The 111,577-nt window shown below is 36.3% G+C and overlaps 5 protein-coding genes, 1 long non-coding RNA gene and 1 pseudogene across 7 annotated transcripts; 4 read left to right on the top strand and 3 right to left on the bottom strand.

Moving 5' to 3' along the window:
- Positions 1–6,849: 6,849 nt before the first annotated feature.
- Positions 6,850–35,495, bottom strand: LOC129237119 (uncharacterized). The gene is made up of 2 exons (XM_054871588.1): positions 35,414–35,495; positions 6,850–7,305 (listed from the first exon to the last, which is right to left on the bottom strand). The coding sequence occupies exon 2, from the start codon at positions 7,210–7,212 to the stop codon at positions 6,850–6,852; it is 363 nt and encodes a 120-aa protein (XP_054727563.1). The 5' UTR covers positions 7,213–7,305; positions 35,414–35,495.
- LOC129253138 (jerky protein homolog-like) lies at positions 17,193–17,892 on the top strand (annotated as a pseudogene).
- A 241-nt stretch (positions 35,496–35,736) lies between the features above and the next one.
- Positions 35,737–42,582, top strand: LOC129237117 (uncharacterized). Its single transcript, XM_054871572.1, has 2 exons — positions 35,737–35,821; positions 41,231–42,582. Exons 1-2 carry the CDS (start codon positions 35,737–35,739, stop codon positions 42,580–42,582), a joined length of 1,437 nt encoding a protein of 478 aa, XP_054727547.1.
- Positions 42,583–50,483: 7,901 nt separating this feature from the next.
- On the top strand, positions 50,484–53,272 carry LOC129235993 (solute carrier family 25 member 44). 2 transcript variants are annotated; one of them, XM_054870114.1, is made up of 4 exons: positions 50,484–50,646; positions 51,094–51,889; positions 51,958–52,085; positions 52,146–53,272. In XM_054870114.1, the coding sequence occupies exons 2-4, from the start codon at positions 51,202–51,204 to the stop codon at positions 52,335–52,337; spliced, it is 1,008 nt and encodes a 335-aa protein (XP_054726089.1). In that variant the 5' UTR covers positions 50,484–50,646; positions 51,094–51,201; the 3' UTR covers positions 52,338–53,272. The 2 variants fall into 2 exon arrangements, with proteins under 2 accessions (XP_054726089.1, XP_054726088.1); XM_054870113.1 differs by having other exon boundaries at positions 51,003–51,889.
- Positions 53,273–58,393: 5,121 nt separating this feature from the next.
- On the bottom strand, positions 58,394–63,406 carry LOC129235992 (cytoplasmic aconitate hydratase-like). Its single transcript, XM_054870112.1, has 12 exons — positions 63,280–63,406; positions 63,075–63,167; positions 61,967–62,136; positions 61,761–61,906; positions 61,638–61,707; positions 61,354–61,558; positions 60,968–61,270; positions 60,687–60,904; positions 59,610–60,264; positions 59,113–59,545; positions 58,769–59,054; positions 58,394–58,698 (listed from the first exon to the last, which is right to left on the bottom strand). The coding sequence occupies exons 1-12, from the start codon at positions 63,284–63,286 to the stop codon at positions 58,588–58,590; spliced, it is 2,697 nt and encodes an 898-aa protein (XP_054726087.1). The 5' UTR covers positions 63,287–63,406; the 3' UTR covers positions 58,394–58,587.
- A 3,704-nt stretch (positions 63,407–67,110) lies between these two features.
- On the bottom strand, positions 67,111–67,658 carry LOC129236426 (uncharacterized). The gene is made up of 2 exons (XR_008581667.1): positions 67,587–67,658; positions 67,111–67,511 (listed from the first exon to the last, which is right to left on the bottom strand). It is a non-coding gene; the product is annotated as an uncharacterized LOC129236426 (long non-coding RNA).
- A 3,894-nt stretch (positions 67,659–71,552) lies between these two features.
- Positions 71,553–111,335, top strand: LOC129235988 (broad-complex core protein isoforms 1/2/3/4/5). Its single transcript, XM_054870108.1, has 3 exons — positions 71,553–72,266; positions 102,099–102,977; positions 109,722–111,335. The coding sequence occupies exons 1-3, from the start codon at positions 72,062–72,064 to the stop codon at positions 111,170–111,172; spliced, it is 2,535 nt and encodes an 844-aa protein (XP_054726083.1). The 5' UTR covers positions 71,553–72,061; the 3' UTR covers positions 111,173–111,335.
- Positions 111,336–111,577: the final 242 nt, after the last annotated feature.

Below are 111,577 nucleotides of genomic sequence, written 5' to 3'. Positions count from 1 at the left end.
AAAGTGAGTCTAATGGCATATAATGAAATAAAATTTTGTGCTCCAAGCATTCAAGCAATATTGCTCTTTGGCACTTAAGGCCAAGAGATAAGGTGCAAAGGATAGGGAATGGTTGATGAGATGGGGATTCAGTCAGCAAACTTCTCCGATTTTTTATGAATTTTAGAAGTTTGTCGACGGAAATAGAATGTAGCTCGTCTAGTCTTAATGCATCCCATCCACAAAAAGTGCCGTCTAAGTTTGGCGAAAGCCGCTCAGTGTTAGAGAAAATGATCTATACTACCTTCTTCCCGAAACAATATGTACATAGTGAATCGTCGATGATGCCTATGCCATCACCATTGATTGTGTCCCGATTGTGTAACTCACTCTTCTGTCTGAGAAGGGATCTTGCTATGCCCCTGACAGGCTTCTTCAGGAAACGTTTGCTTGTTTTGTAAGTGCCAGTACTGCCGGAATGGTTTTCATGAGATTCATTCACTGCGAGCCTAGATGTAGCCGACTATTCCCGCTCCGGTCAAATTGGACACTCTAACCCCAGTTTGCCAGTTCGTTATATTGAACACTCTAGTGCCTCGGCATCTGCATATGTTCAAGCTCATTCCGCCTTACTTCAACTTACATTCGTGAACAAATTCTGAAGAGGCGCAAGCGGTTGAAGGCGTAGTCAATTGATAAAGTGGCAGGGTTTGCTTTAGTTAATGGATAAAGCAATGAAATACGTTGTAAGAAGAATCCAGTTCAATGTTGATTCTGGCATATACAAACTTGCGTTCACGTTATATTATCCAGTAACTTTGCACAAGCTAATTTTCCTGGAATTTATAGTGCCATCCATCAAAATCTAATCTAAGCCAACTACTAAGAGTGATAGAAAAAATAAACGTGATTTCGCTGTGAAGTGGAAGAGAACTAAAAGCGATTGGATTATATAAACAAGGATTCTAATAGGAAAGTAAAAAGTGGTTTATAAACTCACATAAATATGAACGAAACTATATTATATTAGCTCAACTAATTATATTAGCTCAACAGCTGAGTCTGAAAAATGCACTGCGAGCCGAGATGCGCTACCGAGTTTCTCCTCCAATTTGTTGTGTGTGTCTTTATGCTTTTCTACGAATGGAAGTACCTACACTTTCCGGCGAAAGGCAAATGGTTTTTATGAGAAGCTGCTTCATGACAGAAATACACTTGGAGATTTGGTATTGCTTGCCGAGGGGCAATCGCTTTATGGCATTCGAATTATGGAAAATGAAATGCTAAATCAAGTCCAAAGAATCTAGTAGCGACTTTAATTCGGCATATTCCCACTCTTCAATCTAAGAGGCTCTGTGCCTTCTACCTGTACATCGAAATAACTTCATTTGTAGCTTGAAACAATGCGCAGCAAGTTGTAGAGTTGTGGATACACCTGCAATTATTCGAGGAGTCTTAAACGCGCAAAGCTTACCACTGAACTTGGACCCTTGATCAGACCTAAAATACCAATTTTTACCGTTTTACGGTTGTCAGCGTAGTCACACTGCTAAGTGTAAAAAAACCTTAATTGTGTAAAAAGAAGCATTGCAGACGCGGTAAAACTCCTTTATTCCTCTTGGTTATAGATATAAATTAACGGCATTGCCCACTTAGATCCATGAGGCTCAGTAATTTTTCATTAGCTTTCTGAGAAACTTCCAAAGATTTATCAAGCCCCTTTTGAGCGTGAAGAACTTTGAACTGTAGGATACGTTTCTTAAAAGCCTCACAAATGACCTTCAGTATAATTTTCTTCCTTCAATGAGCTAACCAAATTAATACATTTATATTCGGATACAGTATTTGGAAAAATTAAATCACCTCAATGAGAAACGGCTGAGTCAGCAAAGAGTAAGGGAAGTACCAGCCATAGCACACCCTTACCAACCAAGCAACAACAACAACAAAAAGCTATACCACAAACATCGCAAAAGGCGGCGGACGGCGCTCAGAGAGAGAGTCAGGCCGCACGAAAACACAAATCCGAGGGTGCCCTCATGAAATCTCGCTACACGAAGGCGAGGTTCATTCTAAGCAAGATTGCCAAAAATGAACTCGCTGGAGCGGCTGACGAGCGCGACGCGGGTGACAAATTAAAATACCAGCAGGTGGTTAAGGAGTACGAAGACTTCTTATCCAAAAAACCCAAAGAGGACGACAACAAAAAAGGCGATGCGAAAAAGAGAAATAGGTCACAGGACGTGATCGATCAGGCACCGAAGAGACCTAAGGTGTCCAGCAGCATCGATGAAACGAAGCAACGACCGTTCAGTGAGGTGGTTAAGGATAACCTCCTCTATGCACTGATCGACGAAACCACAAACAGTGGCAAAGTGGTCCTGCAGAAGTGGGGGCAAGTGGAGGCCAAACTGTCCAAGCTCGTGCTAGACAAGCATGTGGTTGGAGCACAGGGCGGAACTCTCCCTTCCTTTGATTCTGCAGGAGTACTTCGCGGCTGTAGAGTGATCAAGTGCGACGACGACTGGTCTAGGGTTGTCCTAGAAAGGTGTGTTGTTGAGATCAACAGCACACTGGAAGGCTTAAAACTTAAGCTTATTCCGGCCAAGGACATCCCTTGCCCTCCTCGCGCTCGCATTTGGCTACCGGTGATGGACTTGAGCGGTGCAGAAGTGCTGAAATACCTGAAGTCGCACAACCCTGCGGTGCCGATGGACGACTGGGCAGTCGTGAAGGCAGAAAAACCGCAAAAGAGCAGCATGTCATTCGTTCTGCAGATAAACGATGAGTGCCTGCCAATATTAAAACAACAAGACAACAAAATGCGGTTTGGTCTGAGAAAGGCCAAACTGAAAATTTTCAAAGCAGACAGCAATGAAAATGAGGAAGACCCAGATGAGGTCGACAACAACATTCAGCTAGAAAGGCTAGAAAAGCTGGACCTAGCTGAGGACAACAATAAACCCGATGCCTAGAGCCATACAGGTGAATCTGCAGCACTCGAAATGTGCTACAGAGAATCTGGATGTCTTCCTCAGGGAAGGGGACATCGACATCGGTTTCATACAGGAGCCCTGGGTCAGAGACAACGAGATTAAGGGGTTCCAAAACAACAAAAACATCAACGTATTCTACAACAAAGCTGACGGTAAGCCACGGTCATGCATAATCACTAAAAAACACTTAAAAGCTTTTCTGTGTTCTAATTTCAGTACTCCCGACTTAACGGTGGTGAAAGTGGAGCTGCAGAAATCGGCGATATACCTGGCATCGGTGTACATGCCACACGAGAAACCGGCGCCGCCAGACGAAGTGGCTCGTTTCCTGACAACATTAAGCAGCACAGACAAACTATTGATGGGCTGTGACGCAAACGCTAGAAATGAGCTCTGGGGCAGTTCAGAGACGAATGAAAGAGGTGAGTCACTCTTTGAATTCCTATTAAACACCAACCTAGACATATGTAATGTAGGGACCACCCCAACCTTCACTTTTCCGAGCTCGGCAAACTTTCCTGGCTGGGAAGAGGTCTTAGACGTTACCCTATGCACAAACAATAACTCCCAAATAGTCACAAATTGGAGGGTATCCGACAAGAGATCCTTCTCAGACCACAGCTGGATTCTCTTCGATATTAATCTCAAGCTTGAGAAACCTCTCCCATATAGAAATCCTACAAGAACAAACTGGCACACATTCCGTAGAGTGACCCAGTCTAAACTTCAACACATAAATAAAACCATAACGTCAAGGGAAGACCTAGATGAGAAAGTAAGAGCTTTCGAAACTTCCCTGACGAAAGGACTTGAAGCCTCATGTCCCGCCACATATGGCAAAACAACCTATCCTACCTGGTGGAATGAAGATCTAAGTAAACTCAGAAAAATGACAAGAGAAATCTTCAATATCTGCTACAAACATAAATACTTCAAACCCTACAAAGACTGCCTTAGGGAATACAAGAAAGCAATCAAAGAGGCTCGGACAGAGGCTTGGAGAGATTTTTGTAGTTCCATAGAATCGACCAAAGATACGGCCAGACTAGGCAAGCTTTTATCCAAGGAACACTCCTGCCCTTCCTTCTTGAAGAAAGATAACGGAGAGTGGACAAAATCATCAGCCGACACTCTAGAACATCTGGTAAATACACACTTCCCAGGCAACACAGAATATATTGAGAACAATACTGACAGTGTTCAAACATCCAAACTATCACCCATTGTAATCAACCACATCGTATCCCAAGACAGAATATTATGGGCGATAAAAAACTTGGAACCATATAAGGCAGCCGGTCCAGATGGGATATTCCCAGCCATGCTGTGGAACACTCGAGAAACGACGATTCCTTGGCTGGAGGTCTTTTTCAGGAAAAGCCTTATGCTGGGGCACATACCAAAAAGCTGGAGGAGGGTTAAGGTAATCTTTATCCCTAAAGCTGGTAGACGCGGTCATGATACAGCGAAAGATTTCAGACCCATCAGCCTATCCTCCTTCATCCTCAAAACTCTTGAGCGATTGTTGGATGTATATCTCAGGGAAAAGATTACAGACTCAACGATCTCACCATCTCAACATGCCTATCTCAAAGGAAAGTCCACAGAGACAGCTCTTCATGAGGTTGTAAGTGCGATTGAGAGGAGCATAGAATACAAGCAATACTCACTAGTCGCTTTTCTCGACATAGAGGGGGCCTTCAACAATGTTACAACAAGATCTATAATTGAGGCTCTTAGCATGTTAGGCATAGACATAGGGCTCAACGAATGGATAGAGAACATGCTCAAAACTAGAATAATCATCGGTGAGGTAGGCAGCAGCACGATAAAACGCTCTGTCAACAGGGGAACCCCTCAGGGAGGAGTCTTATCCCCTCTACTGTGGTTACTAGTCGCCAACAACATCCTCACCAAATTTAACCAAACGGGAATTAAAGTGGTGGCGTACACGGACGACATAGTGCTTATGGTTTCAGGAATGTTTCCAACCACAATCAGTGAGATTATGGAAGGAGCTCTGGTATTACTCAGCAATTGGGCCACGGACTGTGGTTTAAGCGTAAACCCGAGAAAAACTGAACTGATGCTATTCACCAAGAAAACCAAGGTGCCAAACTTTAATCTCCCAAAACTAAACGGCGTCAGCCTCACGCTAACCAAACAGGCAAAATACTTAGGGGTTATCCTGGACCCCAAACTCAGCTGGAAGTCCAACGTAGAGTACAGGGTAAAGAAAGCAAATATAGCACTTTACACGTGTAAGAGAATGTTGGGAAAAAAATGGGGTCTCCAACCAAAATTATCCAACTGGTCCTACACAGCCATTGTAAGGCCAATACTAACATATGCGGCACTGGTTTGGTGGCCTGCAACAGAAAGGAAATACAACAAAACTAAGCTGAACAAGATACAAAGAACAGCGTGTATCCTAACTACAGGAGCGCTTAGCACCAGTCCTACTGAAGCGCTCAATGTACTAACACATCTATTGCCATTAGATTTACACATTAAAACAATAGCTACTTGCAGCGCGGTGAGACTCAGAGACATAGGAAGCTGGACAACAAGGCCGTACGGTCACAGCAAGATCCTCCTACAGGGACCCCCGCTGCTCAAAAACGGATCAGACTCCACAGTCCCCGACCTAAACTTCAAGAAAGGCTTTACGGTACGTTTCCCACCGAGAGCCGAGTGGAGCAAAGGAGAGGTGATTGGAAGATACGACATCGAAATTTATACCGATGGTTCTAAGATGAACTGTGGTGTGGGAGCTGGCTTCCATTCGGAGCCACTCAACCTATCTCAATCAATTCGTCTTCCTGATTATGCCACCGTGTTCCAGGCAGAACTTTTAGCGATCAGAGAAGCATGCAAATCCCTAGAACTCTACAAGATAGTTGGCGCAAGAGTAGCTATCTTCTCAGACAGTCAAGCAGCTATTAAGGCCTTAGACTCCAACTACATTTCATCAAAACTGGTCCTACAGTGTAGGGAGGAGCTGAAACTGCTCAGCCATTGGCTTGAAATTACCCTGATATGGGTTCCTGGTCATAGGAACATACGAGGCAATGAGATAGCGGATGAGCTAGCAAGAAAGGGCTCTACACTAGACATAACAGAGGCGGTGGCAGTTTCCACCCCACTGAACACACTAAAAGCATCTATTGCTTCACACTATCATGCTTTAGCCGAAAGAAGATGGAAGCAAATACCTACATGTATCACAACAAAAAACACATGGCCGTCATATAAAATCCAAAGGAGGAATGACCTGTTAGGATGCTCTCGGCCAAACATTTCACGTATCACTGCAACCCTTACAGGACACTGGAAAGTAGGGGATCATGCAGCCAGACTCAATCTACCCTTCAATCCTATCTGTAGAAGCTGTCAAGCGGAAGGGGCGAAGGAAAGTCTGTTCCACTATTTATGTGAATGTCCGGGACTAGCCAGGGCACGACTCCGATCCTTCGGTAAGCCTTTCCTAGAGCAAATTAAGGAGATCTCAGTCATCGAGATAAAGGATTTGCTCCTATACTTGGACCTCACTAAATGGATCTGACTTGGAAAAAAAAAAAAAAAAAAAAAAAAAAAAAAAAAAAAAAAAAACAACAGAAAACATCTCATCATTTCACGAGATAGTGGTATTAAAACGGTGCTGGTCACTAATTAGGAGCATTCTCAGCTAAGTAATGTTCAACCACCTCAACAACAACAACAACAACAATGAGATACGAGTATATGTAGTTTGTTTTTATTAAAAAATGCAATGATTAATTTCCACGGAAATCTTTCATTAAGACTTGTACACTAAGCTACTTTGATAGGTTCAGTTATGTACTAAATCTGTTTTTTTTGTTTGCTGATATAATTAAGCGGGTTTCACTGTATGTACAATTATATTTCTTTTATACAGTTTACCATTGGTGGCCGATGACGCCGCTGCTGGGAGGGGTGTTGTGATTGCTAGGGTCGGTGCGAACGATTGCATTTGCATAGGCGGCAAAGGAAACGTTAGGCAGCAGGGTGATTTGTACGTGGTGCTGGGTATCTCTGCATTTTGCTCGGCTTCCATATGTGAGTGCGGCGAGTCGATGCACTCTTTTTGCTCTACTCTTGTCGCGTTATCTGTGGTATTATTGTTGGTGTGGCTGTATGTAGTTTTTGTCATCGCCTGAACACTAGTTGTTGTAAGCGGGGGCGCATCAACTATAGACGGAGCCGCACTGCTCATAATTTCATTATTCGTTCGTGGAAATGTCTCACCATCGACAACATCCTCTAATTGCAAATTCTCCAGGATACCAACGTTCGGCGCATAATCCGTCTGAAATATGAAAAATAAGCACAAAATAATACAGATACAAAATTTACATGTGTATGAAAATATTGTGTATACAAGTACATATATATGTATATATATATATATATATATATACATTCTTATTGAAAGTAAAGTTGTTATGATCAAAAAGTGTTAGGGATTTCCAGTTCGCAAGTGCTAAAAGGAAACCCGTGAAATTGCGAATGCTCTGAATCAGTTCTGTGTACACGAAAATAATTGAGGAAGTTAGTCAATCCACAGCAGGAAATTGTGCTAAGTTACTGTAAGTCATGATGAGGAAGTTACAGCACGCAGTCTTAAAAGAATAAGGGTAAATATGTATGTAGATTAAAAATGTATTGGCTTTGCGCATAAAATTGCCAATGGAAATGTGTATATAATTTTGTATATCTGTATAATCATAGTAAATACGACTATAATTTTCAGGTATGTTCAGGACAATATTTAGGAATAGACTATTCATTTATGAATTTGGTCAACGAATTTGCTATTATGATAGGCATAGGAAGTCCAACGATGTTTACTCAGAAATTCATACAAGGATGGGTAAAAAATCATTATAAAATCTATGAGAAACAGCATAAAAGATAAAGGAAGATCTTTAATTTTCTGACTGATTTGTCAAACTATCACCAACACCACCATCAAACCAGACAAAGCCTTGGAAAATGTCCACATGACTCTTCCTCAGCGCTTAGAACCATCCACCAATAGGTGACTCCATTTCGGTTCGGCAAAAGTGGCACCGAACAATCTGGTAAGCGAATTTGAGTCACACCATTAGAATGGCCGCTAAAATCGATTTTCGTTTGTATAAATACTTCGATATGAAAAAGCTATACAGTCGTCTAACAACTTAGCGGAGAGGACGGACTTCTCATGGGTTTTCAAGTTGGGTCTGCCGGCCAACAAAGCCATGATGAGAGTTTTTAGGATACGTAGGAGTCGCTTCCATCGATCACCGTAAAGAGGATAAAACGATCCGGCATATTATGTAATACTGCTGATTGATCCGTAGATTTACACACCTTGTATACAATTTAAAAAATTAGAAATTTAGAAAAATTGGAAATTTTTTAATACAAATTTTCGGAAAAATTTGTAAGTTTCCAGTTTTATAATTCGTTGCATTTCGGTATGATAAAGTGCTAGCATGTCGAAGCTCAAAGTTGGCGTGTATTTTTTATAATTTTTTGTTTTTTCTTTTTCATTTTCATCTAATTCAAATGGATTAGGATGTCTCATGAAGCAATAATTAAAGGTGATGTAAGTAGCCTAATTTTCACCCTGTGTTAGCCATCTTGAAGCTACTTAATAAATCCGTATTGTCCTCTTGGAAAAGCTACTTTTTATTTCAGAGCAAATTCTAAAGAAAAAGTACTCAAAAGCGTAGAAATTAAAATTTTTGCTGAAAAAGTTAGCAGGCAATACTGTTTTGCCTATTCCATTTTGCTTAGACTTTCGCATCTTTCAATTCTATAGAAAGTTCTGTGAAAATTATTTATTTTATTTATTTTTTAAAAGCTTAAATAACAATAGAATTGCTAAATAAACAAAAAGATAACGCAGCGCTAGCAACGGAGGCTTTCAGCTGGCTGGTGAAGAATTCCTGGTTTATATACGTCGTAGAAGATCAGAGTCCTTCAGAAATTTATAGATTTTCGAAATGTTGGAATCGGAAGGGTTAATTAATAGCGATAGTGCATCATGACCGTCAAAATTCTACTGTCTTTGTCTATCTAGTCCAGGGCAAAAGGCTAACAAGTGCAGGATACTGACTGGAGTATTACAAAATGGACACAGGCTTGGTTGCCTCCCTTGCAGTAGATATGCATTGGTGATTACACTGTGACCAATGCGTAGGCGAGTATATGGCGTAGTATAGTTAAATGGGAGGGATGATAGATAAGTTGGTTTAGTACGATTAGGATTAATCCTGGAGTAATGGTGGCTATAGTGAAACCAGTCTGCTACTAGTTTGGTTTGCCTATGCTGCTTTATAAGTCGATAAACATAATTTTTACATAAAAGGTTTGATGTGATCGTAGGAGTAATGCTCATATCCTTGGCAGTATTATCAGCGATTGTATTGCCGTTGATGCATGAATGCCCTGGTACCCACATGACTTTGATATTATGAGGGTGAGAAATCAGGATATTTCTTATGGTTCCAATAATGTGGTTGGAATTATTATAGTTCTTTATGGCCTGAAAACAGGACAGACTGTCTGTGCATATTAGGGGTGGGACTATTCGAATAAAAATTATTCGAATAATAAAATCTTTTATTCGAGAGGTATTCGTAATTCGAATAATATTTATTCGAATTTTTTATTCGTTTATTCCAATAATGCTATTCGAATAGTTTACTATTCGAATACCTCACTATTCGAATACCTTACTATTCGAATACCTTACTATTCGAATACCTTACTATTCGAATACATCACTATTCGAATACTTCACTATTCTCAAGTTGTTTTATTATATTTATTACTTCAGTGTAGGTTTACAAATGGCACCTATAGATTCCAATCCGATGCATGGTCAAAATACAAATATATATGACACAAATCCATGGGAATAGTTAAGTTAAAAATATAAATAATTAAGTACCACTTATAAAATAACATAAAATTATTCTATGGCTTACAACGACCTTTTTCAATTTTTTACTAATATACATTTTCAGAAAGGGGATAAACTTATGCCCTTTTTTCCCTTGCTTCCAAATTGCGTCAATGGATTAAGTAGCATCCGAAATCAGTTGTCAAACTTTACTTAACCTTGTATAATTGAATCATGAGGATGTCTTAGAACTCTCTCATCGTTTATTATAATGAAATTTCGTTCCATATCTTCAAAATGAATTATTTTTATTATGTGCACAGACACTCGTAAATTTCATTTGACTTTAAGGGGATCGGTATTTTGGAAGCCTCTATGACGGCTGAAGAACTATTATATGGCCCAGGAATAGATTACACAGTGTAAGTAATTAAATTCGTATAACTCTACATAAATCGATAGCAAAACTTTAAGTGCGTTTTTCTCAAAACTATGTTTATTGAACTGGTGATCACTGTAACATAAAAACCGCTTGGTAGATTTCAATAAAATTTATACTGCTTTTGAAAAACATAAAAAACTCGTGCCTGATAGATTTTTTTTCAAAAATTTCGATTTTTTTAAACAATTAATTGTCGGTTTTTTTTCTCGAAAATCTGAAAAATATTTACAGAAGCCGCCATAATGTTAATTTTAAAAAAAAGCTCCGATCAGGCACAAGATTATCTATTAATAAAACTAATTTCTCTTGTCCGATTGATTTTAGATGAATCCCCAAGGTCTTGTGATGATCACCGCAAGGGACTTCTGGAGAAACGGGTTCCACACAAACAGCGATAACTCCTACAGTTATTAATTTTTTTTTTTTTTAATTTTGTATGAACATGATGTATTAATGCTATGTTTTTATTTTTGTAAAATAAAACAATTGACTAGCAAAAAAAAAAAAAGAGATTGAAAATCATCATACAGGGTGGCGCACGAATCGTGCTACAAAAACAAAACGTAATAACTTTTTTCTGTGTGAGTAATCGGCTTTTTTTTTTTTTATTTTGCAGATTAGTATTTAGATTTACAAAAAATGGAGGCTTGGGATACCGAAAAGAGGATTTGGATAGTGCAGCGGTACCATGCTTTGCAGTCCATCATTTCCGTCCAAAGGGAATTTAGGCGGGAGTTTGGCGGCACTCCCCCGAGCAGATGGACCATTATGAGGCTGGTGAACATGTTTGCTGAATCTGGAAGCATCGCACGCAGACCGTACCATCGAGATCCCCATGTTCGGGTCGAAGCCACAATCGCGGCTGTAGCATCGTCAATTCAGGCAAATCCAAGAGTTTCGACTCGTAACTTGTCGGCGCAAATTGGAGTTAGCAGACGGTCATTGCAGCGGATAGTTCATGATGACTTAAACTTGTTTCCGTACAATGTTCAAATCACAAGCAAATTAAACCCTCTGGATTTGCCTATTCGCCTGGAATTTTGCCAAAAAATTATTGAAATGGCCGAAGAAGACAACAACTTCATAAATTGCTTGTTTATGTCTGATGAGGCCCATTTTGATCTAAACGGCAATGTAAACAAGCAAAATTGCCGTATATGGAGTCAATCAAATCCGCAAATACTCCATGAGATGGAACTGCACCCAGAACAATTCACAGTGTGGTGCGCAGTTTCATCAAGGTGCATTTTCGGGACATACTTCTTCGAAGAAAACGGTGTAACAGCGACTGTAAATGGGGACCGTTATTTAAACATGTTGAAGGAGTTTTTTTATCCAGAACTGCGGCGAAGACGTATCCCATTTGCATTTGGTTCCAGCAAGATGGAGCAACTGCACATATATCCAGACCGGTTATGGAGGAGCTCCAACGAAAATTTAGAAATAAATTGATATCCAGAAATTCCACTTTCCGCTGGCCCCCAAGGTCACCTGACCTCACTGCACCAGATTTTTTTTATGGGCTTATCTCAAACAAGAGGTGTATAAAACAAAACCAAGTAATTTGACTGAATTGAAGCAGTCCATCACAACAATAATTGAGGCGATCACGACTTCAACCCTTCAGTGCGCAATGAACAATTTTCTCATCAGGTGTCGCATATGCGTGAATGAGCATGGAGGTCATTTACGTTCTATTATTTTCAAAACTGTATTAATTAGTTACATAAAATAAAATTGAATTATCTATACAATAAAAAAACAAAAAGTTAAATACATTGATTAGAAAAAAAGTTATTACGTTTTGTTTTTGTAGCACGATTCGTGCGCCACCCTGGGGCTCTGACTACCCGTAACTCCTTAATTTGCTTAAAACTAACTTTAGTATTAGCGGGTAGTCGGTTTAGATTTAAACCCGAGTCTAAGCTAAAAACCAGGTGTACGATTAAAAAAGTGATGTTTTTTTGTATCATCTGTTAAAAAAAAATAGAACCGGCTTATTTCTGACTATGGTTATGCGCTATAGAAGCGTAGCCATGGTCCTTCAGTTAGAGGAATGCAAAAATGCTAGAGTCGAGTTTTCTTTTAACGCTTTTGCTACAGGTTTTAACGGGTAGTTTTAAAAATCCCGTTCTTCTACGTATATCAGACACTATTCGGTTTCAAAAAAAATGTGTTTTATGGAATGTATCCATATGAATACAAAATGTGTGTCTGGTAAAGATAAATGCTAAAATTTATATATATTATATTTCATTGTTATTTTTATTTGTTTCAGTGAATAAACGTAAATATAAGTGACATAAAAATTAAAAAAAAAAAAACAACAAATCAAAAAAAATTCTCTTACCAAAATTGGATTCATATGATATATTATGAAAGTCCCTGAAGCAATTTGTTGATCCATTAGGAATGCACAAGAAAACATCGCATTTGGAGCATTTGCATCTGGTTTGTCCTTTACATCTTTGAAATGATGACATTACGGTACCAATTAGGGCTCAGAATTTTTTGGGTATAGATTTTTCATTTTTAATTATTGATGCTTTGATACTAGTTATTCTGTAGAATACTTCAAAAAATGCTCTTTAAGAAATTCAATAGGTTTCTTTGGGTACGTTTCACTAGTCTCTGGAGTGACCCAAGAAGCAGCAAAATTGGCCAGCCTTTTTCAATGGCACCTGTGGAGTTTGGAAAACAGCGCTTTCTTGAACTGCCTCATCAACTGAATGACCCTCTACTATATCAATTTCCCCAGAACCCTCATCATTACCAACACCTATACCCTGTATGTTTATCTCATACGAATCTTCTCGAGACATTGTTCTCTAGCGCACCTAATAAATTGTTAGATACATTCGTCTCATACATTTTCTAAGTTAGAAATATCGGAATGGACGAAAGTAGTTAAAAGTTGTTCAATTTCATGGTCTTCTTGTTTCATAGATATTTTTTTAACAAACGTCTGTACGATAGCAGCATCAAGCGCAAAATGATTTTATTTGCCTTCTGCGTACACCGTTAGCAATAAAAATTTACGTTTGCTCTATATATGTAAATACAAGGAATTAAAAATTCGGCAACGCGCTTACAGGTATTCAATTAAAAAATTAACTATGCAAAATGTTGTTGGAAAATCCAATTTTGCCCAAGACATAACATTCTACTGATGACCTCAAATGTTGTTTCAATATGTTTTTGTACATATTTATATACGTCCATATTACCTTCTATAAAGGTAATCCTTGCAACGCCAGATGCAGCTATAGCTCCCCAAACATTTTTTTTTGCATTTTCTTAAAGCATAATATCTTAAAAATATTGTGCGAAAATTTGAAGTGAATCCGACAAATAGGTTTCGAGTTATTCAACAATTAACAAAGGGCGCTCGGGCGCTCCGGTTCGATAGCAAAACTTTAAATGCGTTTTTCTCAAAACTATGTTTTTTGAACTGGTGATCACTATAACTTAAAAACCGCTTGGTAGATTTCAATAAAATTAATATTGCTTTTGAAAAACATAAAAAACTCGTGCCTGATCGAAGGGTTTTTTGTTTTTTCAAAAATTTCGATTTTTTAAACAATTAATTGTGGGTTTTTTTCTCGAAAATCTAAGGCCACCATATTGTTAATTTTGAAAAAGAAAGCTTCGATCAGGCACAAGATTATCTATTAATAAAACTAGTTTCTCTTGTCCGATTGATTTTAGATGAATCTCCAAGGACTTGTGATGATCACAGGAGAAATCAGCTCCACACAAACAGCGATAACTTTTACAATTATAATTTTTTTTTTGAAATTTTGCTAAAGTCAAGTCGAAAATGATGTATTAATGCTATGTTTTTATTTTTGTAAAATAAAACAATTGACTAGCAAAAACAAATTTTTTTTGAGCCCTTATTTTCTTTCTGTGCTTAACACTAATTTTCTTACATCAGAAGATACTTATTTCTTTTTTCGGGCTCATTATTTAATCCGCTTGACAAGACGAGCGACAAACCACGATACCATATACGTACATATGTATATGTATGTAATAGCAATGAGGATTTATCAACTGAAATTTTTGAATAACGGCACTTTACAGCAACTTTTTCAATGCTTGTTTTGCTTGAGTGAACCAAATCAGATGGATGCACATATGGATTCGGCTTTAACTTAACTATGATTATTATTGCGTGCACTTGTAGTTCTACTTACGTTGCACTGTGAATTAAAGTGTTCTACAAATTATCTTGTGTATGTATTTAGAAAAATCTAAGCAAAAGTTGTCAACACAAAAAGTTATAGTAATTAAGTTAACAGCTGCTGAGTTCATTCCACATATCATTTCTTGTATGGGTGTGTGGCCTGCAACAATGGCCAATTAAGTAATGAGATGTACTCGTATAAACAATGCGTCTGACGGTGCGGCACAGTGTCAATTGCAGACAAAGTCAATGTGGTGAAAGTATCACTTCCATATCCAAGGTGTTGAATCGGTGGCAAATGCAATTGTGGCAAATTGACAGACCATTTGTGGACTAACTCTGCTGACAGACAATCACTACCTGCCACCCGTTGCTCTACGAAAGTTGGGGTCAAATTGGGTATATGTATGTACATATGTATATAAGTATATGTGCATGTGTGTAATTAGGTGTGCTGCAGTTTCAATGCATAGCGAAGTTAACGCCCTTTGAAGTTAAGAAACTTCGTAAAGTTTGTCATTTGAAACCAATGGATACATACATACAAACATTTCATATTGTGCACCTTTTAAAGGGATATTTATAATATGTAGAAGTCTCTGCAATACCTTTCTCAGCACCGAATTTAGTAATTTGGGAATAATTTCCATTCAGTGCTAACCAATGGCAGCGGCCCTAAATTCTGCAATACAAAATTCGTTTGGTTGAAAATTCTGCAAAAATCTGAAACAAATTCTAAGCAGACTAAATTTTTTTGGATCATTATTGTGCATTTTGAAAATTCTGTGAAGACGAAATTATGTAAAATTATTATTCTGGGTATTAAAATTTTGTATGCAAATTGGTTTTGTGCCGTAATTCTGTATTTTTTAATGCACTGTGAAGAAAAAATTTTATAAGTAAAAACATTAGTATTTAGTAAAAACATTTTAAAAAGTAGTGAAAATAATTGATAGGTCAACAATAAAATATTGATGTTAAAATATACACCTGTACGAACACATTCCATATTCTACAACTGCTGGATGAAAAATGTTGGTATTGTTTACGATGAAAATAGTCACAGATATTTAATGTTCTAGAGAAACTACAAAATTTAAGGGGACGGCCATATTTTCCCTGATTTTCATTAGAATTATTTAAATTGAAGAAGTCAATATTTTTTTTTTTCAAAATTGGCATACAGTTTATTTATACATTAAAATAATATAATTTTTTTTTTTTGGTGGATGTACACTCAATTCTTCCAGGAAGGTCTCAATCGGCGGGGATTGTAGCATCGGCGTCAGTGACCTGAATACAAAAAACTAACAATTTTTTTTGTTTTTAAGGTCATAATTTCGATATGAATTAAACAAAAAGGAAAAAAATATCGCGGAATAAAATGCTAAAAAAAAATAAATTTTGGGGCGAACTTTCTTACTATTTTTGCTTCGAAAAAATGATGTAAATTCACATAGAAAGTAATACATATAATAAAAAAGGTGTGTGCAAAATTTCAGGGAGATCGGTCAATAACTTTTCGAGTTATCATGTACGCCAATTCGAAGAATATAGTTTTGAGAAAAACGCCTCTAAAGCTTGAATACATACACATAGTAGAAAAAGTCTGCGTTCACCTATGCAAATATTCTTTGCATTAGAAAAAGTTCAAAACAATAAATATTTCAGAAATTTTTTTTTATGACTTTTATTTAGTTCACTTAACCGTAACTATCACACATATTTCGCTACCAATAACAAAATCAAAAATGAGATCACATAAAATTAAAAAGGCCATTCAAACTAAACGGAAAAAGTTTGCGTTCACTTCAATAATAATAAAATAAAAGGCTTAAGATCCTAGAAATGTTTTAAAATTAATAGCTAGTTGGATATCCACGCCTTTTTATGACTTCTAGAAGGCGTCTTTTCATTGATCCAACTAGTTTGGCTGTTATTTCTGGACTTAGGCTTCCCATTCCTCTTTAAGTGCGTTCTTAAGCATTTCCTTGCTAGTTATTGTACGCTCTCGTATTTTTTTTTTTCTAGTGCTCAATGGGGTTAAGGTCAGGTGATTGTGGGGGTGTGCGAAGTTGTTTTGGAACATTATACAACAACCACAACCTAACAATCTCTGCTGGGTGTTTCGGGTCGTTGTCCTGTTGGAAAACAAATCTTTCATCTTTGAGAACTTACAATGATTTTCTTTTCACCAATATCTATTTCTTTTCGCCTTTGGTCCATAGTAACAAAAAATGTATTTCTAATATCAATTTTTCCCTCTTTAGATTTGTTCTGAACCGCGTCAACTACATGAATGATTTAAAATTAAATTTAACGTAATTGCCATGCAAATACAGTGAAATTCCCCATTACGGACAGTCCTTATAACCGAACAGCTCCAATAACCGAACAAATTTTGGGCACACAGGTTTTTCATTCATTTTTTCATACAAATATCATCCTAATAAACGGACACTCTAATAACCGGACGCGGACAAAGTATTTCAAACCATTTTCATAAAAAAATTTCTCATAAACGGACAAAATTCAAAAATATCACAAGCAAGCTTTGTTGTTCATTATAAAAATGAAATAGGTGATTCCCCTTTTAACATGTATGCACACATTCAAGCCCTGTGTTTTAAATTAAGAGTAGTTTTCCATTCAGTTTGTTAAGTCAGTTGCATGCAAATGGTTGTGTTCAAAGTTCGTAATAATATGGCGCCGAAAAAGAAGGTACTTTCTATTAAAGAAAAAATGGAAATTATTAATGTTTTCGAAAAAGATAAATTATCAGTACGTGGAATTGCAAAAGGAATTGCTTTGAAAGGTTCAATATTGGCAAGACACAAGCTGCTGAAATCAATAAAAATAAAGAAAAAATTCGTTCTAAATGGGAGTCTGGAGTTAATGTTCATCAAAACCGAAGCTTTTTTGAAGAAGGCGGCTCTGAAATAGACAAGATGTGTTTTAATTGGATGGCTAAGGCTAGAAGTCAAAACATTCCGATTTTTGTTCCCATTTCGAAAGCAAAGGCAATGGAAATTGCAGGCAAACTGTACCTAATTTTAATGCTTCAGATGGATGGTTAAACAAATGGCGAATAAGGAATAATGTTGCTCTCAAATGCGTATCTGGCGAAGCTGCAGATGTAAACCAGGATGGTGTCGAACAGTTTAGGACAAAACTGCCATCTCTGTTGACCGGTTACAAGCCTCAAGACATTTACAACGCAGACGGAAGTGGGTTTTTTTTCGTGCCTTACCTGACAAAACCCTCGCTCTTAAATCCGAAAAATGCGTGGGCGGTACACTATCAAAGGAAAGACTCACAATTTTGTTCTGTGCTAACATGGCTGGAGATAAGGAGCTACTTTTGGTTATAGGTAAAGCAGCCCGTCCTCGATCTTTTAAACATGTTCCAATCGCAAAACTGCCAGTGGATTGGGAGTCTAATAAAAAAGCATGGATGACTCGAGAAGTAAATAGTAAATGAATGGCTGCCGCAGTTCAATCGAAGAATGAAACCCCAGAATTGAAAAATTATCTTGTTTTTAGATAACGCGGCTTCTCACCCAAAGGAATTAAACTTAACCAACATAAAATTATTTTCTTGCCGCCAAATAAAACGGCAGTTAGCCAACCCCTTGATCAAGGTATAATCCAAAATTTTAAAACTTTGTATAGAAGCTTAGTTTTAAAACACTTGCTATCTAAAATTGACAATACAAGTTCAGCCTCAGAGCTTTCAAAATCGATTAATGTACTAGAAGCTGTGTATTTCATCAAAGCATCTTGGGATAAAGTGGAAGCCACAACCGTCCCAAATTGCTTCCGTAAAGCAGGATTTTTCGAAACTTATGAGGATCTTCCAGATTTTGATTCTGAAGATGATATTCCACTGGCAATCTATACTAGGCTTCAGGAAGGACTAGACTTGGCAAATGATTTGGAAGGTTTTCTCCAAATGGATCAAAATGTTTTCACTGAGGACAACAATATAGAAATTCAATTTGACCAACAAGATGATACTATGGACATAAGTGATTCAGAAGATGAATTTTCAGAAGAAATAAGTGAGCCTATGAGCCATATGATGTTGATGAGGCTTTAAAACTTGTTGCGGGCTTGAAACAATTTGCAAAAAATGACTATGTAACTTTTCAGCACATTAAAAATATCGAGAGTTACTTTGAAAATGAACATTTTAAATTAAAGCAATCAATGTTTAAGCAATCAAGCATTACCGAATTTTTTCAATCAAACTAGTATTGAAATGTAAAGACTTGTAACTACAATGTACTTAATCGATATATGTACATACCTATATGTATTTATATGTAATACTAAAGTATGCAAATATTCTTTACTTCCAAAAATTTCTTAAATAAACTATGTACAATACAATTTATATGTGTGGTATATAATTTGTGACTTCATCCCTTATAAGCGGACATCTCCCATAGCCGGACAAAAACACTGCGACGGTGAGTGTCCGGTTATAAGGAATTTCACTGTAATCGTCACTATTCAAAATGAACGCACACTTTTTCTGCTCAGCCTATTTAAGTAACTGTACTACAATCCCGTTATCTGAACACGACGCAGCTCAAACTCCAAAAAAGTTTGTTCATACCCTCTACGAATAATTTTCTTTGAAATAAGTGAAAAGAAATAACTGAGAGTTTTAAGATAAACACGTTAAATTATTATAATACTTTATAACAGTGGGTGAACGCAGACTTTTTCTACCATGTGTAACTATACCTCTCCTCTCGAACGCAAAGAATAGAGTCGACACGGTTGATAATCTATAATATAAGAAATACTTAAATTTACGTTCTCAAAATTTGAGATATTTTTAAAGAATTATATTAACATTTTATGAAAAAACAAAGTTTTTTTTTCGAAATTTTACAGGTATCTGTCCCCTCAACGTCGTTTAGTTGTATGATTTTGTGGTTTTTTTAGTATGTGTGTGAATTACAAGCTGTACAGCTGCTCTGCACAAATTCAATGTGAACTGTTTCTGAAATTAGCACTAGCTATTTTAATAATATTACCTTATAGTATAATAATATAACCTTCTACATTAAAAAATCGGTTTGCACAACTTCACAGTATTCGTAAATTCCTCAGAATTTTTAATACAGAATTTTACCATTATCGATTTTCTCATTATCGAATTTTAGCGAATTTACATACATATATAAACATATATTTACTTTGCGCAGTTATACGTACTTTCTTAGGCGTATAACCGAGCTTCTCCTTCAATTTGTGATGCGCCTTTCAGGGTCCTATAAGTTTATCTGGAAACGTCATGTATTTCATGTTTTATATCCACAGCACTCCCTTAACCACGGACAAACCGAAAGACGAACGCTCTAATTTACGGAGACCATACATACAAGGTGGCGTACGATGAATCAACAAATTTTGTGATCGAATAATTTTTTTAATAAATACACATTATTATGGGCGATGAAAATCTTTTTAGTCTGCGATTGTCTGTAGCTTGTTGACATAAACCAGCGACCTCAAGTAGCCCAAAAGAAAGAAGATTGGTTGAAGATGGTTAAATTGGGCAATCTTGCTGACCAAAAAATATTATTCAAGATATATTCAAGCTTACCTGCAACCTCAGATCTATCTAACACATGGGTTGGCACTAGTTTTATTGCACCAGAGAACATCAGAAAAATTCACAAAATCGTTTTGAATGATCGGAAGCGTAAGTTAGGAGACATCGCAAAAGATAAATCATTCTACAAAAGTGGTATTGTTAGAGCGGATATTCGATATTTTAATAACAATACACGCTTTTTTAGTTACTTTGAATATCTCTATACTATAAAGGTGAATGTCTGTCTGTACGTTGTCACTCCGACACCACAACACCAAATGACGTAAAAATTTTTATACATTCATATTTTCACCCAATCAAGGTTAGAGGCATGTTTTTATGATGGAACTCCCTTCCCACAGCCCCCAGGCCGCGCCACCTCTCTCATTCGTCACTAATAATCGAATATTTGCTTAAATTTAATCTAAAAAATCTTAGTTTCTCCTATTTCCCACTATTTATAGCACACTCTAGACTTCATAATCCGCATAAGCTGTTCAACTATGACCCAAATGCAAAGTTCAAAAACGGTTTCAAATAGAAAATTCATAAAAATAATTTGGCTTGATATTTTTCTGATTGGTTGTTTTGATTTTATTCAACGAGGCATAGCAACGGATGCCGGGTATTGTATTATTATGGTTATTAATAAAAAATTATTTTCTATGAAATTATTGTTTGTAATTCTTTTATATACATATCCTAAATCCCTCAAAACTACTCCCACGCGAGCGGGGCCGCGGGGGAGTATTTTATAATATTTATTTAATATTATTTGAAAATCTTTCTTGTGTTATATTTTGAAGTTTTATTATTTTTCTTTTATATTTTCTTTTATAAATAAAACTCATAGAAATTTTAGAATTAATTTTTTTACTTTATCATGTTTTGTAGTCTATGACACAATTTCCGCTAAATGCCCACCATAACTCCACTGGCGAAATAGGATGCGCATATAAAAAATTTCTAACTTTTTGGCATAATTCAGGCTGTATATCATTCATAACGCGCATGATTTCGTTCTTCAGCGCTGGATTCGTCTTGGATTTATAGGCATAGGCCATACTTCTCACATAGCCCTAGAGAAAGATGGCCAGTGGTGTCAAATCGCAAAATCTTGGGGGTATTTGTTCTCGTTGTTTCGTGAGATATTGCGTCATTGTATCTTAATTTGTGTGAAAAGTGGCACCATCCGGTGGGAATCACATATCATTTAGTTCAGGAATAAAATGTTTGCTATTGTACCACGATAATGCTCACCGTTCACCGCAGTAGTATCAACAACCGCGTTCACCGTTACCGATATCCTTTTCGAAGAAGTTCAGTGCGATGACTCCGCCAGCCCAAAAGCCATTCAAAACAGTGCCTCGTTGTGAGTGCATCATTTTTCTTAAACGACATGTGGATTTTTAATATCTCGAAGGCGGAGTTTTGCTTAATAATGTATCAATTTAGTTGAAAATGTGTAAATAACCAATTCGCGAAACGCACTTCTTGCAGAATGTCGTTTGGATCACTTTTACGCGTTGTTCAACTAAGTATTGCTTCATAATAAAGTTTACAAAAGTCAGTAGTACCAATTATTTAAAAACAAAAATTAGCATATCACACATAATTACTGTCAAGAATCACAACAATCAACACAAATGGATACAGATTTTGGCAATTTTAACTTTCATTATCAATGCTTCGTTAAAATAGATAATTGAAAGTTTTGTCTAAAGATCAAGTGCGACCTGGTACCATACCTAATTGGACTAGTTTCGTAACAGTCTGGAAATAGTATGCTTTACTGCCGAGCAAGATCAAATATGATTACATTTTGGTTACCGACACCTCTTCCACATTTCATATTAAGTTGTTATTGTTGGGCGCTCAAGAAAGCAAAGAAAATTTGTGCAGCCGAATACCGTAAAAAGTAAATTTCTTTTGTGGGGCAACGAACGAGCGTGGCATTAACTAGTAGATAGCGGTTGTGCACATGCGTGACACGACGTCAGACTCATCATGCCCTTAATTAAAGTGTTTCGCGCTAAAAACACCCTGTCAGCAGGTTAATGAAGTCTTCTTTGCCTTTTGTTTTACAAAGTTTATGCCTTTTTTAGGAAAAACAGCAAACAATATAATGGTGATAGGAAAGTTAATATTTTAATCTTTTTACTATTCGTATTTTATTCACACATTCAGTAAAGCTAACTGCAAAATTGCAAATTCATATAAAGCGTGCTCAATTTAGAGGTATCGGATCTTAAAACCTCTAAAATTTAGAGGTATCGAACAATAAAACAACGAAATCTCAAATTGATTGGGCAATCTTTGTTATTTTTTGTAGAACCATTCATGACATTTATTTCGTAAAGATAATCCGTTTCAAATATTGGCCACAACTGCGCAGTAATTTGGCCATCCGTAAACACCCATATTAAATGATTCGCTGGAGGACTTCGGTCGGTATCTCGTGAATAACTTTAGTAATGTTTGCTACAATGCCTTAATCGAAGCTGGCTTATCCACGAAGCATTTAAAGTTTACATACCCCACAAATAAAAGTCCAAAGTTGTGATATCACAGGATCTTGGCGGCAAATCTATTGGTCTGAGACGATAGATAAATTGCTCACCGCCAACTTATGTACATATAAAGAACTAACAGAGTTGAAAAATTAACGTCTTTCTCTTGTTTCTTCGGGAGCTTAAGGATTATTAAGAAACTTCATTGCTGTAGTGCAATTCACTAATTTTATTTTTGTCTACTTTATTTGTCGTTTGCACTAACGATTGTGTTATTCACAAATTTATGCTGATTAACACTAAACAGCTGGAAAAGAAAGAAGCAAAAGGCATACTAGTTGAGCTGTTAAATTCAATTTTGAGTATTTTCTTCAGTCATATTTGCACAAAGTAAGTAAAATAAAGTAGTTGCTTATTTGAAATTAATATTTTTTTAATACTTTTGGTACAAATATTGCTTTAGGATATCATCGACAGCTCCTAAAAGAAGCCGCGCCAGAGCCGAGAAACTCAATAAACAATTTATTTTGCCGCTCCACTTAGATCACATGAAACATGGATCGGTTGATTACATCTGATATATAGTAGGATGTATGCTACGGCTAACGGACGATTGCTCATGGATATTCCCCATTGCTCACCCATGAGGCGTTGATAACAAAATCCGGATGCAACATAAGTAGAACCTAATACATTAAGGCAGAATTGAATAAGCTAAAATATACCTTCTACTCAAATATGAACGAGACGGTATCAATAAAACGGTCCGCGGATGACATATGGCAAAAATAAATTTTTTGTTTTTTGGTAGGACTGTTATAAGCTTACATGGCAAATTTCAGCGTGATATGTCACATAGTTTGTTTTCTGTGCTACTGTAAACAAGTCAAGCTCGAGTGTGTTCTTCGAATTTAACGATGGAAATTCAAGTTGAACAAAGAATTTGTTTGAAATTTTGTTATTCCAACAAAATTTCGGCTTCAGACGCCTTAAAAATGTTGCAGACAACCTATGGGGACTCTGCTCTATCGCGTGCACGTGTTTTCCAGTGGTACAAATCGTTCAAAGAGGGCCGTACATCGGTTGAAAACTTGCCTCATGAACGTCGTCCAGCAACATCAGTAAACGACGAAAACATCGGAAAAGTAAAAGAAATTATGCTTGAAAAAGGCACAAATCGCAAAATCGGTTAACGCTGAATATTATTTAGACGTTTTAAAGCGTTTGCGCGAGAACATTCGTCTTAAAAGGAAGGAATTGTGGGACAACAAGTCATGGTTCTTGCATCACGATAATGCACCAGCTCACACATCACGTCTTGTTCGCGATTATTTGAACAAAAATAATGTTAATATCGTTCCGCAAGCACCGTATTCGCCTGATATGGCTCCATGTGACTTTTTCCTGTTTCCCAAGCTCAAGTTGCCGCTCCGTGGAAAACATTTTGAGACAATTGAAGTCATAAAAGAGAATTCGAAGAACACACTTGAGCTTGACTTGTTTACAGTAGCACAGAAAACAAACTATGTGACATATCACGCTGAAATTTGCCATGTAAGCTTATAACAGTCCTACCAAAAAACAAAAAATTTATTTTTTCCATATGTCATCCGCGGACCGTTTTATTGCTACCGTCTCGTTCATATTTGAGTAGAAGTTATAAGATTTAACTGTTTTTCCATCGAAATCACTGTTATTCTGGAATTTCTAAGGGGACTGTCAAGCTGAGAAATTAGTTCTTCAACTCTGGAGTTAATAGTTTTATGAATTCCCTTACAGCCAAATGGAAAGGATTGGCCACATCTCAGAGCGAACGTCGATTTACTGTTCCATTCTACGCGATAAATTAAAAACCAAATAATTAATAATTTTTTGGTAATGTAATCTCAGTGTTTTAATTAAAATCACTTATTCTTATTTTATCGTTTGATTTAACCACACCAAAATTGTTGTCGTTTAGTTTGCGATAATCGAATTGTTAACCGAAACTGCTGATTTTATCTTATCGATTTTCGTTATGAAATGGGTTAGCGCATAGCAAAAACATTAAAATTGGTTGAGGAAAAATAACAATACGAATATCGTTGAAATGTGTTAGTGAATTCTACTCTTGAATTATTAACCTCCCCCATTCTTAAATGGCTAAAAGCTTGAGCAGATATGTACGTTATTTTAATAATACCATACTTGCACAAATATACATATGTATATAGGTAGTACATAGTTAGTACAAATAATGTGTGCATATGAAAGCATACTGTCTATTTATAGGTAAAATTTTATTTTTCGAACTTTAACTTTTAACGCTCTTGGAGAAATTTCAATTAGGCAAATTTCGCAAATAATTATTTTTCGGAAAAAGTGGTAAAATCATACCAAACAGGTTAAATGTATATACATATGTACCAAATATCCCTTCAATTGCAATCAAGACCTTCTTCATGGCACTAAATCAATAATTAAATTGTAAGAATTTAGAATATTAGAAATCAATCAAATATACCTTTCGAAACTTGAAATTTTTAACATTAGGAAAAGGTGACGAAATCTAAAGGGATCGATGTATGTACTTAGATATAAAAATGTATGTACTTAGACATAAAAATGGAGCAAACCTCAAGATGGAGGAGAAGCTCGGCTAAGTAAGGACCAAAATTGCTCAGAATTCAACATTCGAAAGACATTATTAAAGAGGCGAGAAAAGACGAGAACTTCCTTTACAACATTGTAACGGGTGATGAAACGTGGTGTTTCCAACATAATCCTGAAACTAAGCGGCAAAGTGCCGAATGGAAGGCCTCAGACGAGCCACCATCCAAAAAATCGTGTTTAGAGAAGTCAAAAATCAAGTCGATGCTCATTTGTTTTTACGATTCCAAGGGAGTTGTCCACAAGAAGTTCGTGCCAATGGGCAAACCGTCAATGCAATTTTTTATCTTGGCGTTGTGAAGCGTTTGTTGCATCGCTTTCGTTGAATTCGCCCTGAATAGCGCGAAGGAGGAAGCTAACACTTATTGCATGGTAATGCCCCATCTCATCGATCCACTCTTGTGACTGATTTTTTGACCAGAAATCGCATTTTAACCATCAATCACTCACCGTATTCGCCTGATATGTCTCCCTGTGACTTCTACCTATTCGGAAAATTGCATTTGGCCATGAAAGAAAAACGTTTTGCGACCGTAGAGGTCATCCAAAAGGCTTGTACCGCCATCCTGAAGGGAATTTCTGTCAATGACCTGAAACACTCTTTCGAAAAGCTTTTAGATCGCGCAAAGGGACTATTTAGAACAAACGAAACTATCAGAACAAAGCTCTTGTTGTTTCTATTTTAGATCAGTCGTGTTTATTTTTGACTTCATCTTGTAGATCATTTTATCATTTGTTAGAGCGAGCGTGCAACGAGACTTTTTTAACAATCTCTATAATATTCATAAAGCAATGGCACACAATTTATTTTATTACAAATAGTCTCAACGCCACCATAAAGATAAATGACAAATCAAAATCCACGCATTACAAAAAAAAAGAAAGGCGAAAATTTGTAATGAGAAATCGAGAAATTGTAAACAAAATATACAATTAGCTTTTATTTGGTATAAAATTTATTACTAGACATTCCAAATTCTAAAGTTTCCCCTATATATGATACATATAAATCTGGCGCCCACCAAAACTGGCACTCAATTGCAGACACTTTATAAACAAAGGTGAATTAATATTTTATGTCAACCATTTGGCACCCGGGCTGCAAACTAGTTCATTACCATATTTTTGTGTAATGAATGCCAAACGCACATAAACGCATGTAGTTATAAAAAATTGCATACATATGAAGAAACACATTCATGGAAACACGAATTTTTATCTACTCATTCAAATGTTTTTCTAAATAACTTTTATTAGAAATTTATTGTGAAACAATCGTTTAGCAACATTTTTTGCCTTTCTAGAATTAACAAAACACATTTTACAATACTATATACATACATACCTATGTACATGTGTATGTACATATTTATATGCATGTATGTACGTATCTAAAGCGAAAAGTGCACAAAAACATTCCGAGCATAACTTGTTCGTGGGTTTAATCATCTCAAAGTCAACCAGGTGCAACGCTATGACACGCGCTTCTTTTGTTACAACCGAAACTCTTTAACAAAACATCAAAATTAGCGGCAACTCCATCTAAGCTTGGCAGTATTTGTATGTACATTTGAATGAGTGCGTTTGCGTATGGAAGAGTGCCCAAATGCCGTTGAAGTTTTATGTACATACGCACATACATACATACTTCTGCACGGTAATTATAAAAATGACAATAAATGTTAAAGTCACACTTTCAAAAAGGAATGCGAATGCGTGCATACTCGTCATTTGCGTGAGAGCATCTGCAAACTGTTAACAAATTAACTTATTTGATTTTAGCTCGATAAATTATAATATATCAACTTGTATTAGGTTGGGGAAATAGAAATCCATTATTTTCTTGGTAGATGACTCGTAAAGTATCGATCAAACAATTTAAAGTTTATTTTCGTTGTCAAGGTGACATTTCACACTAAACAAATTTGTTTGCTGTTTTTTGTTTGTTCTATTCAGTTTTGAGTTATGGGGTGTTAACAATGGAAGTCTACAAAGAGAAAATTCTGTACATTTTACAATTTTTCTATCATAAAGGTGAAAATGCGACCTAGCTTGCTGAAATTGTGAGTGGTGTTTATGGTGCCGTTACTGTAACAGCAAATTACATGCAATTTTGGTTTCATCGATTCCATTTAGACATTTTTATGTTAGAGAAATGTCGATATTGTCGAAAATATCGGTAAAATTACAGAAGTAAGCGAAGTTGACCGGCATGTCAATAGTCGTAGCATCGCCCAGGAGCTTAAGGTGACCTTCAAATAGTTGTAAACCATGTTTTTTCAAAGACGAGGGTGGCGCCAATGTAACAGTGAATGGTACCGAAAATTCAAGTCCGTGATCTCCACAATATTTGCCATACAGCCCCTACTGGATTACCTGCGTCGTCGTTTCGATGATCAATTTACATATGTCGCGTCTAGGACCAGTGAATTTGCCAACAAGATCGTGGGAAAGCACAATTTTCAACTTTTATTTGTAGGGGTATGTAAAATCTAAATACTTTGGAAGAAACCATCTTCGATTGAGACATTGGAAGCAAACATTACTGAAGTTATTCACGAGATACCGACCGAAGTTTTCCAGCGAGTAATTCAAAATTGGATTTTACGGATGTCCGAATTACGGCGCAGTTGTATCTATAGACGGGATTACCTTTAAGAAATAAATGTCATAAATGGTTCTACACAAAAATAATAAAGATAGTCTAATCAATTTAAATTCTTGTTGTTTTGTTTCACTTTAAAATCCGATACCTCAAAATTAATCAACCTTTACTTCTTCATCTTCGCCCCAGTCTATCTTTCTTATGCTAGACTGACGCCAGGAGGGCACCAAGTGAAGCCAAGTTCTTTTCTACCTGATCTTTGCAACGGAAAGAATGCCTTCCTCTTCCTCTGCTGTCACCAGCTGATAGCGCAGATAATACTTTGAGATCCGTAGCATTTTTATCCATTTGGGTGATACGACCTAACTAGCGGAGCCGCAGTATCTTTATTCACTACACAATGTATATGTCCATCACTATATCCATCGCGTACTATACTCACCAACGTTAATGTGCAAGGCTCCAAAAAATTTCCCCTCAATTTTTCTCTCAAACATTCCAAAGATTGCCTCATTGGATGTTGCCATCGTCCGAGCTTCTGCGCCATACATTAGGACGCGTATGATGAGAGTGGACGCGTATTGAGTGTTAGTTTTGCTCGTCAAGAGAGGATATGACTACTCAGCAGTATTTGTTGGCAAGAGTGATTCTCCGTCAGATTTCTTCAGTTTAAAATTATTATCGGTGTTGTTGCTGGCTCCAAACTGAAGCTAATGAAGACTGATACATACAAAATATGTATGTAACGAAATCAAAGCGAGAGAAACACTTACTCTGCCCCTGCCCTCCACTTAGCAAAGTACGAATAAACTGTTTAGGTTAGGAAGTGTGGCAGATAAAAAAGAGGTTGTCTGTAAAGTCGGTTTACTGACGATAGTTTAACGTGACAACGTCATAAGAAAATACTGATGTAATGATTGCAATTTTCAAAACAAAATTTTAATTTTATTTGTTTCATAGATATTTTGTATGGATATTGAGAAGGAGGTAAATGGAATCGCAATGGAATAGGTCAAGTTACATTTACACAAACGTGAAAAATGACGAAACATTTATCAAATTCATGAAAGATATGCTCAATTTCGATTGTGCATCAGACGTTAATAAGTCAACAACACGAAGAGGCACCATCATCGATTTGACTTTTTCAAGAAACATTTCTCTCGAAACACTCCTACTTTTCCTCTCAACGTCCTATTCTCAACAGAGAAATGGTTCATTACCAAGCACACAGGAAGAAGGCATATGCAAATACAAATATGTGAATTTATATACATATGCGCATATACATACATATTTATGTATGCTCACTCAAGTAGGAGAACGCCAGATGTCGAATGTTGCCGAATGCGGGGGCCGATTGTGCTCTTTGTCGTTCGTTCCGCGCTTTCGCTTGCAGTTCAAGCAAGGTAACGACCATGAGCAAGGTAACGACGATTGAGCAAGATAACGACCATTGAGCAAGATAACGACACATTTTTTCGTGCGTGCACCAGGCTAAATCAAATTATAAGACGTTATCACGTCAAAAAATTAGTAGCCTACTTAAAAACAAAATATGATATAAAGTTTTAAATTCTCCATAGAAAAACTTGGTATCACTATGGATCAATTTCTGGTCTATGTGCTATCTATAAGATCAACCAAGTCCAACCTAACCTAATCTAATGCTGGTTTGTAAATAAATGGAGTCCCTTCCTATTTCAAAATCATAACTGCCAACGGTACTGTAGGCACCGATACGCGAGTGCGCCGAGTGTTTGTTTGATAACAGGAGGTAATTCGCCTCGTTCACCATCAGTCCAATTTGCTTTGCTTCCTTATTCATCTTTTAACAGAGACAGAACTAACAGCGGGCTGTTATGTTGTTAATGCTGGAACTTATTTTTATTTAAATAAGAGCGGCTAAGCACCCATTTCTCGAAATTTGTTTGTCGTATAAATTATTTGAGAAAATTTGCTATCCTAATTACAGAAATATCTTATTTTTTCATTTTTTAAGATTGTTATTTTATAGCTAATAACATAGAATCATAGCAACAAGACTGCGCCCATCAGAGAATGCGTGTTGGTGCAGTTGCATGAGAGATATGTGAGAATGCCAAGAAGAATACAAGAAGAGGAAGAAATTACACAAACAATGCACGAATAAATTTCACAAGTGCGGCATCACACACACAGCGATTCTGAGAGCAAAGTAGCGGTATCACGATCGTTGCCATCTTATTATTCTTTCCATCGTGGATTTGAAATATAGCCCAGTTGATATTAGCTGCATATGAAGAGAGTCAGCATATGTGAATCGAGAATGTGGAAATAAGAAAAAAAATTCGCAGAAAATGCTGTATTAAAAAATATTTGCTTTAACTTATTTTAAAAACTCCTTAAAATAGTGCTACAATGAAATTGGAAGTTTTAATGAATAACTAACTAATGATTTATGAAGCAACAAAATTACATATGGACTTTTGTTACAAAATTGTTGGTATTTAATCATTTCTTTCCCCTGGAAAATTGGATAATGGATTGCGAAATATGCGTTTTACGCACAACATGCGACATTAAAAATTCGCATTTTCTACATATATACATAATAAATTTGCAAATTATATAATACACTAACCTCCCACAAAAAATGTATTAGCAACTCAAATATATCTTTGCTCTTCTGATAAAACAACTTAAGTCGATTTTGAGATTTTTTATGTCAGTAATTTAACTTTCTTTTCGCGAAATATTTAACCAATCAATCATGTTTAGCTGTAGCTTAAGTACCCAACTTAATACAAGTTTAAAAATATACTAAATTATTCTTTTATAAATCAGGACTCGAAACTTATCATCATTGTACTCCGAGCTCCTTCTCAAATTTGAGGTGTGCGTCTTGGAATTTTTCCACAAATGGGGAGTTCTGTAGTTTTATGCTGCCTATGAATGGCAGATGGTTTTTTGTTTATGAGTAGATTTTTTCACTCTCGAATATCGTATACTCATCCAGTTAAGGGGGGAGGCCGGAAAATATGGTTGGGTATGAGATTTTTATGCAACAACGGTCACCCTTTTTGAAGCTCGTAGAAAATGCCACACATCAATAATTTAGAAATAAGGTGTTTTTTTTTAACAATGAGCGTCAAGGTTGCTTCACAAATATAACAAACGAAAAGATTTCACTAAAAAATTAATTTTATTGTAACCACAAAAGCGACCGAATTTTCCGACGGTTGTGGATCAGCTGATCATCATCCGTCAAGCCGTTACCTGCTGTCTCACTACAATTCTGTTTCGGGACTAGTTTCTTTGGAAGCAAGAATCCGACTTAAAATTAATTGGAGCAGTAACAATTTTTCATGGAACTGAAAAGACCATGAGGTCGAAGAGCAAACTCATTCATACATATAATGCAATACCAATTTCTCATCAGTCGCACTTTTTCGGTGTGGAGTTTTGTTTCACGCAGAAGTCGCAGACAGACGGTTATGTATCTATTAGGTACCCGGACATAGGGGCATTACAGGAAACGAAATTGTACATGAGATTGACAAAAGCGCCGCTTACATACGGTATACCGTGAATCGCTGCGGACATGAAAATACGGATAGACAGGAGGTGGAATAATCTAGCCACTTGCAAAACCGCGAAAATCATATGTACACAGAATGCAGATAAATACGCCAGATTCGTACTAGCCCTGTCTAGAAAGGAAAGCAGAATTATCGTAGTTATACTGACAGACCACAATTTGTTCTATGTGTTGCCCTGCATTAACTAGAACCCGAATGAAATGTTTAGGAGCTCTACACTATGAGAGGTTAGAATGTCTCTCGGGTTTAGAGCTTCAGAGCTTAGATTCGCAATAGACGCAGGCTTATTACAAGAACGTAAGGGTTTAGCTCCATCTGGTACCACTAAGGACCAATAGGTCTAAGTAATGGCTTTCAACCAGCCAGGTCAACCTAACCTAACCTTTGCTTCATGGGGCTTTATGTTGCGTGGAAGTGATGGTTCATCTAGACTTACCCGCTAAGGTTGAGGTGGAGCGCGGGTTCCAAGGGAGTGGGGTTGCCTTCAACATAAGCTTCAAGCCCGGCGGCATCAATTATCTACTCCTTAGTAACAGTTCTGCTTCTCGCTGTATGGCACTGCTCCAGTCTGCTGCTTAGCAGCCTAGCTAATGGAAAGCTTCTTCTTCGTCTTATGTTGTTGATAAGCAAAATACTTACATATTATTATGTATACCTTCCTCCACAACTTGGAAACTTCAGCATTTATTTGCCTAGACAGGTGCTTCCACAGTCAATTAGTAGTTGTACCGCTTTGAGCGGTATTCGGCAAATAGTTTCCTTTTGGCAAGGGCTTAATTTGTTCAAATTCTTCCTAGTAAAAGTAAACTTTGTTTGTATACTTATTTTAACAATTTACTTACATTTTTGATTCAATTCATTAGCGCTCGATTGATAGTTTATGTGCGAATGATATTTCGAACGATGGCATACATTTACATATGCATGTCCTATATGTCTTCATATCGAATTACGATACCTTCACACAGATCATAATACAAAAAATTAATCTTTAAGTAACAAATTGTGTATGTTACGATTCAAGCCCAGAACTTATAGACCCAAAAGCAAAACCTCTTAAAGTCACATAAGTTGTTTCACCAAAAATCCCCAGATATATTCGTGTGTACATAAAAATATGAGATTTTAATTATATTATAGCCTTTAATCTATTTGCACCATAGTCACTTTCATATCTGTGTATGTACATTCCTATATCGCGTACTTTCTCACCATTATTTGTATGCACGAGTATGTGTGCAAGAGATCCGTAATGGTGCGCAGACTGAATGGGAAAATCTTTCTTCAAATTAAACTAATACTCGTACGTACATATGTTTATTTGGACTTACAAACATCTATGCATTTGTGATCGCATGATCGTCATATGTGGGTGGCGGAAGGGAGTAAATTTTTGTGCTGGTGTTTTGTGCATGTATGTATGTATGTGAAAAAAGACACTAAAAAAACATGCACTCGTACAACCGCCAAAGGCCCAAAGTTTTTCATTCCATTGAGTGGGTGAACATACATACACACATAAGCATAAGTATATGTATGTACGCGTGCTGGTATTTTTTCGACTGCTGAGGGGTACTTTGGGCACAATTACAGACATCACCGCTGACATAATATTATTAATATTTTTAGTATCACAATTTTACAGTTGTATTTCATTATATTAATATTTTTACATTCTAGAATGAAAAATAATATTTTTTACAATACTAAAAAAATATCATATTTACTTCTTTGCCTTTACTTACACGATTTGTTAGGTGTTTGGAAGAACTCCTTCTAAAATCTGCTGCTATTGACAAATGGAGTAACCTACATGAGATTTTTCATGACAGAAATACACTCGGGGCTCCGCATTTCCTACTAAGAGATGGGTACTAGAAAAAACTTTTTGCATAATTTGATTTAATTTCATGCCCATAGTGGGAATCGAAACCAAAACACTCGGCTTCTGTAGCATTGATTTTTGAGAGTTACTAGTAAAATTTTAAAGTTTGTTTTTATTTAATTTTAATTATTTTTATCGTTTATATATAGATTTAAATAAATTGTTCTAATTTTTAGTATATAGCTTTTAATTATTTATAAAAATTTTGAATTTTGGCTTTTCCAATTTTTTTTTTTTTAATTCCCTGCAATAAAACTAAAAAATTAATAAATAAAAAATTAATCATATATACAATAGGTCATAGGGAAATATACACAGAGTGGCGTATAGCATTCCTATGTTTTAACTTTGAATGTAAATCTAGTATTGGGATCTCAAGTTCAAAGTTAAATTAATGTAATTATTCCTTGCGTGAGCGGCAGAATTCATACATAAATTTCTCTTATAAAAAAAAAACCGTAAAAAATACCTCTCCCAAGCAAAATCAGAAGATCATTAATTTATTTGTGAGAATGCCGCGTTCTTCGTTGCATGAAGCTGAAGCAGTTTTAAGGAAAAGTGGTGTTAATATATCCAAAGACACGATTCGAGGTCAATTATTTGTAGAAGACTTCAAATTCTGGAGCCCATTAAAAAGCTGCTGTTCTCATTATCACACATTGAAAAAATACTTGCATGGGCTAAGGCAAATTAAGAACGGAATTGGACAAACGCAATATTCACGGAAGAATTTTTCGTTTTTACTGCTGATAATCGACAACTTCAACAAACTGTTAAGCATCCAGTTAAGATTTATCTTCAGGACTGCTTCTCCTAAACAGGATTTTACCGTTTATCTATGCTAACCATCAATTTCAATTCAGTTTTGGTAAAAGAAGTTTGCCAAAAAACATTATTGCCGTCAGCTGCGAAGATCCCGTGCGTCAAAGCTGAGGGCGTGTAGAATGGAAACAGCAAAATGGGATTGAACTGTCGGATTGGCCTTCGCTGTTCAAACTTGTGAGGAAATTAGCACATAGTAAGACTCAAAGATGTGCTGCCATTATAGCTAATGATAGTGGCTATACTTTTTCTTGAATATATTGCGTATATTAAATATTAGTTTGGGGAAAAAGAAATGCATTATTTTTGCGCAAATGGTTTAAAAGTGTTTTACGGGCGATATTTAGCTCTTGAACGATGCTACGACTACCAACATGCCGGTCAACTTCGATTATTTCTATGACTTTATCGACATTGTCAAAATTTTCTTTAACATCAAAAATGCCTGAACGGAATCGATGAAACCAAAATTACACCTAATTAGTATTATAGTATCGTCACCTTAAAAAGTGTAAACTGTAAAATGTACAGAATTTTCTCTTCGTTGATTTTCATTGTTAACAGCCTGTAACTCACAACTGAATGGAACAAATAAAAAACAGCAAAAGAATTTTTTGGTATGAAATGTCACCTTGACAAAGAGCTTAAACTTTAAATTGTTTAATCGATACTTTCTACTTACATGTACCGAGAAAATAATAGAATTTATTCCCACCAAACTACTATATAGGCACCTATGAAATGACTTGGACGAAATTTAAATCGTTACCTTTAATGATTTAATCAAGACAGGTTCAGTCTGGAGAACGTTTTTTCTGCCAATATCCTTATTGACTTTTTGACAGCATTTGTATTGGGAATCAACGTCTCAATAATGCGCCATTTAATCACAAATTGTCAGCTCATTCTTCAAGTTTTTGTCGCATACAAAAATTAGTAACCAAAAAAAGAAAAAATAAGTGTTCCCCTTTTATGAAGTCTCACAAAACGCCACTGAACAGGCTCACACTTATATTCATACTTATACATATATATATGTGTATGTATATGTACATACCTACATATACATCTGTACAAGCTACAATGGATATTTGTTGTGGAAAACACTTTCACTGAAGACTTTGGTGATGGTGCAACAACAATAATGGAAGTGACGACAATGAGGCAGTGAGTGACACTGGCTTAAGCTATACAAATTTTCGTTTGCGCTTGCGCATATACATACTTACATATACTGGTAGCTTTTGGTTCCAGTGGCGCTGGCGTTTGTATGAATTTATGTATAAGAAGCACAACGAAATGGTCTTAAACTTCTTCGGCACTATGTTGAGGCTTTACAATCCAACGTGCCACTTTTGATTCCATTTTCGGCAGTGCAACAGAGGAGAACGGAATGGTCTAGCTTAAATATAATTTTGCGCAATTGAGACAAATCAAAGCTTTGTTTTAAAACTCAATATAATACTTATAAAAAATACGAAAAAATTTTAAAGACAAAATTTTTGGTGTTTGATTTGAAGTGTTGTGTGATAAAAAAATATATATAAATAAAATGATAACGAAAAAAGAGTGCCCCGTGCCATTTCCGAAAGCAATATTTTTATTCCTATATGTTATTCTACTAAGCAAATCCGAAGGTATCTAAATAAAATTAATTGATTTTTATTAATTTAATTCGACTGCGAAATCTTCTGACGAAGAGTTATTAAATATGTAAATGGTGGCCTTGTGTGCATAGCATCAAGTAATTTAGTTGCAGTTTATCTTGTGAATAAAAAATTTCTTAACAGTACGAATTTAACTTAGTTAATGGAGATAATTAATCTCGAAATAAGAGGTCTTAACATGGCCACGTGAGTATTATACAGAAATAGAAAATTCTGTGAAAATAATCCAAAGGCTGCCGGATGAAGAAGATAAATGAATATCATGCATACATATATTTATTAAATCTAAATTTTTTTTATGCTAGTGGCTTGAAAAATGTGAAATATAGATACATGAAATAAAGGCTGTTTCAAAAGACGGGCCTAGTTGTTGTTTTAGAATAAAACATGTAAAATTTAGATTCTTTTAGGTTTCACTATTTTTATTCAAAGTATGGCTCCCAACAATTATTTGTGAAAAACTATATATATAATATATTTATAATTGGCGCTTACACCCTTTTTGGGCGTTTGGCCGAGTTTCTCCTCCATTTTGTGGTGTGTGTCTTGATGTTGTTCAACAAATGGAGGGACCTACTGTTTTAAGCCGACTCCGAACGGCAGAAATACACTAGGAGATTTGCCATTGCCTGCGGAGGAGCGCCCGCTTTTAAAACAACTTTTCCATTTTGGAGTTTCGTGCACGGAGATTGGAATCTACGCATTTCCGAATGGTAGTCACGCACTACCCATTCGGTTACAGCGGCTGAAAAACTACATCATTTAAATGCTCACCATGAACCATGAACGTCTACAGATAAATTTCGCCAAACAGTCGATTAATGAATGCATAATTGTTGAGAACGTCGAGATATCAATGTTGAAGGCTGTTCAGCAACACTTTGCGCTATAGCAGCAATATTCTCAACATAATGTAAAATTTTTAGTCTGCCAGTCCTCTTTCTATTCTCGACAGGACTAGTTTCTTGAAATTTGTTCACCGACCTTTGAATTGTCGACTTATTCGGACTATTATTTCCATAAAAAAATTATGAATTTTGCGACATGGTTGTTCTTAAAGATCGACCATTTTCATAATAATTTTCAATAATTTTAACGAGTTGTTCTATGTTGTAAAATTGTACATCTGTCTACTTGGCAAATGTCAAAGGTACTGTCTAGGACATCTATCTACGACATACCGACTACTGACATCTAGGCGTCACTTGTGAAAGACCTTTTCGTTAATTTTTCCGACAACATTACTTCTCTCTGAAAAAAGTTTACATTTCTCAAAAATAAAACTGTCTGTGCCTATAGGGCATTATCCTAGTTTCTTCGAAGCGAAGCATATGCCATTTCTATATATGCAGAGATCAAATTTCTGCCTAATCTCCAGAATGAGCTAATCGCCATTCTGACCAATAGTCATCCTCTAAGGCTAAATGCTCATTAGCCTTTGAGTGTATCAAGAAATTAAATTTGCTAGGAATGCACAATCGCATCCGACTCATATGGGCCCCAGGTTATAACCATCTATCTGAGAACAAAGTAGTGAAGGCTTTGGGTAGAGAAAACCTTTTATTAATAGGACCCTAGTCCTTGCTTACCGTAAGCCATGGTATGTTGAGCTTACAAGCGAATAGCTAAGGTTATGAGAAATAAGCTGGCACTCAACTGTAGGGCTACGTCAGGCGGAGTTTGATGAATTGGACCCTGCAGGCATTTTAAGTGAAGGGGATATTGCATCAAATGATATAGAAAATTGTGGCCAAAATTCTCCGATGCTCCCTTAGTTTCCGCCAAAAAGGAAGAAAACCAGCTTAATGAACTTGTGAAATTTTTAATGTATTTAATCAGATGATATTGAAAGTGAGTAAAATAGTTTAATAACGATGTCGGCCTATTGTAACTTTCAAAAAATTTGACAGGGTATGACATACCTGCTTGCAAAATATACTTTGAAATGTATAGTATATTTGGCCTAACCACTATTAGTTCGTACCCCACGATTTATTCTCATATTCATATATAAATATAAGTATATTCCATAGAATATATAATGGATTAAAATTTGGTGCAATTTGAATTAAGAAGAAAGTTCGTGTTAAGTTACGGGATAACTCGTAATTTTTTGCTCCTTTGGTTGACTTTTTCTCTATATCTCTGTAAATGGGAGCCGATAATTTTTTATTTATTGCATATTTTATTTCATCTTCTAAATTTAGTCACAATCGGTGGGTTTTCTCTTAATGCATTGCGTACTAAGGCGAATTTAACAACAACATTTAAAATGGCCGATTTGAATTCACCAACTCCTGGGCGAGTAGTGAATAAAACCAAACATCGCTTAAGATTTGACAGAACTGCTTTATTTTCGTGCTGACAATGAGTCTGACATGGAGTCTCGCCTGAAAATATATAAAACAGTTTGATACCGTCGTGGGGCAGACGTACTGCTCCTCATCACAAAGTATGAAAAGTAATAAAAAAATATCCTACTTACATACATTTGGAAGCACTAACCTAAGTAAATCGCTTGTGAGATAAGCGGCTTTAAACAAAGTCTCTGCGTGACTACCATTCGGTAGTGCATAGGTTCGAGTCTCCGTGCATGAAACAGCAAACCCGCTATAAGAGGTCGCCTCTCAGCAGGCAGTGACAAATCTCCGAATGTATTTCTGGCATGAAAAAGCTCCCAATAAAAAATATCAGCCATTCGGAATCGGTTTAGAACTGTAGGTCTCTCCATTTGTGGAACAACATCAAGACGCACGTCAAAAATAAGAGGAGCTCGCCCAAACACCTAACAGAAGTGTGAGCGCCAATTATGTATTTATTTTTCGCTTTACAAACAGCAGAATTTTCTAGCGAGCAGAAAGTTGTGAATAATATCGGCGTATGCATCAAAAGTCAACAGACGAATACCCTTATTTTTGAATAATTCAAATTGTTAGCTGACAGCTGATTTTCGTCAGACGAACTTCGTTGTCGCTGTGTGCGATTTTATATACTGCAGTGTGTTTTAATTTTGACCGCAAACTTTCATTCACCGAAGTTTGCTAATAAAATTAGTTTTGCTTTTATTTTTAGCTGTTGGATTGTCAAAATATCAATGAGAATGTAAATAAACATAAAAGTTAAAAACAAAGAAGCAGGACACTTTGACATTCAGCTAGACAAATCGAAAAGAAGAAAACAAATTCGCTGCTATAGCCAAGTCACCTCATGTGGATTCGTCTTGCACTGTACTCATACTTATTACCGTCGCACGCCTTTATAATGTCAAAAAGATATATCAAAGTATTAAATTTGAGTTATAAATTCTTAACAAATTGAAAACGGGAAGTCGCAAAATTAAATATAGAAAACTGTTTCGGCATTTCTTCGAAATTTATAAGGCGCAAAATTATTCACTCTATCGGAAGATTTATAATTTTTGCAAGTAGCGTCGAACATCGATCAAATTTGACACTTGTGAACTTGACAACTGCAATATGCAAACTGACAAGTAATGGATCGAATGACAAGTAAAGGTCAAAATGAAGATTTCGATCCCTCAAAATTATTATTTTATTATTTAGTAAAAATTAATCAACTTGTAATTCCTTTAGATTTCGATTATGTTGAAATTGAAATTAAAATAGGTCGGACCAGAGATTTGGTGGCTCCTAAAGCACTCAGGATAAAAAGTCCATTGTATTTAGAGCTCTGGAAAGAGAGAAAGAGAGATAGTCAAGGAGAGAAGGAGGAAAGTATCAGAGAAAGAGATAGGAAAGAATAGAAGCAGAGACAAAGGTAGTTAGTCCTGAGAATTTTCCAGATTCTTTCGCAAATCTGTAAATATCCTCTAGTTTTAGAGGAACACAACATCGGAATCCAAAACTAGTAGCCTTACTCTAGCAAAGGCAGGACGCTCACAGAGAAAGTGCTCAGTGCTATCCGCCTCCTCCAAGCAAGATAGGCACATCGGGTCTTCAATGATTCCAATGGTGGTCATATGCTGACCCCATGGGTGGTGTCCTGTAATGATGCCGACCATCAACCGAATGTCTTTCCTTCTAAGTTTTAGTAGAAAGTTTCACAGTTTTCTGTTCGAACTTATCACAAAACACTTTGCAGATCTGCAGCGCACTAAACTCTTTATGTAAATAGCATACGTATGGGGGAACCGCGGTTGACCGTTTCCTTGAACACCGGTGTGCCCTGGAAGCCGTATAACTACAAGACATAACTTGCGACAGAATTAAGCTTCTTCTTACATTCTTGAACAATCTTTGAGTTTTGCTGCGCGTTCTTCAGGGCCTTCAGTGCAGGCTGACTGTCACTGAAAACTCTAATCTGTTTTCCGCTCCATTTCCTCTCGATTATTCATTCGGCTACATTCAGGATGGTAAAAATTTCCGTTTTGAAAACAGTTGCCATTTCCCCCATATCATTATGATACTTAATACTATCGTTTAAGTGGCATACGGCTCCAGACCCTATTTCATTATTGGACCCATCGGTAAAGAAAATATCCGTCAAACCTCCCTGAATGCATTCTGGATTCTTCTTCTTCTTTCATAGCGTTATAACGCGGGGTGCGTCAAAGCTTCCTTCAAAATACTTCTCCAAATGCATTCTGGATTGCTCCAATGGAAATCTTCGATTATGTTGGTTTGAATTCATTTCAATCTAAGCCAATTTTTTAATTTCATTTCTGCTCTACAGATATTTTTTATAAAATGTATGTCCAAAATCAAATGCATCTGTGAAGGCACCAAAGCAGAAACACCAAACAGATTTTAATACATATAGTATGTAAGTATGTACATATACATGACTATAACCCAGAAGGTATTTATTCCAAATTTCGTAGGAAGCATTCAGGTAGTGAGCAGCACAACTAAAAATAAATAAAATAAACAATTGACGCTTTAACTTATGTTAGGTGTTTGGCAGAGCTCTTCCTCCTATTTGGGGTGTGCGCCTTGATGTTGTTCCACAATTGGAGAAACCTACAGTCTGTCGACTCCGAACGACAGATAGTTTTTATGAGGAGTTTTTGAACCCTAGAAATATACTCGGAGAAACTATTTTCTATCAGTTTGCTGTTTGCTGTATGCACAGAGATTTGAACCTACGCACTTACGCACCTACCATTCGGCTACAGCTCCCGCACAACTATTAAATATAAAATTGTGATCTCAATTTCAGCTTTACGAAAAAGATTAAACATGTTTCATTTAAATTGCGGTCAATCCTCTTTCGAGAAATTTTATAAACAAGTTTATTGACTCAGAAATCATAAAAGTAATACGCACAGAAGTTGAATTACTTTCAAACATCTTTATATGTTATTTATTGCTTTAATTTTACTTCTATTTATTGACTGAACAGAATCTTTGTCACTTCCAGATGTTATCGCACACCCATACAAGCAACAACGCTGCTCCAGTCGCTTAGAAAATGCTTTGGAACATATGCGCCGACGTAGCATACCAGCGAAAAGTTCAAGGTCATTTTCTGGCGAAACTCCGTACACATTGTATCAAACGTTTTACGGTCAAAACAGTGATCCCGAAGATGATTTTTATTCTGGTGGAGATAGAGGCTATTATGCAAAGAATATACAACGACATCCGCATGCCGATCCACCTCCATTCGCGGGAGGGCTAGAAGATCTATTTTCGTCAGGATCCAATCAACGTCAACCACATAAATTAGCTGCCGTCTCCAGTGTAGATGTAGAGGATTTGAGAGTGCGTTTACCTTCTAAAGCTACAACCACACGCTGGGTCGAGGTCGACAAATGTAGATTCAGTACACAAAATTCAACACTGGATACTCGTCTAATTTTTCCGGATTTAACAATAAGTGGAAAAGTGGTGCTACAGCCGACTGGTGGTAAATGTCACATGATTCTACGTTTACGTCGGGCTGGTATTGAATTTCGTACAATACCCATTGGCTTTGAGAGTGCTGCGAATGAGGAATCGCGACGAATTGGTGCTGCTTCCGTGCGTACGGACTCTCATTTTGCTGAGCCAGGGTTTATATCAGTTTTTGCACACGGCTGTCAAGGACCTTCAGGAGTGAGACTACGTCAAAATTCGAAGCGTCGATTTGGCTTCGACAATGATTCAGGCGACCAGGCTACTGTCAAACCGCCAGTTATACAACTATCTGAGCCGCATGTAATTCTAGGCACTACTTCAACGTACACACAAACATCCGGAAATCGCTGGCGTAAATACTACAATCCTTATGCTTACGATATACGTAGCGAGAATTATCAGAAAACAAGCCGTCGCGATTATGACCCTCACTGGCGTATGGATAGACAGTCCGCGGAGGAGGTGTTTTATGATGAGCGCGATAAAGAGAACTTTTACCGTACGCAATTACGCGCCAAACGCGACATGAGTGCCTATCAGCAACATTTGAGCCAATCGACGTGGAATGATGAGTTCAGCTTCAATGACGACATACTTAATGTGTCAGATGACTTGCAAGATCTAATAGCACCAGATGCAAGAGCTTTTGCGGATCTGTATGGTAACATGAGTGGGGAGCGTATCTCGGAGGAGTTGGAGCGGCAAAATGTTCGCGATCGGGATGAGGCAGGCGATGCTTTCTCCAGCGAATTGGAGAAGATATTTTCAATGGGTGTTCGTGGACTGCTGACCACTTACATGCAGCGAGCACTTCAACCGGCGATTAAGGAAACACTGATGGAAAATATGGGCTATACGCTGAGCTATGGCTGATCGTAGCGTGAGAGTTTTTCTATCGAAAAGTATTGCTGTATTTTTTAAATATAACGTTAATTAATGGTGTGTACTTCGTTATTTTTATAGCAAATCGGGCTAGAATAGTGTTTAATTTAGTTTACATAATTTGAGAATAATGAAAATTTGTGTATTAAAAAAATTTTCTTAAACGGCTTTAAAATGATTCTATAATATAACTCTAGCTGTAGATTTTATCTTGTGCATATATACATAAAAACTTAATTTAATTCAAATTATATCCTATCTTAAAGCTCCTAACATTAAGTATTAACATATGGTTACATAAAAAAAAATAACTATTTGTAAAAAATCTACGCATGTCTAAATATTAAGTGTATTTACATACATATGTATTTATATATATATTTCTAATGATAAGCAAATTGGTAAATGGAAGTCTATACTTTCATACAATTTTTTAAATAAATGCAAAATGAAAGCATATCCTGGTATTATAAAAGTTTACATGGGATAAAATCAGTCATCGTAGATTTAGGATGCCATCAAATGCATTGAAACGGGGTTTTTTTTTTAAATGAGGCAACTGTGTTGGGCATAGTTAATTGCGTGAATATTTAACTCATTTATTTCGATTTATTATTGGATGCAGGAATAATCGTAACCGGAGATTACACACCGCGGAGCCATTGCTCTTAGAAAAAAACATCAATCACTTGATGCTTCATATCTGGATATACCTTACCCAATTGTTAGATTAGGTTAGGTTCAAGCGGCTGTCCTGTGGGACACACTCAGGCTCATAGCCCATTGTGATGCCGCGTGGGGAGCTTGTCCCTATCTCTCTTAAAACCAGTGCGTGCTTTCAAAAATTGTAGAATATCTGTGATTTCTGCAGAACTGAGATCTTCCAACTCATTAAAATTATTACTTAGTAAAATTATTACTTAGTTACTTATAGTAAACCTACGTCTGGATATAGCAGGACAGTGGCACAGTAGGTGCGAGATTGTCTCTATCTCGTCCTCATGTAGACAACTTCTACAGAAGTCATGTGTTTGCACACCCATACTTTGGGCGTATCTACCTATTAGGCAGTGCTCCGTTATGACTGAAATCAGTGTGCTAAGACTGTGTTTATTTTGGCTTAGCAGAGATTCTGTACGTTTAGCATTGAGAGTCGGCCACAGTTGACGGGCGATTTTGCAGGTGGCTTGATTACGCCATTTTTCGTTTGCTTTCCTTACGATTTCTTCAAGTAGTAGCTTACTCTATAGAGTAGCTTACTTGTTTGTAAGGGTATTCCTATGTCATTGTCTATGTACCCATCGGTCAATTTGGAGCCGAGTCTCGCTAGTTCAACGGCTCTACAGTTACCCTCAATGTCGCGATAGCCAGCAACCCATGTTACCTTTAGGTGAAATGACTCAGCCATTTCGTTAAGAAATGTGCGGCATTTCATGGCTACCTTGGAGGTTGTCGACTATTTTGTGAGGAATTTTATCGCCGCTTGGCTATCAGTGAAAATGTAGATATCATTTATGGATATCGCCTCATTTATTCACGTTCTTGAAGAAGATTATTGACAGTTAGGTTTCACAGAAGTGGAGAGATTACGCCACCTCAGGGTGTACCCCTGATCGGAAATTTCTTAATGGAGTAGTCAAGCAAAAACGTATTCCTTTCTTTTCTTCTTTTTCTTGATTGGCGTGATAACTGCTTACGCGGTTTTGGTTTTTTAACAAAGCGCGGCAGTCGTTTCTTTCCCGTGCTAACCGGCGCCAGTTGGACACATCAAGTGAAGCCAAATCCTTCTCCACCTGATCTTTTCAACGCAGAGGAGGCCTTCCTCTTATTCTGCTACCACCGGCTGTTACCGCATCGAATACTCTCAGAGCCGGAGCGTTTGTATCCATTCGGTCGACATGACTCAGCCACCGAAGCCGCTGCATCTTTATTCGCTGCGCTTTGTCTATGTCGGTGTAAAGCGCATGTAGATCATTATTCCATCGTCTACGATACTCACCGTCACCAACATGCAAATAATCAAAAATCTTCCATATCTCTCAAACACTCCAAGTGACCCCTCATTGGATACTGTTATCGTCCAAGCTTCTACGCTATACGAGAGGACGGGCATGATGAGAGACTTATAGAGTGTTAATTTTGTTCCTCGAGAGAGAACTGTACTACTCAATTGCCTACTTAGTCCAAAGTAGGACTTTTTGGCAAGAGAGATTCTCCTTTGGATTTCAAGGCTGCCATTGTTACCGGTGTTGATGCTGGCTTGTAAATAAATGAGGTCTCTTACAACCTCGAAATCATAACTGTCAATAGTGGGTGGTGATACGCGAGAGCACCGACTGTTTGTTTGAAGACAGAAGGTACTTCGTTTTGTCTTCGTTCATCACCATACCCATTCGCTTTGCTTCTGTATCCAGTTTGGAAAAAGCAGAACTAACAGCGCGGTTGTTAAGGCTTATTCCGTTACGACAGTACATATAATACTAAGTATGTTTTTGTTTTTTTTTAATTTTCGGGTAAGTTACGAACATTTGAGCGTAGACAGCCCAGAAGAACTCAAAGCGAATCTATTAAAGGTTATATCGGTAGACCAACTGATTTGGTTTTTTTTCTTTCGCACATTAGGATGCCAGCACAAAATGAAATAACGAAAAGCTGGTTCGCACTATTGGCGTACGTTTCTAGCTTCAAATGCAGGTTGTTGTTGTAACAGCATAAACATTCCCCATACATATAGGGGGAATGCTGCTGAAGTGACAGTCCTTGGCAGGATATAAATCCGGGTCATTCCGGTTACGTAGAACCGACTGTCGTGGGAACATTCAAATGCAGGTCGTACCCCTTGGGTACATTTGTCCACTAAGACACGTCATGCACTTTTAGTTCTAAGAGCGGATGACGTGTTTTGTTTTTATTAATTTATTTTTGTTTTGCAATTCTAATTACCTGAACTCATCTTAATACTAGCATACATATGTCACTAATATTTTAGAAATAAATGAATCATTACGTAAAATGTACTGCAAACAACCAAAAATATTTCTTTAAATAAAGATATTTGTTGTTGTTTATTGTTGTTTTTAAAAGTGAGAAACACGAATTACTCTCTCAAAGTGGCTCTCTCAGGCCGAAAACAAATAAAATTCTCACAAAAAGGACAGTTCCGGGCGCCCGCTGGCGACCCATATTTTCGAACCTATGTCATGTGTTCTTGTCTGGTGCTTTAGCCAAGCTTATTTTCCAATGAGTTTTAGATATTGACTCACAAATGAAGAAATGAGTAGTTTTATACCGCTATTGGACGGCAAATAGGTTTTATAAGAAGCTTTTTTATGACACTTTCTATGCGGGTACATGGCACTGGGTAGAAGAAGGTTCAATATTCTCGAAAAAGATTTTTGAATAATATGGCAGAAGTAGTAAATTTAAAACTAAGCACATCGGCTAATGAGGACAGTGCAGAGTGAGGAGGGAGAACAGCACTGGGTGGTATCTCAATGGGCCTACAGTAGACCAAGGTTCGTCAATTGGCAACCTCATACCTACCTACCTACCTATGACAGACATTGAGCGCAGAGAGACGACTGCTGTTAGAAAAGTCTGCTTGATGTGTACTATCGATAGTGAGATCAAACGCTGGGCATACAGAAGAAAACTTGTATTTTCTTAATAAAAAAATTGTAATGTAGCCCTGCTGTTGGAAAAGTTTTAAAGTAAATTTCACTTAATGTTAAAGTGTTTCTAAATATTTTATTAGATTAACAGAATAATGTTCTGACCGATTTTCTAGTTATATTCTGTAAAAACATTTCTAGTAATTGCCGGCATTCATAAATTTCTAAACAAAATGTGCAACCAAACATACGAGGCTCACTATTTATAATGTTATTTATAATGCTAGCTGACATTTCCATTTGTGTTTTTATAAGTTGTTAAAGTTTTTTGTCATGCAATTTTTATTACGTTTTTTGATGTGGATTATCAGGATGGTGGAGTCCAACAACATCAGGACAAGAGAGAAACGATAATTTTATTTACAATTTGAAGCCCCATCCTTTACTAAAATGAAGCTCGGATTTAACGAGTTTAATCGCGGAAGTCATTCGCTCAACGTTATACTCATAAAGGTTGTCCAAAATCAAATGCAGAGCTATAAAACATTGACGCTGTCAAAATTTGTGATGCAAGCTCCATTCATACAATATTGCGTAATTATTTGTTATCATTGATGCCACATATTTGATAAAAGTAAAAAAAAAGCTCGTTGAATGTGAACCTCATAAAAATTTGATTAACATTTAGAGAACTTAATTTTAGGATCTCTATGTTCCAGTTCAATATCTTACCAATTTATCCATGAGATTTTTTCGCGCTCATTTAATTTATATATCCTTTGGGTATTTTTATTTGTATGCTTTTTTATTATGCTTGGAATTGCTTCACAGATTAATAGGTTTTGATTTTGTTGTTTTAATTAGTGCTTTCTCTGTATTTTGTTTTAAATTGTTAAGGGTATTTTTTTCTTTTACTTTAGTACACCAGTTCTTTTCACTTTTGCTTATAATTCTATCAAAAATATTGTAACTCCTAAACAAATGCTATCAAATGCTCCGCAATGTATGCTACACTTTTAAAATTCTGACCGTTACTGCATTGAAGGATATTCAAATATTCTGATAAAGTTCATCTTGAGTATCACATCTTCGCGAAGAAGGCGGAGCATAGCACAGCTATTTTGCACTGCGCATGCTTGTACTTGCCTATTTGTTCTTTCTATTGGTCACTACTTCAGGACCTGTGAAGCTATTTACAAACCTACATTTGTAATCTACGTATGTGTATATAAATATGCACGTACATATGTGTGTAAAATTACAAGCAGCGGTCGATGTTGATGTACATATGAATGCCAGCATACATAGATGTGTTTATACATATCCATATACACATATGACATTATGCGAGAAAGGCGGATGAATACAAGGCTAGTAATTTTTCTATATGCAAAGCTTGTTTGTATACGTATGTATGTATGCTTACTGTAGCATATGGGCTTATGTATATATATAAATGTATGTGTGAAAACATGCACACGTATGCACACACATACATATGTACATACCAAGCTTAGGCCGTGTCTTTCCCCGATTTGTGAAGTGCGTTGTTATCTTAAAAAGTTATCTAACGGTAGACACAGGTAGGCACAACGTGCTGTTTGCATAGGGTTGGGCCAATAAGGAAGTACTGTTAAACGAGCTGAATTATGTGAATTGTGGTGACATGTGAAATGGTTAGTGTCTCACTGGGTTTCTTCACTGTTGATGTGCTCCTTGATGCTTTTTAGAGTTTCATACCTTCTCCGAAGGGTACGCGATTTTTATAAGGACCTTTTTTGAAGATTATTGTTGCTTGAAGGCAATCTATTGCTATTGGAAGCCTCTTTTTATATGAATCAAGGACTTACTGCCGGCATATTACATGTAAATTCACTAAGAAATGTACTTTGTTCACATGGATTTAGTGGATATGTATGCAGATTAGGCTCTGACCTATACTCCTAAAACTTCATTCATTTTTCAAAATAGTTATACGCCTATGCTCACTCATAAGGGTCCTGCTTAGAAACACAAAACTAGTCAGAAAAAACACTAACTGACAACTAGAATTTCTTGAATGAAATCGAACTACTCCGAAAAATACGACATTTGTACCGATCAGAAAACGATTTATTCATGCCTATTTCATTTAAATTCTACAATTTAATTTACTTTTATTTGCGTATGTTATAACGAGAAAATATTCAATGATTTATGTATTTCATTTCATTTCTTTATTAAGCCTATGATTAAGAAAAATCGCCTCGACTAAATGTTACAGAAAGTTCGTAATGTTAGCTTTTTAATGACTAAGTAGAACAAGATTTTTTATGAAAGCAAAACGAGATCTTGGTATGGAAAAATCAACATCTAGTTTTCTATAGATTTATTAAAATAATCAATTGCTCTACTAAAAGGGGCAAAATAAAAAAAAAAATAATTATATTTAACTGCTACAACATTAAGCAATTTTCCAGTAAAAACATATTTGATATTATTAGGAAAATAAAAAAAAATACTTTTTATTTTACTTGAAATCTTTTACTTTTAATAACTTTTAATGAAAAATGCATTTATTTAATCTTTGGAATAATACCAATCCCTCAATATTTAGAAAATGTATGATTAAAATTAGCAAATCTAAGACCGTTAAATAAAAATGTGTAATATTTTAAATTATACTTAGTAAAAAGGTTTTTATTGCTTCTAACAAGTAGTTTTGATGCATAATTGCTCTAGTATTTTTTGTATATTTTGAACTAGTATGAGACTGATATTTTATTTTTCTGACCGAAATCTGACAATTGATGTTGCGTAGGACATGTTAAAAATACCAGTCGCTTGTATGGAGAAAAGACAGTTGCGTGACTACTTGCGACTCATACTAGTAGACAGTAGTCTACAACTAGTGCATTTGACTGCAGGGGAATTATTTTACACATGCATACAAATGAACATGGATATGTAAATGACATTTGCATGCATGTACTAAGAACTTTCATACTATATGCTCATATGTATGTATGCTCGTCAGGGGCAAGGCAAATTCATATAGCATGACTTCGAAAGGGTAACAACAACATTAACATGTACTGTATTTAGCTATTGCATTTTGGTGGTTTGAATGACAATGTAAACTAATAAGCAAGGCAACAACAACGAAGGAGGACTCTTTAAACCACCGAATTGTCAAATTGCCAAAAACAAAAAAAAAACATCAACTTCGGCACTAAAGTCATCTTGTGTGCGTGACTCACCATTTTCGCCTATTTTATGCGAATGTCGTGTGCTGGTCAGTATTTGAAGACTGTTTAGTTTCAAATTACATAGTTTTTTCTGTAGCTTGGAATAACAAACCCCAAATTGGTTCAGACTTTCAACTTTGTGCGAAGAATTCCTTATTTCTAATTTGTATCTTAATTATGTCTATCTGAATTTTTATATTTGTATCCCAATAAAAGCTTTTTTAATTTACTAATCTTTTTATTGAAACAAGAACTTTTCCGCTAAAAGTATAGGATATGGAACCGATGAAATAAATATGAACGCAAAACGATGGATTAGCGTATTATTCAGATTTTAGCAGATTTTTCAATTCAAGATTTACTCTACCAATAAGATTTATTCAACTAATATCTATCTAACCATGTTCCAACTAAGAATGACACTAAATTGTTACGTTACATAATTTTTTTTATTCAATTTATTGTCAAGGAAATATAATATTAATATTTATTACAGTTACAAATATTTATCGTAATTTTTATTTTTATTTTTCAACATTTCTTATTCATTGTTTATAAGCGTTGTACAATTGCAACTTGTCTATATACAAGGATACTAATAAGCAACTTTCATTTGATAATTTAACTTAATTTATCGTAATGAATTTCTTAATAGGTTCAATGCACAGCAAACCTGAAATCCTTCAAATCAGCAAGAGCTGCCACTTCAGAAACCAATTTATTGGTAGTTTATTAATACAAACTGTGGTAGATCTCTAACAAAGTGTGGTAGAATATTTCTAGATATTGAAACTATTTTAAGCATTTTATTGTTCCTTAATTTGTTATTATTCAGAAGCAATAACCAAAAATATTATAAAATCTATTTATTCACAATATTTATAATAAATTTCCATCTTATTTCGGTAAACATGTGGTAGTATTTTAAAAATTTGGTTTCTATGATATAAGTGAAAATGACTTAAAATGTTTCTATCAGCATTATGGTGAAGTGGCAATACTACTTCTTATCTATATTTGACAGCTACGTTGACGTTTGTCATTTTAATGATTATGTTTTACTTAGTACTTAGAGATTTTTTTATTGCGAGTGATTTATGTTGTGATTTGGTTCGATTTTAGACAAAAAAGAAATACATTTGTCATGATTATAAGCTTGGAGTCTGACGCAATGATGTTCAGATTTTAAAGTATAAATATCAGAAATTTTTACCCAGGTAAATAATCACCTATCTTCGAGTGGTACATTTTGCGAATCAGCCAGACTAATATTCTCAGGCCAGATTACATTCGTAAGAATGAAGATGTTTGCAAGTTTGTCACATTGTAGTCAAGCGCTAATGTTATATAATTGATCTTAAATTAGGGATTTAAGTGTCTCTCTTGGTTTAAAGAATTACAAAGAAGCGATGAACAAATTGTAAATAGTTTAGTTTCATTACCGTTGATGGTATATTCTTGTTATGTTCAGATAATAACCGTGAACCAAAGCGGTGGGTACTGACAAATGTCGTACGAGGAGATTGAATGCGGAATAAACCGATTTAAGAGCTCATTAATTTTTTCCTTTCAGGACAATATGCAGTTTACTTAGTTTCTCCTTGTGAGATCCTCGGAGCGTAGTGCTTTCTTAGAACTGACGCAATTTCTTACAATCATTGCAGCAATAATCTGGATGTGCGCGTCATCAAAACAGTTTGCAACCAAACGCACCATAGTCATTGCAAGCACTACCATAGTTGCTACACTTGCTACGATTAAGAGCTAACATTATGAATCGCATTTCGGTTGCTAATGGGGATTCTACCGGCTCAGGCAGTTCTATGGATGCGACGCCATACATACGCACCATCGAGTGGGATATGATGAATAAATCGAAATTTTTTCCACTTTCCATGTTGAGCTCGTTTTCTGTGCGGTGTTGCCTATTTCCATTAACCGTGATTAAGACCCAACTACAGGTGCAATATAAAAGCGATGTGTATAAAGGCATGATTGATTGTGCCATAAAAATATATCGATCTGAAGGTGTTCCTGGGTTATACCGCGGATTTTGGATATCTTCTGTGCAAATTGTGTCAGGCGTATTCTATATCAGCACATACGAAGGCGTTCGTCACTTGCTGAATAAAATTGGTGCCGGTGTTCGCACTAAAGCACTGGTTGCGGGAGGCTGTGCATCGCTCGTGGGTCAAACAATTATTGTGCCTTTCGATGTAATTTCGCAACACGCAATGGTTTTGGGTATGGCAGCACATGCAGGCAACGCCCGAATTGATATGAACCCGCTTGGCATAAAAACAGGGAATAAACGTAGCCGTTTTACGATGTCAATGGATATATCACGCGAAATATTGAAGCGTGATGGTTTTCGTGGCTTCTATCGTGGCTATACAGCAAGTTTAATGGCATATGTACCCAATTCGGCGATGTGGTGGGCTTTCTATCATCTCTACCAAGGTAACGTAGTGAAAAATATAATAAATGAGCTCCAAATAATCTTGAGTACTATTTGACTCAAATTTTAGATGAATTGTGCAGAATATGTCCACCTTGGGTTTCGCATCTTCTTATACAGTGCATTGCCGGAAGTTTAGGAGGATTTACCACAACCATAATTACTAATCCGCTCGATATTGTAAGAGCGCGTTTGCAGGTGAGTAATATGAATTTATTTAAAATGTTCCTTTTAACAATTAATTTTTTATATATGCAGGTCCAACGATTAGAGTCCATGCGTGTTGCATTTCAAGAGTTGTGGCGAGAAGAGCATCTAAACTGTTTTGTTAAAGGTCTGTCTGCACGCCTCGTGCAGTCTGCAGCATTCTCATTTAGCATAATTTTAGGCTACGAGACAATAAAACGAATAGCCATTGACGATCAATATAAACATCAAATTCGTTGGTAGATAAGCAGGCATCGTGTTTAATGGTAGCTTAAAACTGAAAAATGCACAAATGTGTTACTACCAGAAAATCTTTCACCCACCCGTGTCATACAATAAATTGCATTTAGATGATTCAAATGGATCTAAATTTGCTCGGATTTACCACAGTCAAGTCTCAACCAAGCTAAAAAGCATGCCAAAGCCAAAGAAAGCTCTTGCCTGCAGTCTTGTTCCTCAGTGATTACTGTTTGCTAGTAAATGAACAACCAGAGCCCACAAGTGTTTTCTAAACTCTTTGTACCATCATTTTGGAAACTTCACCAAAGAAAAGCTTTCATATGTATATACTTACCCATATATCGAAATTCAATAAATTTGTGAATGAATATATTGTTTGGCTGTATACTCATATTTTCCTGGGGCTAAACATAATTGTAAATATTGAAATACATATGGATAAATTATTTTCAAGCTTAAATTTAGAAAATATTTAATAATATTTTTTGCTAATTATAATGCATAATATGCGCAAACTAATAGTAATGTAGAAAATTACAATATTTCATTGTTAGTATTTTAGTATTTAAAGACGCTTAGCAACTAATGTTAAAAATGCTTTCGTATCTCAAAGCATATTTTTTTTATTTCGTCTTTGAAAAACTGAATATATTTTAAGTAGATCTTGATTGTAGAGCTAACTACGAACAAGGAGAAAAAATGAGGTTGCATGGTAAATAAAATTTACAGGCTTAATGTTGTTGTTTTTGTTTTTGTTTTTGAGAAATATTAGCAGTAGAAAAAATAATATAAATGTGTTAAATGTGAAAATGTTTGTGTATGTGTTCTAGAAAAATAAGTGCAATTGTAACAAAAAAGGGCAAATATGCCAAGAATATGCAACTTAGCAAAACAAAAAAGAAAAATTCTGGTCAGCCAGTAATAAAAGTAAAATAAAATATTTTTGTTTTTTTCTAGTCGTCTATGAAATGTGAGTATTATCATATATTGTGTATATTTCAGTTACTTATTTATGAATAGGTGATCGTTTAATGCACCGAACCTTCCAAAAGCTGCAAGAAATTGGGAGGACGACAGTCAGTTCTACGTAACCGGAGCGACCTGGATTTATATCCGTCCAAGTACTGCCACTTCAGCAGCGTTCCCCGTATATGCATGGGGAATTTTTATGCTGCTACAACAAAAACAACGCGACTATTTTACACTCTTACAAAGGCAACAATACCACCTACCATTTAATTTACAGCTATCGTTGCATCATTAGTGTAGCTTGCGCTACCGGAGTAATCGGAGTCCAACCACCACCTACAGCAGATGATGAGCTCCAGCTTCCGCGTGAGACCTGCGTAACACTGGCACAATTACGTTCTGGATATTGTAGCAGGTTAAACTCCTACTTATCCAGAATTGAACCCCGACATACTAAACATATGTCTTGCATGTGAAGGCACTCTGCACGACACTAACCACCTTTTCACATGCCCTCAAAACCCACTCAGCTAACACCCCTCTCCCTCTGGACCCAACCCGTCGAAACACCTAGTTTCCTGGGCCTACCGTTAGATGAGGTAGACCAAGACAACCGGTGATTACTCTACACTCACGGGGGGTGTAATATTGCTGTTACAACAACAACTTACGCTACTGGAACAATATAAATTTATATCCAGCAAACGAGTTTTGAACCTCTTTCGTGAAAAATGACTGAATATATTCATAATTCATCTCACAATATCGTGATAATTTTGGATCATAAAGACACAAATACATGCACTTGTGTTCATATAATTAAGCCACTTCATCTTTTTACAATATGCGCAAACACTTTTCATGAAAATTTTTTTCGTAGACTTTTTCTGAAAATGTAATTCATATAAGACTGCCGTGCATGCATGGAAGAAACTTCTCAGTATGTTAAGCAAAAAAGTTTCAAAAATCAACGCGAGTTTTTAACGACTTTTATAATACTAAAATTTATATTTTATAATACTAAAATTTAATGATCCATAAAAATGCTTACCCAGAAGTTTTCTAAGGACGCTGATTAACAAGTTGAACATTTGTATGACAATTTTTTGAAATTTATTAAATTTTTGTGAATTTTGTACAAAGTTTTGAGTTTTGACTTATACGATTTCTGCTGCACAATGAACTATGTTTTTATAAAAAAAAAACGAATTAAAATTTAGCATAAAAAATATTGCGAATATTGTAATCACATGAAGTGATTTAATTGTGTGAGCATAAGTGTATGTATGTATATATGTAAATGCATGTAACCATGCATTTCTGAATTAGGTAGGCGTAAAAGTACATAAGCGTGTAATTTCGAGTCTGAGTTCATTGGCATTCGCCAACTACTCTGCAGCGGAGTATTGAATTGCGGAAGTCCAGACTCTATTACTAACTTGCAAGCCTTATTTAAGGCACGTGCGTACGTATATATGTATGTATGTACAGATGTATGGTAATGAAATAGTGGATTGTAAAACCATATAATGTGCTGATGAGTTTATTGTAGGGCAAACCCAAAACAGATTACAGTAGGTCAAATCAAAAATCGGACAAGAGTAAAAAAAAAACGAAAGAACATATATTCCAGAGTCTACGCACAAGCATATACGGACGACGTTGCCTGTTTGGTAACTCGCCCTTCGCTTATGAACTTCTGCAGGCAATTCTGGATATAATTGACACTTGGTGCTGTGCGAATGGGCTATCGGTGAACCCCACCAAGACTGGTATTGCCCTTTTTACCAGAAGGAGAAAGCTTGATGGACTCGATCTGCCTAAACTAAAAGGAGTCACAATCCAGCTATCCAAAGAAATCAAATATCTTGGAGTAATCCTCGATAGTAAACTTCTTTGGAAGTCACACGTTGAAACAAAAACATCCAAAGCGCTGACAGCCTTCTGGCAGTGCAAGGGTGTTTTTGGGAAAATGTGGGATCTTTCTCCTAGCAAGGTCCTATGGATCTACACGGCTTTGATAAGACCTATTATCACTTATGCATCAATGATCTGGATGAGTAGACTCCCACTTGTCAGGAGGACCTTATCGAGACTACAACGCATTGTGGCCATCTGTTGCACCGGAGCTTTTCCGACCACTTCAGGCCTGACATTAGATGCTTTGGTTAGTCTGCCACCACTTGATGCTTTCATCCAAGCAGAGGTCTTGAACTGGTAAGGTTCCTCTACGGCATTCAACAACAGAGTAGGCATGGTTCGATCCAACGATTCTTGCCATGCCCATTGACTCCATGCCATCCAGACACTGTTTCGCATTTTCACAGATGGCTCCAGAACCGAGCACGGTTCCGGCTCTGGTGTCCTCGTGGAGTCCAGCGGGACAAAACTGCACTTTGCTCTTGGAATGCATGCATCTATGTTTCAAGCGGAGGTGTATGCTGTCCAAGAAGCGATGAACTTTGTTGTGGAAAACAGATGGATTGGTAGATCTGTGTGTGCCTGTAGCGACAGTAAAGCTGCGCTCATGGCCTTTTAGACAGCCCTTCAACCACTTCAAGCGTAGTCGAGTACTGTAAATTCAGGATAAACTATGTCGGTAAACATAATATCCTGACGTTAACATGGGTCCCGGGACACGTGGGTGTCGCGGGTAATGAGATATCTGACTCTTTAGCCAGAATGGGCTCAGAGCCCAACTTTCTTGGCCCGGAACCCGTTTTTCCACTCCCTTCTGCAGCCATTAAAGCCTCGGTTAGCAAACGGATTACTCTAACCCACAAATGAGCTTGGCACAATGCAGATAGACTGTCATGTCCGACCGACTGTCGCAGTTCCTCCTGTCACTAAGCAGAGGGGGCTGTGGTTGGACTGATGGCGGGCCACTTTCTATGGGCAAATCACATGGAAAAGGTGGTCCTCTCAGACACTCTGCCTAGCATGTGGAGAGGAGGATGAGACGGCGGACCACTTTCTGTGCGTGTGCCCAACCTTCGCTCGATTCAGGCTTGAGGTCTTTGACAAGAACAATTGTTACAAGTTTTGGTGTTCATGTAGCCAAAAAAATTGTAAAGTAGGGGAATATGAGAGAGCAAAATTTCATTTATTCAAACATAACTGCCTGAACCTTCTCAACATATTAGGGAATTTCCATACTGTATTATTGGGCTGGGACACGAAGGACATGAAGGAAACGAAATAGCGGTTCACCTAGCTAAAAAAAAAGCGGCAAACATGTCCCGAATTGGTCCGGAGCCTTTCTTCGAACTTACAAAGAGCCACATTAACGAACTTCTCAGGAGGTGGGAGGAGAAGTTCGTTGAACACTGGCGAAATTCTAACGGTCAGCGACAAGTGAAACAATTCCTAACGCCGTACAGAGGAATTTCTGGTAAACTACTTTCACTCAGCAGAGTAGACAGGCTACTGTAGCCGTCTCTCTGAGACCATCATCTGCCGATTCTGTGAAATGGGACTGAAAATTCAGAACACATCCTTTGTAAATGTCCTGCACTAGGCAGAAAACGGCTCCCTCACTTTGGCGGTGGCAGTCTTTGCACATAGATCGCTTTTGGATGCAGTGCGCAGTAGCTTAACAATAATAATCACTTCTTGAAATATTTTGTGGAATCTTTTATGCTATTACAACAAGGACAATAACAATAGATGTAGCTATAGTACGGATCTAGGCCTATCCGATCACAAAATACATACGAGTATAATTGCCTAGGTGTACATGTCTTACAATTTTTTACATACACACTTTTTCACCTCAGGGTATTTTAAGCGCATATTCGCATGCAAATACATATAATATATAACATACGCTCAAGTAAGCATTAATATTGTGTGCAATTGCAATGCCGATCAAAATCAATATAATGCTGACTATAGCAGAAAATTTCTTTCTTACACTATAACTGGGTTTGCAGTAAAATTTACAATATTTTTTTCATTATATGCTGTATTTTGGCATAAAAATTTTGCACTCGTAAGTAACCTGAGGCATGGCGTAGAGTCAGGGCAATGAACGTCAGAGACGAGCTTATAAAATGGCTTGCAACTGTTATATACATACTTAGTTTGCACGGAAACTTATAGCCGATCATTGAATTTACTACAAAAAAAAAAAAAAAAAAAAATATATATATCGATTAGTGTAACTTTAAACTTGTCAAGTCACAGAGAAATAAATTGCAAATATAAAAAATGTTCTGCATAAAAGCGTCAGCGAAAAAAGTAATGAGGATATTTCACAATTAATTGCTTTGGTGTACTAGTTTATGATGACGGATTACCCCAGTGCATATTTAGCGATCATAAAGCTAGAACATCAATGCATTTCGCTGTGAAAATGAAAACGCGGACTAAGTGACAGGAAAGTGAATTGCAGTGAAATGGATCATGTATACCTACATACTTTATCTGGTGCCCATTTTATGGATTTGAAGTTATATCGAGTTATCTAAGGAAATAGTAGCCGTGATTTTATTCAACCTGAAGTGTCTGCATATCACAGTTGCTGTTTCTTTTAGATAGCTCTTTTGTAAGCATCCAATGTTAAGTCGTGCGATATTTTCATCATCAATCTTTAACGAATCATTTTGATGTATGAGATACACTCAGTTCAGTTTTGTTTAAACGAATTTATTGCTTACTTTCATCACTGGGCTTTGTTTATCTCATATTATTAAAATATGAGCTACGATATCGAAATACTCTGCTATCATGTGACGAAAGCTCCTCTACCTAAGGTAAAAAGTAAACTTTTATTATAATGCATACAAAATGACAAATTGACATGTTAATGTGATGTATTGCAGGGTATCAACAATACTGGTCGATTCCACAACATTGAAACATGCCGAAAATGAGCGACGAATAGACACCAACATTGGATGCGTTTTCACTTTCTTCGTTTAGGAAAGAAATTTCATTGTATTTGAAAGCTTAAACGCGTATCGGCATTTCATTATACTTATTTCAATTTCAAGCAATAACAAATTCTCTATTCCAGATGCGTCATACGACAATAGGCAGCAGTAACTCATTACTGGTTTTTCTAACGTGAACTTAATTATTGCAGCCTATTGAAACGATTATATTTTATATATTTTTTGTTTAAAACATTACATATATACCCTTTTTAACCATATTGCTATAATATTTATAATATTTTCTATGGTATTTAAAATTACATACTCAAAATCATGAATAAAAAAATTGCTTTCGAAATACCTAGAAGACCGGAAGTTTCATCAATATGCTGTGCCACTCCTCTCATTTAGGAAAACATCTTTCGGATCATGTAATTAAGGATACCTCCGTTCTTGTAGTACGTAACATCAACTTCCGTGTCAAAGCGTAAAATAGTCTCGAAAACAGTGTCATTAGCCTAAAATTTAATGTCACAAATGCGTTATAAAACTATATATGGGCAAAAGTGTAAATAAGCAACTGCATACCTTCACTTGAATCTTCTGTCCAGGCTTCAACCCCTTCTCAGGAATTGTAATATTATACACCTCCCGTCCGTTTAGTTTGAAAGTGTCTGCAGTTTGGCCAGGTAAAAATTGCAATGGTATGATGCCCATGCCAACCAAGTTAGAGCGATGAATACGCTCGTATGACTCAGCTATAACAGCTTTTATGCCTAATAGCAATGGTCCTTTAGCAGCCCAATCGCGACTAGAACCGCTTCCGTAGTCCTTGCCGGCTATTAACATCAAAGGCGTACCTTCTTCACGATAACTAAGCAACACACACACATTTTAAAGTTACTTGGTTTACATAGTCGAACTCTACTCACCGATCGGCGCAGTCAAATACGTCCATTTCTTCATTACTTGGCACATGTATGGTACGCGGACCTGCCTTGCTCACCAATTTGTTAACCAAACGAATATTGGCGAACGTACCACGGGCCATTACAGCATCATTGCCACGTCGTGAACCGTATGAGTTAAAGTCGCGTGGTGTCATGCCGCGTTCGGATAGATAACGCGCAGCTGGTGAATTTCTAGCAATAGAACCGGCCGGTGAAATATGATCAGTTGTAACGGAATCGCCCAAAAACAGCAAACAACGCGCATTTTGAATGTCTTTTAGACGTGGCAATTCACGCGTCATACCTTCGAAGAACGGCGGATGTTTAATGTAAGTGGACGTACTATTCCAAGGATATAATTTGCTTTCCGCTACATCTATTTTCTGCCAGTCCTCAGAGCCTAATGTAATTTTATCTAAAATGGAAAATTTTGTGTCAGTGGCATTTGCTGCGGGTAGTAAAAACGCTTAATATCCCACCATAGACTTCCTTGAACATAGCAGGAATTACGTGTTTGCTTTCCACTTCTTGTATTTCGTTACGGGTTGGCCAAATATCACGCAAGAATACTTTTTCACCATTCGGTGCGACGCCTAATGGCTCGGTCTCAAAGTCTATATCTACGCGACCAGCTATCGCATAGGCAATAACCAGCAGTGGGCTTGCCAGGTAATTGGCGCGCGTATTGGGATGTATACGACCTTCAAAGTTTCGGTTGCCCGACAAAACGCCACAGCATACTAAACCATTCTTTTCGATGGTATTTACCACGTTGTCATCCAATGGACCTGAATTTCCAATGCAAGTCATGCAGCCATAGCCAACGATGTCGAAACCCAACTTCTGTAAGTAGGGAATGACACCGGATTCCTGCAGGTAATAAGTTACCACGCCCGATCCTGGCGACAATGACGTTTTGATATAAGGCATTACAGATAGACCCTTTTCCACTGCCTTTCTGGCAAGCAGTCCAGCCCCTAACATCACCGACGGGTTAGAAGTATTCGTACAGGATGTAATTGCAGCGATAACCACGGACCCATGACGAATAGTATAACTTTTGCCATCATCCCATTGGAATTGTCCGGCAGCCGGCAAATCCTCCGGCGCAATTGCGAACCCTTTAAAGCCAACCTACAAAATTTATAGAGCACATACGAATACTATGAGGTAGATGTATAGCACAAACCAGTCGTACAATATAAACTAAAAACGTATGTTATCTAGCTAGCAAGTGCAAATCACTTAAAAACGGTTTACCAATTACACTAAGCATGTATAGGTGGGTACAAATATACATACAAATATGTGTAACCCATTTGACAAACTACTTTATCGTAATCTCATATTGATACCAGTTTATCTCTTTTTTAGGCAAATGATTTCTATGAGCATTCGGGAATATACTCGAATGTTTTACTATCGAGCGGCGACTCGTAATGGTCACGGAGAACGAACCTGGGTCCAACCTAGTGTTAGTCTCTTTCTATTTTAAAACTTTTATCTTTTAAGCTTCCAATGCGTTTAACCAGCAAAAGGAATGTGTTTAAACTTACAGGATTAACAAGACATGCTTGGAAGTCGCTTTTCATATCTGTCACTGCTACGCGATCGTGTGGTCGTTTAGGACCAGAAACCGATGTTACCACCGTCGACAAATCAAGGGTCAAAGTCTGCGAGTATCTAGGATCCTGTGAGGCATCGGAATAGTTACGTAATTGCCCCGTCTCTTTTAAATATTGGCGGATAACCTCAATTTTTTCCTCAGATCGATCTGCAAATTCGAAAATCTCCATTAATATACATATCAGATATTGCCATTTTGTACTCTACGTACTCGTTTGCTTTAAATAAGCTAGCGTATTTTCGTCGATGGGAAAGAAGCTTACAGTTGCGCCATTTTCTGGTGACATATTACCAATAGTGGCACGGTCCGCTATACTCAACTCTGCTACACCGGGCCCATAGAACTCAACAAATTTTCCAACGACACCCACTTGTCGTAGATTTTTCGTAATAGTCAGTACCAAATCAGTGGATGTGACAAGTGGTCCCAGCTTACCAATGAGCTTATAACCAACCACTTCCGGCAACAACATGGAAATGGATTGACCCAACATAACAGCTTCTGCCTCAATACCTTCATAGCACATGCAAAATATTTGTACGAAATATATTAAATATTTTTGGTCGTATTGAGATTTTGTAATATATTGAGCTTACCTCCAACACCCCAACCCAATACACCTAAACCGTTTATCATGGGAGTGTGAGAATCCGTACCGACTACACTGTCTGGATAAAGCAATTTAGTGTTGCCGCTACCTTCTTCAAACACCACACGACCCAAATATTCCAAATTCACCTGGTGGACTATACCAGAACCAGGTGGAACAATTAACATATTGTTGAATGCGCGAGCACCCCACTAGGGAAAAAGAATGTAAATTTTACAGTCACCGGCAAAGTAAAACAGGCGGATTTTGTTTTTTTTTTTGTGTTTGTACCTTTAAGAATGTAAAACGCTCTTTGTTCCTTTCAAATTCTAAATTTTGGTTCTTTGCCGTGGCGTCAGAGCTGTAAATAGCTAAGATTTTAAACTGACAACTAAAATAAAAAAATTGTTTTACCTCCTGGTGAAATCCACTTGAACCGAATGATCGATTACTAAGTCCGCAGGGCAAATAGGATTGATTTTCTCAGGATTACCGCCAAGTTTTAAAACAGCATCACGCATTGCTGCAAAGTCGACTACAGCTGGCACACCTGTAAAATCCTATTAAATTCATAGTTATTAATTAGCAAAAAAAATTTTATTATACAAAAATCAATTTACTTGGAGTATAACACGAGCAGGCTTGAACGAAACTTCCACGTCATTTTGCCCTTGCTTCAGTTCAGGCGTCCAAGCTAAAATGTTTTTCACATCTTTTTCGAGGACATAGAAATCATCGCAGTTTCGCACTGCGGATTCCAAGAGGACACGAATAGAGTAGGGCAATTGATCTGGAAGTGAATATTTTAGTATGCAAGTAAATATTAACTGCATTAATATTATTAATTATTAATATTATTAATTTTTTGTTAGTAAAGCTTTCTTATTTAAATAGAATTCGCTAATCAGATGTCTTCTTTGAATAGAATAGGCATGATAGAATTCCTGCATGTAAATATTATCAGCAAATCTACATATTATCCTAAACTTTTAAAGACACTCCTTTAATTAGTAACCTTTTCTTATTTGAATATGAATTACATGATAAAATTCCTGAATCAGATGTCCGCCTTTATGTCATTTCAATATATTTTATTTTGACTAATGCTTTATGTGTCTTTTTATCGCATAGGATTTATAATTTTGCTAAAACATTTTTGCAGTTTCAGTTTTTACTAGTCACTTATCGTGAAATCAACATTAAAAGTGGCGTGTTTAGCATTTATTTGGCCATCAGACCTTTGGAAACTGTATAGAATACGTTGAAACAGCTTATCACTATGAATTGTTATTCATTTTATCTCTACATGTACATATAGTTGTACGTTATGTTGGCATATGCCGAGGTGATAAGTAGGATGAGCCGGCAAACTTTTGGTATTCAATATTCATGTGGTACAAAGGTGCATTCTTAATAAGAAGCTTTACTCAGTTGTCATAACTTAGCATACACTTAAAACAAGAGCACTGTTGGATTTGAAATTCCAATGCACACAAGTGCTTGCGTTTAAGTGTAGATAAAAACCCACATCGTATGTACTGTCAAGATTTATACAACACTATTTTATTTTTTTTAATTTGTTTGATAACTGGTTTGATAATGTTAACACGCATTATACTGCGAATAAGTAATGTTAAACTATAAATATGCACTTACATCTACAATTATTAAGAATGCTACTGAAACAACTTATTCTACAGTGTTTAACATAAATGTAAATGGACTTACTGTATTTGGGATCAATTGAAGCCAGGTCGAAATATTTGTATGTTGTTCCATTCAATGTAAATGACTTTTGAAACTTCGCAAAAGGATTGGCACCTTCCAAATAGAGAAAAAATATACCGTAAATTAATCAATATTACTTGTAAACTATGCGTGAATCTCAGTTATATAATAATTTTAAATGCATCTTGACTATGGACCTACTTACCGGCCATGGCGATATGATTTTAAGAAGCTTGTGCAATGTTAGCAAATAACTCGAACAACTTAAAAAACCAGCAAACCTACTGTAAAACACGTACGGACAAATACAAATTGTGCGAAGAACTGGCAATACCAGAGATAATGGCAGTGCTACCAGTGTGCGCAATGAAACATTTTTTAGTTGTAGATAAGCCTTAGAAATTGTGGTAGATTCCACAACAATTTGGTAGACTTAGATATAAGTATTAAAATGCTACTTTTTTAATTTTATCACATGTCAGGTTTAATCACAATACTTTAAAATTTATTATTAATGTAAAATAATAACAAACTCATATTCCTTATTGTTGTGTTGTTGTTGTAGTTCCGGTTACGTAGAACCGACTTTCGTTGGAACGACTCATATTCCATTGTTACATTTGCTTCATAAAGAAATTCAAATAACATTTTTTTGTAAGTATTTACTTGGACAAATTTTGTAAACGAATTTATTCAAAGCATCTGTCCTGTCTCATTTTTATACTACAAAATATGATATCTATGATGTTGCACAAGTGTAGAGGAACATTTGAAATACATGAAAAATCTTAATTTGAGGTACTAATTATCGAAGTAGAAGTGGTAGAATTACAATTCAGCATAAAAAAATGGTAGATGAGTGGCTTCTCTACACGTATCGCTTAAAATTTATGTAATTATATTGCTTCCAAACTCATGATGCAAAGATTTTTAGAGGTGTACTACCTAGCTGACCGTTATTCGGCTCTGAGCAAATTTGACAGGTACGCCGACGTCATTCGTTTTGTGTTTCATAAACTTAAGCTTTAGCTTAGGAAAATGGCCTCTGGTGACGGTCAAGCATTGTTTGACAAGAACTTTATATGTGTGCGTGTCGGGTGCTTGACGTTAATATCTAAAATTTTTGATTTTTACCGACAACAAGTATGTGTGACACGACGCCACCCGACTGCACTAACACATACAAAGCGCAGTCAAGCATGCTGTATCGTTACCAGAGGCCAAATCACAAAACGAATGACGTCGCCATATCTGTCACATTCGTAGAATCTAAAGTTCCCCTCAAATTTTTTTTTTCACCATACCTAACGAGCAAACCTAGTGTCTATCATTGACCCGATTTACACGAGGAGACATCTGGAAGGGAGACACTGGAAATTCTCTTTTGAAGTTTCATTCGCGTTCACACGGGCAAAAATGTTTCCGCGACATTTTGACATTTAACACTTTAGCATCGTCTGGTTCGGATGTATTCTAGCACGCGCTTACATGTAAAGCAGAGAGCGTTCGACAACAGTTTCTTAAATATATGAATGAAAAATGCAAACTGGTTAAATAATAAATAATTTGTTGTTTTTTTATTGAAATATATTTATAAATTCTTATACTTGAATAAAAAAAATTAAATTAAAAATACTTCATATGTAAATAATTAACTTAAAATTAACTTGAGTAACTAGAAATGCGAGGAAAATTAGAATTCAACATAAACATGCCCCATAATATATTTTAAATTATACCTACTTTACTAGCAAAAATAATCGTGCATTTCCCAAGCAGTGTTCGGATGTTTGTCATCTTTGTTATCTTCCGTTCGGTTGAAAATCAACACATAACTCAGAACCTTCTCCCACAAAAGAAGAAAACGAATGAAGCAACTATCAAAAATTGGAAAGATTGGAAATACGAATAAGAAGAGCAAAGCGTGTCGCCGAGTACGGGAGACAAAATCCCTTCTCTCTTCCCCGACCGTCCTTCGCCACCGAACAAAATGTTTCCCTTCCAGATGTCGCCTCGTGTAAATCGGGTCATTATTGTCCAAACTTCCAAAATTTATGTATTTACGTACCTTCCAACCTCTCTCGCCTAAATATATGCAGTGAAACAAATAGTATTTTACAACTAGCACAAACATACAATTTTGAATGTGAATAAATGCAGATTTCGCAAATGCGGCCTCGTAAACACCTTTCGAAAAGCAATGCTGGAAAGTGTTAAATGCGCATTTAAACCTGGCTCTCTAAAAATTCGTCTAAAAAAATACGCACGCGTGCAGTTTTGCGAACTCGACATACAAAACTTTCGTCACACCACCTCACAAATAATAAATAGTAAAGTAGAAATAATTTAATACTTCTCTTAATTTACACTCATTTGTTTGAAGCAAAAAACGAAAAATACAAATATAGTTGTTTCTAATTTTTAGTCTGTGAGACGAATGATTAGTGATAGAGTAACACTGCTTTCACTTTAGCGATCTAGAGTTAAAGCTCAGCATAAACGGTGTATTAGCGATGAAAAAACCTCCAAGAAGCGCCGAGTTTAACAATTGGCGGATGGCTAATGTTTGTCTTGAGTGTGGGTGGTATGAAAAAGCTTCTTTGTTTAGCCTTTAATATTGCATATTAATATTGAAGATATTCAATATGTTTAGTAGAAACAAAAACAATAAATTTTTTTTGCCTATAAAGTTTCGGTGCAATTAGGTATTAGAATTGCCTCTCACCTGTCTCCTATCCTTTATCAAAAATATCAATTCATCATTTTCAACTTTATGTAGGTTAGGTTAAGAAATAAAGTCAATAAAAATCATTAATATTGGCTTTAATAAGAGTATTTTTTGTCGAGTGTTTTATAAGCTGTGGTTTTGGCTTTCGTCGTGAAATGCTTTGTAAGGTGCTGTTTGACCAAATTACGTATTGGGTTGTACTTTGTTTCGATTCGTTGAAAAGGAAAACAAGTTAGCTCTATGATTAGGGGTAGTCAGAGGCCAGAAAAAATTATGATTTTCGAGTAATTTTTTTTTTGCCAGTTAATTGCTTTATTTTACAAAAATAAAAACATAGCATAAAAACATCATGTTTTAACTTGACTTCACCAAAATTTCAAAAAAAAAAATTAATAATTGCAAAAGTTATCGCTGTTTGTGTGAAGCCCGTTTCTCCAGAAGTCTCTTGCGGTGATCATCACAAGTTCTTGGAGATTTATCTAAAATCAATCGGACAACAGAAATTAGTTTTATTAATAGATAATCTTGTGCCTGATCGGAAGCTTTTTTTTTCAAAATTAACAATATGGCGGCCTCAAGAAATATTTCTCATATTTTCAAGAAGAAAACCGACAATTAACTGTTTAAAAAAAATGAAATTTTTGAAAAAAAAATTCTTCGATCAGGCGTGAGTTTTTTATGTTTTCAAGAGCAGTATACATTTTATTGAAATCTACCAAGCGAGTTTTAAGTTACAATGATGAAAATTGTTTTGAAAAAACGCGTTTAAGGTTTTTTTTATCGAACCGGAGCGCCCGAGCGCCCTTTGTTAGTTGTTGAATTACTCGAAAAGTATTTGTCGGATTCACTTCAAATTTTCACACAATATTTTTAAGATATTACACCTTAGGAAAATGTAAAAAAAACAATTTTTTGAAAATTCTGAAAAATAGTAAAAGAGATATTGAAAAAAATAGTAAAAGAGATATTGAAAATAAATTTATTTTAGGTTTAATTTAGGAATCGAAGTTTTTCCTTCCTATCCTTTCAAGTTTTAGGAAGTGAAGAATGGTTTTTATGACGAAAGAAAGCTGAATGTGGGAAAATATCTTGGTTACTTTGTTAATATTTTGATTATCTTGTATGCCCAAATCTCGAAGACAAACGAGGAACTGAAATATCAAATTATACGAATACGCAATTTGACCAAATAATTTGATGGTATGAGGAGCCTATTTATTTATTTATTTGTTATAAGACATATTAATCTAAAAGTAGACAGTGGCAAGCAACCACTAGTGGGGACCTTAAGAAATAAGAAATAGCGCATAACTGGCCCAGTTCGTTTCACTCATGGGCATTTTTATTGATAAGAGTATATCTTATTATATGTTCATAAATGTATTAGCGAATACCAATTTTAGCTTTAAATACTGACAACTCTTAGCACCCACAATACGTCTTTTTAAAGGATTTTTTAATACTTAATTATATACCAAAATCTTAAACAATTATTAATACATTGTAAACTTAACATCTCGGAAACATTTCTATATTACTATATATATATAATATGTTAATGTGTTAGTCCATTTCCAGTGCCATGTTTGTGCTGCCAACATTTTGGGTCGGATTTCCAGTCGCATTCTTACCAGGATTTGGATAATCTTGACGATAGGAACTTCCAGTTGCGGGTGGAACAGTTGGTAAATCAACGGATTTTCTTGTACCTAAAACACGTGTCAATAGCGAATATGTAGAAAAAAATTAGTTTTTCACCATTTAATCAGACATTAAAAACTTACTGCAGCAGCCACCCATTTTCAAAAATTAAGTAAAGTAATATAGTACAGCAAGCTTCCAATCGTTAGCGGCGGTTAATGATAAACTAAAAGTTAATAACCATTTTGATAACATTGTTCCACTACATAAAGGCACAAATAAAAAGTTTAAAGCCCAACTGATAAGATTTGAAAGTTACATATGTATATTAACTTACCCTACGAAAAGTTCTGTGACTGTCAAATTTTTCGCCTTTTGCAATTTTTATTAAGAAAACAACATTTTTACTTCTTTAATAACAAGGTGCATATATGATTTCGATTTGATCGTAGGTTAGGTTAGGTTGGGTTATTTTAGGGAGGTAGTCGGTCTGTATGACCAACCCACTTAGACCTAACAGGCCCGTTGTGATACCACTATGCGACACGGAACCTCATTTATTTTTCTTCGTGGAACCTTTGTCTGGCTCTTGTGAAACGCAGGATTGCTCCCATCCGAACGCCAGACAATTCCGTACAAGAACTAAAAAAATATTTACCTACAAAACCTAGAACTGGGCAATTGCAAAGGAAGTGCTCAACTGTTTCTTCCTCTTCCTCATCTCTACAACTTCTACAACACTTATGGGAGAAAGCTCCTAGTCTCAAGCAATGCCTACCAAGTACCCAATGACCGGTTATAAAGGCGTGACTACTGTCAAACTAAATTCATACTTTTTTTAGTATTCATTGACATATCATCATGGAAAAACTTACGCCTAAACAACGTTTATAAATCGTACAATTGTATTACGAAAGTCGAGGCTCTGTGAAAAGGGTTCATCTCGCGCTCAGGCCAACTTATGTTGTGTAGCGAAGAGGCTCATTTTTGGCTTAATAGCTAAGTCATTAAACAAAATTGCCACATTTCGGCTGAAGCGCAACCTGAAGCCATTCAAGAACAGCCAGTAGATCCATTGAAAACAAGCGTTTGGTGCGGCCTATGGTTCGAGGAATCATCGGTCCATATTTCTTCAAAGACGAGACTGCCGTCAATGTACTAGTGAACGGCGAACGCTAGCGCGCCATGACAAACGACTTTTTGATGCTGGAAATTGAAGCCCGTGATCTTCACAAAATTTGGTTCCAACAAGACGGTAATTTGGCTACTTGCCATACAATGGATTTACTGCCCATGAAACAATAGATTTACTGTGTCGTCGTTTCGGTGAGCAATTTATCTCTCGTCACGGACTAGTGGATTGACCCCCAAAGATCGTGTGGTATCACACTTTTGGGCTTTTCTTTGTAGGGGTATGTAAAGTCTAAATGCTTTGTGGATAAACCAGCTTCGATTGAGGCCTTGGAAGCCAACATTACTACAGTTATTCACGAGATACTGACGGAAGTCCTGCAACGAGTCATTCCAAATTGGTGTTTACGGATGGCCGAATTACGGTCGAGTTGCGGCCAACATTTGAAAGGCATTGTCTTTAAAAAATAATTGTCATGAATGAGCAGTTGAAGAGTAGTACCTTTTCTGGCTAGTTCATCGGCTTTACAATTTCTTTCAGAGTCTCTGTGCGCCGGAACCCAAATAAGGGTGATACGACATTAATATCTTTTAGGGTTGCCGGGCATTCCAGTGCAACCTTTGATCTTAGTATAGCCGCATTCTTTGATTAAATGGCCGCTGATTTGATGGTGTATAAATAACTAAATTGTGTAATGTTATATATTAATTGGAGTTTTGCGAGAGTCTCTTTTGTTTTATACGAAAATTGCCATGAATATTTTATATGATCCCCCTATATGCGCGGCAATGAAAACCTTAAATTGCTTATCAATCTAATTAGTGTTGATAAATTATTACCTTTTGATTTCTTATCATCGATGATTTTGTGTTATATGTGCGTACACAACTCTGTTAGATAATGTTAGATCTTATTTTTTTATTTGTTTACTATAACATATAAGAGTTCCTTTGGTTTAAATTATATACTTAGATTACATACATAGATTATAATTTCGTTCACTTAACGGTATGCAACAACATAAAAATTGATACACACATTACTCTTTGTCCAAAATAGGTTGATATTGAAAATGGGCAAAATCGGTCAATAACCACGCCCAATTTCCGTATAGCGTTAAGGGGGGAAGCTGGTCTAGAATTTTGAAAAAATCGAAAAATTTTTTTTTGTCTTAAAAGGTGCTTTAGGGTCTTAGAAATAATATACCAAATGAGGGATGCCAGCAAAAATGTCTAAATGCCCAAATTTTTCATTCGACGGCAGTGCCTCGCAAGTATGCCCCGAACACTACTTACACCTTTAAACGCGTTTTTCTCGAAGTCACTTTTTTTAAACTGGCCGAAGACATAACTCGAACAAATCTTTACCGATTCTTACGAAATTTTGACAATACATTCGAAATACCTTTCTCCGGAGACGTACGTAGGATTTTTTATTTATATTACATAGTTTTTTTTTTAATCAACAATTTTATGTCGTTCTTTATAGTGAAAATTGTAACTTTTTGTTCAAACGTGCACCATTTCGCGAAAAAACAAAATATCGAAAAAATCCTACGTACGTCTCTTTCTGTTGTTATATAGAAACTAAAAAAATTTTATTTTTTGATCCAGGACAAAAATTAAGGAGTTTACGTCTTCGGCAATGGACCCACTAGAAAAAAAGGCGCCTTAGGAGAACTGCTGGACAGCGGCCATTTTGAAATTAATTCAGACGAAAAATTTTGTATTTGTACCATGAAAGCTATATTATTAAACCTATTTCACAGATTTTCGATTGATTCCTTTGTTGAGTCAAAATAAATTCATAAAATATGCCCATTTTTTGCGCTCTAGACCAGCTTCCTCCCTTAAATATTAAAAAAAAGAAAGAAACGCAAGCTTCCCATTTCAAATATAGCAAAATTAGTCACATTTGGTAAAAATGTTGAATAAAAAAATAAAAATACAACGCAAAATGGGCGGTTTAACGTCCCGTTGGGTATATCGATGACGACTTAATAAAACTTGCCCAAACTTGGTGCACGTATTGCTCCCCACCCGCAATGTTATGGATTATTGATACCTAAGAAATAAAATAATATGAAAAGTAAAAATTGCTTTCTAAATGGCCCGTTCTAAATAGCAAACTGCTATATATAAATATATAATTGGCGCTTACACCCTTTTTGGGTGTTTGGCCGAGCTCCTCCTCCGATTTGTGGCGTGCGTCTTGATGTTGTTGTACAAATGGAGGGGCTTAGAGTTTCAAGCTGACTCCGAACGGCAGACATTTTTTATGAGAAGATTTTTCATGGCAGAAATACACGCTGAGGTTTGCCATTGCCTGCCGAGGGACCACCGCTATTAAAAAAAAAAAACTTTTTACTCATTTAAGTGTTTGACGGTATTTCGAACCTACGTTCTTCGAATTCCGAATGGTAGTCACGCTCTTTTTTCAAAGCAAGCTGCAATTTTTACTATTTAAATTTTTACTTGAAAGAACTTACGAGTATGAAAAACACATGACTGTAGTTTTCACATATAAGATTTCTGCCTTTGAGTATTTTTAAACAAAAAATAATAAAACACAAGTAACAATGAGTTAAAAAGTATTTTATCAACTTTTTTCAGTAAGCTACTACAGAAAAGTTTTACTCTCCCTCTTCCTAATGTTTTCTTTTTTATTCTTTTTAATTCAAAAAGCATAACTTTGTATGCCTTCTCATTGGTAGAGAAAAATACATATTTCTCATGCGCTTGGTCGCTTGATAATTCTTGCTGGCGAACATAGTTCAAGCTGAAGTGCAGTAACAATGCAGAAGAGTTGTATTACACCTCGTTATTTTACATACATTTGTGTTTCTTAATTAATGGCACGAATCAATGCAACCCTGGTGATTGTTTTTTTGCGTCTGCTTTCTGGCTTGTCCGCTCTCTGGTTTAAAAAGAAAATCGTCTTATTAATAGATTATAATTTAGTGTTGGGTAAACTGTCGGTGAAGAATGTAATATCTTTTTATATTAAAATTAATATCATTAGGCAGTGAATTGTATATTATTATTACAATATAAATATCTTAAGAAACTTCCTCCGAACGCAGAGCAAATAGCGATTTGCAATCGGTGTTTTGTTTTGCTAATGATTTCGCGCTTCGTTTTGCTCGATATCCAATATCATTCTTGTATCTTGTATCTTGTATGAAGACAATTGGTATCATCGGTGTTTGACGTTTTCCTGTAAATGTCAACAAAGTGAAAATCAGTAATAAAAATAAAAAAGAAGTGGAAAAGGTCTTTAAAACAGAAATTAACAAATAACTTTAGGAACAGTAACACCGTTCAGCTGGTGATTTTATCACAGTGCTGACGCTTTTTGGATACAAAAATCAATTTACTTGAACTGTACGCCAGTGGATACTTAAAAGCCTTACAACCAGAACTGGAAAATCGATATAAAAGTAATTGCTACTAGCCACTGGAGTTGTGGTTAGGGATTCGTGCAGCGATGGACGACGAGTTCAAGCTCTGTTGGAAGAATTTCCAGGACAATATAGCTAGTGGATTTCAAAACTTGTATGATCGTGGAGACTTAGTTGATGTTACACTTGCCTGCGATGGAAAATTGCTGCACGCACACAAAATTGTACTTGCTATTTGCAGTCCATATTTTCAAGAAATTTTTATAACCAATCCCTGCAAGCATCCAATAAGTGAGTAGCTAGATTACTATACTAACTTTATTAGAATACATAGAGGCTTATTTTGTAAGCATAGGACAATAAATGTTCTAAATTTGCTTACCGCTAAAATTAATTTTAGTCTATGCTAAGTTTGTCCTTATACATACATTTAGATACATAGGTGCCTAGGCTTTACATGGTACAAGTATTATGCATTTCTCGCTGTAACATATTTCATATGTATTTGAATGTACATATATACATAAATTCAAATATATAGGACATACAAACAGATATATATGCCAGTTTTAGCAGAATGGTTTACGAAACAAAATTTTGAACGTATTCTAATTTATTCATCAAGTAGTAGCATTGTTCAAAAGCATATATGTATCTAATGTCCTCTAGCGACTGAAAAAAAACTTGAACTTTTTTATTGAACTACATACAATTAGTAACTTAAATGTTTATGCATGAAGTGCTTTTGCATTCTAAAACACTTTAATGTAATCTGTTTTAGTTCCGTTCCTAATGTTTGATCCAATTTTATTGAATGCATCCATATCTAATAAAAGGCGTCAATATCTCACTTCAGTCTATTTCTTAAATTATCATACATTACGTATTTTTGACAAAAAGTTATGCCTATGAAATGCTACATGAAAAGCAAGTAAACGTTAAATTTGTAGGCACACATAAATAACAGGTGTAAGCTGAACTTCACAGTTTATGGACAGAACATTAATTTTTTCCTTTGGGTTTGGGATCATATCGCCCTTCAAACCGTAATATAGAAACGTAAAAAACAATCTTTGAAAGGCGATAAAACTTTCCTTTTAATTTGGTGTTTTAAAAAGACTCTATTATTATTATTTTTCTTTATTGTCTACCGATTACTCTTACTGACTAAACCTTAGTTAACAAATTTCAGCACATTTAACGTATACCTACCTATTTCTAAGCTAAGGTTTAGATCTTTAGCACTTATTGCATATGCGAATGCATTTTGTGAGTGACTCATTAAATTCATAATTAGTTGTGTGCACCTACATCAAATGTTGTTGTTGTTGTTTTAACAGCATAGGTAGCCCTGTCTGTGTAGGCATATCATCGGTAGTCTTCGTCTAGCTCATCTAGGGGTAGGCCCAGGAAACATGCTGTTTCGACAGGGTGGGTCCAGAGGGAGACGGGGGTTAGATGAGTCGGTTTGAGGGGGCATGTGAAGAGGTGGTTAGTGTCGTGCGGGGTACCTGCCGGACATGTGTTTGGTATGTCGGGGTCAATTCTGGATATGTAGGAGTTTAACCTGCTACAGTATCCAGAACGTAGTTTTCCAGTGTTACACGAGTCTCACGGGGAAGCTGGAGCTCTTCATCTGCAATAGGTGGTGGTTGGACTCCGATTACAGCATTCACAGGACGGGAGTTCATGAAGGTGGTAACGGTCTCCCGGTGAATGTCGTTTATTGACTGTCTAAATACTGTCCGGTCCAGTAGGTTTCGGTCAGTTTTGTCCTGGATTTCGTCAGCGTAGTCTAACAGGTGTCTCCTGACGTGCCTGGGAGGCGGCTCAGGCTCAAGCAGGTGTCTGCAGGGCTGAAACCTGCGGTAACATCCCAGCAGGAACTGCTTGCTGAGCAGTTTGTTGTGCTCCGCTACTGGGAGTTTTTGTGCCTCGTTGTGTGGATGTTGGATGGGAGACATCAGGAGGCACCCGGTCGCTTTCCGAATGGCGGTATTTTGACATGTCTGTAGCTTTGTCCACTACGAATCACTAGTTCCAGGCGACCAGACAGGCGCAGCATAGTTTAGAACCGGCCGGCCAATTGCCTTAAATGTTGAAAGCAACAGTTCTTTGTCTTTGCCCCAAGTGCTGCCGGCCAGCGATTTGAGGACCTTGTTGCGATTTTGGACTTTTGTGGCAATTGCGGTTGTATGCGCAGAGAAGGAGAGCAAGCTGTCAAAGGTTACACCCAAAATTTTGGGGTTATTTACCGTCGGAATTGGTGTGTCGTCGACTTTTACCTTAAGGGACAGCTTGACCTCCTTTGTCCAGGTGGTGAAGAGGGTCGCCGTGGACTTGGTGGTGGAAAGTTGGAGATTCCTCGCAGTGAAAAAGCGAGAAAGGTCGGTGAGGTAGTAGTTCACTTTGGGACACATGCCATCGATGTCATTGCCCGACGCCGTTATCGTGCAGTCGTCAGCGTATGAGATCAGGGAAACTCCCGCTGGTGGTTGGGGAGTTTCGAGATGTAGAAGTTAAAAAGCAAGGGAGAAAGGACACCACCCTGCGGTACACCTTGCTTAATCTTCCTTTGCTTTGATATTTGATCTCGAAAAATCACTGACAAGTGCCGACCGTTCAGGTAGTTCGCGGACCACCTCTTCAGCCCTGGCGGGAGTGTCGACTGATAAATATCATCTAGTAGCGTGGAATGGCTGACTGTATCGAAAGCCTTCTTTAGGTCCAACGCTACTAGGAGAGTCCTCTCGCAGGGGCGATTTTGGTTAAGCCCGCGATTTATCTGGCGTTTATGGCAGTGAATGCAGTGGTGGTGCCGTGCATTCGTCGGAATCCGTGCTGATGTGGGGCTGGGACCAGGTGTAGAGTGGGAGTAGGAGGGCTTCAAGTGTCTTCACTACTGGGGAAAGGAGAGTTATCGGCCGATAAGACTCCCCTTGGTTGGCGGGTTTCCCAGGTTTCAGTAGTGGGACCACTCTCCCTGCTTTCCACTTGTCAGGGATGATGAGAGTGGCCAGGGACAAATTGAAGACCCTTGTGAGGAATCCTACTCCCAGGGGTCCCAGATGCATCAGCATCAGCGCGTTTAATCCGTCTGGGCCAATGGCTTTCGATGATTTCGACTTGTTGACGGCCCCATGAACCTCATCACCGGAGAAAGTAAGTGGCGCACTGTCGTTCGTCAGTTTGTGCAGCCTTCTGGTAGCACGACGTTTGGTTCTGTCGCCCGGAGGATGCAGTATGAAAAGCCGGCTAAAATAGCTCGCGCCCGACGAAGTGCAACCGTTGAAGGTGATAGCCACCTTGTCGTTGTGCTTCGTCGGGTTCGACAGGGACCTAACGGTGGACCAGAGCTTACTCACACCAGAGGTGAGGTTACAGGTCTTCAGGTGCTCAACCCATTTGGTCCGCTTATGATGTTTTACCAGTTGCCGGATCTCCAAATTGAGGTCCCTTGTGCGAGGATCCCCGGGATCGGCCTGGCGTAGGTGGTCACGCTCGTTTGCTAAACTAGCTGCTTCGGCTGGGAAATGAGGACGAATGTCCTTATAACTTCCAGCTGGAATGAAGCGAGCCGCAGCAGCTGTGAGCACCATGCGGAATGCGTGTTCGCCTACATCAAATATTTGTGAACGGATATAAATTTGAAAAATATGTTCTTCTATCTTCCAAACTCTGCAAGACGTGTAATTTACGCCTACCAATATAGTTTGGTAGACCATTTGACCACTATAAAGTTCTGATTGATATTATTCCAATTTTTTTCTGATTTCTTTCCTTTTTAATGTCTTGCGACTTATCAAAAACCAAATCGTTAATTTCGTAAGTTACATCAGGACCTGGCGAACCGGACTAGGTCAATTGAACTCGAAGCCAATCGTTTTTCAAATAAAAATGATGCTTAGGGTAAAATATAATATACATATAATAATTACTTATAAAAAACATTTTGTTCATAATCCATTCCTTAAAGTAATTTAATTTTTTGTTTTTCGTTCTGTAAAATTTTATTTTGTGCACTATATGCAATTATTGCTTACACATTTTGTAAAACTACAGTAACTATCATTTAAAAACTTATAAATAAACTTAAAAACACATACATATATATATGTATATACTATGTATACCATATAAATATATATATGTAATCATATTCATGCTTAATGAAAATTGAGTAATTATAAAGAAGGCATATGTCATAGTTTAGTTAGGCGAAAGTTGATAGTAGGTATAGATAATATGAAGAAAAGAAAGTGGTGCAGATACAGTTTTCCAAGAATGATAGATTACAAGGTTTCACCTTCCGAACGTCATCGGAGCAGAATTGTGCCCGTTCATTTCACAAGCATTTTTATGCTCTTCCAGTCAATCGTTATTCATATGACAACGTAGTAACATGAGTAATGACTGCGTTAATTTTTTCTTGATTTCACTACTCCAATCTCAGTTTTTTTTTTAAACAAACCGCGTTCGAAACGCCGTTTACGTCAGCAAATTAGGTGATTCTTTTAAAATCGCTGAGATCCAACTAACAGTCTGAATTCTTTTCTCCATAAACTTTTTCCCTTGGAGATGGTTTGTAGTCAAAGGGAAACGGCATATCAATGCTACTGAAGCATTAATGTATGCTCCTCTAAAAGTTGTTCCTATTTAGTCTATTGAAATTAGTTGTTCTTGATTGGTTGCATTTTTGAGAAATCTTTGGAAATATTTGTTGTTGTGACACATTTACATACATACGTACAGCTATGGACTGAGAAATAGCAAATTTCCCGAAAATAACATATAATGATGATTATTTTTAGTGCATTGCCTAAACCAACAGTTATTTTTGCAGAAATTTATTAATTTATTTTGGTGGTATAAAAAAACGCTATGCAAATAATAATTCAATATACAATACATACACAATTCTAACGAGTTCGAAAAATCCGAATTCATTACATTTTGAACTCAATACTGAAATAACGCATTTTAAGCGATCTGCAAGACAATTTCCAGCATCAAAAAGTCGTTTATCATGGCGCGATAGCGTTCGCCGTTCACTGGTATATTGACGGCAGTCTCGTCTTTGAAGAAATATGAACCGATGATTCCTCGAGCTCATAGGCCGCACCGAACGGTTGTTTTCAATGGATGTAGTGGCTGTTCTTGAATGGCTTCAGGTTGCTCTTCGGTCCAAATACGGCAATTTTGCTTAGTGACGTAGCTATTAAGCCAAAAATGAGCCTCTTCACTGTACACCATAAGTTGGCCTAAGCGCGCGATGAACACTTTTCACAGAGCGTCGATTTTCGTAATACAATTGTACGATTTGAAAACGTTGTTGCGGCGTAAGTTTTTCCATGATAAAATGCCAATGAATACTGAAAAAGTATGTATTTAGTTTGACAGTAGTCACGCGCGACCTGTCAAAAAACCCTATTGGAACTTCCAATCTGATCACAATTTACTTGCAATTATAACAAACAAAAATTTACCGAAAAAATAGCTTTAATTATCCTAACGAAGGACTGAAATAGAACTGCACGATTTCGTACCCCAACGCAATAATATGTATTTCGAGTGAATCGTAGTAAAAAGAAACATTAACAAGTTAACGGGACTTATTATCCGATTTTGGAGAAATGTGATTCACAGTATAAAAAAATAATAATAATTGGCGTGTACACTTCTGGCAGGTGTTCGGCCGAGCTCGTCCACATGTGCCAACGTTTAACCCAGTCCTCCATGCACCCCTGGTAGGCCGACGAAGGGATGGCCTTCAGCTCCTTCAGCTCCTTCGTCCCATTCTTCTTAATCTCCTCTATCGTCTGAAATCTTCTTCCACGAAGTGGTAACTTCAACTTGGGAAACAAAAAGAAGTCGCACGGAGCCATATCTGGTGAATTCGGTGCTTGCACGATGGTATTAACTTGGTAATAATCCAGCACAATTTGGGCCCGGTGCGATGGCGCGTTATCATCATACAAAATACGTATTTCCGGCCGTTTGCGACGTACAGCATCTCTCAAACGCTTCAAAACGGCTAAATAATATTCTTTATTGACTGTCTGGGCCGATGAAATGTACTCATGGTGCACTACGCCTTGGAAATCGAAGAAAACAGTCAAATTAAACATTCCAGGTACTTTTTGATCATAGGGTATAGGTATTATGTACGTAGATCATGCATAAGGTATGACTAATTTAAACAGGGTGGGTGACTTTTTAAAAAATGCTAACAGTTTTTAACTTCTGAATGCAAATTTAGGAGCTAACGCATGCGCGATGCCTTTCTTATACGTAATTATCGAAAAGTATCACTAAAAATAATACGTTGAATAAATATGACTCTAAAATAGTAAAAACTTTCTGAATAGATGTGAACATACATAAATACAGTATTTATTAAGTATAAATTGAAGTTTGGCAATGAGAATCATGAATTGGTGTGTGAATGTTTAAACGTTCACCAGTTTATCAATTTATCCGTATGTATAATATATACTGCTCTATGCTACCTGAAAAATTGATTGTGATTTTTTCTTTAATTTAATGTCTACCACCTTTTATCAGCGAGCACAACGACAAAAGTTCACATTTTACAACAGTAGCCATTCTTGCTTAGGCCATAAGTAGCTGCATATGATATAAATCAACTTGGGCAATAAATTTTTTAAAATAGTTAAACAAAACAGTATGCACTAGATAAATGTGCCAATCGTGTAGTTTTTTATCTATGTTTACTTGTATTAACTCAAAATATATTAGCCGTTTTGTTTTAAGTGAAAAACCTGTATCGATGCCATAAAAGTGTGCACGAAACGTAGTTTTCTTGATAAAACTGAAATTGTGGATAGTATGTAGCTGTAAAAAGTCATTTATACCTTTATATACCCGGTACACTTTATGGCATCAATAGATGATTTGCCACTTTGTTAAATCCAAAGATTTCTCCAATAAATCCAGTGCAATAATACCGGCTGGCATATATGATATGTATGAATATAAGTATAATTTAGACAAATGACAGAGATAGTGAATTCTATTTGGAGTTTAACTGGAAACTCGCTATTTGATAATATTTTTTCTTAAGTTATTGACAATGACATAATTTGCCGTTTCATTGTGTTTAACAGAGTTCGGATATTTACTTATTACGCCTTACATTGAATTGATTCGGAGCATTGATGCACATCAGCCAGCGGCAGCCCTTAATAATACGTTCACATATAAGCAGATGATCTACTTTTTCGTGCCTAACTCCCAATCCGTAATTAAAAAGCGAGATTTCCCATACAAAATTTCTCTCCCAAAAACTGAGATTATAAAATAATCCTAGCAGCCAATTGCCCAATTAAATTAACTATTCCTTCTCCTTGTCTTTCCTTCATATCGTTAATAATAATTAAGCAAACCAAAGATACTGAAATATTCCACCAAAATAATACGTTGAGTGGGACTGCGGTGCCTGGGCGCCGTCGTCACACTTCTCGTGGCACCGAAAGTATCAAAATTAAATTATAAATGCAACCTGAATGAATGTAGTGAAATATACTTTAAATGGGCTTTATTGAAGCATTCTATGCTAAAGTGTGTCGGTGATCTACTTTCTTTCTTTGATTTTGATTTATGAATCTCCTTTCTCTTTCTGTAATTTATGAACAATTTTTCTTTCCCGAAGTGGAATTTCTTCATCTACTCACTGTGTCAGTCCATTTAAAAATTGCCTCCGAAATTCCGTAACTGATATTTTTGTCCGGTTACTTCTTGAAAGAGGAACAGGGAATTGATCGCTGATAATATTACATTATTGCATACTTAGAGAGCTACCGCTTTCTACCGGCTGAGGGAAAAGGTCAGTAAGATCCGAAGATCCCTTGCCATAAAGAAAAATACTTGAATGTGTTGTTGTTGTTTTTGCTCTCATTGTTCTCCATAGATGTTTGGGAGTGCTGCTGAAGTGACAGGCCTTGACCGTCTGTCATGGAGGTTTTTGTAGTCCAGGGTACTTAATTTTTTATCATGTGGCAGTTTTTGAAGAGCATCGGTATCTATCTGATATTTTGTATGTAGAGTAATTTTCGTCACTATTCAATTAACGACCGCCGTAGCCGGGTTGGTTTGTGATTACCATTTAGGAGTGCGTAGGTTCGAATCTCCGTGCATGAAACAGCAAAATGATAGACAATTTTTTTTCTAATAGCGGTCGCCCCTCGGCAGGCAATGGCAAACCTCCGAGTGTAATTCCGCCATGAAAAGGCTCCTTCAGAAGCAAAACCATTGGTGTTAGGAATCTGCTTGAAACTGTAGGTCCCTCCATTTGTGGAACAACATTAAGAGGCACGCCACAAATAGGAGGAGGAGCTCGGCCAAACACCCAAAAAGGGTGTAAGCGACAATTATATATTTTTATTTATTTGTCGATAGATTTATAATTTTTGCAAATGGTGTCTTACGTCAATGATATTTGACACTTGTGAACTAAACAGCTGCAGTTTTCAAACAGACAAGCGATGAAGCGCGTAAAGGTCAAAATAAAGATTTCCATCACTCAAAATCATTCATTTTATTTAATAAAAAAGTTACTCAAAACCAAAATTGGGTAAATAATTTTGGGTCATCTTGTATGTATGTATTACAGTAAACTATTCACAGGTTTTTTATTTATTGTTCTTTTTTTATTTATTTATTTATTAATTTTTTTCTTATATATTAAAATAAAATAAATATTTTTTTATTACTAATTTTTTTAATAACTTTTTTATTTGATTTTAGTTTTTATTTTGTGTTATGTTAGAACCCATGTCCCCAACGGAAGTTCGTATTATCAGCCATTTTGAATTTTTACTTTGTTTGAGTTGACCTGCATTTCTACAACTGAAAATACACATTAAGATTCTACATGAAATTATAAGAAAAAAAATTCATCTAGAGCATAGCTTTAAACCCAATTTCGAGCTCACCAAATTTTTAAAGATCTATCTTTAATTAATACGAAGTTACTATGGAGATTTATTTTTACTTAACTATTATAAACGTTTTTTGTTTATACCCTTATGCTCAAAGGGAATGTATTCGCATAATAGTCATAAAAAGGCATACAAAAATTGTGATACTCTTGATTTGAGGTAGGTTGTGATTGAAATGGGCGAAATCGGTCATTAAGGGGTAACACCACTCTACACGCGTAAAATAAACACGATTTTTAAAGAATTTTTTTGTATAGAAAGAAAGGGAAAACAATCACTCTGATTTGGGAAGTTACTACTTATATACTAAAATACAAAACTACAAAGTTTTATCGAAAAATTTTACAAAATGGCGGTATTGGAGACATTTTTGTAATATGGTTTCTCTTGAAGGAGCTCCGCGGCACGCAGCACAGAGGGTGCAAATTTTAATCTGGAACAAGGAAATTTGTTTTTTCTTAATCTAGATAAGAATAGCTAGAGAAACACGTAGGGGATTTAAAAAATATTTATTTTTGTGGAATTAGCAAGCATTTGAAGGAAAAAACTCTATTTTGGACTAAAAAAACGGCACTTAAATAATTATAACAATCGTTTAAATTAATCTATCGAAAATCCCCTACGCTCTTCTCTTAAGAAAGTTATTATACAGACGTAGTGAAAAACCTGATTAAAAATATTTAAAATTGTTTGAGTTATGCTGCGTGCCAATTTCAGAAAACGTGTTTTGAGAAAAACGCGTTTAAAGTTTGGAAATTTGGAGAAGTCGTTAGGTAGCAGTCACTAACACTTGGTTAAAAGCTTAAAATATTTATGAAATAAACTTCGGTAACGTATAAAACTTTTTGTTCTGTATTTTAAAAGGTTCAAAGAATTTTTTAAGCTTATAAAAAAAATCAGTTTTTTGAAATTTCTACAGTGGTGTTACCCCTTAAGCAAAAAAGAAAAAGAAAACGTCACATTTGGTACAAATGTAAAAAAAAGAAATAGGACGAAAATAAAATTTTGAAAAAAAGACGTCTCGATAGGTTAGGTTAGGTTATGGTGGTAGTCGGTTTGTACGACCAACTCACTCAGACCTTACAGGTCTTGTACGACACGGGAACTTCATCAATTTTTCTTTTTTTTTAATCAGGGTTCCCAGACAGTCTGAACCTCCTATTGCAGCTTGTTCCAACCCAGAGCAGAATTTAGTCATTGTTCAAAAAGGCAGTCCGAGCCATAGGAACGGAATGCACTCGCTCAGTAATGGAAGACACTACCATTCACTGATAAGGTCTAATTAATGACTCGACTAAGCCCCCGCTGTGGTTTTAGCAAAACAAAAAACAAAAAAAAAAAAATTTGCTTACCAAATTCACATTTTGTTATAGAGTTATATGACACCAAATGCATTTCGTCGTCGATGAGTTTTAAAAATATATTAGTTTTAAAAATATTTTCTTCCCTATAAAATAAAAGATCTTTCAAAAGTGATGCCTATATGGTAGTAATGCATACGACAATACGATGGAACAAGGCGTTAAAATTATTGATAGAGAAGATGGACTGGCAGACCAAAAACTGAATGTTCTGTTGAGAATATTGCTGCTGTAGCGCGAAAAGTTGCTGAACAACCTTCCCCTCAAGATTGATATCTTGACGTTCTCAACAATTAGGCGCTCATGAAGCGACTGTTTAGTGTCTTTTGAAAGTCCCTTTATTAGTGTATGGGAGGACAGTAACTGGTAATGTAACGAAGCTCGATCCGAAAAGAGAATAAGTTGCTATGTAAAATAGGCGAAGGTAGTCATTAGCCCCGGTTATTCTCATTAAGGAGAGGTTTTTTAAAGTTCTTTAACAAATTTTAAAATATGCGTGACACCGATAAATTTTCAAAACTGTATGTTTCTTAAAGACCCCTTTACCAAATTTAGTATTACTAAAGTTACACTTGAAGTTGTTAGGTAAAACAATAATAAGACTGCGTCCCGAAATTTACTCAGCTAATATCAATGCTGCTATCTTCAATAAGCAAAACTATCTACTGTTTATTTACAAATCTTTATTTCCGCTTTACGCCCATTTAAAGCTAATTAAACATTTTTTACATTGAGCCGAGCGTTTAACAAACTTTGGAATGTACAAAAATGTGTTTATCGCCATGATTAAGCGAGCTGTACTCTTGCAGGTTAATTGAGAAACCGACCCTAAATTTAGGGAGGTCGAGTATATAAAGTTCGATTCCGTTCGAACTTAAACTATTTTTAACTCGTTCGAGAGTTAGTGCTGAATTGCACGAAGGTTGGGGAAATAGCGGTGTAATAATTATACGTACAACCATCTCTTAGGACTAATCACCTTCAGAGTACTAGCCCACATGTCTCTCTTGCTCAGCTACGACGTCCAGAAGTAAATAAAGTTCTTTCGAGTGGTGGTTTCAAGTGGTATTATATATCTAGTAGCTCTGAGATAAAGTTATTTTACCTACAAATGTGCGTAAATACTATTTACTAGTGTTAACTTTCAGCACCAAATGGATATCATATCGCCACGTTGCACGTTGTCTTTATCAGATCGAAAACCAATAAAAAAAATTTTATCTTTCAAGTAGTAGCAAAGGTGCTACTATTAGGAGTGCTTTGTGTTTTTGCTTCCTTCGAATTACTAATATTACTGCACTCTTATATTTCAAAGATAAAGAATATTAATATTACCCATAAATAACAAAATATTAGGAAATAAAAACAGCAATAGAACGGGAGCACTTCATAAATCGCCACAAATATTATAAAGAAAAAAAAACTGTTTTATCTTTTTATCGCGTTTAACAATCATTTTATTGCTCCACTTGCTGATACTCACATGTATTGGCTTGCCATTTGTTCGGCTGGTTTGTTGCTAAACTACCCTTAATAGTAGGCCGGTTTGTACATGTGTTTACAATTCATCTTCATGCGATATGCGTTTGAAAACCGTATGCCAACCGGAGATATGTGCAGAATGTTATATACTTGTATGTATTTGTGTTGAATTTCCCTAACAATATTTTATCTGATAACTGATCATGCGAATATGAGAGCTATGGTAAAATCATAAATCTATTGCAAAGCATGTATATCATACATTTATACATATCATGCATGGGTACATAGATACACATGCGGGTACGCAACATTAATACAAAAATTCGAAAGCCCTCGTCCAATTGCTTCTTTAAAAATATATTATGGAAAGAAAGTTTTTAATATGTCAAAAATTATGTTTTACTGAAGCAATTTTTGAAACTGATGATAAGAATCGTATATTGAATTGTTGAGCTATGTTCAAACAGGGCTTTTTCTCCAAAATCTGATTAAATTGTAGGGTTGACCACAGCATGCGTTTCTGCTCGAAAAATTATTTCAGCAATGGATCAACATGCATCAATTTACATTTTATAATCTGTCTTAAATTTTGGGCTTCTGGCTCCTTTACATAAAGTCTTTAAAAAATTTTCAGAAGAAAATGTGAAAATGAGTGAAAACGGGAATCAACTCCTAAGATCCATGATTCAATAATAAAAGGTTTGCTCAGTAAGAAGCTTTCTCGTTCCCTCTTGATAAATCGGCTTCCTAAACAAAACACTGGGTGGCTAGCTTTACAAATTTTGAGTAAAAGTGGAGGAAAAGTAAAATTTGTAGGAAAAACATAGTCTGCTTACGAGGGTTTGAATTGGTAAGTCCAGGACTAGTATGACATGAAACACATTCTAACATACCGCTTAAGTCAGGGCATGATAGAGTAATTGAGGCTATTAGAGATCGATACCTTAATGGAGAATTTAAAAAGCTTTATTTCTTATGATGTGGTGATTTTGAAAGAATTCATGTTTTGCAAAGAGCTACAATAGGGAGAATAATTCGATTGTCCCGCTATCAACGGATCTTGTTTCCAATGATCCTACCTTCACAAAACAGTTAGTAAAATAATAATAATCGTAACTTGGAGGTCAAAACTTCAAACTTACGTAAGCAAAGCGTAGTAAAAAAGGCGTAAATATTGACCCCATTTTGCTTATTTAACATAATAGCTTCATATCGGTGAAACTTCGCAACTTTTCGATCGGTTTTAAATTTAAAAAATAATACACAAACTGTAATTTTGGATTGAGTGTAACAATTTTTTGTTTCAATATCAGACTTGGCAATTAACTTTGGCGGGTATGCGACATTTTTAGACCCTTAGGGTGTGTAAAAAGGAACACTGCTTCAAATTGTCTTTCATATGAGGAACTCATTTTGTAAAAACAACGGGCGCTTTCTAAATTTCAGGAAAGGATACTTACTTACTTATGTGGAGCTGCAACCGTGTCGGTTTTGGCGCGACAACTGTTTCTGCCTTGCGCGCGCTGGTGCCGGTTGGAAATCTTGTGTGCTGACATGTCCTGCAGCACTTGGTCCTACCAACAGACGCATTTGGTCGTCTTCCTTTTTCGAGTACCGTCAGTAGCAGGACGGGAATGATGACTGATTTGTAGAGTGAGCGTTGGTCCTTTGAAAGAGAGAGAAGGTAATCAAAGGGATATCAAAGAGATGGTTTGTATCGAGTTGTTGTTTGTGGGTGTTCTCCAGGATTTGGCGTATTGTAAAAAGCTGGTCTATGGTAGACTTACCTGGTGGACGTACTGATTAGGCCCAATCAGTTTGTTGACGATGGGCATCATTCTCTTACACAATACACTCGATAGGACCTTGGATCAGGACATACTATTTTTTGAATATTAATAAAAAGTTTTTGTTTTTGATAATTTTTTATTTTTTTTATTTTTATTTTTTTGTTTTTTTTTATTTTTTTTTTTATTTTTTTTTTTTATTTTTTTATAATAATTTTTTAATAATTATTGAAACAATGTATTATATGTTTTTATATACTGTACGTTTCAATATCAATTATTTCAACAAGAACACATTTTATTTTATGTTAGCCCTGTTTTCAAATTATAAACAATGGTCAATTTTAAATTGGGGACCAAGATTTTTTTAGCGGTTTGAGAATTTTTCAAATGCTTAGGAATAGTCATTTTGTTACAATTTGTCTACCAGCTGCGAAGTTTATATATGTATGTATGTATGTACTTACTTACACCAATTTAGGCACAACTAAAAGATTATGGTGGTCCCGCAATGCCCTTTATTATTTAGACAAATAGTGATACAAAGGGACATGCGTAAGAAAGAGTTGTAAACATTTAATCGCACCGTGGGCAGTGAGTTATTAACACACTTTTATTAGGTCGGGTTGTATGTATGTATGTATGTCTGTATGTATGTATGTATGTATGTATAATATGTATGTATGGAACGGAATCTTTGAGCTTAATTTTCACTGGCTTCTAAAAATCTGATCGACTTGAAATTTTGCACACCTATCAAGGACCGATGACAATGCAATAATTTGATAAAAGTTTTCCATTATCCTTATTAGGATTGCCAGGATTAATATTTTCTTTTTTTATCTGTGGGCAAAAAGTACGGTGAATTTGGTTGTAAAATGAAAAATCTTTATTTATTCTTGTAAATCAGTTTCTCAGGCTCCCTCCACGAAATAAGTTCTTCATCCCGATTACTTCTTTATCACGGCCGATAACTGCATAGCTTTAGACTCACAGTCGATAAGAAAGGAATTAAATATAACACGAATTTATCGAATCATTTATTCACTGACTGCAATGATAATAATAATTTTCATTCATAATAAAAAATAGTTTAAAAAAAAAACTAAAAAACATCCTTTTTTGCTAATCAAACTAAAAAGTAGAAAATAAAAAATAGTTTAAAAAACTAAAAAACACGCTTTTATTGCTAATCGAGCTAAAAAGTAGAAAATAAATTTTAATGACAAAGAGACCTATAATGAAGTAATAGCAAATCGAACGATCAGTCATAGTCAACTACCTCAGAACAGAATTATAACAAAAATTAAGATACTAGAGTAGTTCAAATTAGAGTTAAAAGCGTGGGATGCATTTTGCTTCACTTTCATAACCCTCTGTACATAGGTAGTTGCCAATAGATCGATTGTAATATTTACTATATCAAGCATCCCACGCTTTTAACTCTAATTTGAATTATTCTATTGTATTTGTATCTTAATTTTTGTTATAATTCTGTTCTGAGGTAGTTGACTTTGACTGATCGTTCGATTTGCTATTACTTCATTATAGGTCCCTTTGTCATTAAAATTTATTTTCTACTTTTTAGTTCGATTAGCAATAAAAGCGTGTTTTTTAGTTTTTTTAAACTATTTTGTTTTTAGGTTAGCTTAACATTTGATAATAATACAGGCATTTGGATATTTTTTTTCGGTTATAATTTTCAGAAACTCCTTTCATTTTTATTTATCAAAAATTAATTCAGTAATTTCATTGTGGTCTAAGCTTTAATTTAAATATAAAAATTTATTTATTTCTTTAAAACAAAAGTGGAAGTAAGTAATACATAAAATTAGAAAGTATGTGATTTCGTGCCACAAAAGTAATCGGAAAAACATTACAGGCATACATATAATTCATAAAATTTTTAACTAATATCTAGTAGCATATCCTTCATTTTAATTAGTTCTTTTAATCTATTCTGCATTGAGAAAACTAACCTTCGCCTTCTCACAGCTAATATCTCCGCCCATTTTTTGAGTATCGCTGCTTTAAGGCTGTCTCTTGACGTAATTTCATGTTTTCGCTCGCACGCTCAATCTTAGTTAGGGAGAAGGTGCTGAGATGATTCCACCTCATCCTCCATACAACTGACGCAGAAAGGACTCGAGCCGAGTCTCCCAGCATGTGTACCTCGCGGTCAATGCCCTGTAAGGGCACCCACGAAATTCGAGAGCTAAGATTTTGTTAACTTCAGGAGATATTTCGAGCGCCTCCGAACCACTCGTGGCCAGAAAGATCTCGCGACTTTACAAGTTTGTGTACTTGCTTAGCGTTCGCTGAATTGATGCGAAGCCCACCACTCCAGGAGCAGACCGCAGGTAGTCAACGGGATCTCAATCCTCTCATTTCGCGGGGTAACGACTACACAAGTTCCCTCTCTAACCAGCTCATCTGCCTCGAAGTTTCCTGCAATGTCGCTGTGACCAGGTAGGTACCCAGATGAGCCTTATATTAAAATATTCGTATTCAACATTCAACGCACAAACAACGAGACCAAGGCCCTAATTGCCGCTTGGCTGTCGGAGAAGATATTTACGCCCTTAACAGTAATTACAGAAGTAAGCAACCAATGCATTGCTTCCTTAATTGAGGGTACCTCCGCTTGGAAAACGCTACAGTGGTCCGGAAACCTAAATTTATGGATGATGGTGAGCTCCTCGCAGAATACTCCCTCAATAATTCTTCTGTCTAACTTCGAGCCATCCGTAAACATGTTTGCCGTTTGCCGTTACGATCAACTTTTTTGGAAATTTTTCTGCCATGAAAAAGCTTCTCATTAAACTACCATTTGTTGTTGGGAGGTGGTAACTCTATTTGCGGGAAAACATCAAAACGCACACCGCAAATTTGATGAAGGGCTCGGCCAATATATACAATCAGTAAAGTGTTGCCTCGTTAAAAATGTAAAAGAAAAAGTTTATAATACAGTAAACAATTTTTTTGCTTGTTTTTCGTAGTTTAGAAAATAGTGGCAGCTCGGTATGGAATTTATTTGTGATTTTGTTGTCTAATATTTGCCTACTCATTATATTCAAAAGTAACTCTCAAAATGAGTATCCTTCCTTAAGTTCATTCTTAAAATAACTCGACTATTTCGAAACTCGGTTAACCGACTAGTCGGATCATGATAATTAACTTTTTAATGGCTTTGCTTCGCTTAGTCGAATTTCATTAACCCAACTTTCATTGAACGTTGTGCCCTTGAAATTTTTAAAAGACAATTTTGGGCTTACAAAATTTTTGATTGAATATTGAAATAAAATAGTCACACTAATTTACAATCTGCTTTAAAAACTAACTCGTATGCTTTATGTATGTATAGGGTTTTCCAATAAGAGGAGGAATGAATGGATTGCGCTATCGAGAGATGATTAACGATTTTTTATGTCTGGAATTGAATGGTATTGATCTGGACAACGTTTATTTTCAACACGACAGCGCTACGTGCCACGCAAGCAACGAAACCATTGATCTTTTACGGAAAAAGTTTCCGGACCGTGTTATGTCTCTCGAATATGTGATCACAATAGGCCACCGAGATCTTGTCATTTAACACCTTGTGACGTTTTTCTTTGGAGCTACGTGAAAGAGAAGCTCAACGCCAACAGCCCAGGGTCGATTCAAGATCTCAAAGATGGAATTCGTGAGGCTATCGAGGACATAGGGCAGTCACTTTGCAATTCGGTATGGGAAATTTCATGAAAAGATATTGTCCTGTAAGCGTGGTCGTGGTGGTCATTTGCCTGATGCTATTTTCCACTATTAACGGCATACCTTCCTCATTATAATGAAATACCTAAACATCCGATCATTTATATTAAAAAGTAGCATTTTTCTTTGAATATCAAAATAACACCTCTTATTGGAAACCCCTATATATGTATATGTACATATTAAGCTAATTACTCTCTGGTAAAGTAGAATACCATTCATTGATTTATTTTTATCTATTGCATTGCTTTTCTTACTTAGTACATTGTTTTACCAATTAATGGGTACTCGGAGTTTCCAGCAAAGCAAAAAATAGTAAATATCTTAACACTTTATCGACCGGTTGTGGTTGAGGCTGCCACTCAGTAAGTACCGGCTAAATTTTCACTATGCATTGTGTTGTGCTTATTCCTTTTGTTTTAAAGTAATGGAATTTTATTGATATTTATACTTTATTTTGTATTTGTTTTATACAATTTATTGCCTGTTTCACTTACATTCATGAAATAAATTCAAGGTAACAGTAATTTAATTTTTTAATATCTATTTAATGAGGATGATCTGATTTTGGTGCTCTTTTTGTAGGCTCTGAAGTATTTTGGTGGTTATTTGAGCGTCTAAGCAAAACTCTTCATCTGCACTTTCTTTATCCATTAGAAACGGTAAAAAACTATTTTAATTGATAAAAAATTGGAGAGGAAAGCTGCAAATAATTAACGACGTTGGCGCTGCGTAGTTATAAAAAGGGCAACCCATTGACAAAAACCGTCGATAACCAAAAGCCGATTAATAGGCTACCGGTCAATAAGCGCTGGCAATCGAAAAGCCTATAAATAGGCTACCGGTCGATAAAGTGTTAAGCGCCAATCAAACAAGAAAAAGAATTCCATCACACACGTTCATACATCTACATAAATACATATGTATGTGTGTATGTACCATACATATGTGATGCAATCATAATAAGAGTTCGTAAGAATCTTCTAACCGAAAATCAACGGTTAACAAACAGTATAGTTGAAAATGGATGGTTGGGCGAATGGTCGACAGCGTTTGACTACACGAGTACACAAAATCTGTGGTGGAATGCATTATTTTGCTCTTTTTTGAACAATAAATTTTATGAGTACAAATTTTATTGCTTAAATTTTTTAACTTTTCCCCCGATGCTTTTTAATAAAAAGCACATTTTTGTCAGATTTAGTTTGTACCGGGTGTTTTTTTTAGCTGCATGATAACTATCGATATCGATTACTATGGTTTGACAGCTGAGAATGGCAAACTGTGTTGACATTTCTGTTCAGTAAGGTTTGGCAAGTCATCATAGACAGTCATTGTGGACATTTACTTTGAAAAAAAATAAAAATTGAAAAACTGAAAAAAAAAAATATTCGCGAACTTCATAGAGCACTGGCTGTATCATCTCGTTCTCAAGCTCTTAAAAAACCGAATAACTCGGTTAATCTATTAAGTAATTGTTATGTGCTTAATTACCTACAGTGCTTTTATCTATCCACTTTTCAAAAGAAAGTAGTATTTCATTGATAATGACCATACATCTATTTCGAATCATTTTGTACACACAAGTCTGTATCAGTTCTAAACTGATTTTTAGCAAGAAAGTACTACTTCTATAAGATTACTTTTTTGCAACTGTGCGGTAAGATATATTTTAAGTAAGTACGTATGTACATATGTAAGCGTGCGTATACGTATAAAAGATAACAGATTGGGTGCTTATTTTCCTACAGCGTTGTACAGCTCGAATTTATCTCTTGAATATGTCGTAAAGATAACCAATACAACAAACTGTACATATACACTTTCTAATGCCATGTGCTTTCTGTGCCTTCTTCTGATTCGATAAATATTTATCATAATCACGAAAAAAAACCAAAATGAAATCTTATTGGCGGTCATGGCAAAAATGCTTAAATTTCAGCTTAAATAATGCAACGCCCTCTTTCGAAGTAATGTTTTGTAAACGTCTGATAATAATTTTATTGCATTTGAGAAGATTTTCGTGGTGATGTTTTCTTACTTCTCGGCTATTACTGCGAAATTATAATTTTGAACTGTACATATTGGGTCTTCCACATATAATACACTTGTGCTCATAAAATTAAGTCCCGCTATAGTATTGGGCTTTTAAGAGCTTGAGAACTTAAAATGGGACTACAAAATAGAAATATTGTTGGAATGAATTTTTCTTTATTATAATCTGATAGACAATTTCATGGCATTTTGAATATAATATCCGGCGTATGTGCGCCGCTGCTACGAGTTACGTGGTCCGTTCGATCAATCCAATTTTTAACTACTTTTTCCAATAAATCTGAATGAATCTGAATCAGCAAAAATGCGACGCAAATGATGATAATTTGGCTTCAATTCTTGCATGAACTGTAACGGCACGTGGCACAATATCTTTACGTAAAATTGTTAATGTAATTGAATGACAACGGCCAACAAGTTGAGAACGGATGAAACGGCATTTGGCGTCTTCTTAAACACTTCGCTCTATGAATTTCACGAACAGATTTATTTATGTTAAAGTAAATTTCTACAATTTAGAAACATTTTGTGGTGTCAAACGATTCCTGATGAGTTGCCAAATCTTACTGAAGAGAAATGTCAACTCAGTTTGCCATTCTCAGCTATCAACCATAATTATTCTATTTCGATAAATCGGGGAAAATGTTGAAAACTTAAAGTAATAAGATTCGTACTCACCTACAATTATTGGCGCTTACGCCCTTTTTGGTTGTTTGGCCGAGCTCCTCCTCCTATTGTGGCGTGCGTCTTGATGTTTTTCCACAAATAAAGCGACCTACAGTTTTATGCCGACTCTGAACGGCAGATATGTTTTCATTGCCTGCCGAGGGGCGACCGCTATTAGAAAAAACTTTTTCGTAATTCTAGTCTTTCACCGAGATTCGAACCTACGTTTGTTGCGAAAGGTAGTCACGCAACCCATTCGGCTACGGCGGCCGATATGATTAGTAATCGATTTTAATTAGATGTAATAAAAAAATAATCATGATCAACTTACAATTGAATTCATAAATCTGGAATAATAAAATAATATATTAATAGGTCTATCGATAAGTTCGTGCGGTTTTACAACAGATGGCGTAACTTGATTATTATTCCATCGATCCACATTTCCAAACATTCATTGGAGAGCTACTGTCGTAAGGCACAAACGTCAGTATAAGTTTTTTATTTGAAGCGTAAACAACAATATTTTTACCACACTTGAAAATGTCGAGTTTCGTGCCAAATAATGTGTTTTTGCGGGGAATTCTTCTTCATTATTTTAATATGAAGAAAAAAGCAGCCGAAAGTCATCGTATCTTGGTGGAAGTTTATGGTGAGCATGCTCTAGCTGAGCGAACGTGCCAGAAGTGGTTTGCACGCTTTAAAAGTGGTGATTTTGGCTTGGAAGACGAAGAACGTGAGGGTGCGCCGCCAAAGTTCATGGATACCGAATTGGAGGAATTGCTCGATCAAGATCCGGCTCAAACGCAAGAAGAGGTTGCAAAAACTTTGGGAGTTGATCAATCAACCATTTCCAAACGTTTAAAAGCCATGGGAATGATCCGAAAGGTAGGCCATTGGGTGCCGTATGAATTGAAGCCAAGAGACGTTGAACGCCGTTTTATGGCATGCGAACAACTGCTTCAACGGCACAAAAGAAAGGGTTTTTTGCATCGAATTGTGACTGGCGATGAAAAGTGGGTCCATTACGACAATCCAAAACGTCGGGCAACGTATGGATACCCTGGCCATGCTTCAACATCGACGTCGGCGCAGAATATTCATGGCCTGAAGGTTATGCTGTCTATCTGGTGGGACCAGCTGGGTGTTGTGTATTATGAGCTACTGAAACCGAATGAAACGATTACGGGGGATGTCTACCGACGACAATTGATGCGTTTGAGCCGAGCACTGCGAGAAAAACGGCCGCAATACGCCGATAGACACGGCAAAGTTATTTTGCAACATGACAATGCTCGGCCACATGTTGCACAAGTGGTCAAAACATACTTAGAAACGCTCAAATGGGATGTCCTACCCCACCCGCTGTATAGTCCAGACCTTGCGCCATCCGATTACTATCTCTTCCGATCGATGCAACATGGCCTGGCTGACCAGCACTTCCGTAATTACGATGAAGTCAAAAAATGGATCGATTCGTGGATTGCGGCAAAACCGACCGAACTTTTCACAAAGGGAATCCGTGAATTGCCAGAAAGATGGGAAAAAGTAGTAGTAAGCGATGGACAATACTTTGAATATTAAATTTGTAACCATTTTACGTCAATAAAGTTTCAAATTTCGAAAAAAAACCGCACGAACTTAAACATAGTCCTATTATTAAAATATGTACCATTAAATATGAAAAGAAATGACTAGTAACAATAAATTAAAAACAATTAGGTAGCGCTACAATTGTATGTCGGTTTTGACCGAAGGTAGCGCACAGGCTGTTTCTGTTCTGCTCTCGCTGATACCAGTTAGAAATTCCCGAGCGCTGATAGGTCCTGCAGCACTTGGTGCTTCCAACAAAGATATGATCTTCCCTTTCCTCGTTTTCGTTTTTGGGGTACCAATTCGTCATTCATACGAGTGAGATGGCCAAGTCAGCGTAGCCGCTGTATTTTTACACGCTTAATGATGTCCATGCCCCTATACAGCTCATACAGTTCGCCGTTCCACCGAATACGTTACTCCTCCTCACTAAAGCGGAGAGGATCAAAAATCTTACAGAGAATTTTTCTCTCCAAAGCTCCCAAAACTTTCTCATCTGGTGCTGACATCGTCTATGCTTCTTCGCCATATCGCAGGACGGGAATGATGAGTGTTTTGTAGAGTGTCAGTTAGGTCCTTCGAGAGAGAGCTCTACTTTTCAATTACCTACCGAGCCCAAAGTAAAACCTGCTGGCAAGAGTTATTCTCCGCCTTGGTCCCAAGGTAGACAAAGTCTTTCATAACTTCTAATTGCCCAAGACTCCTTGTGTGCAGACTCCTTGTGTGCTAACAGCATATATTTTGTTTTGCTCTCGTTCACCGCAAGACCCACAATACTCGCCTCACTTTTTAAGGTGGAGTATGCCGAGCGAAGGTTGTCTTCGAGCAGGATGATACTCTTGAGGAAGATATTACCAGTACGATTTAGTTCAGCAGCGCGAAACATTTTTTCCAATCTCCTAACATCACTTGGTATCGAACGGCTTGGAGAGGTAACTTCCAATTCTGATGGAGCTTGCGGTAGCACTAAATGCCGTCTTACACCGCCGAATTAGATTTGGGGGGATACCAAACACTCAGACATAGCGGCTTAGAGGTGATTTCTATACGTGCTATCAAAGGCGGCTTTAAAATCAGCGAAGACATGGTGTCTGCAGAGTTGTTTTTCGTAAGTCTTGCCTTGGGCTTGGCTTATTGTAAAGATCTGGCCTATGGTTGACTTACCAAGTTTGAAGCCGCACTGTTAAGACTCAATTAGTTTGTTGACGATGGGCTTCATTCTCTCACACAATACGCTCGACAGAACCGTATATGCGATGTTGCAGGATCACCCTTCTTATATATTGGACAGAGTACACTCAGGTGCTAGCTGCTGGTATGCTCTCATCCTACCATATCCTTCAAGGGCGCTGATGAATGCGTTTTGCCAGCTCTTCGCTTCCAGCCTTGAATAGGTCGGCAGGAACTCTGTCGGCTCCGGCGGTTTTTTTGTTCATAAATGGCCTGATGATTATTCGGCCTCTAGGCCGGGGGGGGTACGACGAAACCATCGACAGCGCTTGGGGCATTGGAATCTACTTCCTCATCCACACTGCTACATCCACCATTAAGCAACTAGAAGAAGTGATTCCTCAAAAAACTAAGTGTGCCTTGGTCATTCGTCACCAGATCGTTGTATTTGTCTTTACATGAACTGCCCGGTCTTAAAACCTTCGGTCTAGCGCTTGACACTTAAATAGAATTAACTGGTCATGTTCCTGTCTGAAAGTACGCCTCTCTTCAAATTGATTGTGAAGTATAAATGGGCGATTTCATTTATATATATGTAGGTTTAATGTACTTTTATATCGTTGACGAAAAATTTTACTATAAATAAATTTACTTCATCGATAATTTATATAACTATTGGGACTTTCATGAGATAATAATATAAATACATATCAGTTTCAGTACGAATAATTATTTTTGCAAAACATGGAACCAATTGTACTTAAGGTATCGTCTGAATTATCAAAACACAAGATTTTTTACATGCTGTACTAAATATACTTCCAAGAAATCAGAAAACTTTGCCGATTTCGTTTTTACTTGAACACTTCATAACGAAAAGTTTCAAGATTTACCCAAGGGCGGCTGAATAAGGGCGTAGCAACTAAATATTTATATAAAATGACTTGCCATAATCTAAGCTATACTTCACGCATTTTCTCCTATATAAAGTGGGTTCGACAAATGTTTTGTATGAAAGAAAATGGTCAGCAAAAAACTTGTCAAAAATTAACGGTATTTTGTAGCCAATTGCTACTTGCATTTTATTATACTAATTGTATGGACTAGAAAACTGCATACGAGAAATTATTAAACAAATTTTGAGTAATAGGTTTAAAATGTTGGTGAAAATTTGCAGAGTTTAACAGAGTATAACATATGTATATAACAATGAGTTCGATTTATACAAAACTGGTCAAAATGTGGCACCCCTATTTTATTGTCCAAAAATGAATTTATGTATATGTACATACATATACTCGTATTTAACACATGTATAAAGGGTTCAAAGTATAAACTTGCATGCACAACCTATTTGGCATTTATTCATTTTCTCGTTCCTCATATTTAAGTCCAAAAAGCATTATTTATGAAAATATTCAAGCAAATTGGATCATATACTTAATACAAAATGAGATTATCGACAAGGATTTATCGCATTTTCAATGAACTTTAATCAAAGTTTATCATAACAAATACGGATTATTGAAAACGTGCTTCGCGACTAACCAAGGCGTTGGGTATATTTTATACGTATGCCTTTATTCCCTTGTCTTTTTGTAAATATGTACATATGTATATGTGCATTATTTGTACAAACACATGCGGCGCTAGTAAATGACACTGCTTACTAACACAAACATATCACAAAACTTAATATCAGTAGTTTGATTTTTGAGATGAAATGCGGAACCAACCTAAAATATTTCTGTTGTCGGAGAATAACCTGATTAGAGATCCTCCGTACAAGCAAGCCGAACTACAAGCACACCGAGCTATAAGCTCGCGATATAACGTTAGAAAAATCAGTACAAATTTATGTATGTATGTATTCTGTGGGCATATATAAGTATATCTAGAGGCGCTTCGTGCACCGATTTTCACATACACACACAAATGCAAAATAAAATAGTGAGGATTGGAAGAAATAAAAAGTAAAAGATGATCCATATAACTATACTAAAAGAGAAATATCTCGCATTTCGACTCAGTTGAAATTACATACAAACATACATATGTACATATATATAAATATATAGTCTGGCAAGTGATGGCCCATGTTTGTATGTATTAATGAATGCGATCAAGTGGATCAGTAACGTTTGTATGTCTGTCCGACTAGTTGCGTTGGAGGTCGTGATCGAAAATAGGATGGAAGTGTGCGGTTATTTTGTTATTATTGAGAACAAGAGATAATATTGTTTTTAAGTAGATGTTGATGTTGGCTTCGCTGTCTCACTGCGGAGCAGCGACATGGGCAGCTTCCATCGTAACGACTTCGGCTGCTGCACTTGTTCAGAGATACATGTAGTACCTACCTACAAATATGAATACTACAATGTGTAGGATGTATAGTATGTACATATGTATGTGGGATGTATGTAGCTCACTGAGTGTTGTTTTTAAGATTTTAGCTCTTATCGAAAAAATTTATGTATTGATTTTTAGTATTTGTACATTTCATAAGCTGATAACATCTTCTCAATATATTTGACCTCTTTCGTTTTCACAGTTATAAATGAGAAACAGTAAACGCTTGTATAAGCATTTGAAATATTCCATATATTTATTGTAGCACACCCTCTGTTCCCTTTTTGACTTCTTTATTTTAATGGACATGCATATGACAACAGTCGCTCGTATCTATGCTGGCATATCATTTATACGAGTACATACATACATACATATGTACATATGCATATGTATAATATTAAATTGTGAATATGTATATGCATTTAGTAGATAGAACTTACATAATCACATTAGCAAGTTTATAGTGTAAAAACCTTTATTTAAACTTATTTAGATATTTTTAAGGCACACGTGGAATTACCAGGCGTTTTTTTAATATTTATAGAAATGTATATACATATGTATACTGGCATTTTTTGCAAAAGTATGAGCTGATTATGCACCTGATTAAGCACTAGGCCGTGTAATTTTTTGGCGGGCATCGGTAGTTGATTGGTCAACTGTAGATCAGTAAATGCAACTGCATATTAACATGGAGAGCAATTTGATGATGAACCAGTGAATCGGCTTCCAACTCTTGAAACGATTCGTGCAGGCGTGATTTTTGGGCTTTTTATAAAGTGAAGAAACAATTTGTTTTAAATTTAGCGCCAAAAAATAGAGATACTGCATTTAAAGCCAATAATTCCGTGAATTTTAAGTTAAGTAAATATATGAAGTATTTTTAATAATTTGTTTTTATTCAAGTACAAAAATTTATATATGTATATAAGTAAAAAAAAATATGTAAATTATTTAATATTTAACCAATCCAGTTTGCCTTCTTCATTGAAATATTTAATAATCTGTTAACGAACGTTCTCCGCTTTACATTTTCGCGAATTGTAGAATATATCCGAAACAGTTGGGCAGTTATTTTTTAAATGCAGTATCACTTATTTTTGTTGTTGAGTATCTAGAAATATCAGAGGAGGAGAAGACTGACTACATCATCCCGGCGGTAACATTTAATAAGAATTTTGCCACTCTTTTCCCATCTAAGGAGGATTGCAACAAGGGATTCTCACTAAACAAATCCGGCACTACAGACTATACAGATGGCAGTAAACTGGATTGTGGTGTTGAAGCTGGTATATGTTCTTATATAGGGACCGCCATATAACTTTACGGAATTAAAAATGCTATAAAAAAGAAACTACTCAATATTTTTCCAAACTGTTTTTTTTTATTTTGAAGTACAATCCTTCCGGTTAATGATGGAACACAACTTCATTCATATGGCTGCCTCGGCTAGCCATGCATCATCCCATACGATCGGTCCACTTTTTCAACACATTTTCGATTGTATGCGGCTGTATTTCAGCTATGACATCGCATATGTTGGTCTTCAGTGCATCAATTGTTGCTGGTTTGTTGGCATAACAGTGGTCTTTGATGGCACCCCAAAGATAATAATCCAACGGCGTCAAATCGCAGCTCTGAGGCGGCCAAACGATATCAGAATTCATTCGGTGGTTTTCTTCTTCCCATTGCCGTACGTAATTTTCATACACATTCTGCAACATTACCCTGATTTTCAAAGTAATGTCGCAATATTTCCCAGCGTTCTTTGAGCGTATACACAACCATTTTCGTTCAGCGGAAGAATAAAACTTATTTTCTGTCAAATCAGACGACAGCTAAGTGTTACCATTCTTCAAATAATACCTAGTTCAAATCCGTAACGATAGATGGCGGGCCCTGTAGACTTAAAATTGAAAAATATGTGCATCTCCCTAATACCAGCACAATCATCGTGGCGGAAGTACTGGCAATAGGGGAAGCTTGTAGGTTACTAATTGCAGACTTCTCTTGTAAGGGCAATATCGCTATTCTTTCGGATAGCCAAGCTGCAATCCTGCACTGGATTCGGCTACAACAACCTCTAATCTGATGGAACAAAGTAGGAATAGCCTTACTACCTTGAGTGAAAATCAGATACCTTAATCTCGATCCCGAACCATTGAAGGAAACAAAAAGCAGATGAGCTGGCAAAAGGCAGATCCCATGAATAACGTTTTTGCAGAATCGATATTCACACCATTAGGTGCAGTCAAGAATACAATTTTCCTAAAATATCTCCGAATCGCGGATTGTAGATGGAGAGACCAGACGAAATGCAAAATTAGCAGAACGTTATGGCCCACCTACAACCTCAAACAAGTGTCGACATTGATAAACATGAAACGAGGAGACGCCTGGAGAATGAGGACAGTCATACCTGGCTTTTGATCTTCTGTTTGAATATCATATATGAAAGAATCCTTATAATTTAAAGCAATTTTATGTAGATTTCTTTTTCATATAATCATAGTGGAAATTATACATTTTTAATGTAGAAAGTTCTAAAATGGTAAACGCGATATGTACTGGTTTATTGTATAGAGTTGATAGTCTTTTTAATTGAACCTCTGTTAAATTATCAGAAAATTTGCTGATACTATGGAAATTTGGTTTTGTTATTAAGGCTCTAGCACCTGTTATTTTCCTACCTTTCCCCCCAAATACTAATATTCTCCCAATTTTGTAATAATTTTATATTTATTGTACTTTTTTGACAACATTTTCCATTGTTTTCCCATACATCGCAATGTTTAATAATTCAAAAAAAGTTTCTTCAAACTTATTTGTTGCTAGTGTCCTATGATAATCATTTAAATCCATATATTTTTTTAACCATTCCGATAATAAATAATATATGTGTGGTGGGGAATAATACCCCTACGCTTAACTATTAAGGGGTTATATACACTTGTAAGGCTGAAAAATCACGCTTTTTGAGAATTTTTTACAAAGAACGATTTTATTAAACAAATACAATATTTAATTATGCAAATAACGCATACTTTAAAGTTAATTATAGCACGTAAAGTTAGTGAAAATATTGAAGTGCACGGCTCCTGCGGATGATCTCCCAAGCGTTCTCCAAAAAAAAAAGAGGTTCGGCGGTAGACAAAATATCTCCGGTTTGGATTATCTGAAATCGAAAAACCAATTAGATTCTTGTTGTGGATAAATAAAGCTAGATATTAATCGAAGGAATAGACAAAATTTTAATTTTTGATAAAATGTTATAGGAAACAAATCGAATTTTCTACGAAAATTTGCCTAAAAAAATAGAAAAATCATCAGAATTCTTATTCCTTCAATTAATAGCTGGAGAATAGGTATATCTGAGAAGGTTGTGTTAAAATTTCAAGACGATTGGTTCAGCCGTTTTTGAGAAATCGTGTCTACCGACTTCAAAAACACGGTTTTGAGAAAAACGCGTTTAAAGTTTGAAAAGCACTTTACATAGGGTAAAAATTCTCTGAAACGCCTTTTCAAATTTGCGTGTAACTTCGAAAATATTCACAAGAACGATATTAAATTTTCTGTGTGCATTATTAAATATATTTACATTAAGAAAATAAAATAAAACAAAATCCATTTTTTTTTAATTCTAACTGTATATAACCCCTGAATTTAGTATTAGGGAGCAATTAAAGCAAGGAGCTAATGATTTTTAGAGTTTAGATGGTCGTAATCAGTGTGAGAACACAATGAGAAACTAAAAATGTTATACATAAAACAACAATTTATGGGTAATGGTAATGGCAATGGTTGTACTATGGTTGCCTTTATGCACTGCGACCAGATTGATCTATTGTGCGCCCGTAATTAAAAAAAAAAAAATTATTTTTTATTATTAATTGTAATTACTTAATAATAATTATTTAGTATACTGAGGCACGGAAGCAGCTCCTTAGGAGGGAGCAATTGTAGGTCTTCCTCCTCAAGTAGGTACGAGCCCAGGATTCTGTGTCTCCTGTGGCCTAATGCCTTACAGTTGGTGATTAAGAGTTTCATAAACTCCTCTTCATCACAGCAGAACCTGCATGATCTTGTACTAGATAACCCTACTGTTTTGAAGTGTTTATTATAGGCAAAGTGACGTGTAAGTGCTCCACAGATTACTCTAAGGCCCTTTTTATCTAAGGTTAGTGCAGATTCTGCTCTGTTCGAATTGAAGTTCAAGAACTTTTTAGAGTGATTAAGGCCGTTCCAGAGTTCCCTGATTTTAGTTTGGATCCATTTTTTAATTTCCTGTTTTATATTATTTTTGTTAAAGCCGAAAAATAGGGTTGGCCCAATAATATCCCTTCTGCCTCTTTTTTGGCATACAAGTTTGCATTTTCGATTTCTTCGTGTCCCTCATGTCCTGGTACCCGAAGTGAGACCTGATTATGAGTGGCCAGTTTGTTGAGTGCATTATTACACTCTATTAGGAGTTTTGACTTGAATGTGAAGCTAGAAGATACCCTTGTTTAGGGGTAAAGCTTCACACATAATAAGTGATAAATAAAAATGTTTCATATATATTATTTGGATATAAAAGCTTAATTTTTTAATTATTCGAAAAAATATATTTATGAGAAGCGCATTAACGCAATGTGCATAATTGGGGAAATACGGAGATTTAATTGATAGTGACCACCAAATATTTTTTTATGCTATGATAAATGAATTGCGATCATGCTTATCAGGATACGATTGCTCAAGAAAGATTGGATAAGGAAACAGCAGATACATATAATATATGTAATTGTATTTCGTTTTATTCCCGCTACCAAACATTTGTAGGCTTTCCTATGTTGTAAAAGCTTCCTACAATTTTCAACCATTTCACAATAATGCGATGTTACTTACACACATCTATTCTCTTCAAGTAATCCTGTTTTTTTATCTTAATTGTATTTGCAGTTATCCTAAAAGATGTATCATTCAACATTATGTGCGAACTTCTGGAATTCATGTATCAGGGCGTGGTGAATGTTAAACACACTGAACTCCAATCATTTATGAAAATTGGCCAATTGCTACAAATAAAAGGTCTTGCCACCAATACCTCTTCAACCGCGGGCGCAACACCAACGGATAAACCGGCTAGTCAAACACATAATACCGATGAAACGAGCGTTGCCGCAGATACAGAAAATAACTGTAAAGTGACCGCAAAAACTGAACCTAACCGTTCTGCCAGTGGAGATGATGCGAATACCTCTGATGGACTCTCAACTGTAAAAATATCAAATCCTATTTCGGTGAAATCACATTCGCCCCCGTCGTCGCCATCACCAGTGGGCTTCGACTCATCTACTTCGGCAAACCAACATAATTTCAAAAGTTCACCAGACAGCAATGTGCCACTGCATCATGAACCATATCATGCAGGAGCGAATCTCAAACGGCATGCAGACATAAATAGTGATGCATTGTCAGTATATTCGCGCAAACAATTTCGTCGTTCAATAGCATCAGCCGAGCACAATACCGATCATAGTGATAGTGCAGATGCGGATGCTGATTCTGACTATTTCCTTTCGTCCATACCGCATCTAGCAACAAATACATCAGCAGCGGCGGCGGCAGCGGCGTTTAGAGGTACATTCAATCCTGCCGCCTTCGGTTTCGAATACAATTTGTACAAAAGCAGTGGAGCAAGTGGTGTCGGTGGAAGTGGCATTGGTGGCAATTGTGGTGGCAATACGTCTGGTGGTAGCGGGCAGGAGTATCCGAACGATTTGCATATTCCAAGTGACTATTCAAAGAATTTCGCAAACCATGTGGACATTCCGCCAAGTATGTAAATATTTTTGTATTAAATAGTTCGTTTTTTAATGCATGTCATCTGATGAAAAATTTTCATATATGCACACACACATCGCCATGCATACATTATGTGTGTTTTTCCGTTTGTGTTCGTTTTCGTGTCACATTTAATAGCTTCCTATTTTTCTTTTGTCGCATGCACAATTACATAACCGTTACAAATTGCACACTATATTTATTCACATATATATTCTAATAATTTTACTATTTTATCTGCGCACCTGATTTATGTGATTTGTGTTAATTAATTTATTTACATATATTCGTATACGCTTTTACCAACCTATTTTCCTTTCATACTCATCAGTCTAAGTCGAAAATATTATTGTATTAAATGTATGTACTCTCCATTTCACATGGAAACTAAATTTATCAGCTGAAAGCCACTGCTTTTTTAACAACTTTACTACTTTCTCCCCGATTTCCTCTTTTTTGGCGATATAGATATTTATAATATTATGCGGCCTTCTCAACACCATACTTCACCCAATCTCCCTTCTTTCAGAGAATGCAGGAGGGCGTTTGGTAATGACAATTATAGCAAGCATATGGTAGAAAATTTTTTATTAAAATAGCTGACCTTCTCTAGATAGAAATTTTCCAATCTCCCGCCAAAAAAAATCGGATTTTAAGCCATTTTCGTAAAAAGTTAATTATTGCTCTGCAAGTGCATAATTATATCATTGCGAGTAAGTAGTCTGGTGAGTGAGCCATATGGGCTAAAGGTTTCCAGTTAAACGGCACGTCCATTCACTTGTCACACTTTGCTCGGTGTGATGCAACGAATATAGATTAGAATTCTTGACCATCCGAAGCAAAATTGCGAGTGTAACTTCGGCTGCCACGTGATTGGGGACTCGGCAGAATTCTGTTACACACGTTTTCACACACTCTTCCAATCTGTCGTTTTTCAGACGGCAATAAGGTAATATGGGCGTTGGCTTTGTTGAATTTTTTCGCATATAACCAACGCCATCTCAGTTTTTTCGTAAATAAACCGCTGTCATACGTCAGCAAATAACCTGATTCCTTCAAAATAGCTGAGAGCCGGTCAACAGTCTGATGTTGGCCACACCTCTGCTTTCTGCAGTTACAAATAATTGTATGACATTAAAAAAGGCACTCGGAGCTAACTAAGACTATAGGCCTAAAAAATCACCCAGTGTTGTCTCTTTTGATATATTTATAAGCTGTTTTTGGAGCAAATCTTACAGGGTACTTTCCATAATTTTTATTCTTTGGGATTTATTTTTCATAATTAATAACGATTCGATGTTTTCCACATAATTTGAAGGCTAATCCGGTAAAATTATTTGTTCAAACTTGTAATATTGTGGGCATGCGTGTTAGCAGATGTAAAAAAAATTAATATAGTGCGAAAATTCTTACGTGTGAAATCTGTTTAAGAATTCCGGCTTCATAAGTATATACATTGTACTCTCTCTTAAACGAACACCTAAAGGACTGAAAAATGTGTCCTCTTATGGGAGGCGACAGGTTATAAGAAAAGTGTAAAAAAGTTAAATTAATTTTTGACTGATCTTTAATATTTAATCAGTTTTATTTCCAAAACCAGAACTGATATACACATACATACATATTTGACAAAATAAACAGAATTTTCATTACGATGGAAAAACACGAGAAATGTAAAGAACAAATTTTGTTATGAGTGCCTTGCATTCATTTAAAAAAGTCAGAAATTTTAGCTTCGCGAGATTTTTTTAAATTTCAATATCTTGGTGGTGTATATTAAGATCAGCGCCTTTGATGTCGCGGTGATATAAAGAAAGGACATACAACTAACTAAATAAGCCTCTTTATAACAATTTAACTAGTTGTCAATCTCATTTTCTAGTACATTATCAGAAGAGTTGACCACTCGCTGGTTGCCACTAGTGATATTTTTTGTTTCTTCATCATTTATGAATACTTGATTACCCAAATTAACACAGTTTCAACGTCAACTTCAATTTCTGTCTGAACTAGATTAATAATGTTCTGAACTGAGCAAATGCCGATAGTAGAAGCTCATCCTCTGCGCTATAACCGTCCTATCGTCATTAGGGAAGTTTGTTTTCTCAAAGTCAGTTTGCCTAAACAATATTTCACTGTCTGTGGATTCACTTACTCCCTTATGAATGAACATATTGTATAACAAATTTATTAATTTTGAAAACTCCAAGCCAGAGCTTTTAATCTGTCAGCTTATGAGAGAACTAAAATATCTTTGGTGAGGGGCAAAAGTGTTCCATGGGAGGCTTGTCTGCTCAAAAGCGAAAACATTAAAAAATCCCTAAGGATTTTTGCGGTACTGAAATATGTGTCCGCTTATGGGAGGTGCCCGTTAGGAGAGAGTAAACTGTACGTGGTATGTGCTGTTAGGAAATCGAAGCGGGATTTCCGTTTTGTGAAATGAATTTTCAAAAGGCAGTATTTGAAAGGCCATATATTTCAGCGCTGGTTTTAAAAAGTTTAAGTTTAATAAATTAAAATATAGATTATTGATTTAAATTTGATGAAAAAAAATTAATATGTTCTAGATGCCGTAAAACACGTTTATATATCTACTTTTATGCACACTTCCTCTTGTACTTAATGCTCTCATATTTTTGCTCAAAAATAATAGTGGTCTTCAGAGTGAGTTTGGTAACATTATAGTTCGGTATTGAGTAACACAGTTAATCTTCTAAGTCTGAAAGCCCTTACTTTTCTCTCTCTTTCGATTACGTGACAAATCAGCTGAAATTCAACGAAATTTATTTATTTTTTTTTTCTCTCTGTCCCGTTATTCTTTACAATCAATATTATAAAGGCCCATGAAATTATTGTACATATGTATATGAAAAATTATTATGGAAGTGCTTTCCTTTTTGTGGAGTGGTGACAATTTACTTATATATATATATATACAGGAAATTACGCTTCCATACGTCATAAATATGAAACAAAATCGTACGAAAATGGATGATCTCTATTTACAGTTTTAGCTTTTCTTTGATTATATTCTTATTATTTGGTCTGCAGTTGTATATAATACAGAGTACATAGATTCCACTAAATATATAAGCAGCGAGGTTGTTTTATCGGTACTATTTGCTGTTTTGAGTTTTATGTTATTAAAAATATAAACTCGGTAAACCATCATTAGTATTGCGTGGAGGTGAACAAAAAAGAAAGAATGATGAAAATAAACAATTGTTTGATAGAAAAAGTGTTAATCGTAATATAATGATTAAATTGTGGCATAGCAATTTTTTTTTAGTTTTATTTAATTTAGATTTTTTATATGTATGTATATAAATTTAGTAGTTGCCTTTAAATTGTAAAGATAAATCTTATGCTGAATTAGCGGAAGTTAGAATTAAAACGCTTTTATTTGAGGTAGAAACTTCGTAGGCAATGAAATTTCTGAGTTATCGATTACTTTGCACACAATTATTTATATATAAAATAAATGCATACCTAACATTCATCTTAGAACACTGTACATACACGCATAAGGGGTCGTCTTATGTGATTGCTTTTTTTTTACAATTCTTTGCTTATTTTTTTTTAACAAACTGTACTGTTTAGTTTCTTAATATATTTCTTAATTCTTTAAGAGTCCTTATGTATTTATAAAAAGTGGCGCAAAATTAATCACCCTATTGGAAGATTTATAATTTTTGCAAATGGCGTCATACGTCACTCATACTTGACACTTGTGAACCATACAGCTGCAGTATACCTACAAGCAAACAAGTAATGGAGTGCGTAAAGGTCAAAATAAAGAATTCCATCAATCAAAATATTTTTTTTTATTTAAAAAAGTTGTTTAAGAAATGTTTGATGATAAATTTGCGCCACCTTGTACATCATCGCAGTTTTGTATACAGTTAAATTGACGTCAAGCAAAAACAAGGAAAACCCTGTCAGTCGATGACTGAAACGAAATCTCAACATTCACAGTCGAGCTCGAATTTAGTCAAAATACTTGGCGACCGTCGTAGCCAAGTGTTTTGTGCGTGGGTATTGTTATTTAATGGGACCGTTTGGGACAAAGTTTTTTTCTAATAGCGGTCATCCCTCGGCTGGCAAAAGTAAACTTCTAAGGGAATTTCTGCCAAGAAAAAGCTTTTCACAACAAGTAAGGAAGACTAATTTTATGTGTCCGCGTACATTTTTCTAAAATTTTAATTGGATAGGCGTTAATTTTTTTAACAAACATACACGTAGGCAATGAGAGTTGCAGCTAGTAACATCAAACGGACGGCCGGAAATTTAGTATAAGCATATGAAGAGTGGGCGTGGTTTTTATACGATTTCAACAATATTTATGTCGAATTTGAATGAGATGAGCCAAAAATGGGATTGGCGCCGCCTACTTTTTTTAATTTTACTTGCGTCGTACTTCCGTTCATCATTTGTACCAAATTTTTGTAATTTTGCACCACTTGTAACCGAACTATCACGTTTTTTGTTTTCTTGCAACTTAGAAAATGCAATTTTGAGAAGGACACGTTGAAATATGAATGGGAACTCAGTGGCGGTCACGAGTTAGATCTGTCGCCAGCGTGGTGACGAATGCGAAAAATCTGCATTGTGCATAGTTTTAAGCAACGATTTATGCAAAAAAGAAGATGTTTTTGGTAATCCATCACACCAGACGACTCCTTTCAGCTAATTTTGCACTGATTCTTTTTAGCTTTAATTTTGTACTTATAAAAAGTTTTACATTTTTGATTTTTCGGCTTTGTAATTTCTACTATCTGTAAATAATCCACTTTGAAAATTTTAATAGCACAAAAATACTTATTAGAATATTAACGTGTGGTCACCGAAAATGCGCTCTCAGTAAAAATGCATAATAGGCCGTCCAAACTCTATTTCGAAAAAATCATAGCCAATGTACGATCGATTCGTTGTATAAAATTATTATCCATCTTTTTCGGGTTATATTTAATGTGATTAATAAGTTGATTTATATCGGGTGTTTTTCAAGAGCTTTAGAACTTAAAACGATTGCACAAAACAGAAATATTGTTGGAATTTTTTTTATTACAATCTGGTAGATAATTTCATGGCATTTTTTTTTTAATTGAGCCGTAACTAGTGCTCCTTTTATTGTTATTTTCCATACATTAAATAAATAATATTTTTTCCATATGATATCAGCTGTCAAACCATAGTTATCGATATCGTTAGTTCTCATGCAGCTAAAAAAACACCCTATATTCGCAGCATTAAACGGCTGAAATTTTAATAATATTATTTCGGGGTAAAAGAAATTCATTAGTTTTGCGTAAAATTTTTGCGCAAACGGTTTAAAACTGTTTTAATGTGGATCTTTAGCTGCCGGGCGATGCAAAGTAATCGATCAAACTTCGGTTATTTCTGTGATTTTATCGACATTTTCGACATCATCTACATTTTCTTTAACATCAAAAATGCCTGAACGAAATCGCCGAAACGAAAATTGCACGCAATTTGCTGTTACAGTATCGGCACCATAAACACCATTCACAATTTCAGCGGCCTGGCTTGCATTTTCGCTTCTATTAAGTAAAACTATAAAATGTACCGAATTTTCTCTGTGTGGACTTCTCTTGTTAATACCTTGTAACTCACAACTGGATGAAACAAACAAAAAACAAAAACAAAATTTGTTAAGTGTGAAATGTCACCTTGACAACGAGCATAACTTCTAAATTACCGAGAAATAAACTAAGTAATAATTTGAATAAATTAAATTTAATTAAAATACCGAGAAAATAAAGGATTTCTTTTTCCCCAAACTAATATATTGTAATATTTTTCAAATAACTCCAAAAATCTTCAATAAGCTTGAATCGCTTGAATAAAATGCTAAATTTTCATTCATTTTTGATCGACAGCACTTTTCGAACCATCGACGTCTAAAACTTGTTGATCAAATCTCCTTGAGATCGGATTTTTTCCTTCCGTATCAAATATATGTTTTTTTCGTTTTGTATTTTTTGAACGTACGACTCCGATATGTTAAATTTTCTGTTCGCATATCGCTGGGAGCACGGCACTATGCACCCAAAACTGGCGCGTTAGCAACAAATATGTAATTTCGCTGAACGGTCTTGTCGGTGCGGTCGAAACATTATTTTAGGCCCCTTAACCGGCTTTTAGCAATTTTAACATTTTCTCGTTTAAAAGTTTTGTTTCTCTCTGCAGTAAAATTGTTGTTAAGTAGAATGCCCTGATCTTTTTGGTATATATATTTTTTTTAATTATGCACTGCATAGGATTTTCCAACAGATTTATATCTTTCATAAAATCTGTACACATTGAAATTTCGATATAATACTTTTGCGCGTATGCCTAGTAAAAAACGAGAACCGATAAACAACAAATTTTGCCGTATATAGCCTGATCTACTGCGGTGCGCCAGAACTGCATTTTTTAAATCGAATTTGTGCAAATTTACAGTGACCATACGTTAATAAGACAAATTTTCACGATTACTCTTCTATGTATTGTGTATATATGTATGTACATATCTATCTTATGTAATATGATAAAATATCCCAACGATATTAACATATTACGTGTTTACTTTATCTTTGGCTTTTGACCTTGCCGATGTGCCGTATATCCGATCTGATTTCAATCCACACTTGGGTGTCCACAAACGTAAAAACGTTCACAATAATATATGATATATCGTATAACACACATACGCATGTAAATATTTGCTCGTAGATAGCAGCAATGTGGTGATGCTCTCTTCGACGTCACTGTTGCATGGTAACTGCGTATTCAACCGCAACAACACTGTGGCCACACAGCAAGGCATGAAAACTTACTGGCTCTGCAAGTCATATCGCATTAGCATGTGCCGGGCGCGCTGCATAACTCATCAGGGCCGCGTGATATCCGCGACAGGTGTGCATAACCACCCTCCACATATGCGTGGTAGTGGGCCGGGTGGCGGCGGTGTTGGCAATGGAGGCGCAGGTAATCTTAGCAGTGGTAGTGGAACTGGTGGAGGATTTTCAATTGATTCTAGTGCTCAGCAATCATCGTCAGTGCCAAGCTCCATTTCACCATCAATTAACTTAAACTCAATTAATATGTCCGGCGTTCTACTGGCGGGTGGCTGTACTGTTGCAAATAGTATGAATACCAGTGCTGGAGCACGGCTGCATCATAGCACGGCTGGCAGTGTTCTTGGTGCATCGATGTATCAACAGCATAACTCAATGCATAATTCACCTTCGCAACAACTGCAGTTGCATCATCATCAGCAACAACAACAACAGCAGCAACAGTTGCAGCATCAGCAACAGCAGTTGCATTCAGTGGGCGGGGCAACGACGCCACCTCCTATGTCGGCAGGTCTGATGGGTAACTCGCAAATGCACACGCATTCATCTCAGTCATCGACTAGTCTTTTAATGCCCCATCACTCAACGACTGAAAGCGGAAGCAGCCACAGCAATTTACATCACCATCACCACCAGCAGCATTCGGTTGGCAGTTCAGGAAACGGTCCGGGAGCGAGTGCTGCTAGTGGATCGCAAGGCTTACATTCGAACAGTGTAATACAAAATATCTTACATAGTGTCAATGCATCTAATGTTATGCATCACCATCACCATCCACAATTGCCGCACATGTCGCATATGTCGCTGCATCCGCACCACCCGCATTCGCATGAGCAACAACCGCACGAACAATCGCCTCAACAACATCAACCGCATTTGGAGATAACTCCGCTAATGCAGTCACCACCGTTACCACCACCGCCGCCACTTCATTTGCAAAGCCCATCGAATCACAGTAATCAGTCACAACACGGCAGTGGCGGCGGTAATTCGCTTAGCTCACCAATAACAACAACACCGGCAGCAGGTTCAAGCAGTAGCGCACTCAAATCGCCAGCACAAGCGAGCCTCAGTGACGAAGCGGCCTGTTTATCGGAGGCGCAATCGCATCAAGTTCATTCTGCGCATCTGAGCGGCGTAGAACAACAGCAACAACATTTGCTGGGTCATGGCAGAACACTTTCACCGTCCGAAATTAACGCAAACACTGCCGTGCCCAGCCATTCAACCGATGGCGCGAGCGAGACGCAGCATCAGGCGCACGTTATCGATTCCATTACGATATCACCCGGCGAAGGGCATAACTTCAAAATGGAAGATATGTAACTGCTAAGTTCCTTAACGGCTCATTTAGAATGCAACAAAACGCTAAAATGACTCAGTGCATACATTCGATGTGCACAGCGCCAGTTTTTGTCTATTATTAATATTATACATATTATGATTATGGACATACATAAATATATACAAGCCAATGTAGAAATTAAAACTTTAGTAGTTTTTAAGTACATATAGAATACTGTTGCATTTGTGATGGGTATTAATTTTTTTTTTGTCAAATTGCATTCGGTAAGTGTGCAAAAGGGGGGCAAACACCGAGGGGCGAGAATTGGTAAGTTAAAGTTTCCAGCATAAAATTTTAAATACAAATAATTTAGCTTTAACACAGAAATGCTATAAAACGAGTTGTTGTTACAACAGCATACAATTTTTCACAGGTTTTTTTCTGGT

This window comes from Anastrepha obliqua, chromosome 1, assembly GCF_027943255.1.
Source record: "Anastrepha obliqua isolate idAnaObli1 chromosome 1, idAnaObli1_1.0, whole genome shotgun sequence".
Taxonomy (NCBI): Eukaryota; Metazoa; Arthropoda; class Insecta; order Diptera; family Tephritidae; genus Anastrepha; species Anastrepha obliqua.
Note: the sequence above shows the minus strand (reverse complement) of the source record. Positions and strands in the feature narration are given on the sequence as shown.

Bases quoted from the DNA above. Each gene is read 5' to 3' on its own strand.
- LOC129237119 (XM_054871588.1), bottom strand. From the start codon at position 7,212: ATGAGCAGTGCGGCTCCGTCTATAGTTGATGCGCCCCCGCTTACAACA.
- LOC129237117 (XM_054871572.1), top strand. From the start codon at position 35,737: ATGATAACGAAAAAAGAGTGCCCCGTGCCATTTCCGAAAGCAATATTT. The intron at 35,822-41,230 runs GTATCTAAATAA...TGTCACTTCCAG, and splicing joins TCTACTAAGCAAATCCGAAG to ATGTTATCGCACACCCATAC.
- LOC129235993 (XM_054870114.1), top strand. From the start codon at position 51,202: ATGAATCGCATTTCGGTTGCTAATGGGGATTCTACCGGCTCAGGCAGT. The intron at 51,890-51,957 runs GTAACGTAGTGA...CTCAAATTTTAG, and splicing joins TTTCTATCATCTCTACCAAG to ATGAATTGTGCAGAATATGT. The intron at 52,086-52,145 runs GTGAGTAATATG...TTATATATGCAG, and splicing joins TTGTAAGAGCGCGTTTGCAG to GTCCAACGATTAGAGTCCAT.
- LOC129235992 (XM_054870112.1), bottom strand. The intron at 60,905-60,967 runs GTACGTAGAGTA...TCGAATTTGCAG, and splicing joins AGCTTATTTAAAGCAAACGA to ATCGATCTGAGGAAAAAATT. The intron at 59,055-59,112 runs GTGAGTAGAGTT...TGTGTTGCTTAG, and splicing joins GTATTTGACTGCGCCGATCG to TTATCGTGAAGAAGGTACGC.
- LOC129235988 (XM_054870108.1), top strand. From the start codon at position 72,062: ATGGACGACGAGTTCAAGCTCTGTTGGAAGAATTTCCAGGACAATATA. The intron at 72,267-102,098 runs GTGAGTAGCTAG...TTGTATTTGCAG, and splicing joins TCCCTGCAAGCATCCAATAA to TTATCCTAAAAGATGTATCA. The intron at 102,978-109,721 runs GTATGTAAATAT...ATTTGCTCGTAG, and splicing joins CCATGTGGACATTCCGCCAA to ATAGCAGCAATGTGGTGATG.